Source organism: Notamacropus eugenii, chromosome 5 (assembly GCF_028372415.1).
Source record: "Notamacropus eugenii isolate mMacEug1 chromosome 5, mMacEug1.pri_v2, whole genome shotgun sequence".
Classification (NCBI taxonomy): domain Eukaryota; kingdom Metazoa; phylum Chordata; class Mammalia; order Diprotodontia; family Macropodidae; genus Notamacropus; species Notamacropus eugenii.
The window spans coordinates 18,599,641-18,724,011 of NC_092876.1; the positions used below are offsets into that span (position 1 = coordinate 18,599,641).

General features: G+C 42.1%; 3 protein-coding genes across 12 annotated transcripts in view; all 3 read right to left on the reverse strand.

The window, feature by feature from the left end:
* The window catches only part of LOC140508296 (uncharacterized), a 20,801-nt gene extending 1,422 nt beyond the window's left edge, over positions 1 to 19,379 (reverse strand). Inside the window, exons 1-5 of one of the 2 annotated variants that reach the window (XM_072616109.1) lie at positions 19,257 to 19,379; positions 12,128 to 12,212; positions 6,636 to 6,762; positions 5,967 to 6,059; positions 1 to 4,010 (exon numbers count right to left, since the gene is read on the reverse strand). The exon at positions 1 to 4,010 is cut by the window's left edge and continues 1,422 nt beyond it. In XM_072616109.1, the coding sequence (XP_072472210.1) occupies positions 2,188 to 4,010; positions 5,967 to 6,059; positions 6,636 to 6,762; positions 12,128 to 12,212; positions 19,257 to 19,285 (2,157 nt within the window). In that variant the 5' untranslated portion in view covers positions 19,286 to 19,379 and the 3' untranslated portion in view covers positions 1 to 2,187. The other variant, XM_072616108.1, reaches the window with a different exon arrangement.
* Positions 19,380 to 23,197: 3,818 nt separating this feature from the next.
* Positions 23,198 to 43,732, reverse strand: LOC140508308 (zinc finger protein 69 homolog B-like). 9 transcript variants are annotated; one of them, XR_011968381.1, is made up of 9 exons: positions 42,892 to 43,732; positions 42,106 to 42,188; positions 39,903 to 40,002; positions 36,482 to 36,567; positions 35,099 to 35,225; positions 34,450 to 34,551; positions 30,178 to 31,841; positions 29,493 to 29,549; positions 23,198 to 24,737 (listed from the first exon to the last, which is right to left on the reverse strand). XR_011968381.1 is itself a non-coding variant. In XM_072616129.1 (8 exons), the coding sequence occupies exons 4-8, from the start codon at positions 39,949 to 39,951 to the stop codon at positions 30,859 to 30,861; spliced, it is 1,347 nt and encodes a 448-aa protein (XP_072472230.1). In that variant the 5' UTR covers positions 39,952 to 40,002; positions 42,106 to 42,188; positions 42,429 to 42,501; positions 42,892 to 43,732; the 3' UTR covers positions 30,150 to 30,858. The 9 variants fall into 9 exon arrangements, 7 of the variants coding, with proteins under 7 accessions (XP_072472230.1, XP_072472229.1, XP_072472234.1 ...); XR_011968380.1 differs by having other exon boundaries at positions 25,736 to 29,549; XM_072616129.1 differs by lacking the exons at positions 23,198 to 24,737; positions 29,493 to 29,549 and adding an exon at positions 42,429 to 42,501 and having other exon boundaries at positions 30,150 to 31,841.
* Positions 43,733 to 64,337: 20,605 nt separating this feature from the next.
* Positions 64,338 to 102,496, reverse strand: LOC140508306 (uncharacterized). The gene is made up of 6 exons (XM_072616124.1): positions 100,638 to 102,496; positions 84,441 to 84,490; positions 83,731 to 83,813; positions 76,890 to 77,016; positions 66,879 to 66,958; positions 64,338 to 66,263 (listed from the first exon to the last, which is right to left on the reverse strand). The coding sequence occupies exons 2-6, from the start codon at positions 84,451 to 84,453 to the stop codon at positions 64,986 to 64,988; spliced, it is 1,581 nt and encodes a 526-aa protein (XP_072472225.1). The 5' UTR covers positions 84,454 to 84,490; positions 100,638 to 102,496; the 3' UTR covers positions 64,338 to 64,985.
* Positions 102,497 to 124,371: the final 21,875 nt, after the last annotated feature.

Below are 124,371 nucleotides of genomic sequence, written 5' to 3' on the forward strand. Positions count from 1 at the left end.
ACATACAACTCTGAATAACGTGAACATAAATAATGCAACAACTGCATGGGATTCATGATTTGCACTAATTGGGACCTAGCTCTATTGCTAGTATGGCGAGTGGTGAGTAGCACAGAGTAGGCCCTTAGGAAATGCCTGCTAATAGATACAAAGCAACCATTACATTCACTCCAACAATGGGGGTCATCTGGTTAAATGAGTAAGCACTTATCCCACTGCAGGAAAACATACTGCTAGCTTTGTCACTGGCTGAATATCCATAGGAGCGTAGCTTGAAAGCTGGAAGGGACCTCAGAGAACATGTAGCAGAATCTACTCCTTTTTTACAGATGAGGAAAGACAGGCCAGGCAAGTCCAGGAACTTGTCCAAGGTCACGGATATAGTAAGTGGGCTGAGCCATGATTGAAACCTGGGTCCTCCCACTCCAAATCTAGCATCTTTCCCACAGTACCGCATTACCAACTCTCTTATTAAGTCACAGAATCCCTATAGTTCAAGTATTGGGCAAGGCAGAGTTAACTCTTATGTTCAGTACTTCTATCCCCCTTTAGAAAGAGGTTTCCTCCTTGACCGTCATGTAGTTACACGGACACACTGTCATTCTTAGTAGAGTCTAAGTACATGCATCATCACTGCATTCATTTAATTCCAATGGACTACCACTGAATGGCAGATGGGCTCTTCTTGGAGCCCATTTAGCTGAATTTCCATGACTACTATTTTAATCATTCTCATCAAGGAGTCTGCTTCTTTTGCCTATAGGCAACAGTGTTTGTTATATGGAGAAATATTCATCTCATATATCTTATGCTTTCATAACTACTAAATAATTTGGGTCACTAGATGAATATCTATAATTAAAATGGTCTGGCACTATTAAGATGCTATTTTTTTCCTACCTCCTTTCAAAAAAAAAAAAAAGTCTATACACAAAAGTTCCAAAGGCTTGATGATTAGTTGAATAAACCGGCTGCATATTCCTTTAAAGACACTGAGCACAAAACCTAGCCTTTCATCATAAACACCAGCTGTCCTTTTGGGCTAGTAGGAGGCTCGAGTTCTCTCCTGACAGAATATTAACCTACCCATCCACCCCACCCAATGTCATTTAGTGCTTTCATGGTGATAGAGAATAATAACTTCAGTAGCACCGTCACTTAGCACTTAGGTCTCAGTACCTTATTGTATTGTATAGTTCCAACTTCTGCCATTTGCACAAAAGGTGTCCTCTAAAGAACAACTATTGTGTCCACAAGGTTCTATTCCTAGCTTTTGAACTTGCAATACTTTTCATAGAACTCTATTATATAGTTGCTTCCACCAATGTGTCATCCAAAGAAAACCCAAATCAAGGAGAATTGGTTGTTGTTCAGTTATTTCATTCATGTCCAACTTTTCATGACCCCATTTGGGTTTTCTTGGCAAAGATACTAAGGCAAATAGGGTTAAGTGACTTATGCAGTTCACACAGCTAGTATTTGCTGAGGCTGGATTTGAATTCTAATCTTCCTGACCCCAATCTATCCACTGCACCAACCTAGCTAGTGGAAATAGTACATTGTAACAAAACATACAACTAAAGCACATTCTCTGGAGGAAAACACAAAACCTCAGCCTCCCTGAGTGGGTGCTTAGTGACTTCCCTATTTATTGATTTATTGACCCAATGGATTTTGGGTCAATATGAATCTGATGGTGGCTTTCCCACCTTTATTACATTAAAAGGACTTCATTCCAAAATTAGTTCTCTGGCAGTGACCTTTCCTATTAAAGGCTTTCTCACATTCATTGGATTAAAAGGGGTTCTCTTCAGTTTGAGTTCATGGATAACTAATAAGGCACCTCCAGGATCTGAGGGTTTTTCCATTCACTGCATTCAAAGTTTCACTCTAGCATGAGATTTCTCATGCCTACCAAGGGTTCACTTCTCTCTGATGGCTTCTCCACTCTGATTACATTCACTCTAGTATGACTTGTATGATGTTTAATAATGGTCTATCTCATGGAAAGCTTTCCAACATTCATTTCATTCAAGTGGTTTCACTGCAGTATGAGGTTCTCTGATGATAAATAAGGCCTCTTGTGTGGCTCAAGACATCACCACATTAAGCAGATTTCACTCCAACATAAGCTGATGGCTTTTAAAGTATTTTTTATGCTGAAGGTTTTTCCACATCCCTTAAGGGTTACATTCCAGTGTGAATTCTCTGGTGTCTATTGAGGCTTCCTCTCTGACTGAAGGCTTTCCCACATTCATGACATTCAAAGGCTCTTGCTCCAGTATGAATTGTCTGATGACTAATAAGGTGGCCTTTCTGACTGAAGGATTTCCCACATTCATTGCACTCAAAGGGCTTCCCTACAGTATGAATTCTCTGATGTCTTATAAGGTTCTGGCTGGCACTAAAGGCTTTCCCACATTCATTACATTCAAAGGGCTTCCCTCCAGTATGAATTCTCTGATGTCTAATAAGGTTCTGCCTATCATTGAAGGCTCTTCCACATTCATTACATTCAAAGGGTTTGACTCCAGTATGTGTCCTCAAATGTCTAATAAGATTCTGCCTATCATTGAAGGCTTTTCCACATTCATTGCACTTAAAGGGTTTCACTCCAGTGTGAGTTCTCTGATGTCTAATAAGGGACTGCCTGTCATTGAAAGCTTTCCCACATTCATTACATTTAAAAGGTTTCACTCCAGTATGGGTTCTCTGATGGATAATAAAATGTCCTTTCTGACTAAAGGCTTTCCCACATTCATTACATTCAAAAGGTTTCACTCCAGTATGCGTTCTCTGGTGGCTTTTAAGACAATCCTTCCGCATGAAAGCTTTCTCACATTCATTACATTCAAAGGGTTTCACACCAGTATGAGTTCTCTCATGTCTAATAAGGGTCTGCCTTTCATTGAAGGCTTTCCCACACACATTACATTCAAAAGGTTTCACTCCAGTATGAATTTTCTGATGTCTAATAAGGTTCCGACTGTCATTGAAGGCTTTTCCACATTCATTACATTCAAAGGGTTTCACTCCAATGTGAGTTCTCTGATGGCTTTTAAGGTAATGCTTCCGTCTGAAGCCTTTCCCACATTCATTACATTCAAAGGGTTTGATCCCAGTATGAGTTCCCTGATGACTAATGAGGTTTTCCCTCCAGCCGAAGGCCTTTTCACATTCATTACATTTAAAGGGTTTCACTCCAGAATGAGTTCTCTCATGTCTAATAAGGGACTGCCTCTCATTGAAAGCTTTCCCACATTCATGACATTCAAATGGTTTCACTCCAGTATGAATTTTCTGGTGTCTAATTAGGTTTCGACTGTCATTGAAGGCTTTCCCACATTCATTACATTCAAAGGGTTTCACTCCAGTATGAGTTCTCTGGTGGCTTTTAAGGTAATGCTTCCGTCTGAAGCCTTTCCCACATTCATTACATTCAAAAAGTTTCTCTCTAGTATGAACAGTCTGATGTTCACTAAGATTTGACCTTCTGTCAAAGGATTTTCCACAGTCATTATATTCATACGACTTTTCACTAGCACATGTTCTATGGCATTTGATGAGCTCTGAGCGGTAATTGAGCATTTTCCTTTCTGTGTTATGAATGTTAAGCTTCTTCCCTGAGGCAACTGCATTACGCTGAATTCTGTCTGAAAACTGTCTGAAGTTCTTTCCAAGTGTATCATATTTATGGGGGCTTTTTCCTATGGCAGTGCTCCACTGTGGAAAAAAGAATGGCCCCAGACTAAAATGTCTCACAAAAGAATTACCATCAAGGATATCTGTTTTACAAAATGTTCCTTCGTGAGCGACTGTTAACTCCTGGGACTGTCCCTCCTGTGAGCCCTTCTGGCTCTCAAAGTTGACCTCACATTCCTCAGATTCTCCTAGGTTGAGATACCAGGGATTGCCTTGTGGTCCTTCTTCTTTGGCCAAAGCATCATCTAGGCAAGTGTCCTCTGTCAGAATGGAGTCCTTGTTTTCATACCTAGTCTGATTAAAAGAATCTGAAAGAAATAAAAATGTGTCAGTAGCCATTCTCCTCTCTCCTTCACAAGTTCTAAATTCTGCCTCTTCCAACAAGGAGAAAAATATTCAATATGAACTAGGTAGAATGAACATTTTAAAAGGGAAATTGAAGTGAAAAACAGGTGAGGAGAATAATAAGGAGCCCAGCTGTGAACACTTTCCCTAGTGAGAATCTCTTTTCCCAGTTGTGCTAATTTTTTTTCAAAAGTCTTTCAATTTTATATAATCCAAACTGCTCCTCATGTTTTATGATGTCCTCTACTGCTTATAAATTATTCACCTAAAAACTTGTTGGTACTAGTTAAAAAACAGAAAATTCGTATGTAGGATAGATTAAATAGCATGGAGGAGAAATACATGAATTCAACAAACACAGTGTCCCATAACCCAACAGCATAAATTCCTTAAGAACTTATTTGATACAAACTTTTATGAAATCTGGAAAGAAGTCTGGCAGAAATGAAGGTTAGACAAACATTTTATACCACACACCATAATGAGGTAAAAATGGATACAGGAGGATAATAAAAAGATAGGTGACCTCAGTATTAAAGATAACATCATAAAATATTAGCAAGAGGAAGAGATCAGCTAAGTTTTATTACTATGGCTAGGAAGAGGATTCTCAACCAAAGGTGATCAGAAAAGTTAAACTATATAATTTTGATTTCAAGAAATTAAAAAGTTTTTACACTGACTAAATTCAACAAAAGATGAGCAAAACAGTCACCTGGAGGAAAAACCCTTTGCATCAAATATTTCTGATAAGGGACTGATATCCAATATATAGAGAACTAAGAGAAAGAAATATTTAACGTCAAGAATCATTCCACAATGAATAAGCAGACAAAAGATATGAAGACTGTAAACTACTAAGAATCATGAAAGACTTCTCCAAATCACTAATGTCAATTCAGAACAATTGTGAATATTCCCCTCTCACTCAATAAGATGATAAAGCTAACAAAAGATGAGAATGACCAATGCTGGAATAGTTGTGAAATTTCAAGCACACTAATGCATGTAGTAGAACTGAAAACTCTGAGAAACAATTCTCAATTACGCTAAGAAAGCAACTAGAGTCTATCCTTAGAGATCTCACTAAGCATACATGCCAAGGATGTCAAAGATAGAGAGAAAGGTCTAATACACACCAAACTATTTGTAGAGGTAATTTTTGTAGGGGGAAAAAGCAAACTACCTAAACAAATAGCAGCGCATCAATTTAATGCAGTAATACTTTGCCTGATAAAAGGAATATGAAGAAGACATGGCAGTATAGGAAGACTTATGTAAACAGATGCAAGGTGAAGAAAGCAAACTTTGGAAAACATTATATACAGTGACTATAAAAGGAAAGAGCAACAAAAAAATCAAAATTGCATCACTTGTGTAATTATAACAAATGAGCTCGACCCTGGAAAAAGAACTCTGTCTTTGAGTAGTTTGGTACCATGGAGATGGAGCATGACAGACACTGTCTGCACAGGTTATTTTGGTATAGTTCAGGTCTGAGACTAGAAGGAGATGAGACACACGATACTAAATAGTGAAATACTCTCTATGGAGAGTAGAAGAAGGCTGTTGGGCAAGGAGGAAGAGTTGTAGTACAGGGCAACTTCCCCTCCTTGGAATGTTCATGGCCAAGCCTGAGCAAGGGAGCCTGCACTCCAGTCAAGCTCATTTGTTTTGTCCTCATGTAACCATGGCCAAAGCCTTAATTCCCTTATCCATTTAGGTCTTGATGTCAGCTTCAATAACTTCTAAGGAAAATCTAGTCTAGTCTAACTAGGGTAAGGCCTTAGGAAAGGTTCTCCCTGGGTTGCTGTGAGGCTCAAAGCAGATAATATTTATGAAATGTTTTGCAAACCTTAAGTGCTATATAAACACAGGCCACTATTATCATCTCATCAGTCTGTTTGTCACTTACTCACCTGGGTAAAGGCCACTTGGGAATTCTCCCTCAGGTATCCATGGCACTTCTTTTTCCAACTGGGAGATGACATCTGGTTTGGAAACTAAAAGCCCTGATCATGGAGAAAGAAAAAGGAAAGGTTTGGAGACAGAGGGCCATCTTGGAGTTCAGTCTTAGCCTTTTCATCTCCAGGGAAATAGGGATGCTAAGAAGGGGCAGAGGACTGAAAAAAGACCTCTGACCTCTCTCACTCAAGAGTAGATCACTAATTGATTTGGACTCAGAAGGACAAAGAATTCATTGGACCTAAGGTCTGCTAAGTAGTAAGATCTTTTCATGTCTCCAAGCATCTGCCATGTGGCTTCACCAAGAACCTTTCACTTAAGAGAAGGAGTCTTTCCTTTCCCTTGAAGGAAGCTAGAGCCCTGGAGCCAGTATAAAAACTCTATGGGATTTCTGTCTATGTAAGGCAAAGACTTTGTACCTGAGAAAGAGCACCTGAAAAATTCAATCTAAAGGCTCTAATGGGTTTTGGACTACCTGCCCCTCCCACCATACTTATAGCATTGATTTATATTGCTGTACCCTAAGCAAAAACTCAGGGCAGCCCTTGAAGCCCCCAGAGTAGATAGAAGGGAGAAAGCAAATGTCCCCAGCAGACAAATGATGAAGGGGGTGCTGTACGTACCCAAAGACACCAGGTTCTCATAGTTCTCCAGCATCACATCCCTGTACAGGTCCCTCTGAGCAGGGTTCAGGCATCTCCATTCCTCCAATGAGAAGTCCACAGCTACATCTCTGAATGTCACTGGATGCTGAAATATCAAACACATTCCTGCTCTACTGGGGACTTTACCTCTTACAGTGCAAGAGAGACACATGGAAATAGCCAGGCATATAAGGAGGGAGTTAAAGCACTGCCAGTTTTGAGTATTCCATATTGACCATTTGACTATTGACCTTTATAGCAGAGAATTATGGGAAAAGAATCCAGAGAAAAGAGGAGGACTGGGGAACAAGAAGAAGAAGAAAATGATGTGGAGATAAGGATAAGAAAAGAAGAACACTAGGAGAAGGAAAAGGAGATAACTGATGAGGAGGGGATAAAGAAGAAAAGAAAAATAAAGGGCAAGTGAAACCAACTGGTGAAATCAGGGGGTCATCTGTAATGGCACAGGTAACTTGGCCCTCAAGTTAGTTATAAAACTCCTGAGTGGGAGAATCTTTGGAGGGGAGATGCAGACCATCACAGGGAGATCCAAACCTAGGCTGAGATGGACCTCTATTAGGAAAGGGAGCTGAGTAAATGCTGCACTAACATTAATTGAATTTGGTCATGTTGGTATTTCTGACTTAGCCAAGTGCATACCACCTATGTTCCAGGAGTGGGGCTAGTCTCCATCCTACAGGGAACGAAAAATCTTGAAAAATCTCTGTCCAGATATGGCCAGGAGCTGAAGTGGCCATGGGGAAACATAATCTTAGTCAGGAAGGTGTAGAGTGGAGGATGTTCCATAGATGAGGAGGGGAAAAGGAAGGATGAGTCCGCACCTAGAAGGGAGAAACACTTTGGAAGCTCCTCTAGATAGGGCTCATCAGGGAGAGATCATCCACAGAGTATCAGAAGAAGAAGAGACCCATCACAGGGTGTAGGTGTGGGTGTGTGGGTGACTTGCTGTTCAGAGCTGGCCTGAAAACTGAAAAGTGAGGTCTTCTGTCTTCCTGGGGCAAGCATCAAACACAAACCAGAGAATTTACAAGACTTAACAAGAGGAATGACCACTCTCTACTGCTAATGACTCCCACAGGCACAAGGGATACTCTAGGAGACTCAAAAGTAGTACAGAAGACAGCCAAGTCTAAGCAAGGACCTGAAGACAATAGGGACACAGGTGTGGTTCTCCTCACTCCCATCTGCCAAAATCTGGGGACTGAGAAGACAAAACAGATTTGGACAATTATCAGCTCTCTAGGAAGAAACTGTCCAAGAATGGGATCCTGGCGTAAGGTATGATAAGGCTGGTGTACCTTACAATGACTGGCATGAGTGCAGTGACTAAGTTTATGTTAAAGATAAAGATATCAGAGGTCAGAGAGAAGGTAACTCTTCCGCAAAAATCCCCCAAAGTACCAGAAAATTGTCCAAGAAAAAATAAGTATTGAGAAATTTGGACTCTACACTAAGCATTCCATTGAGTCTAGTAATAAACCAAAACAGGGCCACAAGAGGATGGAGGAAGAGTATAGAGATTGAACCAAAGAAAACCAGTGTGATCTCCAAAAACCTGGCCACAAACTGGCAGAGTAAGGGAGTTGAGAGGAACCATGGCACGCTCTGGCAAAGGTAATCAAGGCTAGCAAGGACTATGGACACCAGCTCCAGTAATCTGACACTTGAAGCTGTATTTTGGCCTCTCTAGGTAAATGTTTCTGGACACTAGACCTCCTCTGTGCCACAACTGGAGATAAGGCCAACTCACCACTGGGCACCAGCACTAGGAAGGCTGTGCAATGAGACCAGGGACCATTAGGACTTCTGAAACCCTCCAGAGGCCTAAAGCACCAAGCAAAAACAACTCCTAATGGAGGGGCTTATATAGAGAATGGGACCACCTGAGGTCTGAACCCACAGTGTACTACTAGGAGATTAAGACATAAACGAGAGGTTTGAGATAGAGGGTAGGAGGGCCTAATACCAGCCATCTCCTCAAGATCAGCAGCAGCAATGGTATCTAGACAACAGGGGAAACAGGATCAAATAAAGCCTTCCCAATCCATTCAAGAGTGCCAAAAGGTACTGGCCAGAACACAAATCCCAACCGCAGAATGAAGGCTGCTTAGCAACTGAAAGAACATGTTCAGCACAATGAAATATGAGAGTCTAAAAGAAGTCCAAGAAATAACCACCAAAGAGAGAGGCCCCACAACAACTACAAGATGAGATAAAATAGTGCATGGCCACAGGGACTGATGGAGTGGATAGAAGGAATGAAACCAAGGAGAAAAAATAAAATCGCCAATGAAATGAGTTTGGGAGGAAAAAAAGGAAAGGAGAATAAATGGCATAAAGAGAAGATGCACAGCCTTACCCCAAGGAGTAAACTCCCTGGGCAAAAGAGCAACAGAAGTGAAAGACCCCATGAGGTAATAAGGAGAAATCAAAAAGACTGAAAAACTAAATAGAAGAAAAGATAATGAATCTACCATAAAAAACAAGGCCCTAAAAAATAGGGAGGGAGAGATCATTTCAGAATTATGAAACTCAACAGGTAAATGGTCTTGATAAGAGAGTGTGATCAGTTTTCTTTCTTTTTTAAATATAACTTTTTCCTTCTTTCTTTTTTTTGATAAATAGTGTTTTATTTTTTCCAATTATATGTAAAGATAGTTTTCAACATTTACTTCTTATAAGATTTTGAGTTTCAAATTTTTCTCCGTCTCTCCCTTTCCTCTCCCTAAGAAAGCAAGGAATCTCATATAGGTCATACTTCTTCAATCACTTTAAGCATGGTTTTACATTAGTCATGCTGTTTTACGAAGAAACAGAACAAAAAGGAAAACACATGAAAAAACAGAAAAGTGAAAAGAGTATGCTTCTATCTGCATTCAGACTCCATGGCTCTTTCTGTGGAAGTGGATAGCACTTTCCATCATGAATCTTGTGGCACTGTCTTGGATCATTGCATTGCTGAGAAGAGCAAAGTCTATCATGGATGATCATCACACGGTGTTGCTGTTACTGTATACAATGTTCTCCTGGTTCTGCTCACTTCACTCAGCATCAGTTCATGTAAGTCATTCCAGGTTTGTCTGAAATCTGCCTGCTTATCACTTCTTATGGACCAATGGTATTCTATTACATTCAAATACCACAACCTTTTCAGCCATTCACCAGGAGATGACCATCCCCTCAATTTCTAATTCTTTGCTACCACAAAAAGAGCTGATATAGATATTTTTGCACATGTGGATCCTTTTCCATCTTTTTATAATCTCTTTGGTATACAGAATTAGTAGTATTACTGGCTCAAGAGGTATGCACAGTTTGATTGCCCTGTGCGCACAGTTCCAAACTGCTCTCCAAAATGGTTGGATCAGTTCACAACTCCACCATAATGCATCAATGTCCCAATTTTCCAACATTTTCTCCAGCATTTATCATTTCTCTTTTCTGTCATATTAGCCAATCTGATAGGTGTGGTATAGTACCTCAGAGTTGTTTTAATTTGCATATCTCTAATCAATAGTGTGATAAAGCATTTTTTAATATGACTATAGATATCTTTAATTTCTTCATCTGGAAACTACCTGTTCATATCCTATGCCCATTTATCAAATGGGGAATGACTTATAAATTTTACTCAGTTCTATATATATTTCTGAGAAGTGAGGCTTTTATCAGAAACTTTTACTGTTAAAATTGTCTCTCAGCTTTTTGCTTTCCTTCTCATCTTAGTTGCATTCATTTTGTTTGTGCTGAATTTTTAAAATCTGAAGTAACCAAAATTATCCTAAATATATTTTTTCTATCATCAAGGATTTATTTTTTCTCTTCAGGTACTATACAGACAAAAATACTTGTAGCAGCTGTTTTCTTAATACCCAAAACTGGAAAGAAAGGAGTGTTCCCTTGTTGGGGAATGGCAAAACAGATTATGGCATAATATAATATATATATTATATATTCATATATAATGGATTTTTTGTGGGGGAGGGGTGTCATAAAAATGATGAAGTGAACAGTTTTAGAGAAACAGGGAAGCCCTCTGTGAAGGGTGCAGAACTAAGAAAATGATTTATATAAGGACAAAACCATAAAAGAAAACAACTTTGAAAACCTTCAGAGCTGTGATCAGTGAAGACCATGGAAGCCATAGTTCCAGATGGAGGATGAAGCACACTACCTGTAGCTGCTGTAGAGGTCCTGGGACATCTACTCTTGGTCATGGCAACAGGGAGAATTTGTTCTGTTGGACTAAGCACGTTTATCATGAGGGTTTTCTTTTTCTGTTTAATTCTTCAATTGGAGTAAGAAGTTGGAGGGAGTGATAATAAATTCTTGTTCCAAACAATGTAAAAGAATTGACCCTGAATACTGAGGTTGAACCAAGAACCTGGAAACCACTTACTTGACCAATAAGTGAGCATTTATGAAGCACTTACCACTTCATGGGACAAAGTCTTGGGAGCTTTGTGGGAAAGCTCAGGGGTTAGAAGCAGGGTGATCTGGTAGTCCCAAAAACTAATGCCCTTTTGCATTGCACAGAGAGGCCCCAACAGTGAGGAATAAGGGGACGATGGTCCCTTTGTATTCTCCCTAAGTAGACCACAGATCATGGAGTGTTGTGTTCAGTCCAGAGATAATGACAAACTAGAGTGTCCAGAGGAAAGTCACCAGGAAGTTGAAGGGCCTTGAATTTATGGCACATAAGGATCCTCTGAAAAGAATGAGGGTATCTACTCTGCTGAAAAGAAGAAGCTGGGGGGCCATGACAGCTATGTTCACTTACCTGAAGGGCTGTCACTTGGAAGAAAGATTAAACATGTTCTCTTTGGTTCTGCCCAAAAGGGCAACATTCAGTACAAGTTGTTAAGGGGAGAACTTATTCCTGATGTTGGGAAAAGCTTCATTAACAACCATATCCCTCCAGAAGTCTCAGGGGGTAGGGGGTTCTCCTTTACTAAAGGTCATCAAGCAGAGGCTGGATGAAAACTGGTCCAAAAGTAAAAGTGGGTATGCCTATCTTGTTCTGAGTGGGACAAGGTTCCTTTCAAGGTGAAACTTTCTGAGTCTATGAATCCTACTTCCTCTTGGCTTCATTTTGTGCTAGACTCTCTATTATGATGATAAGGTCACTACTGATTAAATTCATATCTGAAAAATCATTCCTGAAAATGAACCCCAAGAAAATAATCCAAGGATATACAGTCACCAGACTTGATGTCAGATTCAGAATTCAAAGAGATCTAAGATAGAATAAAATTTCATCAGGCTAAATGTAAAGTCTGACATGTGGGTTCAAAAAATTAGCTACAGGGCTATGAAGAAGATGACCCCAACGTCCTGTAGGCTTCTTATCATTCACCAGAGTGGCAGAGATGTACTAAGAGAGAATGTCTGAGGCCCAGATGTGTAGAAGGGACCTGGCTAAGAGAAAGGCAATGAGAATCCTAACTCACCTGGAGCCTGGCAGTCAGCAGCACAGAGGTCACACCTTCCTTCACGCTCCTGCCCTGGGAAGGGCATGGTCTTGAGACATCCAAGCTGTGAGTTCAGAACAATTGGGAAGGAAGACAGTCAGACACTGAAACTCCAGAACATGGTGCTCACCAATGCCTGAACCCTCTTGCCCCATCAAATGTGGGGTCTGTGACCCCCTCTGTCAGCTCTGCCCATTTCTCCCTGTCACAAAACTGATTTGACTGGATCTGTGACAAATCCATGCTACCTTCACCTGGAGACCCTTTTCTGCTTCACCTGTTGGTTCTTTGACAGCCTCCAGAAGAGCTAAGCCAAAATTCCCACTCTTAGCTCACTTTACAAGATGAGCTTGACTCTGACTAAGATCCACTGATCTGACACAGTCCTATGTGAACTGCCTCAGCTTCTTTCTGTGTCTTCCCTTACATTCCCTTCTGGTCTCCCTGTCCCACCCCAAAAGGAGAGGCAGTATCCCTCCCTCCTACTCAAGTTACCACCTCCTGGACTTTGACTCATGCCTCTTCCCAGAACTGAAATCTATCAATTACCTCCTCATTATATGGATTAGGGAGGAGGTAGCTGGATTCTGCAATGCCTGTAACCCCAAGGTGGCCATGAAATAGTCACTGTCAGTTACAAGGCAAGTTTTCCTCAGGGAGTGTGAGCTCATTTTTTCTTTGGATTCTAAGCACTTAACCTGGCACAGAGAAAGGGCTTAATTAATGTTGGCTCAATGTTGACTGGTTGAAGGTTGTAGGAAGGCGTCCAAAGGTCCTTGGGCCCATGTCATTCATCATTTCTGTCAGTAGTTTTGACAAAAGAACATTTGTCAGGTTGTTAAAGGAATATGGCTGTCACCATAAACACTGGAAGACAGAATCCCATTTCCAACTCCCTTTGAAATATCTCAAATCAGATATCTATTGGATATCTTAAAGTCAACATGCCTAACACTGAGCTCCTTATCTTTCCTCCCAACCATCCCTCTTCATAACTTCTCTATTACTGTTTGAGGACACTACCATCCTCCTAGCCACCCAGGCTCCCAACCTAGCTGCCATCCTTGACTCCTCACTGCCTCTCAGCTCCCCATGGCCAATATGGCACCACAGTCTCCAGTCTCTCCCCACTCCAGTCCATCCTCCACTCAGCTTTCATATTGTTCTTCCTAAAACACAGATCTGCCTATCATTCCCACTTTACTCCTTCTTCAGTAAATTCTAGATTTTCCCTATCACATTCAGAAGCAAACAGGAAATCCTCTTTCTGGCACTTGAAGCCCTCCATAAACTGGCTCCTTGTCACCTTTCCAGTCTTCTGACCCCTTCTGTGCCTTCCTCATTTTACTTTACAGATGAGAAAACTGAGGCTCAGGGAGGTTAAGTGACTTGTTCTAAATCACAGAAGTATTAGTGGTGAGATTTGAACTCAGGTCCTCTGATTCCACAGGCAGGGCTCTTTCCACATTGTCACCATGGCAGAAGGCTTGCTAAGATCACAGAATCAACTGGGCAAGTTTCTCCGAACCTGCCAGGATGAAGGAGAGAAGTCTGTCGCAGACCTGGGCCATGAGGCTCGTGGCCAAAGGGCCAGGGAAGATGGAGGCAGTGGATACCTTCAGGCTGTCATAACAGGCAGGAGAGCCTGAACAGTCCTTAAAGGACCCTCACCCCCACCCCAGCCAGCCCTGAAGGGGCTGCATATATACGAATCAGATACTGCAGAGAGGGAGGCCATTTCAGGAAAAGCCAGAGAAGAAGAGAAAAGTGGGTGAGAAAGAAAATAATGACTGGCTCAGGAACATCCTTTCATGGAGGAGTCATGGAGACAACGCCAGAGATCCCCACAGGGCACCCCCATTAGGCGACAGGAGCTCCTGGGAAAGGGGGTAAAAAATGAGTCATCCCAACTGTGGAAGCCAGAGAAGCATATGGTGGGGGTCCAGGCCCCAAAACCTGCCACAAGAACAGTGGCAGAGAGGTACTGAGCACCAAGGGCACACTGGGATGGACACACATTGTGGGACACAGAGAAAGTGGACATGAGGTTTGCATGTGCATTGAGGTGGTACGGAAGTTAGAGTCAGGGATTAGAGCACTGGGCCTACACTTACGGAGACCTGAGTTCAAATCTGGCCTCATACACTTATTAGTTTTGTTATCCTGGCCAAATCACTTAACCTCTATATTTGCCTCAGTCTCCTCAACTGTAAAATGGGGATAATTATAACATCTACCTTGCTGTTGTGAGGATCAAATGAGACAAATCTCCAAAATCCTTAGCCCAGTGCCTGGCACACAGCAGGCACTGTATGAGTGTTAGCTATGATGATGATGATGACGGACAGCATTTTGTTTTCATTTTGAGGGAGGACAGTTTGTGGATACAGATGGAAGAAAGAAGGGGAGAAGCACCTCTGGGAATCTCTAAAAGGCAGTGGACAGAGGTGAGCAGAGGACACTAAGCCTAAATTACATAAAAAGAGAAACAATGGACAAAATGAAAAAGCCAAACTGTACATAATGATGTCTAGTACCCACAGAGGGAGCCAGCTTTCTGTTTATTCTTTGTATTAATAACTGTTCAGGCTTAACAATGTTTCATAAGTTTATAAAAAGAAAATTGATATAAAAATACAATAGTTGCTGCATGTCAGGAGAATCACCACGGAGACTCCGAGTTCGAGGGCCTCACCCACAGGAGCTGGACAGGAGGGAGGGAAGGGCCCAGACCAGGAATGAGAGAACCAAAAGGGCCCAATGCAGTGTGCCATGTTTGCTGGGCAGCCAGACCTGTCCAAAATGGCTGCTGTACAGCAGACACTGTCAGATACCTCGGCAGACAGGCTGCATCTGTGCACCATGATCTTTCAGGCTGGAGCCTGTGCCCCCCATCATCTCAGGGGTACCATCTGGAGGAGATGGAGACACCAGGAAGTGTTGCTGTACCTGCAGGATCTCAAAAACTGTGGGAAGACGTTGGCAGAGTTCAAGAAAAGGCATGGGAAAGGGTCAGTGGTTGGAAGGTGCTGGACTGAAGCCCTGTCAATATATGCCAGTTCTCAGAACACCTGTCAAGTATGTGGGTCACTTAGGGTCTCAATAGGAGAAATGACCTAAGAAGGATGAATGGGGCTTGTCAGCAGGCCCTGCTAGGGAAGATCTCTGGGCTAAGACTTTCCTAGGGTTTGTTTGCCACAAGGGACAATCTAGTGATTATCACTAAGATGATAAGTGACCTCTCTCATGGGAACATGGTTCAGATGATTCAAAAACAATCAACTCATTTACACCTGAGTGTAAGTCTGGATAAGGGCTAGCTCCAGGTCACATGAGTAGCAGACCCAGGGCTGAGCCTAGGTTTGTTGAATCCCTCTCAGTGGATCACACTGCTCTACGGAGATGGTGGACCCTGAAGGGAGGGACAACATCCTGGGGGAACAGGAGGGTGAGTGGGAGCACAACTTTCTGGTTGGGAGGAGCAGTCAGTGTGGTCACTCTGGGGAGGGCTTGGAATGCCCAATGATGGAGACAAAGGAGGTACATTCAGAAGACTCGTGGCAAGTGTGGGCTTGCAGGGTGAGGAAGAGGAGGCAGGGAGATGTGAGAGGTCCTGCTTCAATACCGACTGCAGACAAGAAGTCAGAGAGAGGGAGGCAAGGGGAAACTGATTCACCTTGTCCCTGTTAGTCAGGAACTCACCAAGAGTGAGTCCCTCCTTCTCTTTGTTCTCCTGGCAAGGCAACACAGTATCCCAGAAAACAAAGCTCCCCAAGAAAAAGAAACCATGAGGAGTATCCCAGAATTTCAGGGCTCAAGAGGCTGGAACCTGTTATGCCATCCCCTGCTCCTGACAAGGAGACATAGAGTGGGTGTGGCTCCCATCATTTTACAGAGAGAGGGGCCAGGGGGAGCAAAGGCGAAGGAACTCCTCCCAGACTCAGGGACAAAGGGCATTAATTGACTGAGATTCTACCAAAGCCCTGCTGGCAGAGCAGATGTCAATAGACAGGGCTGAGAGCCCAGAGTCTACTTTTTGTCACCTGAATGTTTCACAAGTATGTCACCTAGGCCTTCCTCAAATCAGGACATGGAGACTCTACCTAAATTTCACTGGTACCAGGAAATCCCATGTGAGGAAATGCCTTCCACCAGTACAGGTCTACACCTCCTCTCTGACTCATATTTTTAGAACACAGCCCTGAACGCTTGAGAATTTAGCTGACATGTCTAAGTTACAAAGCCAGTATGAGGCAGCTAGGAGGCACACTGGAGGGCACAGGAGCTTGAGTAAGGAAGAAATGACTTCAAATCCAGCACCAGGCATTTACTCCTGTGTGACTCTGGGCAAATCACTTAGTTTGCCTCAGACCATTCATCTGTAAGATGGAGACAACAATAGCACTCGCATCAAAGGGTTGTTGTGACGACAAAAGGAAACATCTGTAAACCTTAAATGTCAATGCTGCCTATTTGTAATAATAATCATGATAACTATAGCTAGGAAAATATCAATTTTATATGATTATAACTACTTGTCATACTTAATATTATTCCGTAGTAGTAGTATTTACTTAGAGTATGCAGTATTTTGTCATTGTTAGTTGTTTCAGTTGTGTCTGGCTCTTCCTGATCGCATTTGGAGTTGTCTTGGCAGAAATACTAGGGCAGTTTCCTATTTCCCTCTCTAGCTCATTTTAACAGATGAGGGAGCTGACGTAAACAGGGTTAAGTGACGTGTCTAGGGTAACACAGCTAGTACCTATCTGAGGAAGATGAATCTTCCTGACTCTAGGCCCAACTCGGTCTAGCTGCCCTGTTTAATATTTAGACAGAGACAAAGCTTGAACCCAGGTCTTTCCAACTTCCAGCAGTCTATTACACAACACAGCTTCTTCTTTCAAATTCCTGATTAAAGTACTTATGGTACAGATCAAATAATCCTCATGTCTTTATTTCCTGCTTACAAAGAGAAACAGAAAGAGCCTCATAGAGTCCTGGGGCTCTCCAACAGTCTTCCCTCTAAGCTGACAACAGGCTATTCTTTGGGTACAGTGACTACATTCTCAAAGTGGGAGACATCGCCCCCAGGGGGCACTGGAATGATCCAGGGGGTGGTAATAACCTTGGGAGCAACTGGGGGGGGTAATAAATAAAAAATAAGGGAACAGTGAAAGCATAAGGAAAGAGTACATAAGAAAACACTGAAAAACCATTTAAGCATGTCTCATCTGTTGTCTAACGCAGTCAAAGTTGTAGTGATTATATGAGTTTCCCAATAAAGACAAAATGCAAGTTATAATCAATCAGTGCTCCAGTCCACCAACAGGTCTTAACAAGCAAGTGTTGGCAGGCCAGTGTGTTCTGAACTGTCACCAAGTCCAGCACACATCAGCAGGAATGTTTCTGTAATAACTTATTTACAACCACAATATGGTTACATGATGAAATACTGCATCATCACCATTTCAATGCAGGAAAGAAAAATGCCAGAAATTTACAATTATAAGATCTAACGTGTCTTTTTTGCTTTTTAACATTTCTTTGAAATGACACAAATATTTTTTAAAAATCATTACAGGGTTAAAGAAAGTAGATTTCCAGGAGGTGCTGAGTAAATTTTTTTCTTGAAAAGGAAGCAGTAAGCCAAATAAGCTTGGGAACCTCTGATGTGGTCAATGAACCACGTTCAGAGTCACATGGATCACAGGTACATCTCTGCATCTTTTTTCCTTTTCTGTAAGAGGAGCATGACAGACTGTCAGATGCTAAGATCTAGGAAAATGTGAACTCAGAACAAGTGAACTTAGTCTGACGTCTCTTCTTCATGAGAAGCAATGCCAGGTGTTTCATCAATCAACAGGCATTCTGAAGGGCTTACTCTCTGCCCGGCATTGTCCTAGGAGCTGAGGCTATAAAGAAAGGGGAAAATCAGGGGCCTGCCTTCAAGGAGCTCTACTGGGGGAAGTAACATTGAAGGGGAGGCAACAGGCGGCCCAGGGGCTAGAGCGTCAGGTGAGGAGGCAGGAAGACTTCTCTTGCCGAGGTCAAGGGGGCCCCTGGGCAAACCACTCAAGCCTATTTGCCTCAGTTTCCTCGTCTGTAACATGAGCTGCAGAAGGAAAAGAGAAACCACCCCCCGCACCTTTGCCCCCAAAGGGTCCCAGAGTCAGCCCTGCCCCAACGACACAAACGCTGCTCCCCACTCCGCCCATCCCCCCGGACCAGCAGGGAACCCCAGCCCTCCCGGCCTCCACACACACCCTGCCGCCGCCTCCCTCCCAGCGCTCTCACCCCGAGGCCCACGGACCCCCGGCAGGACAAGGGGCCTGGCAGAGCCCCGGCCCCTGGCCCCCCAGGAATCTCCCGGGGCACCCTCTCTAGCGGGGCCGGGGCCTCAGCCATCAACGCCCCAGAGGAGCGCTGGGACAAACCGGAAGGAGGGTCCCCCAGGCCCCCGCCAGCTCCAGCCCCGCCCCCCCCTCCCCGCCCCGAACCCCGGGTAACCCGGCGGCATCTGGGTTCAAGAGGCCCCGCCCCTCGCCTCAGAACACCGAGCCTGCCCTCCGGGCGCTTCCACTCCACGCCGGGAGAGACCACAGGAGCACAAGCCCAAGGTCACGGGCTGGGGAGGGGGCCCAGGCTGGATCTCCCCTCTCTCTCCCCAGTGCCCCAGCGCCGCTCACCTCCCGCCTCCGCACTGCAGCCTCGGAGCCCCCTCAGCAACCTCCGCAGGCTCCATCCCGAGCCTCCGTCTCGGATGCCCGCGACTTCTAGCTTCCTTTTCCCCCGTGGGCCCACAAGGTCAAGGTCCGGCCTCTGCGCATGCTCAGGTGCACCGCCATCCCACCTCCGCTCCCCTTCCCGTCCTATGGCCAGCTAGAGGCCCTCTTAACGCAGTTGGGCTATCCCTCCAGCGCGCATGCTCAGCCTCGTTCCCACCAGCGTTCTCACCCATGCCCCACCCAGGACCGGCAGTGCCGCCAGTGCGCATACTCAGGCTCACTCCTACACTCGTACTCCCTTCCCCCCGCCACCAGGGTCGCCCAGAGTCAGCCCGCGCACATGCTCAGCCTCGTTCCCACAAACGCCAGCGTCTGCAATTTACCGGGGTGGGGCTTTGCAGCCTCTGCGCATGCTCAGTCTCTCAGCCCAGCTCCCCGGCTCCCTCCTCCGATCCCTGCCCCCCGGGCCCTGGTCTTCACTCTCTGCCTGACTGCCATCTCCTAATTCGACTCGGAACCGCCCTCAAGGCCCGCCCCAACCCCCAACCCCCCAATCAGGGAATAGTCCATACCCTCCACATGCACCTGCACACAAGAATCGGGAGGGGCGTGATCACTGGGCGAATCAGCGTCCAGCGGCCTCCGCCCCAGCTCACCAATCAGAAGCCCAGCTCGCCTCGGCCCCGCCCCTCACAGGTCTCCCCACCCAGAGCCTGATCTTCCTTCTTGGTGTCTCTCTGGCTGTTTGTCAGCGATTTCTTCAGCTTTGAGCTTCACTTTACCCCGGTATGGCAGCCTATGCAGACCCTGCATAGAGCAGGCGGTTACTAAATGCTCGCACACTTGATTAACGGCTGTTTCCTCCAATTCTTAGGGACCAGTGTACCTGGCTTAAAGTCCTGTTCAATTTGACTTGCCTTTATACATGGAGACTAAAGTGGACATGGCTCTGATAAAGGAGGCAGGTATCATTGGGCCAAGGAAGGGTCCCTGTGGTTCTCCACTGAAGTCATCTCTCCAAGGTAACAGTGATTTAAGGATGATGTCATCCTGGGCCCAGTCATTCCAAAGGACCTATGTCAGCTGTACCCTATGGACAAGGAGGGCACATCAATCTTGATCAATCTCCTCCACACATGAAATATGACGTCAACTATGCCTTGCAGCCTGAGGCTTGCGATGCCACCCTGGACGTCATCAGAAGTATCCAGGCCACCTGTAGCTGACCAATATAGATGCCAGAGAGAAATGAGGCAGTGGTGAGGATGTTGTGACCTTTCAGATTTGGTAGGGATAGGCCCAAACAGGAGAGTTCAGAGAGGTAACACTGGAGTGACCACTTATACTGGATATTCCTACTATACTTAACATAACCATTGGAGCACTGAAGGCCACAGACACAGAGAACTCAGCCCAAGGGATCTTGTTACAAAGATGGCAGGGTTTTGGAGTTAGGTCCTACAATTCAGTGAGGAAAGGAAAGGAGAAAGGAGAGGAAAGGAAAAAGGAAGGGAAAGGAAAGGAAAGGAAAGGAAAGGAAAGGAAAGGAAAGGAAAGGAAAGGAAAGGAAAGGAAAGGAAAGGAAAAAGATCTATCCAGTAAACCCCAAGTTGACTGGGCATCCTCTGGTCATCCAAACTTACCTTCCTTTGGATAAGAGGAGGAAGGGCAGGGGGAGACAGGACAGGAGGAATGAAGAGAAAGTGTTCTTCTCTTCCCTTCCCTTCCCTTCCCTTCCCTTCCTTTCCTTTCCTTTCCCAAAACCTTAACCCTACTGCACTCTGAAGCCCATAGATTCTACCACACTAAACCCCTGCCCAAGCTCCACTTAAAGTCTATTTTATGGACCCTCCTGGCTTAAGAGTGATTATCAATAGTAACTGGTGCTGTTTCCCTCCCAGGCTGATTTAGTTAGACCCCTGACTGCTTCTTAAACAGGCCTATTCAGTGAATGGGTGATACCTCACCCTAAATGAGTACCTGAAAAGGCCTTAGCCCACAGGGACCAAGGTCTACCACTATATCCTGGGCCATCTCCAGTCATCCTGATGAATCAGTCAGGTTGGTATCCTTGCACAGCCCTCCCTCATTCAAAACAAAGTTAAGTGCAAGTCATGTCATCATTTCTCTGATGGTATGGTCTTCTTCAGCAACAAAGGATGAACACAACAACAATTCAGCGTGTGCATGTGCCCTTGATTTATAACTCAAGTTTTTAAAGTCTCAGTTGGAGAGTAGGGTCTATGTGACCAAGATGTATCTTGATGGGCTTGAGTGTAGGATGGAAATTATCAGGCCTGATGACTACCAGGTCACCAAGAAGAAGATCAAAGGGAGAGGGAATCATTGAGATGGTGGAGGTGATAACCATATTACTTTCCAGCATCCTTCCAGATGTCCCTACTTCAGGTATTACGGCCCCTATCTATCCCAACCAGAGCCTCATCCATAGACGTGTTGGGGAAGCTAATGAAATTTCTAGGCTTAATCAAACCCTTCAATAATTAATTTCTGAATTTAATTTTCCAATAGGTCTGTATAATTTGGGATGTTTTACTCTCCCTTCTGTAATTCTATGCTTTCTTGGTTCTCCTCCTACCTCTTTGATTACTTCTTCTCTGTAACCATCAATGATTCATCTTCTGCTCCACAGAAGTGGATGCCAAGACTATGGCACTGGCCTTCTTCCCTTCTGTCTTTGAACTCTCTCCCTTGGGAATCAAATCACTTACATGGCTTTCATTTCATTTGCCTACTAAAATATCCAGATCACAGGCCCCCACATTCCAATTCATCTGACCATTATTTCAAATAGCTAATTTATAACTCACTGCTTTACAGCAAAACTCCTTGAAAAGATCGTCTGGGATCATTACAGCAACATCTGCACTTTATTCTCATTTGTCAGCTCCTTGCAATGGGATTTCTACTCCCAACATTTGATTCAAACTCCTCTTTCTGGTAGAGCACCAAGATGGCAGAATAGCAGGAAGCAAGGGGCAGTGAGGTGGCACAGTGGATACAGCCTTGGGCCTGTAGTCAGGAAGACCTGAGTTCAAATCTGGCCTCAGACACTTACTGTGTGACCCTGGGCAAGTCACTTAACCTTGATTGCCTCCAAAAAAAATAGTAGGAAGCAGGCAATTGAGTTCCCTCCACAAAACCTCTCCAGAGGCTTTATTTGCAATGAATTGACAATTACTATTACTCCCCTGAGGTTCAGTCACACACCACAAACCGCTTATTGGACATTTACAACTTAATTTCCCATAGATATCTCAAACTCAATATAATCAATAAAGGATTCATGTTTCCAATCAGACTTACCAGTGTACACAGCACAATCCTTCCAATCACCCTGCCTTAAGATCTCATTTTCATCTCACATATCTATCCAGTGGTCAAATCTTCTTTCTTTCCCAAAATGTCTTATACATTCACCATACTCTTCATTCACTGGTCATAACCCGGATTGAAGCTCTGATCAAGTCTATCCTAGAATGTTGTAAGTCTCTTTCTACTGCAGTCCTTTTTCTATGGAGCTGCCTAAGTCATTTTCATAAATGTGCTTCTGACTACATCATTCCCCAGCTAATAGTTCCAATGGCTCTGGATTACTTCCAGGGGAAAGAAAAACTTTTTTCTCTGGCATCTAAACACTGCACCTTTCCAGCTTTATTGCAGATTTAGTATTCCAGTTCAGCTTGGGATAGTTAGGTGTTGCAATGGATAGAGCACTGGGCCTGGAGTCAGGAAGACCTGAGTTTAACTCTGACCTCAGACACTTCCTAGCTGTGTGACCCCAGGCAAGTCACTTCACCCTGTTTGCCTTACTTTTCTCATCTGTAAAACGAGCAGGGGAAGGAAATAGCAGACCACTTCCATAACTCTGCCTAGCAAACCTCAGATGGGCTCACAAAGAATCAGACAGGAGTGAAGTGACTGAACAACAACAGCTTAGTTCCTGATTCCCTAGAATATTATTTCACCTCTGTCCCTGTGACCTTCTCATGGTGACTTCCCCCATGAACCCCCATTTAAGGAAGCACCCACTCCAGCCATGCCCATTTCCAAACCACCTCAGCCCCTGATTTTGCCACATCTTCTCTTCTCAGGCTAGAGATCCCTTCACCCCTGTGGTCCCTTCTTCTTGTTTTTCAGCCATTTCACTCATCTGACTCTTCCTGAACCCATTTGTGCAACTCGACCTCACTTCAATCCAATTCAGTCACAAAACAAGACATCACCTCATGATGTCATTGGTCCAAGACAAACAAGGATGAGCTTAACCATACCGAACAAAAGACAGATATTGAATAATAAAAAAGTTTGAAAAGATTTTAGAAAGAACAGAACTGAAGAGATTATTTGCCTTTCAAATACCCCAAACAACATAAATTCAACAGGAGTGAAAAAACACAGTAGACAAGGACATTAATAGCAACTGAATAGATAGGGGTAACAAGGAAGTGGTGGACAAGGGGCATTGTAGGCAACTATGGGCAAGTCCCTTAATCTCTGCTTTCCTCAGTTTATTCATCTGTAAAATAGGGGCAGTAATATCACCTGCTTCCCACAAATAATCATTGTAAAGTACTTAGTACACTGCCTAGTAGAGTACATACTAAATACTGTTTGAAAAGTTAGCTATTACTATCATCGTCATCATGATCATGATGTAATCAATTGCTTTGTTGTGGAAATGAGGCATCACAGAAAAGGGGAATTCATGTAGAGAACCCTGGAAGGCAGTAGCAGAAAGCATCTAGCATATAGGGATTCTCTAAAGAGATGTCCTGGAAGCATTAGTATTATGAAGAATATGGAGAAAAGTAGGAATCATGCTTTCCCCTGTACTGGTGTTTCCAGGTTCCAGCCCCTGCGTGGCAAGCTTTGGAGCCTGAAGGGCTGTGACCAAGCTGGCTATTAAGTCTTGAGCAAACTTCCATAGTCTGAAGCCACAGTCTCCATGGCACTGGAAAGAAGGAGAGAGGACTAAGGAGGGGTGAGTTTTGATGTAAACTCTATGTGGTGTCCTTGTATCTGCTAGGGCAGCTTTACTGCCTGGTAATGTCGGAGGTGGGCAAGAAATATTGAGCTCAGGGTCAGTAAGTATCAGTTCTTGGGTTTGGGGAAAATTATATTTTATCTTCTTTCAGATGCTGGGTGTCCTAGATCATGGAAACTGTTGAAGTGGCTTTGTCTTTGGCAAATAATTTGTTTTGGAGATGTTTGAGAGATCATGAGGACTGGAGAAAATGTCTAGTCAACCATCCCAGTTCTCTTACATGAACTGGAAGTCTTTATGTTCAAGACTTTCAATGAATATCTACTACTTTCAGTCTCAGGTCTTCCTGGGGGAAAATATTTTCTATGAATCATATTGTGTTCTGTGAACTTGACTCTGCCATATCCATTGTACCCACATGAATGTCAGCTGCTGACATGCTAGACATGTTACTATGATCACTTCATCTGAAATGGCCAGTTCTTATAATATCTCTCCCAAGCAGAACATAGGCATTGTGGCTGTCTGGGGCCATGGAAGAAGATCTCTTGACTGGATGACTTACTTGTTTTTGTGTGTTAGGTTCTTACAGGCAGATCATACTATGACCCCTGTGAAGTCTGGAGAAAGCACAGATGAGGCAGACTTTTTTTATGATCTTCTCTACCCAGCAGATTAAAGGGTTCTTGGTGCACCTGGTGCACTCTCTGGGATAAGCTGACACTTTGATTGACCAGTCATTACGGCCAGCAACCTCCAGGCACTCTGGAAGAATGGCGGCTAGAGTTCTTGGGGTAAACAGTCAGAAACAATCTCTGAAGCTTCAAACTCACAAGTCTAGAGAAGGGCTGAGGTCCTAGAGGGAAACAAGGAACAAAAGTTAGAATCAGCACAGTGGATAGCTCCCCTTTGACCAGAGCTTGTCCCGCTGGGGGAAAAGTCTAATATTTGGAGGCAGGGTCAAGCTCTTGAGTCCCTATTATGCACAGTAGGAAAGGTAAGCTTGGGGAGGGGCAAGGATCTGGCCCACAGTACCCCTGAGTTCAGAAGCATGAAAATTCTCAGGGGAGGCCTGGCATGATCATGGGCAGGATAACTGCTGGAATCCAAGAATGAGTTGTGGAAAGGGACTTAGAGATCATGCTAGGCATGTCCTTCATGAATCCTGTGGGGAACTGGAATGGTTGTGCACAGAGGGGAAATTCCCTAGATAAGTCACGGAGCCAAACCTTCAGTATCTAAATGTCCTGCTGCAGGGATGTGACTCAGGTTGTGAGTGTAGACAGTTGATGGAATGGAAAAAGGAAGACCTGAGTTAGAATCTTGGCTCTGAGGATCACTTTACTGGATCCCATCCTGGATGTCTTCTTTTTTTTGCCTCCATAAAAAGATGTTGTTCTTCATGATCTTCAAAGCTACTCTGACCACCTCTTCATCCTCAAAGAGTAGCATATGCTGGGTACCCAGGTTTGGCCAGAGGAGGACCCCATATGCAGGGCAGGGGGTAAGGGCCTATGCTCGTCAAATTTGTTGGGCTCTAAAACTGGAGATGAAGACTGCCAGATGGCATGGCATGCTGGTAGGTTAACTCAAGGAAGTGCCAATACCTGAGAATTGTAGTGACCCTGATAGCTTCTGATCTGAGTTAAGGCTCACAAAGCCCCTCATTCTAGGTTCCTCAAGTTTATTTCTGGATCACAAATGGAACAGCTCCTTTAAGAAGGGCCATGCCTTCTAGAAGTCCTGGGACCAGGGCACTCAGGATTTTCTTAGCTAAATGACATTGGGGGTGGGGCAAAGACTAATCCAGAGAAACATCCTAATCCCTAAAACATCCTATCCTCAGTTACTCACCTTTATTGAGTATGGTGTTAAGGTTCTCCATTGTGCTTTCCTTACAGGGCTCTTAGCTTTGATGCTGTGCCAGCTCCAAGCTAGTCTGGCTCCAGGTCATGCCTTCTCTACAATTTTATTCTCTCCTCTCCCCTGGAAGTAAGAACTTTGGGAAGTCCCACATTCCTAGACTCTCAGAATTAGATATCCGCTGTACTTTTGGTGAATCCATACTGCATCAACATTTTCCCACTTCAGTTGTTGCAACATCACTCCCAAGGGGAAAGGACAATCTTGCTTGCTCTGTCAGGCCTCCTCTACGCTAGACCTGTTACCTCCTGAGACAGTCCTTTCCATATTTGGGGAGCTTCCATAGTAAGGAGATTTTCTTTTCATTGATGTGAAAGGTTTCTCTACCAAGTGCAACCATAGCTCCTAATTCTGCCCCTTACTATTAAACAGAACCTGCCCCTCTTCCCCAGGAATGGGCTGTCACCTACTCACAGGTAGGTTTGGGGTTTTTTTGCCAGGTGTTTTGCTTATGAGCAATTAATATTCCTCGAATTGTTTAAATTTGTCTGTGTAAAAAGTGTTTTGTAACTGTATTCATATAGTTCTTAGGTATGTCTTGGCAGACAGACTCCCAAGTATTTTATGTTGTCTGCATTTTAAAAAGGATTTTTCTTTTTATCTCTTCCTGTTGGACTTTGTTTTGTAATATGTAGAAATGCTGATGATTTATGTAGATTTATTTTATTTTCTGCAACTCTGCTGAGATTGTTTATCATTTCAATAGGTTTTTTACTTCATTCTTCAGGATTCCCTAAGGATACCAATATACCATCTGCAAAGAGTGATAGCTTTGCTTTCTTATTGTCTGTTCTTATTCCTTCAATTTCTTTTTTTCTTGTCTTATTGCTATAGCTAGTATTTCTGGTGCAATATTGAATGACAGTGGTGATAATGGGCATACTTACTTCACCCTTGATCTTATTGGGACCTTATCCTTGTTATGGATAATGCTTGTTGATGGTTTTAGATAGCTACAACTTATCATTTCAAGGAAAACTCCATTTATTCCTGTGCTTTCTAGTGTTCTCAGGAGACATGGGTTTTTTTTTTTTCATTTTATTAAAAATTTTTCTGTACCTATTGATTCAGAAATCTCATTTTTCTTGGCTCTGTAGTTGATATGATCAATCATTCTAATAGTTTTCCTAATTTTGAACCATCCCTGTACTCCTGGTATAAACCCCACTTGGTCAGAGTGCATAAGTTTTTTTTTTTTTTTTTTATGTTGTAATTGTTTTGCTAGTTTATTTAAAATTTTAGCCTCAATATTCATTAGGGAAATGGGTCTATAGTTTTCTTTCTCTGTTCCTGTTTGTCACTGTCTAGGTGTCAGCATTATAGGACATACACATGTCATAGCAAGAATTTGGTAGGACTCCTTGCCTATTTTTTCAAATAGGTTATATAGTGCTGAAATTAATAGTTCTTTAACTGTTTAGTCAGTTGTGAATCCATCTTGTCCTTAGGGGTGGGAGGGTTTAGGGAGCTCATTTATGTTCATTTTCTTCTATGATATGCTATTATAGCAAAATGGGAAGATCTTTCCCATTTATTAATAGGCCCATGTGACCTGCTTAAATCACGTGGAACCCTAAGTCACATGCGGTGAGAGGAGCACGCTGAACAGGTGGAAGGAAGGGTGGAGCAGAGCTGAGAGGAAGTTGGTAAGGCTAGTCAGATCTAGGAATGACACAGACTAGGCTCACGCTTGTTTGTGAGAAGGCTTCAGCAGCCAGGTGGTGATGGGGGAATGCTTGGAAATGCCTTTGTCTCCAGGAGGGGTAATCTGTATTGACTTTTTTGTTAATATGACAGATTTGGCTTTCTGGTGTCCGAATAAATGTTGTTTTGCTGCCTACTATATGGAGACTGTGTTTCTACTTTGTGATTCATAATTATGCTGGCATATTCATAGTCGCCTTTGGTACTGTATTGTCTGGGCAATACATATGGTGTCACAAACAAGATCACAGAGTATAAAATCTCTATTTGGAAGCAGAAAGGATTTAGAGGAAGAATGTATGCACACACATATATATATACATATATATGTATGTATATCCCAGGATGAGAGGATTTACCATATTCCTCCCTGGCAAGGGAATGGACTAAAAGTAGTGGACCCTATGAGAACTGGAAAGCAAGGTACAGGAGGGGGAACCTAGAGACTTGACAAGATGATTGCAAGGAATACCAATAATACTAGGGAAGGAACTGACAGGAGTGTGTAGGAGAGGCTGGATTTTGTTAACAGGTTACAGTAATAGGTGTAAAAGCAGAGATGAGCTGCTGAAGGAAAAAATTCAGATGGTAAAACAGTTAGCTAGTTCACATGGGAATTTTCAGTATGTGAGCTCCCCTTTAAAAGAGCAAGCTGAAGGGAGGGTCTCATGTGGAAGAAAAGGCTATTCATTAAGCTAAGAAGAAGAGGAAAGCTGATAAAAGAAGAGTGCATACAACTTTTGTACATATCCAGCCTAGGTGCCAAAACGATCACAGCCAGGAGTGCATGGGCAGAAAAAGTAATGAAATCAGAGTTGGGAAAATGAAACATTATAGGGGGAGACTTCTCAGGCTGAAGCACTCCCCATACTAAGGCAAAAACAGGAGAAACAAGCAGGGAACAGTGTTTATGGAGACAACTGAGGATTTGACTCAGCAGGAAGTCACAGATATTCTCCCAAAGGTTGGGAGAATTGTTAATATCTTAGATGATGAGAAAAAGTGATGAAGGCACCAGAGGAGTATCTACAGATGGCATGGATTGTTTGAAATTTATAGATATCAGTCAGAATTCTTTTGTACAGCAAGCCTTTAGAGATTATAGTGTGAAAGGAGGTAACAATATGACTAATCTTTTAGCTTTAGCTGCAGGAGGATGCAGGAAGCAGTATGCTACTGATTCTGCATGGCCTAGTGGAGACAAAACCTGGTATTCATTTAGGGACTGTATAATGATATTAAAGGAGAAGGTAATGAAGACTGTCATAATGATTGGAAATGCAGATGTATGTGTGATACCCCCTCCCTTAGCAGTTTGCCACAGGAATAGTGAAGATGACTCCTCCTGCTTACAAGCACCTAGTTTTGACTCTAATAATTGGGGAAATAAGGCAACCTCTTTTGGAGGTGCTGAACAAGATTTCAGAGTTAAGTGACCCAGGGACTGGGGAAAAACATTAATTTCCTCAAGAGAGAAGAGTAAATAGCCAGTGGATTCAAAGTCAGAATAGATTGACAAGGAAAGAATTGTTTACTGTTCTATTGAGTGCAAGGGTAGCTTTTGGAAGCACAGATGGTATTCCAACTAATGAACTATACAGAACACATCGAGAAAAGGGAACTGATAGTAGACGGAATAGAGAAGTAAGAACTGCCTCTAAAGATTGTCCTGAACCCTTGTATCCAAGTTTGTCACACCTTCAGGGAGAATAGGAAATTGGCAGAGTCCCAGCTCAGATTAAAGAAATACACAGATGGGATTACAGACCCAATATCAATTTGACCATATATTGGAAAAATGGATGAAATACTGTTAACTAGGGCATTAATAGATACCAGGACAGAAGCCTGCTGGTAGTGGGGAGGCCCCACCTTTGCTGAGAGGGTCAATCCAATCACCAGAGGTTCTTCCACTTTCCTTCCCCCCACATATTGCCTTTTCACCCACTTTAATCACCAGAAATACAAAGTTATTGCAACTCACATATGCTGAATATTGCCAAATATTCTGGTCCAGGCCTACTCATGACAATCCAGTGATCTAAATGTAGAATTGGATAATAAAATAACATTTGTGAACACTAGTATGGTTTTACTATTTCCTCATGTAATTCATTTAACTGTAAGAATCTGGATATTATACTATTTGGTTCATATATGTTCAGCATTGATATGACTTCATTGTCTGTGGAGCTTTTAGCAAAATATAATTACCCTGCTTATCTCATTTATTTAGATCGATTTTTGCTTTCATTTCTCTGAAATCATGATTGCTACCCTTGTTTCTTTTTCCTTCAGCTAAAGCATAATATTCTGTCCCTTACCTTTACCTTTTTTACCCTTACCTTTCTCTGTGTTTTTCTGCTTTAAGTGTCTTTCCTGTAAGCAACTTATTGTCAGATTCTTGTTTTTAATCCATTCTGCTATCTGCTTGTTTTATGGGTGAGTTCATCCCACTCACATTCATAGTTATGATTACTGTGTATTTCTCTCCATCCTATTTCCCACCCTGTTTATCCTTCTCTATTTCTGCCACATTCAGAAGGTTTCACTCATTTATGAGCTTTTGGATATCTAATAAGGGCACTGCTTTTCAGTGAAGGATTGCCATTCATTACATTCAAAAGGGTTACATCCAGTATGAGTTTTCAAATGTTTATTAAGCCTACCTTGGTGGCTAAAGAGTATCTAACATTCACAGCCTCTAGTATCTGTATGAGTTCTCTGATAGCTGATAAGGTACTCTTTTGGTCTGAAAGATTTCCCACATCCTTTACATTCAAAGAGTTTCCTTGTATTAGGAATTATCTGATAAAATTCTGCTTGTCATTCAAGGTTTTCCTACAGTCCTTCAATTTAAAGAGTTTCTATCCAATATGAGTATCCTGTGATCCTATGAGTTTCATCCTTCAGCTTCAAAGTTTTTCCACATTCACAACATCCCTAAGAATCATACCAACATGAATTCTGATGGATAATAAGGATTTGCTTCTCCCTGAAGGCATTTCACCATTTATTACATTTGAAAAATTTCTTTCAAGTATGAATTCTCTGATACACTTTAAGATGAAGATATAGGCTGAAGGTTTTTCCCACATTCTTACATTAAAAAGTTTTCATTCCAGGATGAATTCTCAGATGTCTGCCAAGACTCTGTCTCTTATTGAGTTTATTTAGTTTCTCCATTCACTATATTCTAAAGCATTTTTCTCCAGTGAGGGTTGTCTGATTGCTTTTCAGGTGATCCTCCTCGCTGAAGCTTTCCCATATTCATTACATTCTAAGAGTTACACTCCAGTATGAATTCTCTGATGGCTATTACGATCCAGCCTGCCATAGAAGGTTTTTCTTCATTCAGGACATTCAAAGGGTTTCACTGTAGTATGGACTCTTTGATGCCTACTCAGGCTCCCCCTATGGCTGAAGGCTTTCTCACATTTATTACATTCAAAAGGTTTCTCCCCTGTATGAATTCTCTGATGCATTTTAAGATGATCGTTCATCCTGAAGGCTTTCCCACATTCATTACACTGAAAGGGTTTCAGGTCAATATGAATTATCTGATGTCTAGAAAGGTACTGGCTGGCACTGAAAGCTTTCCCACATTCACTGCATTCAAAAGGTTTCTCTCCAGTATGAGTCCTCAGATGGTTTTCAAGGTATCGCTTCCCCCTGAAAGATTTCCCGCACTCTTTACATTCAAAAGGTTTCACTGTAGCAGTAATTTCCTGATGTCTAATAAGACTTTCTTTCTCATATTTATTCAGTTCAGTGGGTTTTTCTCTAAAATGAATTTGCTGATATTCAGTGAGATTTGATCTCTTGTCAAAAGCTTTCCCACATTTATTACATTCATAGAGCTTTTCACCAGCTATATGACATTTAATGGCATCTGATTGGTAGATGAAAAATTTCCTGCCTATGTTACACTTATGAAGCTTCTTCCTTGAGAAGAATCTGTTACAATTAATTTTGTCTGAAAAGTTTCTCAGGCTCTTTGCAAGTATATTATACTTATAGAGACTTTTCCCCACAGCAGCTCTTTCTTGGGCAAAACAGACTGGCTTCAGACTAACATGTCTCACCAAAGAATTATTTTCTGGTACATTCCCCTGACAAGATGACCTTTTGTGAGTGACTGTTAATTGGTGGGATTCTCCATCCTGGGGACCCTTCTGGCTTTTTAACTTGATCATACATGGCCCAGATTTTCCTGTATTAAGACACCAGGGACTGTTCTCTGATCCTCTTTCCTTGGCTGATGCTCCCAGGTAAGTACTCTCACTCTGAGGCAAGTCTTGGCTCTCACACCTGCTCCCTTGATTAAACAAATCTAAAAGAAATAAATATGTGTCAGAAACACAGAAAACAGAAAAATGTATCATAAATTCTTTGAGGAGGGACTATTTTTTTTTAAACAAAAAATGTGATAATTGAAAATATCCCTATTGCCTTCAGGATCAAATATAAATTCAGTTTCATATTTAAAGCTCTTCATAGCCTCAACCCCTCCTACCTTTCCCATCTTCTTACACCTTATTCCTGTAGAAGGAATATCCTCTTTGATTCAGTGCCATGGGCCTCCTGGCTGTTCCACCTCTCAGTTTCTGCTAGTCTCCCTTAGCCCGAGTGCTCCCCCACACTGACCACTGACCTCCCTGGCTTCCTTTAACTTTGAACTACAATTCTACCTGGTACAGGAAGCCTTCCTCAAACCCTGGAATTGAAGATTCCAGTGTCTTCCCTCCTATGTCCTCTATATAAAGCTTGTTTGTATATATTTGTGTGTTGTCTCTCCCATTAGATTATAAGCCCTTTAAGGTCAGGGCTTGTCTTTTGCTTCCGTTTGTGTCCCCAGGCCTTAGCATGGTGCTTGCCACATAGTAGGCATTTAATAAATGTTGATACACTGATTGAAAACATAAAAGTTTGGTGTTCACAATTTATGCATAACTCCCTAAAGGTGTGTGAATATTTGTATGTGTATAACCACATATATGTGTGCATGTACATATATATATACTGTTGTTGTGTCTCTTCAGTCATATCCAACTTTGTGTCCACATTTGGAGTTTTCTTGGCAAAGATACTGGAGTGGTTTGGCATTTCCTTTTCCAGCTCATTTTACAGACAAGGAACCAAGGTAAACAGGGTTAAGGGACTTGCCCAGGGTCACACAGCTAGTAAGTGTCTGAGTTAGGATTTGAACTCATCAAGATGAGTCTTCCTGATTCCAAGCCCAGTGCTCTATCCAGGTACCACCTAGCTGATATCTTTCTACCTATTTATCTGTCTGTCTGTCTGTACACTCACACACACACATACACACAGACGCAGACACAGACAAATTCTGAAAAGAAGAACTGCAAACTACTAAGAGCTACAGGAAAGAATGCTCCAACTCACTAGTGATAGGAGAAATACAATGCAAAACACCAGTAAATCGGAAACAACAATAAAAGTTGGGAATCCTCAATGTTGGAGGGGCTGTGGGAAGACAGGCACACTAATGCACTGCTGGGAGCACTGTGCTACAGCACATTTTGGAAAGCAATTTAGAATTATGCAAATAAAGTGACAAAAATATCAATACCCTTTAACTCAGAGATGCTACTACTTGGTTTATATCCTAAGATGGCTAATGACAAGAAAGTCCCCTTACACCACAATATTTATGGCAGCACTTTCTGTGGTGAAAAAGGTGGATCTAAGTGGATCCCACCAGTTGGGGAATGGCCAAACTAAGGCTCATGAATGGAACAGAATATCACTGTGCTGTAAGAAACAATAAAAGAGCGCACACAATAACTTCAACAAGGTGAATAAATAGATCCCAAAGCAAATAAAGAAGCAACAAAAAAACCCCCAAGTCAATGTTGTAGAAACACCCAGGGGCTCCAGTGAGGGCAGCTAAGAAGACATCTCAGCTTTACTCCTCTGTAGAGGCGGGAGGTCAAGAAGTCTCTTGAACTGCATATATTTTCAGACTTTTTTGATGTACATGTTGGTTTTGCTGACTTTTTCCCCCCTTTTTATTTTTTTATTTAGAAATATTATGTACGTTTTGCATGTCGTCTTTTGTATAACGGGTATGATGTTGCCTGACTTCTCAACAGGAGGGGCCAGTGGGAGGGAGAGAACTTGGAATTTGTTATAAGGGATGGTTCTCTCAGAAAGAGAAAGGGGAGAGGTACTAGGAGAAATTCTGGGGGTACAATAAAGGTTGTCAATAAAATTCCATTTTAAAAAATTCTCTTCCTGAAACCTACTTGTTATTGACTAAAAAATAAACACATACAACAGTGGAAAAGATTAGATAAGAATAAATTAGAAACAAATTAAAAATAGTGTCATGTAAAACACAAAAGCAAAAATTCCTTGAGGAAAAACTCATTTGTTCAAAAACTCTGGGAAACCTGAAAAGAGGCTTGACAAAAATTAGAATTAGACCAGCATCTTACACAGCATAACATTTAAGTTAAAATGGATATAAAGGAAGGGAGAGAAAAAAGCTGGTTTATTATTATCTGAATATTAAAGAACACATCATTTAAAACTTTAGAACAGAACTAGATCAGGTAACTAACTACTGTGGCAAAAACGAGAATTCTCAGACTTGAAAGGAAGGACAGAGATGATCACAAAAGATACTCTGGATAATGATAGCTACATGAAATTTAAGTGCTTTTGCCCTAATAAAAATGAATGCAAGTAGGATAAGAAGGAAAAGTGGTTAGCTGGTATAACAAAAATCCCCTTTGCATCAAATCTCCTCTCCAATATAAGGAAATATGTCCCAGCAGTATTAGATACCAAAACTCTCTCCCAAGTGAATAAGTGGTCCAAAAGTAAGCACAATGTTTCAATAGTGCTGCTTCTTGAATGATCTGCTGAACATCCATATGTAATGAAGCCCATCAGCCTACTTGTCATTCCCTCACCTGGCCAAGGGTCTCTGGGAAGTTCCTCCTCAGGTATCCATGGTGCCTCTCCTCGTTCTAACTGGGAGATCACATGTGGTTTGGAAAATGGAAGTCCTGGTCCTGGGCATAGAAATAGGAAAGGATTGGACAAATCTATCTCAAGAATCTAGTCCTAGACTCTTTCTCTTCATGGAAAAGAAGAAATCTGAGAAGGTGCAGAGGATGGTACAATGAATCTCTCACCAACATCCACTTCTCTTCTGTATAAATTGTCTGATTTGGGCTGAGAAAGAAAATTATTTAATTTGATGTCTTCTGTGTTACAAGAGTAGGATCTTTTCACTCCTTCAAGTATCTGCCCCAGCATTTTACCAAAATCTCCTATTTAAAGTTAGGTTAAGAGTGCAGGAAAACTTTCACCTCAGGGCCAGCCTGGTCAAATTACAGAATTTCCAACCATATAAAAGCAAAGAATTTGTGCCTGGAAATATCCAATCTTCAGGCTCCAAAGGACTTTGGACTCCTCTTACATTATGAGTATACATGAATACCCCTATACATTAACAGAAGCCAAGAGGTATTTTTCATACCCCTCAAAGCTTCTGGAAATGAGACAGCAAGACTAGCCCAGCAGGTAGATGGGAATCACAGGGGCAGCCATCCTTACCCACAGAGACCAGGTTCTCATAATTCTCCAGCATCACATCCTTGTATAGATCCCTCTGAGCAGGGCTCAAGCATTCCCATTCCTCCAATGAGAAGTCCACAGATACATCCCTGAATGTCACTGGATCCTGAAACATCAAACACAATTCTTCTTAGCCAGGACCATGTCTCTCACAGTCCAAGAAAACCTAATGGAGTTAGCAGTGTGTAAAGGTGTGGGGAAGGGATCTCAAAGCACTTTCTGTACTGACTATTTATTAGTTCTCAGTTGTCAAGAGAAGGCTGTGGAAGAAACAATAGAAAAGAGAGTACTTAAAAATGATAAGAAGGAAATGGAGATGATTTGGAGGTATGGACCTGAAGGGAGGGACTCTAGAAGGAAAAAAAGGCAGTGGGTATGGGAGGATAAACATGAAAAGGAAAGTAAATGAAGGATACATGAAACAAACTGTTAAGTCACACAATTGGTGAAATGGAGTTCATCTGAAACAGAAGAGAGAGATGGGGAAGTTGTGTGTCACCATCAAGTTAAGATGGGCAGCTAAGCAGCAGAGTGGATAGAGTGCCAACCTTAGACACTTACTAGTTCTGTGACCCTGGACAAATCACTTTACCCTGTTTGCCTCAGGTCCCCATCTGTAAAATAAGCTGGAGAAAGAAATGGCAAAGCATTCCAGTATGTTTGCCAAGAAAATTTCAAAATGGGGTCACAGAGAGTCACACATGACAGAAACAACTCAACAACAACAAAATCAAATTTGGAAGAGGCTGGTAAGCTGTCCAGCTCTAAAAAAGACCCTATGGAGTTGAGACGTAAACATCCCCAACTAGTTCAAAAGACTAAGCTGAGTATATCTTGCTCAGTAGGAGAGCAGAGAAAATTTGGCATTGACTGGAATTGACTTTGTAAAGTTTGTATTTCTGCCACAACTAAGACTCTGACATCTCTGTTCCAAAAGTTGGCTGGTTTCCCTCCTATAAGGTGAAGGGACTTGAGGACTACCCATCCAGATTCCAATTTGAAAGGGACAGAGAAATATCCCTGAATATAAAAGGCATCAATGAGAAAACAAAAGGAAGCAAAGTGGCAGAAAAAGTAGAGAAAATTGTTCTTGGAAGTCCAGCTACTACATTGGCTATCAAAATTAGGATGTTCATGTTCTAGACAATATATGGCTAAACATAAAGCTTGACACTTGGTTCAACAAATTCGCTCAAGTCATGGCTCCGACGTTCTGTCAGTTCTGTGTCATCCACTACAGTGTTCAAATATTCTGGAAGAGAAAACCCACCACTAAGGTCTATGGATAAGACCTGGATGGGCTACAGCCATTCAGGAGAATGGAAGTGAGATGATATTTCAGGAAACAGAATGTTAACTTACCTGGTATCTGGTGGTCAGAAACTCAGAAATACTTCCTGCTTCTAGACTCTTGTCCTGGGCAAAGACAGGAGCTTTAGAAGGCTGAACTATGAGAGGGAAAGAAGTCATGAAGGTGACTGATACCTCCTTAGAGCTCCCACACAGCATTCACCAGCACAGACCCTCATCCCCAAGCCCTTCCACCAAACCAATCGTACACTCTAGCTACCCCACCCCCAACAACTTCCTCCTCCCTTCTCCCTGAGTAGCCAAATGGTTCTGAAGAATGCTATAAAACTGTGTTTAGACTAGGAAAGCTACAGATCTATGACACTTTCAACAGGATTCTCCCTGGAAACTCTTTCATTCTTCACTTGTTGACCCCCTGTCATATACTCCATGATATTTTGGCCAAATTCTTTTCACCACCCTGAGGCCAAAATTCCCACCTTAAAGTCCCCTTGGACATGACCTTTCTTCTAACTCTACTAAGACCAAGGATGACAAGATCTGGTTGGGACTGTCTTCTCATCCCTCTGATTCTTTTCTGATACCTCTGTATCTTCACTTTCATTTTCTCCCTCCCTTCCCCAAAGCTGGAGGTATCCCTCCGTTGCCCATCCAGCACAGGGATCAGATTAGTGCCTCCTACATCTGGACTCTTCTTTTCTGGGGACTAAAATCCAGCATGGGACAGAGTGAGCAGATTCAGGAAATGCCTGAATCCCTAGAACCCAAAGCAGATGTTGATGGGTCATTACAGATCAAAGTGTAAATCTTTCCTTGAGGGAAAATGGGCTCCTTGAGTGCAAACACTTTTCCCCACCTACTGAGTGCTTGATAAATGCTTGCTGTTTGAGGAAATGGTTGAAGGTTCTAGGAGAGTAGCTAAAGGATCTCTCCTTGGTTGTACACTACTTGATATTTCTATCATTTTTTCATAAAGGTAAAGGAAAAATAGGGCAGCTGGCGGTACAGTAGATAGAGCGCCAGACTTGGAGTCAGGAAGACCTGAGTTCAAATCCAGCCTCCGACACCTACTAGCTCTGTGACCTGTTTACCTCAGTATCCTCATCTGTAAAATGAACTGGAGAAAGAAATGGCAAAACTACTCCAGTATCTTTGCCAAGCAGAACTCAAATGGGATCAAGGGGAGCTGGACTGATAAAATAGCAAAGGAAGATTGCTTGTCCAATTTTATGACACACTGATAAGACTCACGCTAGGAAAGAAAGAATCCACCTCCTAAAAATCTCAACAGACTGCAACAGTGGGCCCAATGTTTGAGACAAATTTAGTGGGGAAAACCAGAAAATTCTGCATTTTGGCTAAAAACCCCACCAACTTTACACATTTGGGATGCGAATACAGGAGGTGAAAATAGTTTCGGTGAAAAAAACCTAGGGATTTTTGAGGATGGTAAGGCCAGGAGGTGCCAAGAAAGTGACAGGGCAGCCCAAAATAGCAGCTGCGGCCATAGGCTGAACTGCAGAGTAGGTAACAACGGCCACTAAGACCCGGATGGGAGTGGTCAGGAAGCCCAAATGAGGCAAGTAGCAGGACAGCCAGTTAGCCAACAAGGGCCAGGCACTGCTCTAAGTGCTAGGGAAACAAGGCCAAAGCAGAGTCCCTGCCCTCAGTGAGCACACATTCAAATGGGGAAACAACATGCAAACATGGAGATGTATGTATGTATGTTTATGTGTGTATGTATATATGCACACACACACATATATGTAGTAAGAATGGCAGATATTCTCAAGCTAGAAGAAGATGGCAATGCAGGGGCCTGGAAAAGGCTGCTGAGAGAAGATGGGATTCAAGCTGAGTCTTGAAGGGAGCCAGAGGAATACAGTCCAAGCATGAGGGAGAGCTATTGACAAAGCACAGGATTAGAGAGGGAGTACTGTTAGGAGGAGTAGCAAGGAGGCCAGGGGAGTTGGATCCCAGAGTCCAGGAAGGGTCCTGGTCTTGGAAAGACCAGAAGGGACCAGATAGTGAAAGGTGATAAAGGGCAAAGGGCATTTGATGTTTGATCATCAAGTTAACAGGGAGCCAGATGTATTAAGGGGGAGGACACAAAAGAAAATTAGCAGTTGAGGTACTTGTAAATGTTGCTCCTTTTGCCCTGGATCGTTCCTTAATATAACTTTCCCTTATCAGTTTTCTTTTCTCCCAAAATAGGCAAATTCTTCTCTCTCAATCATTCTATCAGCATTGATCAAGGATCCACAAGAAGGAGCTCAATGGTACAGTGGATAGAAGACAGAGCTTGGAGTAGGGAAGATCAGAGTTCAAATTTAGCCTTAAGACACTTAGTAGCTGTGTAATCCTAGGCAAGTCACTTACCCCCTGTTTGCCTCAGTTTCTTCAACTGTAAAGTAGGGATCATAATGGCACCTACCACCCAGAGCTGCTGTGAGGATCAAATGAGATAATATCTGTAAAGTGCTTAGCACAGTGCTGAAACCTCACAAGATACCTTGGAGTTTACAGGCTAGATTTCTTTTAAGGACCATGCCTTAAGCCCAAATCACTCTGACTGTCACGGATGGGCCAATAACAGGGCCTAGCCCAAGCCTCATTTGCTTGGTCATTATTTGGGCTCTGATAGCTCAAAGGAAGTGTAAATAGCAGTTGTTTCTGTTTTGGCCAGAGATCTTGAGGGTCTTCCCCTCTCATATTGTTTTTTCTTAACTAGGTAAAAGAAGTCATTCTCTGCCTCATTTCTTACCTAGCCTTAATCACTGAATGGGCATTGCCTCAGACAAACTGAGCCCTGGGAAAGACTTTAGCTTAAAGAGGCCAAGTTCTCCCACTGCAGACTGAGCCATCTCCAATTGTTCTGATCTATAGCTTACCACTGGAACCAGATGGCTCTGGAAGAGAAAGTTAGGCTGGTGGCTTTGCCCAGCCCCTACCTCACTTAAATCCAATTCATTGGCAAGTCAAGACATCCTCTTCCCAATGTCCTGGTCCTCTTGGAGAATGAAGGACAAAAAACAGCAGCGCAGCAATGGCACAAAGTAGGTGTTTAACAAATGCTTTTTCCCATCACCATGTTTCAGATACTGTGCAGGGTGCCAAGGACACAACACAGTCCCTGCCTTACAGGAGCTTAAAACTGGAGGAGGCAAGATAGACAGATATAAGAGCCAACAGCCACAGAGGGACAGAAGGACAGGCCTAAGAATGAAAGCATCAGGAAACATAAGATTCTGGAGGGACAGAGATGGCTCTGAGTACTTCCAGGCATGAGCATAGCCAGAGCAAAGGCCCAGGGAAGGAACAAGGAGGACACTGTGGCCAAACTCAACTGAAGAAAGAGAAGCAATGTCTGAGGATGGACAGGTGGACTGGAGCCAGGTTGTAATGGGCTTTAAGTGACAGCTCCCCCTCCACCTGTCCACCTGGCCTTCTCCTCCCCTTCTGGAATACTCACCTGTCTCCTTAAACATTCGGGCCGAATTCTCTTTCCGCCGTCCACACATTACTAGAGTCAGAGAGCAAAGTGAAGACAGAAGGAATCCACTGATCACCTCCTGAAAGAAAAGCCCCAGGAATGTCATAACAAAAAGCTAGAGCTCCTGCATCAAAGAAACACTCTGACAAGCATCCTGAAAGAAGCAGCACAATATCAAAGAGCCACTCTCAGGCTCACACAAGACATGCCAGTTGCTACTAAAAACCAGAGGAGATCTTAGAATATCATACAGACAGTTCTTGCTTTACATATATTTGCCTGTAAATGTGACTTCCCAGCAGGACACCTCCCTGGACCTGGGCTCTGACTCCAGCTCCTAACAGGCTACATCAAAGTAGTGGCAGGGACAGTAGCAGCATCAGCAGTGGAAGCAGCAGCAGTGCTGGTACAGCACCTTGCCAGGGGTCCTTGGTTTTCCAGGGGGTTAAAACTGCCCCACTGTGGGGATGGGGGGAGCCCAGGCACTAAAGCTGCTCAGGCTGTGGGCTCATGTAGAGCCCTGAAGGGGAGGGGAAGGTCTGTACAATGCTCCACTTATAGCAATTGAGAATTGTCTGTATCCCCAAAGGCAAAAGGGAGAGAGGTTTATAACCAAGAATAACCTAACCAATAAAGCTAAGCTAAATTCTACATAAGAAAAACAGACTTTTCAGGTATTTCTGATGAAAGACTGGGGATGAGTCAAAACTTTGCCATACAGGAGCAGAACCAGGAGAACTTTGTGCACAGCAACGACCACAGTGTGCGAGAGTTTTTTCTGGTAGACTTGGAATTTCGTAATAACGCAAGAACTTATATAAAAAAAAAAAATCCCAGTGGTGGTTTTCAAAGGCAAAATGCCTTCCACACTCAGAGAAAGAAATATGGAAATCATTCGCAGAATGTAGCAGATCATGTTTGTGAGTGTGTGTGTGTGTGTGTGTGTGTGTATCATGTTTTGATTTGTTATATGATTTCTTCCATTTATTTTAGTCCGACTACATAGCATGACTATAGTGAAAACGTACTCAATAGGAAAGTATATGTAGAACCTATACAGAATTGTATGCAGTCGTGGGGAGGGAGGGGGGTAGTGGAGAGTAGGTGGGGGGGGGATAAAATATTAATTTTATGGCAGTGATTGTAAAATATTAAAAAATAATAATAAAATAAATAAATATAATAAAAAATAAAATACAGTAAAACAACTTTGCAATACAAATGCAGAGGAATTTCAAAACCACAACTCTCCTTGAGCAAACAGAGGATGCTGTACATGATAGAACAGTGAGAGGAAGGAAGGAATCCACCCTTTGGAATCTTCAGGAGGGTGAGCGGGAGCACAGCTTTCTGGTTGGGAGCAGCAGGACATAAGCTGAGAGGGAAGTTGTGGTCACTCTGAGAACAGCTTGGAATGCTCGGTGATGGGCAATGACGTTGGTAAGTGAATGCATGCTGGATGGGAAGGAATAGTAACTGGAAACTGGGACAGTCATGAGGACACGGCTTCAGTATTCCAGACCAGAAATCAGAGTTGGGAGGAAGAGGAAGACAGGAGAGATAAGGCAGAGGTGACAGAGATGGATGGGTCTTCATCACAAGCATGAGAAAGGGCATGAGAAAGCATGAACAAGAGGAGGATATTCTGCATCCTCCATTTGGCGTATATCCCAGCCATTTCATACTCGTCCTACTTAATGAAAGAAGAAAGCCCGCCAAAGGAGAAAGCCTGCCAAGAAGGAAATCTTCCCCCACGCTGTTCTGAATCATATATGGCCTTAAGTTAAGGATTGACCAATTGCTAACTTGGCTTCTGTAACTTCCCGCTTGGGAAAACCTGACCTTTCGTCCTGTTTCTTATGCCTTTAAAAACCCTGGCCCTTCCCCTGATCGGAGCTCTTGCAGTCTCACGCTAATAAAATCCACTTCCAATTATATAACGGGTCTCCCTCCCTAATTCTCGGCACAACAAGGGCAGGAGAGCACCTGGAAACAGTCATCAAATTCCCCTGCAATATGGATATGTACAGGGGAACTACTGTCTTGGAAGACTCAGGTCCTGTTAGGGGAAAGGGCTGGGGCTCAGAGATTCTGGGAAAAGAGACACTGCAGGAGGAGAAAGGGACCTCCTAAGACTCTAGGAACCGACACAGCAGGACACAGAGAAAGAAAACTGACTCACCTTGTCCCTGCTAGGCGGGAACCCAGGAGCTGTTTGCTCCTTTTCTCTAGTCTAGTCGTGTACAGTGACCTCAGAATATAAAGCTAGTGAAAAAAAATAAAGGTGAGGAGGATCACAGAACTCTGGTCTCAAACCCCCTACAAGCACGCACACACACACACACACGCACACACACACACACACACACACACACGCGCACACACACACACACACACACACACACACACACACACACACGCGCACACACACACACACACACACACACACACACACACACACACACACACACCCCTATCTACCTACCTACACACACACACACTCACTCAGTTCCTGCTCTCAAGGAGGTCAGTTTAATGGAGAAGACCACAGGAACACAACTCAACACGAACAGGATTTCTAAGGGATAAACTGGAGATAATCAGCACAGAGAGGGCTTGGGGCGGGGGTCGGGAATAGAGGGTTTCTCTTGGAGGCAGGATTGGAGCTGGGATCTGAAGGAAGCCAGGCAGTGGAGGTGAGGAGGGGGCACAGACAGGGTCAAGGACTAAGGGAACCCGGAGTCAGGAGACAAACGTTTGTGCCAGGGAGGAGAGCGAGGAGGCTGAGAGAGCCCGGACCAGTGTCGGGCAGCCCCGGGTCTGCGGGGTCTCACCAACAGCCAATGTCAGGACAGGTGGGAGGCTCGACGTTCCCACGAGGCTTGGGGCTCAGGTGCCCTCCCCCCACCGCCCAGCCAATTTTCCGTTTCTTCTCAGCAGCTCACTTGACGCCGCACCCCAGACCTACCTTCAGGATCCCCAAAGAAAGCTTGTTTTTCTTCCCTGAAGTCCACCCACAGTCAGTGGCTATCCTTGGCGCATGCTCAGTCTGCAGCCCTCGCTGTCAGTTTCAGGTTACACTTAATCCAGTCAGCCAGCCTCCGCGCATGCTCAGTCTCATTACCTCGCTAAGAAAATTCCCATTGTGCTGTCACATCGGAGGGTCTCTCCGCGCATGCTCAGTCACTTCCCCTCTGGGACAGTTGCGTTCACAATCTCCAGTTAGCCAGACTCTGGGCGTGCACCAGAGCTGCCCTAAAACTCCACCCCCCAACTCGCCCACCCTCCGACAAAAGGTTTGGCGTAGCCAGTGCGCATGCTCAGTCTTCCTGTCAGGCTTTCCCGTTCCCTCCGGAGCCCTACTTCTCTCGCCAGCTCGCTCTTCCTCCTGAGTGGGGTGGCAAGACCCCCTACTCAAACTGACTCCTCAGAGGCATCTCAAAGTGGTAACAGGAAGTTCCTTTATCTGATTCTGGAGAAGCGGGGCAATCCCTTTACCAGGTAGTCTGGAGCAGGGAAAAGCCGAAGACAAAGGCAGAGCAGCGATATATACAGACCCTAAGCGCAAAACCCCCTCCCACCCCTGACCGTTATTCTCATTGGCTGAGAAATGCGGTCTTCCATTCTAGGCGCGAAATCTAGCCAATCCCTTTAAAATCCAGTCCAAACTTCCCTCCCACCCCCCTTGCGTAACAAAGCCCGCGGAAATACACCTCAGCATATGCAAATGAAGCATGGAGAGTACATGTAAATGAGGCGCATGCGAATGACGGCATCGAAAAGTTAGCGAGTTTTATCCAACCACTGAGATCCTAATACACCACATAGCCTATATCCTTATATGGGAATTACTGCACTCGGAAGGCGTTGTAACCTGAGCCTCTCGGTCTCCTTTACCCCCTGGGGAAAGAATTCACATTCTGAGAAGTCTTCCCTGAATCTATTCCCCTCATTCTGAACTGGCTCCACACCCTAGGCCCGAGCTGCTTCCTCCGCCCCGGCTCACAGCGCCCCCACCTCGCCCGCTCCCCGGCGCCCCCGACCCAGAGTGGTAAAGAGCGCCAATGGAGCTCGCACGTGCACACTCATGGCCGGAGCCAGAGCCAATCAGAGTCGTGGGCGCCCGCGGAACCCGCCAATCAGAGGCCAGGCCTGCCTTTCCGCCCCGCCCCCGGGTGACCCGAGCTGACCTTGTTCTTCTCTCTCGGTGCCCCGCCTCTCCCGCCTTCTGTCCCAGCTCCCCAGAAAGGAAGGCCGGCCGCCCAGAGGACTTCCCGCTCTCGCTGCCCTTCCGTGTCCTTAGGTGTCGCCCCTTCACTCCTCGCACGGCCAGAAGGGGGCGCGCGGTCGCACTGCAGGGAGCCTGGGCCGGCCACGTGGCTTCCCGAGGGCCTGCAGATCGCTCGGACCAAGGTGAGGCCGGACCCTGGCCCCCACAGCGTCTCCGTCCGCCCGCAGCCCCGGGCCTCGCTGCCCTCTCGTCTCCAGCCCAGCTGCTGCGGGCCAGTGATCGGCCCATCCGGCCCTGAGCTCTCTCCGTCCGGCCCTGACCTCTCTCCGTCCAGCCCTGACCTCTCTCCGTCCGGCCCTGACCTCTCTCCGTCCGGCCCTGACCTCTCTCCGTCCAGCCCTGACCTCTCTCCGTCCGGCCCTGACCTCTCTCCATCCGGCCCTGACCTCTCTCCGTCCAGCCCTGACCTCTCTCCATCCGGCCCTGACCTCTCTCCGTCCAGCCCTGACCTCTCTCCGTCCGGCCCTGACCTCTCTCCGTCCAGCCCTGACCTCTCTCCGTCCAGCCCTGGTCCGCCGCCTGGGCCCAACCAGGCCGCGGCTGAACTCCCTCCTCCTCCTCCCCGCCCGGCCTTCCTCCTGACATCCGGTCACTGTTGGGGGAACTGCTAGAGGCCCAGCTGGGAGTGAGGTAAGGCCCAAGGAGAAGAAGCGCCAGATGGAAACAGACTAATTCTAGGTTACGGTATAGAGCGTGTGAGGGGAGGAGCCCGTGCTGGCCAGCTCTCTCAGTCATGGCCGGCTCTTCCTGGCAGAGACACCAGAGGGGCTTGGCAGCCCCTTCTCCAGCCCATTGTGCGGATGACCCGCCCAGGGCCGCAGTGAGACAGTCTCTGAGGCCAGAGGGGAGGTGAGTCTTCCAATAATAATGTAAACGGTAAATAGCGTACTTGTACATCAGGTTATGGGGAGGGATTTCACGTGGTGAGTGCTAAATCCAGCCCGTACATTGTTGGACAGATGGAACTGACCTCATCTACTGTTAATTGGGCCGTATGGTCTCATGCCATTTTAATGGGATCTTCTTTGCAAAGATACTGGAATGGTTCACCGTTTCCTTCTCCAGGGCTCCCATTGTATAGTTGAGGAAACTGAGGCAAACAGAAGTTAAGTGACTTGCCCAGAGTCACACAGCTGGTAAATGTCTATGTTTCTGGTTCTGAGGCCAGATATGAGCTCCAGGCTCACTCCATAACACCACCAACTTGTCCTTTCTGAAGGTCTGAGCAGAGGAGAAGGGTAAACCCTCAATAATCTTTGTATGTGGAAATGTGTATATTTGTTGAGTTTTGTAAATTTCAGAATAAATAACTATTAAAAGGGGGGAAAGGAACATAGGATCAAAAGAAGATGATCTGTCCATTACTCCATGAGAATATTGGTAAAACTGTATCAAGAAATCCAAGACTGGGCAATAAATAAGCTACCATTTATTATTTCAGATTTATATTTGGGAAGCCAGCTGAATCAGTTAGATGACAAGTATAAAAAAATGTCCTTTTTCCAAGGGCACAATGGAAATTCTGTATACTTGAACCCATAAAGCATTCCCACTGCAGCTAGTTCCCCAATAAGTGTGACCAAAGGAGGTGTAATTCCTAAAAGAAAAGTGTGTGGAAACTTGGAAAGATGCAGCCCTACCACCTCCATGACCACTCCATGTTAAGGAGAATTAGCAGAGCAGAGCACCATCAAATGAGCCATGTCAAGTCAACAAATATTTATTAAGTTCCTTTTCCATGATCAAGAACTCTGAATTTCCTTTAGCTGATCATAATCTCTTCCATACTTTATTCCTCCCAGATTATTGTTGCATTTTCACCATAACTTTTAAGCGTTCTGAATCTTTGGTTTCCCACTCCATCTCCTCTGCTCTAATTATACTCTCCTCCCTTCCCCAGCCTTGATCCCTTAGTACCAGTTCAACTCTATCCCCTACTTCCAAATTCCTTTCTCTTTTGACCTGCCATGATTCATGAAATATCAAACAACAATCCTGTATTATCTCCCCCCAATACTTCCGCTGCTCCTACTGACATGAATGAAAGCAAAGGAAGTCACATAACTGTGCAGATGGAATCCTCTAAAAACTTATCTCTTGTCAACTCCCCCTCATTCCAGAAAGGAATGTGATTAGCATTCTGAACTCATTACAGGCTAGGTGATATTTTGCATGACTTAGAGACTTACTGGACGAAATCAACGAATTGTAAATAGGATCAATTTTTAAAGAGATAATCTGATTATTTCAAGTTTCTGATGATGGGTGCTCTTCTTACGAATTAACCTGACTCCTCTACCCGTCTTCTTCTGTGTTCTTCAAGGCATTATTCCTATAATCACCACCTCTCTAATTTTCAAGCTTTCCTTTTCTCTTGGTTCTTTCCCTTCTGCCTGCAAACATTCACAAGCTACAGCCATCATTAAAAACATATCATCACTATTTTTAAAATATATATGTATATATAGGTTCCCCCAATTACAAGTTAAACAATTTAAAACAATTTGGATGGTAAAGTTTTCCGTTGCAAATTCTATCCCTCTTTCCCTCTTCTTCCCCCTTCCTGAGTTTGTAAGCAACTAGATATAGGTCATACGTGTACAATTATGCAAAACATTTCCATGTTAGTCATTTTGCACAAGAATACTCAAAAGAAAGAATTTTGAAAAGAAAGGAAAACACAGAATTCTTCAATCTACATTAAAATAATATCATTTCTTTTTCTACAGACAGATCGCAGGTTTCATTGTTAGTCCTTAGTTATTGTCTTACATCTTTATATTGCTGAGAAAAGTGAAGTCATTCACACTTCATCAAACAATATTGCTTTAACTGCATATCACCTTCTCCTGGTTCCGTTCACTTCACTGCATCAGTTCATATAAGTCTTTACAGGTTTTTCTAAAATCATCCTGCTTGTCATTTCTTATAGCACAATAATATTCGATTATAATCATATACAACAGCTTGTTTAGCCATTCCCCCATTGATGGACAGCTCTTTGATTTCCAATTCTTAACCACCATAAAAAGAGCTGCTAGAAATATTTTTGTGCAAATAGATTCTTTTCACTTTTCTTGGATGTCTGTGGGATATAGACCTAACAGTGATATTGCTGGATCAAAGGATATGCACAATTTTACAGCCCTTTGGACATAGTTCCAAATTGCTTTCCAGACTGTCACTCTTCTTCAGTCAAACTATTAATAAATCCAACTCTGAAGTTATGTGAAAAATGAACTTCCAGGGGTCACATTTCCTAGAGGTGAGAATTGCAGGGGACAGAAGGGTTGAGGCTGGTATAAATTCTCTAGCATCCAGAGCTTGAGAGCCAGACCTCCCCAGAAGCAGCGCATTAGAGAAACCTAACCAGTGAAACTCTGTGGAGAACAGTGATCCTTCAGTCTGTGAAGCTTGAGTACCTGCCCAGAGGATTTTCTATGGAGTAGAACCTTTATCTGGATCCCATTCTTAGTCCCATCCCCCAACCCTTTTTAATTTGAGATATCCCTGACAGCCCTGGCTCCCTTTTAGCTGACTTCTGTAATTCAGGGCCTCATATACAGTAGATTCCTCCTCTTTGTTTGTGATGTGAGCTTGAAGGACCTGATAAGGGGAGCTCTTTATAGAATGAATCAGATAAAGAACTGGAAAGACCACTGCTATCTCTCAGACCTGGATAATTCCTCTGTGTGAAGCCACCCATAAGTGACTTGAATTCTCATTTGCCCCTAGAACTTGGGCACATTGTTCCTGCCATGCCTGACCTGGCGGGGGAGGTCCTGCTTAGGCCAAACCTGGACTCCTAGGAGATCATACTGTTAGGAAATTAAGACATGAGGTGGTGCTGGGCAGTAATGATCAGGAAAAACAACCCTTGGGTTGATAGAGGAGGAAAAGGAAGATGCCCAGAGAGTCAGTCAACAAGGATTTATTAAGCTCTTACTGTATGCCAAACATTGGGCTAAGAGTTGGGAATATAGATGGAAGCAGGAAGTCTCTTACCTCATGTAGAGTACATTTAGTGGGAGAAGACAACAAAGGAAGCTGAAATGGGGAGAGAGGAAGGTGTTGCATTCAGGGGAAGGGAGGGTTTTAGAAAAAGTTCATGTGAGTTAGGAGTGCATCCTGTAAAGGAATGAGGCCATGGCTGGCCTGGGCAACCTCTTTCACATGGAGATTCTTGGAGGAACAATTCAGTCAGAGGGAGAGGCTGAGGAGTAGAGGACACATCCAATATATGGGGTGCAGTAAACTTCCAGGGTAAAGAGATTTCTGGGACATTGTAGAGAAAGGAGAGTCAGGATGACAGGTTGGCATTGGTCCAGGCTTACATTGCTGATAGCCTTCAGAACTATTCTAGCTCAGGTCTTGTGTTTTCAGATCCAATGCTCCTCCCACTCTACCAGATTCCATTTCCTACTGCCCCTGCTGCCTTCCTTTTGGATACAAGAGACCTGGATTCAAATTCAGCTCCAAAACTGCCGTGCTAGTGAGTTTAGTAAATCAACTCCATGGACTGAATCACAATTTTCCCCTCAGAATAATTAAAGATGTTACTCAAAGGATGTAGGAGGTCCCTTCCCAGTCTAAATCTTTGATCTCAACACTCTTCCTGCTTTTAGGAGTCCCATCCCTTGTACTGAGAGGTCTGGGCTGTATGGGGTGTTCAAGGAGGACTAGCACCTGTGGTGTGAGGTCTTGCAGGCCCTTTTCAGGGCTGTTCATCCAACTTTGGTGTCTACCTGCCACCCATCTCTCAACTGTGGCTCATAAAGGTGTACCATGAGCAATAGCCACATCCCGGAAAACTGTCTTGACAGATGGACTAAACCAGGTTGAGGGTAAATGGCAGACCTAAAAACCTTCCATGTGTTAGTGGATGTCTACCCCAGTCATATAAAGACTTCACCCAGTCTGATGGGTAGATGATTACAATTTACTCCAGTGGCCACAAAGGTGGCTAAAGCAGATGTTGTCAGTTGTTTAGAGCTTGGTTGGACATGAGAGATGCCCAAGTCACCCACTGCATCCTGGGCCATTGCAGGTTGTCCTGACTTTAGTCTTACCACTAGACTTTAGTGACCCTGGAAGGGAGAATGAGGCTGATGATTGTGCAAATCTGCATCACTTCAGTCCAACTCATAAGCAAGTCAAGGCACAATCCCATGATGTCATTGATCCTCTTTGAAAATGAAGGACAAACCTCTGATTAAGGCTTTTTTCTAAAACGTATAGAGAAGTGAATGAAATTTATAAAACTACATGTCATTCCCTAATTGATAAATGGCCAAAGAATATGAACAGACAATTTCCAGATGGAGAAATTTAAGCTATGTATAGTCAGATAAAAAAAGTCTCTAAATCACTTTTGATTAAAGAAATGCAAATTGAAGCAACTCTGAGGCACCACATCACGCCTATCAGATTGACTAACATGACAAAACAGGAAAATGATAAATGTTGAAGAAGGTATGGGAAAATTGGAACTCTAATGCATTGTTGGTGGAGTTGTGAATTGATCCAACCTTTCTGAAGAACAATTTGGAACTATACCCAAAGGGCTACAGAACTGTGCATACCCTTTGACCCAGCAATATCACTACTAGGTTTGTATCCCAAAGATATCATTAAAAAGGTAAAAGGACCCACATATACAAAAATGTTAATAGCAGCTCTTTTTGTGGTGGCAAAGAACTGAAAATTGAGGGGATACCCATCAATTGGGGAGTGACTGAACAAGTTGTGGTGTATGAATGTAATGAAATTCTATTGTTGCATAAGAAATGATGAGCAGGCCTATTTCAGGTGATCATATTTAATATCAATTTTAGACTTTAATAAGGGCCAAAGTTTGAATTAAGAAGAGTCTGGACCTAATAGTCTCCTTTGTTTAGAGGATGCCTACACCTTGGGTTGTGAATAAACAATTTCAAAGGCCTGTTTAGGACAGGATGTCTGCAGTCTGGGTGATGGGACTTTTCCTTGCCTTGAATCACAAAGGCATGCTATGGAAGGAAGATGCCCATAGCCTGGGATCACAAAACCCAATTACAATGTGTTTACAATGTGAGAACTCCTTTCTCATGGCAAAATGTACTTAAGACAGTCAATTTCTGTACTAAGTCAGCCAGTTCTGATCCTGGCTCCATAGCGCTATGTAACTGTTTTCTTTATGGGGAATTGATTAATTAATTAAATCATAAAATGTATGCATTTAGCCTGTTGTCTTTTCTCTAACCAAGTTTTCAGGTCAACAGAGTCTACCCAACATGGTGAATCTTTAATAAACTTTGTTTTTCTGTAGCTGAAAGAAGGCTTGGGTTGAATTCATTTCAGATGGACCTGTGTTGTCAGTATTATGGGGTCCGAACCTTAACAGAAATACTATTTTTATGAACATGATTTCTTGGATCATCAGTCTCCTAGAAAGGTCAGTTTGCTAAAACATATGGATAGTTCAACTGAGAAAGAGAGAGGGAGACAGAAAGAGAAAGAGACGCAGTCAGAGAAACAGAGAGTCCCAGATCTTTCCCAAAGGAAATTTACTTACATTTCTTAATACCACAGAGAAAACCCATTTTCTTCGATCAGTGGCACTGTATGTTGCAAAGAATACTCTTATCTGAGATCTATAGATATTGTTTGAAGCTAGTGGGCCTTTTTAAAAAAGGAAATGGGGAAAGAATCAAAGATACCATTATCATATGAACATAACTGCTGAATCCCCAGTCGGTGGAGGGGGTGGCCCTAGTTAATCAGATGTTTCCATATCCCTGGGGAAGTTAGCAAGGTCCTCAAATAAGATGCCAAATGAAGCCTCTGACCAATGTTCCTTGGAAGTTTCAGACAGGACTAAACATCAGAGCAGCCCCCATGTGCTAATCACTGTGCTAAGCCCTGGAGATACAAAAAGTGGCAAACAGCAGAACTTACAAAGGAAGGGGAGACAACCTACAAATCTGTACAAAGTGATCTATAGAAAAGATAGATGGGGCATAATTGGCGGAGTGAAGACACTGGGATTAAGAGGATTTGGACAAGACTGGCTGCCAAAGGCAGGGTTTTAGGTGGGACTTAAAGGAAGCCAGGCAGGTCAGTGGTCAGAGCAGAGGTCAGTGAGTATTCCGGACCTGGAACACAGCCAGAGAGAATGCCTGGAGCTGAGAGGCATAGGGTCTTGTGAGTGAAACTTCCAGGGGACCACTGTTACTAGATGGAAGAGAAAATGTGGTGGGGGGGGGGGGAGGGGGGAGGAAGGTGAAAGAAGACTGGAAAGGTGGGAGAGGGCCAAGTTATGCAGGGCTCTGAACGCCAAGCAGAGAATTTTGTATTTGCTCCTGGACAGAGGAAGGAGGTGACATGCTTAGACCTGCACTTTAGGAAAATAACTTTGGGGCTGGACAAGAATGGGCAGAGACTTGAGGCAGATAGACCCTCCCTAAGCAGTTACTGCAATAGTCCAGTGTGAGGTGATGGGTTTTTGTTGAAAGCTGATTGAGGAACTTTAATATGGAGTATAAATGTGAATGTTTATAATTTATTATTTTGTTAGACAGAAAGGGCCTGGGGTAAGTCAGTAGGATATCAGATTGCTCATTATATTGGGAAAAGGGGGAAAGGGGAAGGGTTAGAGAATTTGCAATTTAAAATCTTATAGAAGTGAATGTTGAAAATTGGAAACAAATGAAATGAATAAAATTTTGGGGTGTTACTGAGAAGGCCCTGCACTTTTGAGGTTTTCTGGGATGGGAGGTGGGGCAGAGAGGAATGCAATCAGATTACACAATATCATCCACAGCAGGGAGTGCCCAGAGGACAGTACTCTCAAGTCAAGTCTGTTGACCTGGAAACTTGGTTAGAGAAAAGGCAACAGGCTAAATGCATACATTTTATGATTTAATTAATTAATCAATTCCCTATTAAAGAAAACAGTAACATAATGCATTATGGAGCCAGAAATGTTCTGACTACCCAGTGCAGAAATCTTCTGGCTTATATACATTTTGCCGTGAGAAAGGAACTCTCCTAGTTGAACAAATCATAAATTTAGTAAGACAAGACAATTAACAAAGTAATGTTGGTCAGGCCTTGGGATTCCAAGCTGGGTAAACATATGTCTCGGAAATCCCACCACTAGTAAGTGGTAGGCTTCCTGCCCTAAACAGATAACTGACATAGGACAGGGTAAACAAAGTTCAATAGAAATTACGACCTAAGATGTCTGTGTTTTCTTTACCATTAACATGCCATAACATAGTGTAGGTCTACAAATATTAAGATATGGAAAACATCCCATTATTCAAGATAGTGTCTTAGGTTAAAGGTCTCCTTAAGGAATGTAGAGTCAGCCTTGGCTGGCTTTTGCTGACATAGGAAGAGGCACTCTCTGAGTTTGCTTCAGAGAGAACAAAGAGATTATTCCAAAATTTTATATTAAACATTATCATTCCCTCCTTTTGGTCAAAGGCAAGCCGAAGGCTTCGCCTGTAGACCAACAAAGATAAGATAAAAACCTCTAAATAACCATTAGTGTGAGAGTTTACTCTTCATGCAAGTCTGGTCCAGGCTCTTGGGAAAGCTGTCTATGTCTGATGGCTTCTTCTTCAGGCCTCTTCAAAATCGGAGGGCATGATCCACTCAGGAGCAGGAGCAATGGAGGTGACAGATGGATCCAAGAGTCTATAGAGAAAACTTGACAGGGTCTCCCAGAAAACATATGATTTGATAGTTGAGATGAAACAATACAACATAGTTAACATGGCTAAAGGCACTTAGCAATAGTTCAGTTTCCCAGCCATGCAGGGCGAGGTTCAAACAACACAGTGAAGTTTTTTTTTTTTACAGTTCACAAATTATATTTTTACATTAGGTCAGGTACAGATTAAAACTTAGATGGCTCACAATAGGCTAGTTTTGGAAGGGAGATTTACATGTCACCAATATAAACAAGAAAATTAAACATGAACCACACAAATCAATACAATTATTTCAAAGTTAATTAACATTAAGTTCCTTGTATCCCAGTAATCCATTCTTAATTTTCATTTAACTTTGAATCCCAGATTTCTCATTTAGTTATCTGATACCTAGATATCTTTTCTTTGACAATAGGTTTTATTCTTGGGACAGTTCAAAAAGAGAATTCTGCTTTTCTGGTTAAGATCTAGAAGTTCCCAGATACTTCAGACAATATAAATTAGTACAATCACTTAAAATTTGTTCTCCACTTTTGAAATTTCAGAAAATTTAGGTTCACATTATTTGCTGTTTCTGTCTTTTCCTAAATCTTGTACCTGGAATAAGAATCTTTTAAAATGTGAGGGTTAAACTATAAAATGAACTCATCTGCCCTTTAAATTATTGGACAAATATTTTAACGGAGAAGAAATAATTTCACTTACTTTTACTACTATCCTATATAAATTTTATGCAAAAATCGAAATTTGAGGTCTTATTATCAAAAGCATGACAAATTTTAGAAGTCAATCATATCCATTTGCTTATGATTCTTACAGGAATCAGGCTGATCCTGTTGTTTTTCCTCAAAATTTGCTACTCTATTTAATTAGACATTTATCACATTACATCTTTGTCTCATTACCTGATCTAATCATTTCCTTGATGTTATCTCTATATTATATTATTTATTTGGCCAGGAATATAGGTTAAAGTTGTAAGCTATTCATTCCTGCACCCCATTATAATAACTCAGAGATGCTCCAATTTCCATTTATTATTTGATAGACTTAGTATTGTACTTTCAGAACTTCTTGATTATAAAGATTTGCTATAAAAGAAAAAGAGGGACAGTGTTAACAGAAGGAAAGGATCTCCTTAGTTCTGGTTGATTCCAGGAATAAGCCATTATCTGACATGTAATCATGAGGTTACCAGGTGCTGAAAGTAGGGCTTAGAGGTAATCAGGTGGGGAATTTCCTTTTTCAGAAAGGAAATAGCACATTTGGGAAATAAAGTTAGGAAGATCCTACCTAGGCCGTGTCCAAGGTCGTCTTCAAAACCTTTCCAAGCATCCACCATTAGCCTGCAGCACATGTCAATTGGCTTTATGATAACTTAGACAAGTATTCCTGTAACCAGAACTTCAAACAATAGTAAATTGCAGTCCCAGTCTTATATAGCAAATCAATATTGGCTGGTATCCCTCAGATAAAATACTTCCTCACTCTTTAAACCATCTGAAACTGACACAAAAGTGTCCAGAACAACTATGGAGGAGCAAGAGGGGTTTAGAAAACCCATATTTATTCCCAAATCTTATCTACTTTTCATAGTTTCAATCAGAACTTAATTTATCTTTCCAAATCTCTCAATCCTATTCTTCCACTTGCTTTTACATTTTAAACATAAGACAAGATAGCTCACAAGTTATTACTTTTTACTAGCATAACTGTACTGGAATCTCATTCCAGCTTAAACAAAACAAAGAGGTTAATGACTAAATTTATAGTTTGATGGAATTCTGTCTTTGTTTCTCAAGTTGTTATTCTTCCCTAATTATACTCACTCTGGAAGAATGAGATACTTCAGGAATTAAATCTTTTACATAATAAATTCAAACACAAACCTTAACTCTAACTTAGGCCATAGAATAACTACATATTCAGATCAAAACAGCTTAATTTAACAGCATATTATTTTGAAGTTTTAGTAGGCCTTCTAAGAATCACACATGATTTTTCAAAACATTTCTTCTAAAAGTATTTTCCTTCTTTGAAAACAGTTTGAAATTTACTCTAATGTTCACTAAACTCTTATGAAGAAAACTAGTTGGAAACTTTTAAAATGCTTGATATCTCTTTCTCCATTTTTTTCTTAAGCAAAAATAAACCTTTAAAACTGGAATTCATTAGAGCTGAGTTGTTACAAAAATGTTCTTAAGTAATATGAATTTCCAAAGAATTATAACAAACTGAATTCTTAATTATTGCAGTGTTCTTAGATATGAGACTGACTCACAGAAAAACACTGTTGCTTTTAAAAATCCTTTTAAACAATGGGAACATCTTAAGGTGAGTCTTAAGTAGTTTACATAAATTTCTGCATATGTTCTAATTTCAGATAAAAATAATATTAGATTTTCCGGTAAGATTATACAAAAGGCTCACATATTTTGCTGGTCACTTGTTATTGACCATAGAAATTTGCTATAGAAGGAAAAAGCAGGGACATATGACATACAAAATATGACAGGATAAAACATCCTTTACTCTGTTTGAATTCAGATAAGAGTGAAATTCTCCAGTCATGCAGTATCTGTTCATAGTCAGACTCAGGAATAGTTAGGTGAAAAACATTCCTTTTTAAAGGAACACAATAGGGAAACTGAGCCAGGGGGATGCCATCCTAGATTGAGTCTAGAATTGTTCCCTCGATGTTTAGTTAGATGAGAAATATTCCATTGTGGCATGTGTCTCAGATACTGATTTAATGCAGACAACTATACCCAAATTCAAACTCAAAACCAAAAATTGTTATGGTCCCAAATGCCTTTTTCCTTAAACAGCAAGTCTCACTAATCACAACTTAGAGTCAGATAACAGTTATTTCCACTCTCTTGGAGTTACAATAAACAATAAAGATTTACCAGGGCACACACACATAAGGGATTCCATTTAACATCTTTCCTTCTCAAATTTAAAACTTTACTGATGTAAAAGCCAATTATTACAAATTCTCTCTATCTATTACCACTTCTGTGCAAGTAATATTCATTGTTTAGAATCTGCATTAATCAACCAAATTCCTTTACTAGGACTGATGATCTTACCCACAGAAATGGGAGGACTGTTCTGAATGAACAGAAGGAATTTAAATAAAGTTTTCACTCCACTGTGGGACTGTTCTGAATGGGCAAAGGGAGTCTAAATAAAGTTTTCACTCCATTCCCTCCTTTCCATACATAGGAATCACTTAACAATTTTAGGTTTTGGAATTAAAACAGTAATCCCAAATAACTTAGTTAACAATCCTACAACTTCATAGAAGATTGCCAAATTGTTAAGCTTTAACTTTTTTAACAGACAAAAGGTGAAAATACCTGGTTTTCTAAATGACAGTTACAAAACATTAAAAGACAAGGTTAGCAGGACTGATAAAGTAACATAACTGGTGTTACACAATTTTCCCAACATCTTTTAGTTTCAACAAAATTCAAATTAAAAATTGCCCTAACACTATTTTTAGATTACAGTGGTCACTCAATTTTCACAATCTAAGAGAAATTCAGAAATATAATCCTAGAAATACAGTTTTAACACAACAAGAACTGCAGATGGTATAATTTGCAATTCCAGAAATTATTGATCTTATTACTTTTAGCAATTAAAACCACTTCAAAGGTAACAATTACATTAGAGAGATAATAATGTTGTATGTATAGCAGTCATTACGTTAAGCATTTTACAATCATTTTATCATTTTGATCCGATAACAACAAGCACAATTATTTTTACAAATCAGAAAAATGGGTCAAACAGAGATAAAATACTTTTTTGCAACTGGAACAAAGAAGTGAAGCTTACCAAGAGCAGAGAAACTGATGTCCCAGTGGTGGTGATTTTTGTAGGCAGAGTTTAAAGAATGCTCGCTACAGGCCTGATTCTTCCATGTTTACCAATCCCCCCCACAGCAGCAGAATTTACTGAGCCCCTAAGGCGATATGCAGGTGTTGGGACAGGGTGGGCGGAATGTCTAGGACCTAGATGACATTTCCAGGCTTCACCTAGAAAGGTGGGCTACCCACAATCTTAGGAGTTATTTCAAATGATCAGTTCCTGAAATGTTTTATGATTAATCTCATAACATACAAATCTGCTAAAATGATTTTACCTAAAATGATCTAACTTTCCATTGTAATTCCAGGTTGGCCAGACCAGAATGACAAAGAAAAGTGTTAAAATTTTGTCTATTTCCCTAGCTGCAGCCCCTAAAGTCTGGCTGCTTGCATTTAAATCTTACAAGATAACACACTCATTCACAGCATACATGATACAGACAGGGACATACACCAACAGACAAACTGACAACAGGACAAATACAAACGTAGCTCACAAAAAAAAAAAAAACAACCCAGAGAGAGAAGGCAACTAGAAGCTTGTTAGAAATCCCCACCATGAATTGGCTATTATTATTCTGAGAAAATGAGGTTGCAAGAATTCAAGACCTGATAGTAAAGGGGAATCCTACAGCCTTTGCTCAGAGCACCCCTGTGGTCGTTGCAGGGGTGGGGAGCCTTGATGCCCCAAAGTTTCTGAGTACCTTAAAGGAACAGGTCCCATGGGAATAGGTTCAAGGCCTCTAGTTCTTAGGTGGATTGTAACTGTCCTCTTCAAGACCAGAGTCCTTAAAGGAAAGTGGGGAGGGGGAATGGGGAGGAGGGAGGTAACAGAGGCTTGAACAGAGGCTGCCTTCCTCAGGGCTAAGGCAGGTAAGGGGAAGGTGAGGGGGAAAGATTGCATCTAGGTGCCATCAGTTTCCCCAGATCAGAGGCCTGCAAGGGGAAGAGGAGGGAAGAAAGGGGCAAGGAATAGGATGGAGGGAGTGAAGGAAAGGATAGACTGGAGCCCTTGAAGAAGAAAGGATTTTTGCCAGGACATGGCTAGGTGCTGAAGCAGCTCCCAGCCTTACAGGTGATAATGTTTAATATAAAATTTTGGAATAATCTCTTTGTTCTCTCTGAAGTAAACTCAGAGGGTGCCTCCTCCTATGTCAACAAAGCCAGCCAAGGCTGACTTAACATTCCTTAAGAGACTTTTAACCTAAGACACTATCTTGAATAATGGGACATTTTCCATATCTTAATATTTGTAGACATATACTATGTTATGGCATGTTAATGGTAAAGAAAACACAGACATCTTAGGTCGTAATTTCTATTGAACTTTGTTTACCCTGTCCTATGTCAGTTATCTGTTTAGGGCAGGAAGCCTACCACTTACTAGTGGTGGGATTTCCGAGACATATGTTTACCCAGCTTGGAATCCCAAGGCCTGACCAACATTACTTTGTTAATTGTCTTGTCTTACTAAATTTATGATTTGTTCAACTAGGAGAGTTCCTTTCTCACGGCAAGGTGTATATGAGCCAGAAGATTTCTGCACTGGGTAGCCAGAACATTTCTGGCTCCATAATGCATTATGTTACTGTTGTCTTTAATAGGGAATTGATCAATTAATTAATTAAATCATAAAATGTATGCATTAGCCTGTTGCCTTTCTTAACCAAGTTTTCAGGTCAACACAGGGAAGAGGCAACCTGTCTTTTGTTCTCGTTCAGCTAAGTCAGCAAGCCCAAGATGAAACATTCTCGCTACTGGCTAGTTGTTTTGTTGGCCTTTCTTAATTTGGTTGTAAGATAAAGTAACTTTGACTGGTCCAAAAGAGCCCTGTGGTGGCCAACATCATTTAGGGCTGTCTTTAATTGATTGACACTAGTGCTAGCAATACCTGTACTAAGTTTCCTGAGATCGATCGCCAGAGGAGACCTAAGTAATACAGAGCGATTTAATGCGACTTGGTCTCCGGTCCCCAGAGTTTCCTTTAAAGGGAATTTAAAGTGAGAGTTCTTTGGAAGCTGGGAATGGAAGGACTTACCCCGACCCCGTCAAGGCCCAGGACTCTAGGAAAAATAGTTCCTATTGGCGCCAGAGTCCTGGCGTTGGCGAGATTAGGAAATGTCCATCTTGTTCCTCAGTTCCAATCCACGTTTGGGTGCCATAACTGTTGACCTGAAAACTTGGTTAGAGAAAAGGCAACAGGCTAAATGCATACATTTTATGATTTAATTAATTAATCAATTCCCCATAAAGAAAACGGTTACATAGCGCTTTGGAGCCAGGATCAGAACTGGCTGACTTAGTACAGAAACTGACTGTCTTAAGTACATTTTGCCATGAGAAAGGAATTCTCACATTGTAAACACATTGTAATTGGGTTTTGTGATCCCAGGCTCTGGGCATCTTCCTTCCTTAGCGTGCCTTTGTGATTCAAGGCAAGGAAAAGTCCCATCACCCAGACTGCAGACATCCTGTCCTAAACAGGCCTTTGAAATGTTTATTCACAACCCAAGGTGTAGGCATCCTCTAAACAAAGGAGACTATTAGGTCCAGACTCTTCTTAATTCAAACTTTGGCCCTTATTAAAGTCTAAAATTTATATTAAATATTAACAAGTCCAACCAACAGATGTTTATTAAACATTTCCAACATGCCCAGTACTGTGCCCAATTGCTGGTGAAACAGATAAAGCAAGGAGCTCCCATCCTGGTGGAAATCCTTCAATATGGAAATCTTCTTACATCTGTAGGAAATCCCTCCTCCATTTATAGTGATAATGTTTAATATAAAATTTTGGAATAATCTCTTTGTTCTCTCTGAAGCAGACTCAGAGAATGCCTCTTCCTATGTCAGCAAAAGCCAGCCAAGGCCAACTCTACACTTCTTGAGGAGACCTTTAACCTAAGACACTATATCTTGAATAATGAGACTTTCCTTTGAATCTTATTATCTATAGACATGTACTATGTTGTGGCATGTTGATGGTAAAGAAAATATAGACATCTTAGGTCGTAATTTCTATTGAACATTATTTACCCTTTCCTATGTCAATTATCTGTTTAGGGGAGGAAGCCTGCCACTTACTAGTGGTGGGGTTTCTTTCCTTATCACCGAGACATATGCTTACCCAGCCTGAAATCCCAAGGCCTGACTAATATTGCTTTGTTAATTGTCCTGTCTTACTGAATTTATGATTTGCTTAATTAGGAGAGTTTCTTTCTCATGGCAAAATGTACTTAAGACAGATGATTTCTGTACTAGGTAGTCAGAGTCACCTCTGACTCCATAGCGCTATGTAACTGTTTTCTTTATGGGGAATTGATCAATTAATTAATTAAATCATAAAATGTATGCATTCAGCCTATTGCCTTTTCTCTAACCAAGTTTTCAGGTCAACAATAGCTATTGCAAGTCATCCACCATGACAGTGGCAAACATGCACATTTTGGCAAATAGGCATTTCCTTCTTTATGCCTTATAACATGAATGATTGGAGGCCTATTAGAAAGCCATCTTTGTGATTACATTTATCAGAGAATCTTGTATGACCCTAACATATGCATGAGAACCTCCTTTTGTTGTTGGGGTCAGCGGGGTAGTCTTTGAGACTCCATTTTGCTCTGTCCAGTTCAGTGTTTGGGTGTTTTGAAACCACACTATGAATTACATCTAAGTTTATGGCAGACTCAATCCAATGAAATCTGGATTTACAATCCCAAAGGATATCTATTAGAACCTCATTAGCTGCCAGCACCTCAAACAGGATGGCCCACTGTTTTCACTTAGCTCACTTCCAAAGATAGATGGTGGCAGTCTCACATGTCTGTTCCCATCTTTTCTGATCTACCAGCCGCTGCTAAAATGTGAAAATCATAAACAACGATATGATGACTGCATATCCATCCCCCACATGAAGATTGGAACACACCCTTCTAATGAACCTTCAGTGACAGAATTTTACTATGTTCTACTCAATTCCATCCACCAAATTACTATCGTTTCCATTTGGCAAGTGGTGTAACTTGGTAGAATGTTGTCAAAACAGGCATTTCTTCACCTAGAGGACACAATTTTACATGCTTATCCCAAAGAGATCAAAACCCTCCTCAAACCTCTCCTTCCCAAGCTCCAAACCCTTCACTTTTCAATACTCCATTCAGAGGTCAAGGAGACCCCAAGTTCTTTTCACTTTCCATCCAGCCACTTGTCCCTACTTTTGTAAATCTTCTTCCTCTTTTGTCTTCAGATGAACCTGAATTGAAGCCCTGAAAGCTTCAAAATGGCCCCTTTCTTGTTCCACTCTAATGTATAGCATTGCTTTTCCTGCACTTCTTTCCTTTATTTTCACCTCATCCTTAGTTAGCAATCAGATCCTGGGCTAAAACTCTACTGAAACTTTCCTGTATGAATTTCCTTATGTCTTGTATTTTGAGTTTCATAGTCCTTTTCAATTTCTCTTCACTGACTTTGTCTGTACTTTCCTTGGACATTTACGTTCAGTTAAATCATTCACAGAAGAAAATGTAATGATGAGGCCAATCTCATAGGACCTAAAGGAGGCAAACTGAAAGCTTTATTTATAGTATTTTAGAAGTCTTGAAATCATCTTCTGCAACAACAAGCAATCTATCACCTTTCAAGGGAAAAAATCTTATATATTAATTATATGTAATGTTGGTTTTACAATGCTGCAAATCTCTCCTCCTAAAATAAAATCCAGGAATATATTTCAATATTTTCAAAAACATTCAAACCATAATTTAGAAATTTACAGGGAAGTCATTACATTTAAAGGCATTAAACCCAACTGAGTCTCCACCCCATTTCCAGCATCCCAAATTCTTCTTTCTTGGTTGCTTTTCCATATCTCTGCACCTCCTCCTTGCCAGGGTTAAGACCTAGAAGAGATTATCTGACCCCTTTTCTTTATTTCCCACCCAAAGTCTGATGAAAGTCCCCATGTTATGGGAAGGAGACCTTGGCACCAGAACTGCGTGCTCTGTGTTAGAGAGCTATTCCAAGTATAAATTTTCATCAACTTCAAGTCATGTAAGAATTAAATTTAAAAGTTATCATCTCCCATCATGCAGGCAACTTAGAGGAGTCTAATATGAAATGAGAGGCATGCTATGGTGTTGTTCAGTTAGTAGACTCTTCATGACCCCATTTGGAGTTTTGTTAGCAGAGATGCTGGAGTGGTTGAGATTTCCTTCTTCAGCTCATTTTAGAGGAGGAAACTTGGGCCAATAGGGTTAAGTGACTTGTGCAGGGTCATACAGCTAGAAAGTGTCTGAAGCTGAATTTGAATTCAAGAAAAAGTCTTTCTGACTCAAGGGCTGATGATCTATCCATTATGCCACCTAGTTGCCCCAATATCACCTTGTCCAATATTCTAAGTTCCCTGATCATGCTCCAATTAATAACTTGAGAGTAGAGACTTCTATGTCCTTCAAAGTGCAGGCATTCCCAAGGGGTCCAATCCCCTGTGACTGGTCAACACACTGGGAGGTGGGTTATATTAACATGATTGAGGTCACTAAATCCTAGTAAAATATCTTTTCAACAGTGGCTGATACAACCCCACCTGGAGACAGAGGAAATACCTCTCCTATCAGATCAGCTCCAAACTAAACCAGATCACTACCAACCTTGGGCTATCTAGGTAGAAGAATCTATCTCTACCCAAGCCTGGGCAGCTTCCAACACAATCTCATTATCAGGAATGTCCTTCTGAAGAACTTTTCAGAAGGGAGCTGGAGCTCTCAGCTGTTCAGCCTGAAATGATATTCCTTTCCATATCCTTAACAACTTAGTAACTAGGTATTGCTATTAATTACTGAAACTAAATGAGAAACATCTTCAGTTTGGTTTGGGGAAGAGAATTTCAGTGCAATTCATTTTCTCATATTTTCCCAAGTCATTTGTTATAAAAACAAAACAGTTTAGGTAGAAATAGGTAGTAATCTGCAAAACTACTTTCACTTTTCAGTAACATCTGATCTTCCTAAAGCATCTGGGATTAGAGGGGAAGCCTGAGGAAGTGACAAGATCAGATAACCCTGTATGTGAAATTGGAATGATTCTATTGGGGTTCTTGCTTCCTTTTTTTGTTTTTCTCAATTCTGACATCACTTTCAATTTTCCCTGTACTTGGGGCCTACATATTGAGCTAACCTGTCAGACTTGCAACTTCCAGAATACAGGCCATTCACCTATCATTGGTAGCCAACAGTGGTTACCAGCCCATGTCCCCTCTTCTTCCCTGGCTGAAGCCTGTGCTTGGTGCCAGTCATCCTCCTCCCTATGACCCCCTCAAAGCAGTGACAGCTCTACAGCCCTTGCCAACAGGAAGCAGTGTCAGTAACTTTTGTTAGTAACTCTTTGAGTGTGTAATGATGGGGTGATGGGACCTAGACCCTGAATTTTCCCCAACACTTCAGCAACACAGTCTCTGGCATCTGGCCCAGACCAGCCCACCTAGATACTCAGTAGGCCTTTCACTTTGGTTCTCTGACCCACCCCAGACTCCTGTTGTACCTGGGCCACCCCAGCATATTTGCCATCCTAATCCTATCCAGATTTCACTGTTGCTTTGTAAGTATCACCTTTTGATCTCCATTAAGGGACTGAATAACTAGGAATCTAGTCTTCTGCTACTGGCATTACAAGGAACACTGCCACTTTTATTGAAAGAAGTGTTTGAAGTCTTTGCAGGCAGACTCACCCTGTACAATGACATTTTGGGAGTTTCCAGTAACCCAAAAATGTCACACACACATATATATGTATGCATGTATGTAGGTATATACATACATACTGACTACTTCTTAAAGAGGCCTATTCAATGAATGGACTTGTGAGTACCTGAATAGCCTTGGTCTAAAGGGGTCAAGATCTCCCACTGCATCCTGGGCTATCTCCAGTTATCCTGATGAATGTCTGGTCACTGGATCCAGATGGCTCCAGAGAAGTGAGGCTGGTGACCTTGCACAGGCCTCCCTCACTCAAAAGAAAGTCAAGTGCAAGTGATGTCATCAACTCTCTGATAGTATGGTCTTCTTTGGCAGCCAACGATGATCACAACAATTTACATACACACACACATATATGTATACGTGTGTAGGTATATTCCTTCTTTTGCCTTCATTCACATCCCCAAGCATTCCCTCTCCTTTCCCATTTAGGTAACAGGACCAAGATCAATAAATACTCTGCTCCATTTCCTGGTTGGTGAATGCCTATCTATGCCCTAAGGCCTCAATCCCCAGTGTAGTAACTTTCTCAGCCACTGAGTCCCTCCCTGAACACCACTCCCCATTGCCAGACTAAGTTCAGGAGGGTGAGGAACGTCTTTGCCTTTGAGGAGATGCCCATTAATTGGGGAATGGCTGAACAAGTTTTGGAATATGAATATAATGGAATACCCTGGTTCCATAAGAAATGATGAGCAGGCAAACAAGAAAAATCTGGAAAGGCTGGAATGAACTGATGCTGAATGAAGTGAACAAAACCAGAGGAACATTGTAAGAACACAGTAAAAGCAACATTGAGCAATGAACAATTTTATTACATTTAGCTGTTCTCAGAAATACAATGATCCAAGACAATTCCAAGTGATTCATAATGGAAAATGCCATCCACAACCAGAGAAATCACTACAGAGTGACAATTCCATCTTCAATGGTGTACTTCAGGGTCAGACTATCTCTCTTGTTCTGGGCCTCTGTATGAATTTGAACCCACATTGTTAAGGATTATTGTCTCATGAACACAATAACTATATCCTGCCCTAACATACAATGAATGAATTTCCAAGGGTTTCTTCCTAGTGTGAATTCTCTGAGCAAAAGCAAGACTGGAGTTGAATCTGAAACTCTTTCCACATAGATAACATCCATAAGGTTTCACTCTTGTGGGGAGTTTCTGATATGCAGCTAAAGGAAGTTCTGTGTGAAAGCCTTTCCACACTGATTACATACATAAGGCTTCTCTCCACTGTGCATGCTCTAATGTACATCCACAAGGCTTCTCTTCACTGTGGATTATCTGATGTCCAACAAGATTCCCCTTCTACGTGAAAGCCATTCCACATGGATTACATTCATAAGGCTTCTCTCCAGTGTGGATTCTGATGTATAACAAGAGCAGAGTTGGGTTTGAAAGCCTTTCCACACTGATTGCATTCCTAAGGCCTCTATCCAGTGTGGATTCTCTGATGGTAAGCAAGATTGGACCTTGCTGTGAAAAACTTTCCACATTGATTACATTCATAAGGCTTCTCTCCAGTGTGGATTCTCTGATGTATAGCAAGAGTGGACTTGTGTTTGAAAGCCTTTTCACACTGATTACATTTATAAGGCTTCTCACCAGTGTGGATTCTCTGATGAATAACAAGATTGGACTTCTCTGTGAAAGACTTTGCACATTGATTGCATTTATAAGGCTTCTCTCCAGTGTGGATTCTCTGATGTTTAGCAAGATTGGCTCTTCCTGTGAAAAGCTTTCCACATTGATTACATTTATATGGCTTCTCTCCAGTGTGGATTCTCTGATGTTCAGTAAGAATGAACTTCTGTCTGAAAGACTTTCCACACTGATTACATTCATAAGGCTTTTCTCCAGAGTGGATTCTCTGATGTCGAGCAAGACAGGATTTCTCTGTGAAAGCCTTTCCACACTGATTACATTCATAAGGCTTCTCTCCAGTGTGGATTCTCTGATGGACAGCAAGACTGGACCTCTCTGTGAAACACTTTCCACAGTGATTGCATTTATAAGGCTTCTCTCCAGTGTGGATTCTTTGATGTTGAGCAAGTTTAGAGCTTCCTCTGAAAGCCTTTCCACATTTATTACATTCATAAGGCTTTTCTCCAGTGTGGATTCTCTGATGTTCAACTAGACTCTGCCTGATTATGAAAGCCTTTCCACATTGATTACATTCATAAGACTTCTCTCCACTATGGATTTTCTTATGTTTAGCAAGACAAGAGTCCTGTTTAAAAGCCTTTCCACACTGGTTACATTCCAAAGGCTTTTCTCCAGTGTGGATTCTCTGATGTGCAACTAGTCTATGCCTCATTATGAAAACCTTTCCACACCGATTACATTCATAAGGCTTCTCTGCAGTGTGCATTTTCCGATGTTTAGCAAGACCAGAGTTTCGTTTGAAAAATTTTCCACACTGATTACATTCAAAAGGTCCTTCTCCAGTGTGGATTCTTTCATGTTCAGCAGGATGACCCTTCTCTCTGAAAGTCTTTCCATGCTGATTACATCCATAAGGTTTCTCTCCAGTGTGGATTCTCTGATGTACAGCAAGACTTCCACCGTCTGTGAAAGCCTTTCCACAGTGATGACACTCAAAAGGTTTCACTCTACACTGGATTTTTTGATGGGTCATAAGACTCTCCCTCCTTGTGAAAGCCTTTCCAAATTGATTACATTCATAAGTCTTCTCTGCAGTATGGGTTCTCTGAAAGCCAATAAGGAGAGATCTGTAATAGACAGACTTTCCACTTTCATTATATTCATAAAATCCCCCACCAGTATCAATCTTATGAAATGTATCCACATCTGAGTTCAAACCAAAGTCTTTCTGACACTGAACACATGCATAACTTTTCATTCCAGAGTGAAACATAGGTTGACAGAGATGAATGAGGGGATGAGGTTGTTCCCCATTCATTACATTCGTCAGGCTCCTTTTCAGTGGGATTTGCTGAGGAGTAAAGGCCTTCCCACCTTCATTAGTTACAGAGAGCATTTCTCTACTATCACTTTTCTGATGTCTAAGGAGGACTGAACTCCAGCTCAAGGCCATTTCCCATTGATTTCCTAGATGCATTTGTATGTCAAGAAGATTCTCAGGGGACTGAAAAAGTTTTACCTTTTCAGCAAAGGATTTCCTATGTTCACAACGTGGGAGATACACATTCCCTGTGGTCATTTTCTTCCATTCATTTAGGAAGGAAGACTGTCTGAATCTCTTTCCAATTTCAAACTCACAGTCACTCTTTGGATTTTTATATACTTTAATAATAAAGTCATGAATTTCTCTCAAATTGAAGCCCCAGGGACCATCACTCACCACTTTTTGCAGGTCACACTCTTCCAAAAGACTTCTCAGCTTTCTTGCTATTTCATTTACTTCCAACCTGGTTTCTACATCTGAAGAAAACAAACATCCAAACAGAAAAATGGAAAAAGATATACACACATAAATAAATGAAATCACAAGGGCTACTAAAGATGTAAGTCTTAAACTTAAATGCAACAAAACTTCATTGTCTACTCTTGAAGCAAACACTGGCAATACAGAGACTGTGTCACTACAAGGAGAAGAGACAGTGCGACAAAGGAGATGTGCACCACAGTGCTAGAACCATCAAAGCCTAAACATTTACATTCAACAAAAGCAGCAGCCCCAAGGCAAAGTTGCTACCAGAAGACTGCTCAGTCAATTACTAAGAGTGACTCTTCTTGGGACAACACTCTGTAGCTCAGTTGGAGAGAAGGCTGAGCCTAAACAGTTTTCAACATTCCAGGAGGAAAGGAGTGGGCAGCTTTCAGATATTTATTGTACAGGACCATATTAACTCATCGGGCTAGAACACTTGTAAAATTCTAAACTGTTTTTGATGAAAATTACAGGGAAATTCAATAGGTACTAAATGAAGAATGAGTATTTGACAGGCCTACCACTAGGTTACTTCATCCATCTCTAAGAAAGCTGTATTTAACTCCAGCCATGGATAAATGCAAGCAAAGCTTGGAGAGATTCAGGACTCTTGGCTCAGTAAGAAGGCAGATGGAATTCAGCTTTATGCTGATCATAACAATCCAAAGCACTTTTATGATGCCCTTGAGACTGTGTAAATGGTCCTTCATTGTCAAAGAGGAGTGTGCCATCAGGAAGATGATGCCATGAATTGCATTTGAATTGGATTTAAGTGAAGGAGTGCTGTGCAAGGCTACCAAGCTCACTTTATCCTCCAGAGCCCTCTGCATCCAGTGGCTAGATAGAGATCAGGACAACTGGAGATGGCCAAGACGCCTGAAGGCTACTTATGGTCCAAAAGCCTGTACAACTCTGGTGCACCTCACCTACTCAGGAATGATGAAGCCACATTGATTAGTGATAAGGACATGACCCTCCAGAGTCGGGCTGTGCACTTACATAGTACTCTCAAAAGATCATCTTCAAATACTGCTGAAGCTACTGACCATTTACCTCAGGTTGTCCTCCATCCCTCCCAAGCCATTTCCCAACTGATGGGCATCCCCATAATTTATAATTCATGCTACCAAAAAGAGAGCTACTTATAAGTATTTTAAAACACTTTTTTTTCTGTTTTCCTTAATTAACTTGCAAAACAGACCTAAGAATAGCATTAGTGGATCAAAAGGTAGACACAGTTTAACCGTTTGGTCATAATTGTAGGTTAGTGTGCAAAACTGATGGATCAGTTCATAGATCCACCAACTGTGAATTAGTGTCCCAAATTTTCCATATTCTCCCCAACATTTATCCCTTTCACCTTCTATCATTATAGCCTGACAGCTATAAGATGATATCTCAAGGATATTTTAATTAGCATTTTTGTAATAAAAATTTTGAGCATTTTCTCATATCATTGTATATAGTTTTGATTTCTTCAGCAGAAGCTGCCAGTTCCTAGCCTGTGACCACTTACAGTTGAGGAATGACTCATATTCTTTCAGATCTGACCAAGTTCTTTATGTATTTCAGATATGAGACCCTTATCTGAGAAACTGTCTATAAAATTTTTCCTCCACTTTTCTGTTTTCCTTTTGATATTGGCTACATTGAATTTATTTAGACAAAACATTTATAATTTAGTGTACTTGAAAATTATTCATTTTGTCCCTCATTATAGGATCTTTTATTGACACACAAATTGTTTACATCTAAACAAGTGTGAATGGTAATATGCTCCATCATGTCCTTTTAATTTCCTGTAATGTCTTCCTTTATATCAAGGTCATGTATGCATTTAGGGGCAGTTAGGTGGTGCAGTGGATAGAGCACCAGTGCAGGAGTCAGGAGGACCTGAGTTCAAATCTCACTTCAGACACTTGATATTCACTAGCTGTATGACCTTGGGCAAGTCACTTAACTCCAATTGCCTTATCCTGGTCACTGGATTCAGATGGCTCTGGAGAGGAAGTGAGGCTAGTGACCTGCACAGCCCTCCCTCCCTCAAAACCAAGTCAAATGCAAGTCATGTCATCATTTCTCTGATGGCATGGTCGTCTTTGGCAACGAAGGAGGAACACACACATGTATGCATTTGAACCTTATTTGGGTAAATGGAGCATGATATTGATCCCTGTACAATTTTTGACAGAATAGTTTCTAGCTTCCCAACTTTCAAAAAATCAGGAATTCTTACCACAGAATTTGGTCTTGACATTTTTCAAACTCAGAGTTCCTCTCTTCTAACTCATCTACTTTTATATCTCTTAGTGAGCACCAGATAGACTTTTTTTTTCCTATCATTATTTTCTTTTAATTTTCTCTATTTTACTTTTAACTCATGGAATAAATGAGCATTTCTATAACATGGTAAAATGATGTAATTTTTTAAAAAAGATGATTGCACATGAAGTAGCAAATAAGTTACATATAATTACCTATTCTTTTTAAATACTTAATAAAGTTATTCCATAAATTACTTTTTCACCTTCCCTCCTCTTCCCTTTGCCCTAGGGATACATCATCTTTGGAAATGCACCTAGTAGGGGTATTGCTAGGTCAAAGGGTATAGGCAGTTTAATAACATTTGGGGCATAATTCCAGATTGCTCTGGAGCTTTGACCATGTATCAATCAGGGAGTAACTGATAAACTTACAGATTTTACAGAGATGTTTGTACATTTCAGATATGAGAACTTTACCTGAGAAACCTCAAATAAAATTTCTCCCCTCCAAATTTTTTACTTTCCTTCTGGTCTTGGGGACATTGCTCTAATCTGGATAAAATGATTTTAATTTGGTGTAATTAACATTGTCCATGTCACACCTCATTCTCTTCCATGTCTCTTGTTTATTCATGTTGTTCACCTGTCTAATAAAAGTCTGATAAGTAACGTGTTCCATCTTCATGTTTTCGTGTAATATCTCTCTTTAAACCTAGGTCATGTACACATTTTGACCTTATCTTCATAAACTGTAAAATGTTCTTCTATGCTCAATTTCTGCCACACTTCTTTCACCTTCCCCAACAATTTTTCCCAAATAATGAATTCTTATTCCAAAACCTTAAGGCTTTACACTTCTCAAATAGGCAGTTACTCTATGGATTTGCTGCTTTAAATTGTACATCTACTTTGCTCCATGGATCTACTTTCTATTTCTTAGGCAGCACCAGAGAGTCTTGACAATTACTGTCTTCTACACTTCAAGATCAGTTTCTGCTCAACTTGTTTCCTTTATATCATGTTTTTATGACTTTTTTTCATGTTCTTCCTAATGAATTGTTTTATTTTTTCTAACTCAGTTAAATAAGGTTTTGGTAATTCCCGGTGCCATTGGATTGGCATTGAAGGTATAAATTAGGTTAGATAAAATTGTCCTTTTTCTTTTATTGGTCTTGCATACCCAGGAACAATTAATATCTGTCCAATTATTTAAGTCTGCTTTGATTTGTATAAAATGTTTTTTTGTATTTGTGTTTATGTACTTCCTAGGTTTCTGGTTTCTGGAAGCTACTGTCTAGAACAAGGGTAGGAACCTGTGTCCTCCAGTTCACATTTGGCCTTCTAGGTCCTTGGGTGCTGCCTTTTGATTGAGTCCAAGTTTTGCATTACAAATCCTTTTATTAAGGGGATTTGTTCTGGGATGTTTGCATTCAGTGAAAGGGCCATACGTGAGGACTTAGATGTAGGGTCACATGTGGCCTCAAGGTCACAAATTCCTACCCCTGATCTAGACTTATTTTAAATAGGCTATCTCTTCTTACAGGGTTTTCTTGTTGATATACAGGAATATTGATGATTTACATTGTATCATGCTTCTTTGTTAAAATAATTGTTTCAACTAACTTTCAACTTCAGTTGAGTCTTTGGGATTTTCCATGGATTTCATCCTATTGTCTTCAAAAAGAGATATTTTTATTTCCTCACTTTCTAGTCTCATTTCTTTTATTTCTTTTTCTTCTCATATTGCTATACTAGGATTTCCAATACAGTACTGAATAATATTGGTGACAATGGGGATCCTTTTGGAACATCACAGCTCACTGGGAAGATTGCTAACTAATCTCTCCCCATTACAAGAAACCCTTGCTGACAACTTTAGGGGAGTGTTTTTTGTCAATTTAAGGAAAAATTCATTTTTCCTATACTTTCAAGTGTTAGTGAGAGAAATGGGTGTTCTATGTTATCAAAAGCTTATTCTTCAGCTGTAAATATATGCACATGAATTTTTTTGTTGCTGTTTTCATTATTGTTAGAATGTGTTTAATTTTCCTTAGGTTAAACCTTTCCTGTATTTCTGGTACAAATCCTAGTTGGTCCTAATTTACAATCTTTGCAATTAACTGTTGCAGTCTCTTTGCTAGTATTTTATTTAAGACTTTGGCAACCACAGACATTAGTGAAATTGGTCTATAATATTTTCTTCCTTATTCTTCATGAGTCAAACAGCAACATCATATTTGTTTCATAAAAGGAGTTTGGTAGTTGCCCCTTCTTTGTCTCGTTTTCCAAATTACTTATTTAATACTGGAATTAGCTGACCTTCTCATGGTCAGTACAATTCCCCTTCAAATCCATCTGGTCCTATTTCTTTACTCTGAGCAAGCACATTTGTGGCCAGTTCAATTTCTTTTTCTAAAAGAAGATAATTTACATATTCTGTTTTTCTTGTTAATGCCACAAAATAAGGTTCCAGAACAGCTCCACTCCCATCTTCTTCTTCTGTTTCATTTCTTTGTAGGACTTCTTACTGTGTAATAACTGCTCCATTTTACCTCTCCCTACTGAGTTTTATTTTTGAGAATGAACCCGTCATAATCAACTCAGTTTAAGCTTTTGTTTTTGAAACTATTCAAGTAATGATCACATTCTTAAGGGTACTGGCAATATTTTCACACATAAAACCTAAACACTTTGGCCCTACTGAGTCTCTTATCACTGGTCTTTAATGTTTATCTGATACTGCTCTTGCATCTTCCACATCCAATTTTCCATTGGGTTCTGCTCTTTTACTCATAAATACCTGAATGTCTTTCACTTCATTAGATGTCCCTTTCTTATTTTCCATTCAAGATTATACTCAGTTTTAGTGGGTTAGATATTTTTCTTCAAAACTGCAAATCCCTAGCTCTGTGAAGTATAATGCTCCAATGTCTTGTGATGTAGAAGCCGCTAGGTCTTGTGTTGTCTTGAATGTAGCTCCACTGTATTTACATTGCCATTTTCTTGTGGCTTCTAGTATTTTTTCCTTAATTTAGGAGCTTTGTAACTTGGCTATAATGTTCCTGTCAGTTTTCATTTTGGTATCTCTTTCAGGGGATGAATGGTGAGTTTCTTTTTTCTTTTTCTACTTTACCTCTTGTTCTAGAACTTCAGGGAAACTTCCTTCAATATGTCTTGAAATAGTGTATCTAGACCCTTTTTTGATCATACTTTTCAGGTTGTATAACACTTTTTACATTGGGTCTCCTTGATCTATTCTCCAGATCATTGGGTTTTAAAAAAAATTTTTTTTTTGTATTTAAATTTATTTAAGATTTCAACATTCATTTCCACAAAATTTTGGGTTCCAAATTTTCTCCCCATTTCTCCCCTTCCCCCACCCCAAAATGCCAAGCATTCTAATTATCCCTAACACCAATCTACCCTCCATTCTAACTTCCCTCCCTTCCCTTATCCCCATCTTCTCTTTTGTCCTGCAGAGCAAGATAACTTTCTATACCCCATTACCTGTATATCTTATTTCCTAGTTGCAAGAACAATACTCAACAGTTATTCCTAAAACTTTGAGTTCCAACTTCTCTTCATCCCTCCCTCCCCACTCATCCCCATTGGGAAGGCAAGCAATTCAATATAGGCCATATTTGCGTAGTTTTGCAAATGACTTCCATAATAGTCATGTTGTATAAGACTTAACTATATTTCCCTCCATCCTATCCTGCCCCCCATTTCTTCTATTCTCTCTTTTGACACTGTCCCTCCCCAAGAGTGTTGACTTCTAATTGCTCCCTCCTCCCACTGCACTCCCTTCCATCATCCCCCCCACCCTGCTTATCCCCTTCTCCCCCACTTTCTTGTATTGTAAGATAGGTTTTCATACCAAAATGAGTGTGCATTTTATTCCTTCCTTTAGTCGACTGTGATGAGAGTAAGCTTCATGTTTTTTCTCTCAACTCCCCCCTTTTTCCCTCCACTGAAAAGTCTTTTACTTGCCCCTTTTATAAGAAATTGTTTGCCCCATTCCATTTCTCCCTTTCTCCTCCCAATATATTTCTCTCTCACCCCTTAATTTCATTTTTTTATGATCCCATCCTATTCAATTTACCCTGTGCTCCATGTCTGTGTGTGTGTGTGTGTGTGTGTGTGTGTGTGTGTGTGTGTAATCCTACCAACTACCCAGATACTGAAAAAAGTTTCAAGAGTTACAAATATTGTGTTTCCATGTAGGAATGTAAACAGTTCAACTTTAGTAAGTCCCTTATGATTTCTCTTTGCTGTTTACCTTTTCATGGTTCTCTTGATTCTTGTGTTTGAAAGTTAAATTTTCTTTTCTGCTTTGGTCTTTTCATCAAGAATGCTTGAAAGTCCTCTATTTCATTGAATGACCATTTTTTCCCCTGAAGTATTATACTCAGTTTCCTGGGTAGGTGATTCTTGGTTTTAGTCCTAGTTCCTTTGACTTCTGGAATATCATATTCCACATCCTTCAATCCCTTAATGTAGAAGCTGCTAGATCTTGTGTTATCCTGATTGTATTTCCACAATACTTGAATTGTTTCTTTCTAGCTGCTTTCAATATTTTCTCCTTGACCTGGGAACTCTGGAATTTGGCCACAGTGTTCCTAGGAGTTTCTCTTTTTGGATCTCTTTCAGGAGGTGATCGGTGGATTCTTTCAATATTATTTTGTCCCTTGGTTCTAGACTATCAGGGCAGTTTTCCTTGATAATTTCATGAAAGATGATGTCTAGGCTCTTTTTTTGATCATGGCTTTCAGGTAGTCCCATAATTTTTAAATTGTCTCTCCTGGATCTATTTTCCAGGTCAGTTGTTTTTCCAATGAGATATTTCACATTATCTTCCATTTTTTCATTCTTTTGGTTTTGTTTTGTGATTTCTTAGTTTCTCATAAAGTCATTAGCCTCCATCTGTTCCATTCTAATTTTTGAAGAACAGTTTTCTTCAGTGAGCTTTGAAACCGCCTTTTCCATTTGGCTAATTCTGCTTTCTAAAGCATTCTTCTCCTCATTGGCTTTTTGAACCTCTTTTGCCAATTGAGTTAGCCTATTTTTAAAGGTGTCCTCCTCCCAGAGCTGTGTGGCCAAGGCTGAGCTGGGCTCAGCTCTGCATCCGGTGCAACAGACGTTTCCCATGGGCCTTTCAGGTCTCCCTGGGTTGGAAATCTCCTCCACTCTGTTGTTCTCCACTTCTGCTGCTCCAAAATTTGTTGAGAGTCCCTCTCTACAGGTATTTTATGGGCTGTGTGGGGAGAGCATGCATATGTGTGTCGTTCTACTCCACCATTTGGCTCCGCCCCCCCCATCATTTGTTTTTCTAATCAGAAGGTTCACATTCTCTTCTACTTTTTCATTCTTTTGGATTTTAGTATTTCTGGGTATCTCATAATATATTAGTCCTCATGCCCAATTCTGGTTTTTAAGGACTTATTTCCTTTCTTAAGTTTTTGGATCTCTGTCTGTAGTACTTGACTTTCTTTTCATAATTGTCTTGATGTCCTGGACTGCTCTTATTTTATTCCCTAATTTTTCCTCAGTCTCCTATTTGATTTTTGAAGTCATTTTTAGGTTTTTCAAAAAATCTTTTGGGGCTTGTGACCATTGACATTTCTCTTTGAAGTAGGAGTATTTTTATTTTACTTTCCTCTCTTTCTCTGAAAATGGACTCAGATTGAATAATAGTGGTGATAATGGACATCCTTGTTTCACCGCTGATCTTACTGGAAATGCATCTAGTTTATCCCCATTGCATATTATGTTGCTGAAGGTTTTAGGTAGATACAGCTTATTATTTTATGGAACGTTCCATTTATTCCTATGTTCTCCAGTGTTTTCAAAAGGAATGAGTGTTGTATTTTCTCAAAAGCTTTTTCTGCATCTATTGAGATAATCGTTTGGTTTCTGTTAGTTTTGTTGTTATGATCTATAATGATAATAGTTTTCCTAATATTAAACCAGCTCTGCATTCCTGGTATAAATCCTACCTGCTCACAATGTATTATTTTTGTGATTAGTTGCTGTATTCTTTTTGCTAAAATCTTATTTAAAATTTTTGCTTCTATGTTCATTAGAGAAATTGGTCCATAATTTTCTTTCTCTGTTTTGGCTCTTCCTGGTTTAGGTATCAAAACCATATTTGTATCATAAAAGGAATCTGAGAGGACTCCTTCCCCAATTTTCCCAAATAATCTATATAGTATTGGAATTAACTGTTCTTTAAATGTTTGGTAGAATTCACTTTTGAATCCATCTGACCCTGGACATTTTTTCCTAGGGAGTTCATTGATGGCTTGTCCAATTTCTTTTCCTAGGATGGGGTTATTTAAGTATTCAAGTTCCTCTTCTGTTAGTCTGGGCAATTTATATCTTTTAAAGGAATCATCCATCTCATTTAGATTGTTGAATTTATGGGCATACAGTTGGGTAAAGTAATTTCTCGTTATTATTTTAATTTCCTCCACATTGGAGGTGAGTCCACTCCTTTCATTTTTGATACTGATATTTTGGTTTTCTTCTTTTTTTAAATCAAATTGAACAAAGGTTTATCAATTTTGTTGGCTTTTTCATAACACGAACTCCTAGTTTTATTTATTAGTTCAATAGTTTTCTTAATTTCTATTTTACTAATCTCTCCTTTGGTTTTCAGTATTTCTAATTTGGTATTTGCTTGGGGATTTTCAATTTGTTCTTTTTCAAGCTTTTTTAGTTCCATCCCCAATTCCATGATCTCCTCTTTCTCTATTTTATTCATGTAGGCATTCAAAGATATAAAACTGCCCCTAAGAACTGCTCCTGCAGTATCCCGCAAAATTTGGTAGCTTATCTTATTACTGTCATTGTCTTGAATGAAGTTATTGATTGCCCATCAATTGGGGAATGGCTGAATAAATTGTGGTATAGGAATGTAATGGAATACTTTTGTGCTGTAAGAAATGATGAACAGGAAGACTTCAGAGAGGCCTGGAAAGACTTATATTAACTTATGCTGAGTGAAAGGAGCAGAACCAGGAGAACTTTATATACAGTAACAACCACAGTGTGCAAGAATTTTTTCTGCTAGACTTAGAACTTCACTGCAATGCAAGGACTTAAAAAATTCCCAATGGTCTCTTAAGGCAAAATGCCTTCCACATCCAGAGAAAGAACTATGGAATTCAATCACAGAATGTAGCAGATCATTTTCTTTTGTATTATGTCTTGGTTTGCTTTATGATTTCTACCATTTAATTTAATTGTTCTATGCAACATGACTAAGGTGAAAATGTATTTAATAGGAATGTATGTGTAGAACCTATGTACGCTATCTCAGGGAGCAAAGGTGGAGGGAGCGGGGAAAGAGTGGTTGGGGGGAAGCTACATGGAAGTGATTGTAGAACACTGAAAACAAATAAAATAATAATTAAAAAAAAAAAAGAAAACAAACTCAGATCTTTATCTCCAGCTCCCTGACTTATGCTAAGTTTTTTAACTTAAAAATGCTCAAAGTCAAGCACAATGTGGATGGAGAACTGGTGTACATAGATAACTGTGGAGTAAAGGCAGTTTCTGAGGTTGAGATGCAACAGAGGATGGATCCATTCTATGCCCCTTGTGCTAATTTTGGCATGACAATTAACACCAAGAAAGGAAGAAAAATGGTCCTTACCCAGGGAAAGCAGATTCTGCATATTCTCCAGCATGACCTCCTTATATAGCTCTTTTTGTGAATGGTCCAAGAGGCACCACTCCTCCTTACTGAAGTCCACAACCACATCCTTGAATGTCACCAAGTCCTAAACCATCAAAAATCACACAACTCAGAAATGAGAGACTCCAAAACTCCTCTAGTTCAACCCTCATCCACTTAGAAACTGAAGCCCAGAGAACGGATTTGCCTACAATTCATATAATCTTTATGAGTGTCAGAGTCAATACTTGAAACCAGTCATTAACAGTCCAATGGAATGTGGAGAAAACCATTTTTTATTTAAAATGAGAATCATGATGGAATAATAAAAGAGGAAAAAAATGTTTTCTATACAATGCTTAGCCCAATGTAATTAGGGAAAATGCAAGAGCTCCATCACTGAAGTGTAAAAATCTGGGGAAGATGATACTGTAGACCAAGATAAAGTGAAAATGACTACACAATTTAGATATAAAGATACATACTGTAAACAAACTAGGAGAACAAACAAGAAAAGTTTACCTTCAGATTTATAGAGACCTGAAGAATTTGTGAACAAACAAGACACACAGAACATTATGAAATGCAAAATGGATGATTTCAATTACATTAAACTAAAAAGTTTTTTTGCACAAACAAATGCAACTAAGATTAGAAAGTAAGCAGAAAGGTGGGAAACAATTTTTTGACAGACAGTATCTCTGATAAAGACCTCATTTCTCAAATACATAGAGAACTGAGTCAAATTTATAAGGATACAAGTCATGTCTCAATTGATAAATGGTCAAAAGATATGAACAGGCAGTTTTGAGAGAAATAAAGGGAAGTTATCAATCATGAAAAAATGCTTTAGATCACTACTGATGAGAGAAATGCAAATTCAAACAACTCTTAGGTACCATGTTACACCTCACAGATCATCTAGCATGAAAAAACAGGAAAGTTATATATGCCAAAGAAGATGTGAGGAAACTGGAACAATAATGCATCATTGATGGAGTTTCAAAGCGATCTAACCATTCTGGAAAGGAATTTGAAAACACTGCTCAAAGGGTTATAAAAATGTGTATACCCTTTGACCCAACAATACCACTTCTAGGGCTACATCCCAATGAGAACATGTGAATAGGGAAAGGACCCATATGGACAAAATCATTTAGTGCAGTTCTTTTTGTGGTGGCCAACAACTGGAAACTGAGGGAATCCCCATCAATTGGTGAATGGCTGAACAAGTTGTGGCACATGAATGGAATAGGATTGTGCTATAAGAAATGATATAAGCATGTAAACTTCAGAAAAACCTGGAAAAACTCATATGAACTGAGGCTGAGTGAAGTGAGCAGAATCCAAAGAACATTGTAGACAGGAACAGCAATACTGTGTGATAGCCAACTTTGATAGACTTAGCTCTTCTTACCAATGCAACAAACACGATTCCAAAAGACTCATGATGGAAAAGGCTATGCACATTCAGAGAAAGAAATATGGAGAATGTAGATTGAAGCATACTATTTATTCTTTTATTATTTGGTTTCTTCTTTCTCCTGGTACCTCACATCCTTTCTAATATTTCTTTACAACATGACTGATATGGAAATATGTTCATTGTTGTTGTGTTTGTCCTTCATTCTCAAGGAGGACCATGACATTGAGATGATGACATGACTAGCACTTGACTTTGATTTGATTAAGGAAGGACTGTGCAAGGTCATCAGCCTCAACTGAGTGGTATGAAACTGTTTCCAGCCTACTGAAGAAAACTTCTCTATTCTTATAGGGAGAGGTTGAGATGACACTGGCTATGATATGTCATGCTCAAAAGCATCTACTGCCATTGCTTTATCATTGTTCACAATTATTCAAGGAAAATATTCCTTCCTTGTATTATTTAAGTACAGAGAAACAAAAGTGAACTATGTGGGGAAGGAAGGTTCCTTAATTCAGTAAAAATATAATATTTTTTTGGGCTGGGATGGGAGATTGAGCCAATGCATAAGAAAGACACTGACATTAGTAATGAAAAATAAATTATTTCATCATGCTGCTAGAACTCAAGAACATTGGAGATCAGGAGTGAAGAGACAGGCTGATGGATATCATACAAGAGAGTGGCCATTGTCTATAAAGCCTTTGATACTTGGGAGGGCTCATCTATTTATCCAATCTGCTACAGGTAGAACACATGGTCAGCCAATGCACTTCACATTCCATGCCCTTCTATTTCTTTTTCTTCCATTTGCAGCAGAAGGGAAGAGTCACTTTTACAGTTTTTCTATTACTTCTGAGCAATTCTCTTTCATGGAGGCATAAATCTCTTTTCACTTCTTTTCTTATTTTCATTCTATTAAAGACACTTAACTCCTGTTTGTAATCTACATTTCACTTTTACCTTCCTTTACTTCTACCATTGAAACTTTGAGCAGTTAAAGGATTAGGCTTTTCCTGATTTTTTAGATTCCCAACATTTTCCTTTTCACTTGTTCTGAGTTATGATTCTTGATTGCATTATATATATATATTCATTATGAACAAACACTTTAGGAAGGCTGTTCTTTTATTCTCTGATAATTCTTCTCTTCAATCCCTAAGGAGCTCCTAACAGAAGCTCTCCCATATCTCCTTCCTTCACCCTCCTCCCACATTCTCTCTTTCCCATCCTGGTGTGAGCTCATGTCCTCCAACCCTCCACATAAGAAGAGTGACAGCTCACACATCTCCATGTTTGCACCTGGCTGCCCTACTTTGACTTTCTCTCTGACTCTGCCACCATGTGCCAGGTCTGGTGTCTTTAGCCCAAAATCTCTTCCTTTGGTGTGTGGTCTTCCCCTAGAAAGTGTACTCTCTATGAGAACAGGCAGTCTTTTTCTTTTCTATTTAAATCCCCAGGATTCACCCAGTTTCTGGCATACAGAATATTAACAACAAACACTTATTGACTACTGACTATCCAAATACTTTCAATTGAGTATCTTGCTTATTTTGCTTTAAAAGCCCATCATGACCCAGTCACCACTTCTGCAGTCTGCTTCCACCTTACTTCCTGTCACTTTCTCTGATTCAATGACACTGGCCTCCTTGGTGTGCCAGGAAGAAGCCACTCCAACTCTAGGCTCAGGGCATTTTCTCTGTCTCTCCAGAATGGCTGCAATTCTCTGCCTCCTCATTCAGGCCTCCTTGGTTCCTTCAAGTCTCAACCACAAGCCCACCTTCTATTTTTCCCAGCTCCCCTTTCCTCTTCTGCCTTTCTTCTGTTAATTATATCCAATTGACTTATCTATAAATATCTGTGTTCTTGTTATCACTCCTTAGACTATGAGCTCCTGGAGGTCAGACACTGCTCTTAGCCTCTTTCTGCACAACCCCTACTAAGCACAGTGACTGGCACATAATAGGCACTTAATAAACATGGAGTAAATAACTCCCTGCCTTCTCTCCTCAGAAACTCTTCATGGGGTCTTACAGCACCTTCTTTCCTCCATTCTCTAAGAATGTGGGAGCCTTGTTTTCACAAAGGTCAACCAGTTCCATGGCCATTTGATCCCCCTGCCCCCATCCTATCTTCCCTACCCTCCCTTCCCACACTCAATCATTCCCCAGCCCAAGTCTCTCACACTGCTAACCTTTCCCTATTACCTCCATTTTCTAATGACTTCAAACATACCCATATCCCATATCTTTAAGAAAGAGTTCCCTAAACCTCACCACCTTTTGAACAATCATTCTATCTCACCTCCTTTTCTCTCCTGATTCTCATGAATCATCTCTCTGATCTTTCTACTTTCCTCTCTCACTCACTCCTTAGTGATTATTCAGTTGTTTCCATTGTGTCTGGCTCTTCTAGATCCCATTTTAGGGCTTATGACAAAGATAGAGGAGTGGTTTCCCATTTCCTGCTTATGCTTATTTTAGAGATAATGAACTGAGGCAAGCAGAGTTTAGTGACTTAAGTGATTCAGGATCACACACCTACTAAGTGTCTGAGGTCAGATCTGAACTCATGAAGGTGAGTCTTCCTGATTCCAAGCCTAGCACTCTACCACTGGACCATCTTGCTGTCACCCCTTCACTCCTTAACCCTTTACAACTTTGCCTTCATCTTCTCTGTCCCCAAAGTACTCTCTCCTCAGTTAACCCTGATGTTTGAACCACCCAATCTGTTGGTCTTTTCTCAGTCCTCCTAAATGACCTGTGCTTCATTCAATGTTGACCATCTTCTATGTGAAGCCCTTCTTGGCCACTTTCTCTCTCTGGTTTCCTGAAATTTACCTTATACAATGTGCCTACTATGTGCCAGGAACAAGCATTTTTCAAACATCATCTCATGTGATCCTCACAGGAACTCTGCCTTGTACGTCCTCCTGCCACCATTTACAAGGGAGAAAACTGAGCCCAACTCTCTACGAAGTCTCCAAGGTCAGATGTGAACTCAGCTTTTGGTGAATCCAGGCCCAGAACTCTATCCACTTTACCTCCTGGCTTCTAATTATGGAAGTAGATATATACGTAGGTATGTGTGTAGTTATTTACAAATTGTCTCCTATTTTGCTTTTCCATTCTTAGAATCCCAAAAGCCTATAAGCTGCTTGGACCAGAGTAGACGTTTAATAAAACTTCATTGACTTGACTAAAGTCATTGGAAAATGAGCTTCTTGAAGGGAGGGGTTGCTCACCTTGCTTTGTACCTCCAGCGCTTAGCACAGTGACTGACACAACATCAAGGCTGGTTGAATTACTACCAGTGAGTCCCCAGATTATGGGCACTGGAACCATTCTCATACTTTCTGCATTCCAAGAACTGAGAATGTCAACTGTATTCAAGGAAGGGATCCCATTCTGAATCCTGGTTGGGGTCTGTTGAGACTGATTGTCTCATGATAACACCATGTGATATTCCAGGTGGAATTTTGTCAATTTCCTAAACCACTTCATTCCTTTAGGCAATTTCTTTCCAAGATCGGATGACCTTGCCCAAGAGAAAGTCTCAAGGTATCTTCCTGCTGTGTCTCCAAAGAGCTGACAAACAGGGAGAATTTACATTTGGTAATTGATCCATTTGGAATTATTTTTTTAAATAAAATTAGATTCATTAAAAATCTAAATAATAAAAGTTTATTATAAATCCCATAAAATTGCTTCAGTTAAAACCATTTCTGAATTTTCTTACTTAGAAAATCACTTTATATATTAATTTATTTGACACTCTTAGACTGAGGGCATTCAGACAGCAAGATGCAGTCATTTTTACCCAATGATGTTCTCCATTCTTAACTGTATAATTTCTGAAGGTGTTACCTTAAATGTCAAATTTTAAGAGTATTTTTCAGTAAGAGACAATCCATCTACAAAGAGTTAGCCTCATAAGCATCCTAAGAGAATACATCTGACATAAAATGAGGCCATAGTATGATTTATTTCAGGACAAATGTGGTCCCATTTGCAACCAGGATGTCAAAATATAGAACCCGCTCCTTTGGGCCTGCGTACAGCTAAGCTTTTCTTGTGGCAGTCTCTTTACTCAGAAGGATAAGCATCTGAATTCCAAAGTTGAGAGAAGGAAGAATGAGACTTGATGGACAGAAGAAGGACAAGGATGACTCAAGGGGAACCAATTTTTGCATTTTGGTCCAAGTAGAACCTAAGAGTGGAAGTTGGTGGAGTAGGAGAAGGTCAAGGTAGAAGAGGAGTCATTCTCATGGCCATGGCATTAAACCTGATGGAGACCAGGAAGAGGGGCAGAGAGCAAGGCAGGGGTCTGAGTTTCTGGCCCTCAGTGTTGAATGGGGGAGGTGGATGATCCTGGCACCTCAGATCCAGGCAGAGAGGATCTCTTGGACCACCAGCCCAGAAAGGCTTTGGCTCACTGAGGCCCATGGGGACTCTTCAGCTTTACATATGGCCTACCTTTTTGGGCAGTTTCTGCCTTGATCTCCTCCTCCTGCTAGACCTCCTGGCTAGAGGGACCAACGTTTTCAATTGAGATAAATGTCTCCTTTTCTAAAAACATACCTTTTCCTCTCTGTGTCCCCTAACCTGATCTTACCCAAAACTTTGAAAGCTTGCCTACAAGACCCCACATTTCCTACCCATAGTATGGGTCTTGTAGCTCAGGAGGAGAGTGTCTCTCTGTCCTCCATGGAACTATAAGACACACATGTCCATCACTCACTCCTGGAGTGTCACCCTCCTGAGTGTACAAATGCACCCCAGTTCATTGTCTGTCTGTAACTTGGGCTCCCTTACTCTGGCTGTTCCCAGCTGACCCTGACAATTCTTACAACAGCATTAACTAAAATAATATTTATTGTCTCTCGCTCGGAACGTCCCCCCCCTCACCTCGGCCTCCTGGCTTCCTTCCTATCTCAGGTAACGTCTCACCTGAAAACAAGCTTTGCCTGGCCCGACACCGCTAGAACCTTCCCTCTCAAAGCGTCTCCCATCCATACTGTAGAGCTTGTTTGGACACAGCTCATGTGATGCTTTCTCCCTGCTGGACTGTGAGCTCCTTGAGGACAGGGACTGTTATTTTGGAAACTTTCCTTTGTATCTCCAGTAGGTTAGCACAGTGCTTGGCACAGAGGAACCACTTTCTAAATGCTTTTTGACTTGATCTAAGAAATGGCAAAGGAGAAAGATTCAGAGAGACCTGGGGAGGCTCCTGTGGCCTCAGGCAGGAGGCCATGAGCAGAACCAAGAGGGCAATTTCTGCTCTGCTGACAGCAGTGCCAAGGATAACCTGTGAGTAACAGGGTAAAGATTCCTTGGTTCTCTTGGATTCCAGTTTTGCTGATGCTGGTCAGATCTGTGGATGGACTGTACTCACCTGGGATGAGGGTCTCTGGGTGCCAGGGGCCATTCCCTCTGGTTCTAAGCTGTCTCCTTGGAAAAAGCTTTGGTCTCTGCAAGCTGACATGAGGAGGGAGAAGAATGTCAGACTGGGAGAGACACTGTCTTTGCCTTCTCTTCCTAGAGTGGATGATGACCTGCCAGGAATGACACAAGGTGAGCTCTCAGAGCAGTTACAAAGGCTCTGTTCTGCCCTCAGGGCAAAGACTTCACCTCTGGAGGAGGGCAGCAGGGAAGGTCAAGCTTGGAAGTGAGCTTGGTATGAGCAGGAAGAGGACTTGCCACCCTCTCTACCTCCTTCCCTTTGACCCCATACCCCTCATAGCCCTCCCCCAGAGACCCAGGAGGCAGAAGGGGCTTGGGACCCCAGATGAGATGAGACCAGGCAGAGCCTCAATGATCCCTGACCCAGAGGTCTGCTTCCACCTGATATTATGGGTGAGATATGTAGGTCAGGTCACTGTGACCCAATGGTAAAACTGGGGGTGGCTCTCTAGGATCTTTGGGATGTGACAGAGAGCCTGGACAAGTAGCAGGGAAAACTCCCAGAGCCAGGACTTAGAGGGAGGCCTGCTTCTAGCAAACCTGGAGGACAGTCACCAAGAGGTCAGAGGAGAAAGATGAGGCCCAATGAAAATGGCAGCCAGAATAAGAGAGGTGTGGGGAGGGGCCCTTCTTCAGACCTACCTGGCAACTCCATGTGCAGAGTTGGCTCACAGAAGGCGGAGAGATCTCACCTCCAAGGGAAGAAGGCAGAAAGAGAGAGAGAGAGAGAGATCTCATTCTAGGGCTTTAGCTTAAGCCTATTCTGGGTAGGCCCTCCCAATCCCAGGAGTCCCATCCTGCCCTCCTCTGAGACTCAGGAAGTGACTCTTCCTTTCCCCTCCCTCCCCTATTCCTCCACCCCCTCTCTCTTTTCCTCCCTTATCCTGCTCTTGGTGTGGACAGAAACAGTGCCCCCAGAGTTAAAAATAGTATTCAGAATTGACTTTGTGAAACCACTGGTTTATTTTCTAACCTGAAGGTGCCCTGAAGTCTCCCCTTACCACAAAACTTTCCCTTATCCTGGACCACATAATTCCTTGTCCCCACTCCTCATTCTGGGGAATGGGATTTCCTTACCTCTCTTACCTTATGTCATTCATAGCCCTCACCCAGTGTCTTTACCTTGCAAGATTTACCTTAGATCTCCAACCCCTCCAAAGGAAATCCTAAAATCATGCTATACAAGTCTGGTCCTTTTCCTGTATCACTGCCTTTGTTTAGCTCCTTGCTAAATCTCAGGCCTGCTTTTGCATCAATAAAGCTCCCAATGGCTACAGTGAAGGTCTAAGTGAAGTCATTAACATTTTGAACCAGCTCCCCCATCTCTGTCTTCTACACTCTTAAGTACGACTCTTCTCAACAGAATATCCCCCTCTTGCAGCTTTCCCTCCCAGTTCTCCCAGCCATTCCCCTGCCCCTGATCCCTTCCCCCCTCAGGCCTCCCTTTACTCTGCAGCCTGGACCCAGACCTGCCCACCCCCACTGAACTCCCCTCCAAACTGCAGACATTTGGCCCATCCCCATTCTTGACCTTCCATACCAAATGCTAACACAGAGGAGATGTTTCCCTCTGTCTAGATTTTATTACCTTGTTCTTGTTTTCTGTGAGAAGTTCTCTCACTGGAAGACAGCTTGATGTGATGGTGCACAGACTCTGGGAAGCTCCTAGAACTCTTCTTCAATCTTCCCACTTCATCTGGCCTTTCATACTCAAATCTATTACCCTTAACCTAGCCTGGCTCTCCATGTTCTATTACCTCTTGATTGTCTACAGAGCTGTGGTGCTGACCTCATTGTTGTATGCCTGTGAAACATGGACAGTCTACCAGCACCATGCCAAGAAACTGAATGGCTTCCATTTGAACTGTCTTGGGAAGATTCTGAGGATCACCTGGCAGGATAAGGTCCCAGACACTGAAGTCCTTGCTTGAACTCAATTGCCAAGTATTCAAACTATGCTTCAGAAAATGCAACTCCCATGGGCTGACCACTTTGTTCAAAAACAAAATGTATGCTTGCCAAAAAGATTATTTTATGGAGAACTTGCATGGGGCAGGCGATCACATGGTGGTCAGAAGAAACTACACAAAAATACTCTCAAGGTCTCTCTCAAGAACTTTGGATTTCACTGTGCAACATGGGAGACACTGACACAGGAGCACTAGGTATGGTGTGCCCACATCAGAAAGGGTGCTGTGCTCTTTGAGCAAACCAGAATTGACACAGCACAAAGTAAAAGTAGGATGCGTGAATTTGGAGTACCCAACCCAAAAATTCATATGGACTACTGCTGTTAGATAACAATAGTGTGCCCAGATCCGGGACAATCTCGAGGGCGGGGAGAGCTCGCTCCCATCACGTTTCTCACGGGAAGAGGCGGAAATACATGAAATAGCTCGGTTCACCTCGATTCCCAGTCGTTTCCTGGGGGGTCTCGTGAGAACTCTAAGATTTAGAAGTTCCCACCTTTACCCACCCGAGACTGTCCACCTGGAATTGAGCTTCCATCCCCAACAGACTACTTGTGCCCAACCTGTGGAAGAGCATTCTGAGCTCAGATTGGTCTGATCAGCCACAGTTGGACACACTGAAATTTCACTTTATTGTGGTGATGTCATTTTTGTCCTCTTTGAAGAGGAAGGACAACAACCACCAACCAACCTCTTGATTGCCCCACTTGCTTCCCACCCAAGCCCTGCATTGTCTGATACTCCCAATTGCCTCCAGCTGCTTCCCACCCTTGATTACATCACTAGTTACCCCAGAGTCTCATCAAGATCCTCCTTAGACCTTCCTCCCAGACTACTAGACCACCTCTAAATATTTCTCAGGGCCTTTCTGTACCTCAGTTCCTTTTGGCCTCCATGAAGGTGCTCCGATGCAATCCACCTCTGACTCTCTCTAGCTGAGATTCTATCTGGCCCACTTGTCAAAACAAGTCACAAATGATGAGGCTTCTTAAGAGTCAGCCCAACATGGCAAACCTTAAATAAACTTTGTTGTACTTTGGCTGAAAGAAGTCTTGAGTTGAATTCATTCTCCAGGACCTCAAGAGATCCTAATGAAAATCTGAGGCCAGGACAATCAGGCCATCTGGTCCCAGGACAGATGTTACAGTTCACGTTATAAACCTACCCAGTTATGTAAACCCTCACATCTCCATATATATCTACAGGTTTTGCTGTTACCTGATTAAGCTACTGAAATCCATGCCCTGGGAGGTCCCACTATTTCCCCTTTCACTCCTCAGAACCCAGGTTCTAATGGGAAAGGGAGAGGTGCAGAATGCAGGAAGTGTTCATCCTAGAGAGCAAAAGGGTCAGGACATTAGGAAGGAGGGCAGAGGTCGGATGGGGGATTCCTGAAAGTGGGGGGAGCTCAGGACTCCAGCACAGAATCTGGAAGGAGCCTTGGGGCACTTTTTCTTAAGGTAAGGAAAGCTCCCACCCTCCAGGACCTCATCTTACTGTGGGGAGTGGTGGGCAGGGAGGGGCTCGATGGTTCTGCTGGGAAATGGGGCCATAGGGCACAGAATGTCAAAGTCCAAGTCCTGCCTCAGAGTAGGTATTGACCTTGGTATGTGTTAGCTGAATTGGAAAAGAGACAGAAAGTTTGGGGATGGAAATGAAGTCAAAAGAAGGAAGATATGGAAATGTGGTAAAAGGAGGCAAACAGGCCAAATTAATATTGTTTATTCCCTTAAAGCTAGCAGGTACATGATCCTGGAGCCAGAAACTCATGACTGCCTGATACAAGAATGAACAGGCTTAAATACACTTCACCAGGAGAAAGAAATTTTCTTAGTTGTGTAAGTTATTAGCATAGTGAGACAAGAAAATTAATAAAGTAGAGTCACTTGGAATTTACAGTGCCAGGATATGAGTTTCCTTTATCTCTGTGATACTAAGGTAAGAAGAATCCTGTTGAAGAGAGAGATGGGAGGGCAGGTTTAAATTTGAAAGAATTCACTTAGACCTTCTCTTTAGCCAAAGGGAGTTTTATTGACCCAAAAGCACATGAACCTGAGATTTAGCAAGTAGCTAAACAAAGGCAGTGATATATTACAAGACCCAGACTTCTATAACATGATTTTAGGGTCTCATCATAGGGGTTCGAGATCTAGGATAAGTCTTGCAAGATAAAGACACAGGGTGAGGATTAGGAATGACAAATGACAAGGGAGATAAGGAAATCCCATTCCCAAGGTTGGAGTGGGCAGAAGGAATTTTATGGTCCCTCCAGGATAAGGGGAAGATTTGTGGTTAGGGGGAGACTTTAGGGCACCTTCAGGTTAGAAAATAAACCAGGGGCTTCACAAAGTCAATCCTTAATACTCTTTTTAACTCTCAGGGCACTGTTTCTACCCACATCACTAGTGTCAGTTAACTAAAGATAACCCTGAATTATGTTGGCCACCAGAGGGCTCTTTTGGACCAGTCAAAGTTACTTTATCTTAAAACCAAATTAAATTTAACAGGGAACAAAACATCTGTCCAGGAGTGGGAATGTTTCAGGTTGGGCTTGCTGATGTGGCAGAGGGAGAACAAAAGGCAGAAGCCTCTTTCCTTAAGGCTCCCAAAGCTGCTTCAGCACCAGCCCAGCACTGGCTAACCCCCTCTACACCAAGGGCCCCAAACTGTCCTTCCCTTTCACTCCCCTTGCCCCATAGCTCACCTCCTTCCTTCTTCCCCCTTCCCTTAAAGGCTTTGATATGGAGAGGACAACTGCACCCAGCCTTTATCTCCTCCCTCCAGGCCTTCCCTTACCTGTCCTAGTCTTCAGGTTTCCCTAGCATCCTCCTCCCACTCCCTCTGCCCTTTCCCTTAAGGGCTCTGGTCTTGAGGAGTACAGTTACAACCCACCTACAGACCAAAGCCCAGAACCTATTCCCATGGGGCCTATCCCTTTAAGGTAGTTAGTCAGAAACTCTGGGGTCACCAAGGCTCCCTACCTCCAACAACCTTAGAGATGCTCTGAGCAAAGGTTGCAGGATCCACCCTTATTCTGTCAGGTCTGGAATACTTGCAACCCCCTTTCTTCGAGATAATAACAGTACTAATCTCAATTTGCTTCAGGTGACACACTGTTTCTCCTTTGCACCCCAGTGCAGTGTTTGGAACCCACACAGGAGGAAACTGAGGCTAAGAGATCACGTGACCTGACACATCTAATGAGTGTCTGAGGTAGGGTTTTAACTCAAGTCTAGCTGACTGAGGTCCAGCACTACCCACTGCACTGTACCACCCAGCTACTTCCCTTCATGGGGATGACTACAAAAAGGCAGGTCCAGGACTGAGGGACAGTTACCCCCAAGGGGAAGCGGGGGGGGGGGGCCAAGGAGAAAAGGAGACCAGGTCAGATCAGAGGAAGGTGTTTCCAGGCCTATGGATCCCTTGTTTACCAGTCCCACAGGCAGGAGCACACCCAGGAAAGGAGAGAAACAAGTGATTATCCAATAGGTAGTGATGGCTGACCATAACAATGGGTACAGAGAAGGCAGGAAAAGCCAAAGGGGCTCAGGCCTTTGCCAATAAGATCATGGCTTTCAGCTGACTGAATGAGACCTGATTTGCAGGAGGTAGAGAAGGGAGTGGGAAAAAGGAGAGAGAATCCAATACTGGGACTTATTCTTTTACTTTTTTTGAGGCAAACAATGGTTAAGTAACTGACTGAAGGTCACACTTAGTATTTGAGGCCATCTTTGAACTCAGATCCCCGTGGCTCTAGGCCCCTGCTGTGCCCACTGCACTACCAGCTGCCTTACAAAGGGATTGGGGCATTTGGTTAAGCATTTACCTGTGAAAGGAAGGACAGAGGATAAGTTTAGGGATGAGAGGGATAAGGGAAGTGTTTTAAAGATGAGGGAGATGTGTGTTTCATATTTTCAGTTAGCACTTCAGTAGTCTGAGAGCTAAAACCACCATTTTGAGTCTGTTTTTGGTAGAGACACTGGAGTGGTTTGGCATTTCCTTTTCCTGCTCATTTTGCAGATGAGGCAACTGAGGCAAACAGGGTTAAGTGACTTGCCCAGGGTCACACAACCAGTAAGTGGTCTGCCACTAGGTTTGAACTCAGGAAGGTGAGTCTTCCACACCAGTGGCTCCATCAACTCGCCAAGCTAAAAAGAAGATCTGAGTTCAAATTCTACCAAGACATTGTTATGTTCATTGTGAGCAAATGACTTGACAGTCCTCTATAATCACATGGCCTTTCTCACAGAAACCAAGGCTTTTAAAGATCCTATCCATCCTTTCACCCAGCAATATCACTTCTAGGACTGTATCCCAAGGAGATCATAAAAATGGGAAAAGGTGCCACATGTACAAACATATTTATAGCAGCTCTCTTTGTGGTGACAAAGAACTGGAAATTGAGGGGATGCCAATCAGTTGGAGAATGACTGAAAACAAGTTGTAGAATAGGAAAGCAATGGAATACTACTTGTACTTTAAGAAATGAAGAACAGGAAGACTTCAGAAAAGCCTGCAAAGGCTTACATGACCTGATGCTGAGTGAAATGAGTAGAACCAGGAGAACATTATACACAGTATAATCCACAGTGTTTGAGGACTGCTTGTGATAGACTAAGCCCTGAAATGCAAGGACCTAAAACATTCCCAAAGGACTCTTCAGGCAGAATGCCATCCACATCCAGAGAAAGAACTATAGAATTAGAATGCAGAATGAAGCAGGATATTTACTCCTGTGTTATATTTTGTTTTCTTCCTGGCAGAGGCTCCACTCACTGACCTTTCTACCCCTTCCCCACCCTCAAACAAACAGAAAACTATCCCCAGGCTCTGCTCCCTCCAGCCTGGAAGGCCCTCCCCTTCTTCCCTCAGCATTAACATCCTTCACAATGGCACTCAAATCCCCTTTTCTGCAGGCCTGCCCTGGTGTATCCCTCCATCCCCAGTTGCTAGTGTCTTCCTCAGAAATTACCTTCCATGTGTATCCTCCTCTACAGGCCTGATCTAAGCAATTCTTGAATGGTTATGAATGGAGAGCCACAACTGAAGTCAGGAAGGTCAGGGTCCAAGCCCTGCCTTAGACCAGGCTGGCAGAGACATCTTCAGCAAGTCACTGAGAAGGCTGTTTTCAAGGTCCAGGCCAGCCCTGATGTTCAGACATCTGGGATCATCTCCCAGGACACAGGGCACTCCATACACAGAGATCTCCCAACAGGTCAGAAGGAGAGCAGCAAATGAGGGGGGGATTACAAATAATTTCTCAGATAAAAGGTTTCAAATCTCAAATACATAAAGAATTTTGTCAAATGTATAAGAACAGGAGTCATTCCCCAATTGATACACGGTTAAAGGACAAGACAAGGCAATTGCTGATGAAATCAAAACTATTTACACTCATGAAAAAATGTTCTAAATCATTATTGATTCAAAGCACCTTGAGACCATCTCATGCTTATCAGATAGTCTAAAATGATAGGATAGAAGAGGAAAGTGACAAATGTTGGAGGGGATTTGGAAAAATTGGTACACTAATTCACTGGTGGTGGAACTGTGAACTGATCCAACCATTTTCAAGAGCATTCCGAATCACTGGAAGAAAAAGACCCCAGGGATTGACTGTCTTCAGGATAGTGAATATAGCAAATACTTTATTGAACAGGTAATGTTTTTTCAGTCCTATGAGAATGTTGAGGTCTGGGATGGTGCTGGGGGCCCTGAAATACTAACACACTGGTTCCTGCTGAATGAATTTGACACAAGTCTTCTTAAAGCCAAAGAAAAACAAACTTTATTAAAGATTCACCATACTGGGTTGACTCTTAAGGAGCCTAAGCATTTGTAACGCTTGTTTTAACAAGCGGGCCAGATAGAATCTCAGCTGGACAGAGTCAGAGCTGGATTGAATCTGAGCACCTCCATGGAGGTGAGATGGTACAGAAAAAGACTGAGGGAAAAATCCAGGTGTTGACAGATAGTCTGGGATCCCAGAGATGGTCTTGATAGGAGAGGTCAACCTGGAATGTCCAGAGGTCTTGATGGAAATGATGGGGTGAATACAGATTGAATCTAGGGAGGATCTTGATGGGAGTGGCCAGCAGCCCTGAGAATGGGATTTTGATTGGACCAAGGGTGAGGAGTACAACGGAGATTTGGGCATAGCCCTAATGAAAAGCTTATAGGCCCCAAGAGACTGCCCACAGATTCAAGGAGAGTTCAAGGAGGTTCCCAGAGTCTGTACTCCATCAAGAAGTTTCCTTAAATGCCATTGTGTCCAGGTGATCAATGGAAAATGGCCTTGAGCTGGAGTTCAGATGTCATGAGACATCAGAAAAGTGATACTGGAGAAATGCTTTCTGTGACTAATAACTGTGGGAAAGCCTTGATTCAGAATTGCAAGCTCATTACTCATCAGCAAATTCTCATTAGAGAGAAGCTTGATGGATATAATGAATGTGAAGTAACCTCATCCCCCCACTCATCACTTCCTTGCCTAGATTTCACCCTAGAATGAAAAGACATGCATGTGTTCAGTGTGGGAAGGCCTTTGGTTGGGATTTAGATCTTGATAATCCTCAGATTTTTATTGGGGAGAAGTTGTATAAATGTAATAAATGGGGAAAGACTTTCTACTACAGATCTCTACTACACCCTTTATTAACCATCAGAGAACCCACACTGCAGAAAAATCTTTTGAAAGTAATTAGGGTGGAATGTCTTTTAGACAAAGGTCCCAACTTGCTAGACATCAGAGTATCCACACTGGAGAAAAACCTTTTGAATATAATTGGTTTGGAAAGGCTTTCAGATTGAGCCCCAGTCTTTCTAAACATAAGAGAATTCACACTGGGAAAAAAAAACAACAACTTTTCGATTGTAATCAATGTAGAAAGGCTTTTATACAAAGTTCCCAACTTGCTATCTATCAGAGAATCCACACTGGAGAGAAAGCTTTTGAATGTAATCAATGTGGAAAGGCTTTCATAATAAGGCAGTAGCTTTGTTGCACATCAGAAAATCCTCATTGAAGAGAAACACTTGGTGGTTAGCTTGGCAGAAAGCTGAGCCAAAACAGGGTTTTCAACACTGGAGCAAGAAAGGAGTGGCCAGCTTTCAGAGATAGGTTGTGTAGGACCACATTAACTCATCTGGGTCAGAACACTTGTAAGCATCCAAAGTGGTCTGGTAAAAATGATGGGGAAATTCAGAAGGTGCTAAGTAAAACTATGAGGATTCTACAGGCTTACTAGTACAAGGCCCTGTTTAATTCCAGCAAAAGTTAAATACAAGGAAAGCTTAGAGAGAATCAAGATTCTTGGCTTAATATTAAGGCAGATGAAAATCACTTCTGTGCTGAGAGTAACAGTACAAAGTGCTTTTATCATGCTCTGAAGGCTATGTATGGGTCAAAGACCAGTGCTATGGTGCATCTCAACTATTCATTGCTGATGGAGCCACATTGATGAGGGATAAGGACATGATCCAGGAGGGTTGGGCTGAATACTTCTACAGCATTCTCAAGAGACCATCCTCAAGCACTGCTGAAGCTACTGACCATTTACCTCAGGTTGTACTCATTCCCCACATGATAGCCATCCCTGCAATTTACAATTCTTGCCACCAAAAGAAAACTGTTACAGTTTTTTAAGTATTTTAAAACATCTTTTTTATTATTCTGTTTTCCTTAATCATCCTGGGAAACAGATCTAAGAAAGGTATAACTGAATCAAAGGGTAGACAGTTTCACCAATCTCTGGGCATAACTGCAGACTGTACTGCAAAATGGATGGGTCAGTTTAGTTCCAACAGTGAATCAGTGTCCCAAATTTCCATGTCCTCTCTGAGGAAGGAATTTATAATTTTCATGTTAATAGATAGGATATATGTGTAATGAATGCAGTAATTATTTTGTTTTCTCAAGAGCTGTCTTTTCCAGCTTGTGATCCAGATTCACAATGCTACCTGAATTGATCAAACAAGGCTCAGAATCACTGGCATCCTTCTGTCTGAGTATATGAAGTGAAGCAAATCCAAGGCAGTGGAAGCTGTTCCTGTCCCATCATTCTGGTTCTGTACTTTAGGAGAGGTGGCCACAACCCCCAAAGACTTGACTCCAGAATTGTTGTATTGTGGGACTGAAGGGTTTCTCCTGGGAAACCCCTAAATGATTGTGGATAATCCACAGATGGATTAATTAAACTACTTGATTACTGACACTCAAGTCTCTAGGCCTGCATTGGTCAGCTCTGAGCATTCTCAGGTTACAGACAGGTTCCATAAAAAGCCTATTAGGTCCTCCAATGTTTGTCACTTTTCCCTTCTATCACTGTAGCTTGTCTGATAGGTTTAAGATGGTATCTCAAAGTTTTTGATTCAAATTTCTGTAACAAATAATGATTCAGAACATTTTCTCATATGATTGTATATAATTTTTACTTCTTCATCAGAAACTGCCTGTTCCTTGCCTTTGACCATTTAGAGTTGGGGAATGACTCATATTCTTTTAGATTTGACAAAGTCCTTTGTATATTTCAGGTATGAGGCCTTTATCTGAAAAACTGTCTATAGATTCTCCCCCTGCCCCCGGATTTTCTGCTTTCCTTCTGATCTTGGCTACATTGGTTTCATTTGAACAAAACCTTTTTAATGAAATTAAGTCAAAAATTATTCACTCTGCACCTCTCCATGCTTTCTCTTCTTTATCCATCAGGCTGACTGGTAATATGTTGCATCATGTTCTTTTGATTTCCTATGATGTCTCCCTTTATATCTAAGTCATGTATCTATTTTGACCATATCTTGGGAAATGGAATATGATATTGGCCTCTGTCCAGACTACTTTCCAGCTTTCCCCACAATTCTCACCAAATCAGGAATTCTTGCCACAAAAACTGGTCTTGACATTTTTCAAACACAAAGTTCCTATAAGCATTTGCTACTATGTCATGTATGTTAACTTTGTTCCACTGATCTGCCTTCCTATCTCTTAGCCAGTACCAGAGAATTATTTTAGTACTATCATTAGGGTTTTGTTTTTAGATTTTTATCTCTTTTATTTTTAATTCATGGAATAAAATGAACACTTCCGTAACATGGTATGATAAAAGAAAAGATGCTAGCACATGAAACAGCAAATTATGTACAACGGTCATTCCTTTAAAGAGATAAGAAATTTATCATGTAAATTTCTTTTTTTTCCCCTGATCACTCTTCCCTAGAGACAGCTACCATCAGATACAAATAAGTTTATATGTGTAAAATCATTCCAAACATACTTCTCATTCTCAGTTCCTTCTCTGGATGCAGAGAGCATATTCTTCCTTTATACAGCCTTTGTACTTTTTGGTTGTTCATACCAGTGAAAATGGTGCATTCCCTCAAAATTGTTCTTAAAAATATTTTGCTGTTACTGTATCCAGTGTTCTCTTGGTTCTGTCCCTTTTCCTCTTCATTATTTTGTCCAAATCTCTCCATGTTTTTCTAAGATCATCAAGATCATCATTTCTTATATTATAGTAGTACTTCATCACAATCATCTCCCATATCTGATTAAGTTATCCCCAATTAAAAAGCATCCAATTCTTTGCCACTACAAAACAGGCTGCTATAAATATTTTAAAACATATAGGTTCTTTTCCTTTTTCCATAGTAGTCTTTGGAAATACACCTAGCAATGCTATTGTTGGGAAGAAGGCTATGCATAAATCCAGATCGCTCTGGAAAATGGTTGGATCAGTTCACAATTCCACCAACAATGAATGAGTGTCCCACTTTTTCCATATTCCCTCCAAAATTGATCATTTTCCCTTTCAACCATTCTAGCCAATCTGATTGGTTAAAAATGATATCTCAAGATTGTGTAAATTTGAATTTCTCAACTCCATAATGATTTACAACATTTTTTCATATGATTATAAATGGTTTGGATTTCCCCATTGGAACACTGTCTTTCTATATCCTCTGACTGTTTTTCAGTTATGGAATGATGAACATTCTTATGAATCTTACAAAGATCTTTGTCTGTTTTGTATATTTGAGATATGAGAATTTTATCTGAGAAAGTGTGTATAAAATTCCCTCCCCCTAGTTTTCTGCTTTCCTCCTGATCTTGGTTACCTTCCCTTTATTTATACTAAACTTGTTTAATTTAATGTAATCAAAATTGTCTATTTCATACCTCACTATCTTTCTTATCTCTTCCTTATTCATAAATTGTTCTCCTGTCCATAAGTCTAATAAAGTAACATGTTCCATGTTCTTCAAATTTTCTTGTAATATCTCTCTTCAGATATAGGTCATATATCCATTTTGACCTTATCTTGATAAATAGCATAAAATGTTGGTCCATGGGTAATTTCTGCCAAACTTCTATACAGATTTCCCAAGCTTATCACCAAGGTCATCCACTGCATCCTGAGCCATCTCCAGTTGTCTTGATTCTCTCCTGCCATTGGACTATGATGACTCTGGAGGAGAGAGTGAGGCTGACAACTTTGTGCAACTCTACCTCACTTAAATCCAACTTATGCACAAATCAAAAGACATCACCAATACCATTTTCCTATTTTACCTCAAAGTCCTGTGATGATAGGCAAGTGATAAAGCAGCAGATGTGGATACACTGGGAGCTATAGTCACAACCCTGCACATAGGTGGCCCAGGCTATGGGGTCTTTTCTCACTGGAAGCAGCAGTCCATACTCCAGCCCAGCTGAAACCACTGACCATTTACCTCAGGTCATACTCAACCCCCTAGTCATTCCCCAATTGATGGGCATCCCTGCAATTTTCAGTTCTTTACCATGAAAAGACAGCTACTATAAATATTTTAAAACATAAGGTCTTTTTTCTTCTTTCTTAATCATTTTGAGAAACAGAGCTACTAGCAGGACTGAGAGGTCAAAGGGTATATATGTATGTGTATATATACACATATAGGTACATATATGTGTGTTTATACATATATGCATATATGTGTATATGTGTGTATATGTATATATATACACCTATCTATATATGTATACACACACACACACACACACACACACACACACACACACACACCTATATATGGTTTGGGGATATAATTCTAGATTCCTCTCCAAAATGGTTGGACCAGTTCACAATTTCACCAACAATGAATTAGTGTCCCAAATTTTCTACTTCCCCTCCCATATTCATCACTTTCCTCTTCTATTCTTCTATCATTTTAGCCTCATAGATCTAACATGATGTGAACTGTTTTAATTTGCATTTCTCTAATCAATAAAGATTTAGAGCATATTTTCAGAAGTGTGAATAGTTTTTATTTTGTCATCAGAAACTACTTGTTCCTGTCCTTTGACTATTTATCAATTGAGGAATGACTCATATTCTTAAACATTTGACAAAGTTCTTTATATATTTAAGATATGAGACATTTATCTGAGAAATTGTCTATAAAATTTCCCCCCAAATTTCTGCTATCCTTCTGATTTTGGCTACATTGGGTTCATTTGTGCAAAACGGCTTTAATTTAATGTGAGCAAAAATTATTCCTCTTGTACCTCACCATGCTTTCTATCTCTTGTTTATTCATAACTTGTTCACTTCTCCATAAGTCTGAGAGTTAATGTTCCATGTTCTTTTAATTTCTTATGAGATCTCCCTTTATATCAAGATTATGTATCCATTTTGACCATTATTTGTCTTGGTATGTGGTGTAAGATATTGATCTATGCCCAATTTCTGCCAGGCTACTTTCCCTGTTTCCCCACAAGTTTTACCAAATAATTAATTCTTGTCATAAAAACTTAAATTTTACATTTTATAAACACAAGGTTGTTATAATCATCTGCTACTATGTATTATATGTCTACTCTGTTCCACAGTTCTACCTTTCTATCTCTTAACCAATACCAGATGGTTTTTTTTTTTTTACTGTCAGTTTATTTTTATATATTTTATTTTCAATTTATGGAAGAGTTTCCATTAAAGTATAATAAAAGATTACTGCATATGAAACAGGAAAAATATATACAACTTGCTATTCCTTTTAAATATAGTTATGCCATTACACACACACACACGCACACACACACACACCCTAAAATCATTCTATACATACTTCTGTTTATCCCTCTTTTCTCTGGATGCAGACAGAGTCTTCCTTCATAAACTGTTTGGGTGTTTACAACACTCAAAATGACTTATTTGATATTTATATTTCAGATGATCACGTTCATCATTTCTTTTATAGAACAGCAGCACTCAATCACAATCACATACCACAATTTGTTCAGACATTGCCCAGTTGATGGGGATCCCTCCAATTACCACTTCTCTGGCACCATAAGGAGAACCGCATTTTTTTTTGGAACTAATAGTTTCTTTTCCTTTTTCAGTTATCCTCTTTAAAATAGACCAAGTGGTGGTACTGCTGGGTCAAAGGGTCTAGGCAGTTTCACAAGTCTTTGAACATGATTCCAAATTTCTCTCCAAAATGTTTGGATCAGTTTAGAACCCCAACAACAATGAGTTATATTTCTACTCTGTTCCACTGACCTACCTTGCTATTTCTTAGCCAGTGTCACTTTTGACAATTACTGCCTCACAGTAGAGTTTAAGATCCAGAATTGCTAAACCTTTCCTTTACGTTATTTTTCTTTGGTTCGTTTTGACACGTGTACTCCCAGGTATTTTATATTACCTGGAGCTATTTTAAATGGGTAGCACCTGATATCTCTTCTGGCAGGCATTTCTTGGTAATATATAAGAATGCAGATGATTTATGTGGCTGAATGTTATATCCTGCTTCTTGGCTAAAATAATTGTTTCAACAAACTTTTTAGTTAATTTTTTGGTATTTTCCAAGTATATCATCATATTATCTGCAAAAAGAGATAGTTTTATCACCTCCTTTCCTATTCTGATTCCATTTCTTTTTCTTCTCTTATTGCTATTCTAGGATTTCCAACACAGTATTGAATAATATCGGTGACACTAAGCATCCTTGTTTCACTTGTGAAGGCGTCTAGTTCAGCCCCATTATAAACAGTGTTTGCTGATGGTTTGAGACAAATTTTTTTTTATTAATTTAAGAAGAAATCCATATCTATACTTTTAAGGGTTTTTAAAATCCATTTTAAAAATCTATTTAGTATTTTATTTTTCCTCAGTTATATGGAAAAAAAATTAACATTCATTTTTAATACTTTGAGTTTCAAATTCTCTTCCCTTCCTCCCACCCTCCCTTCAAGGATTCTTAAGTAGAAATGAATGTTGTATTTTATCAAGTTTTTTTTTCAGCTATTGACATATTCATATGACATTTGTTACTTTTATTACTGATATAATGAATTAAGTGAATCATTCAATTAATTTAGTAATTTTCATTATGTTAAACCATTCCTGTATTCCTGGTATCAATCCCAATTGTTTATGATCTGGAATCTTTGTAATATATTGTTTCAATCTCCTAGCTGGTATTCTATTCAGGATTGTTATATGCATATACTGAAATTGGTCTGTAATTTTCTCTCTTTTTTACTCTTCCTGGTTTAAATACAAATACCATATTTGGTTCATTAAAGGAGTCTGCAGTACCCTTTCTTTTCCCATTTTTCCAAATCATTCATTCAATACTGGAATTAGTTCACCTTTAAACGTTTGTTCGAATTCCCTTGCAAATCCATATGGTCCTCATGCTTTTTTGCTTAGAAAGCTCATTTAAGGCCTATTCAATTTTTCTTTTCAAAAACAAGTTTATTTATTCCATTTCCTCTTCTGTTAATCCCAGGAGAATAAGGTTCCAAGACTACCAGCTCTCCATTCCTCCCTGCAAGGTTCGGAAAGGAGGAGAGCATAATTACAGTAGAGAAGATGGAGTGGGAAACCAAAGATTCAGAATGCTGGAAGGTTATGTTGAAAAGGCAACATTGATCTGGGAGGAATAAAGTATGGAAGAGATTATGATCAGCCAAAGGAAATTCAGAGTTCTTGATCATGGAAAAGGAACTTAATAAATATTTGTTGACTTGACATGGCTCATTTGACGGTGCTCTGCTCTGCTAATTCCCCTTAACATGGAGTGGTCATCGAGGTGGTAGGGCTGCATCATTCCAAATTCCCAAACACTTTTCTTTTAGGAATTACACCTCCTTTGGTCACACTTATTGGGGAACTAGCTGCAGTGGGAATGCTTTATGGGTTCAAGTATACAGAATTTCCATTGTGCCCTTGGAAAAAGGACATTTTTTTATACTTGTCATCTAACTGATTTAGCTGGCTTCCCAAATATAAATCTGAAATAATAAATGCTAGCTTATTTATTGCCCAGTCTTGGATTTCTTGATACAGTTTTACCAATATTCTCATGGAGTAATGGACAGATCATCTTCTTTTGATCCTATGTTACTTTCCCCCCTTTTAATAGTTAGTTATTCTGAAATTTACACAACTCAACAAATATACACATTTCCACATACAAAGATTATTGAGGGTTTACCCTTCTCCTCTGCTCAGACCATCAGAAAGGACAAGTTGGTGGTGTTATGGAGTGAGCCTGGAGCTCATATCTGGCCTCAGAACCAGAAACATAGACATTTACCAGCTGTGTGACTCTGGGCAAGTCACTTAACTTTGTTTGCCTCAGTTTCCTCAACTATACAATGGGAGCCCTGGAGAAGGAAACGGTGAACCATTCCAGTATCTTTGCAAAGAAGATCCCATTAAAATGGCATGAGACCATACGGCCCAATTAACAGTAGATGAGGTCAGTTCCATCTGTCCAACAATGTACGGGCTGGATTTAGCACTCACCACGTGAAATCCCTCCCCATAACCTGATGTACAAGTACGCTATTTACCGTTTACATTATTATTGGAAGACTCACCTCCCCTCTGGCCTCAGAGACTGTCTCACTGCGGCCCTGGGCGGGTCATCCGCACAATGGGCTGGAGAAGGGGCTGCCAAGCCCCTCTGGTGTCTCTGCCAGGAAGAGCCGGCCATGACTGAGAGAGCTGGCCAGCACGGGCTCCTCCCCTCACACGCTCTATACCGTAACCTAGAATTAGTCTGTTTCCATCTGGCGCTTCTTCTCCTTGGGCCTTACCTCACTCCCAGCTGGGCCTCTAGCAGTTCCCCCAACAGTGACCGGATGTCAGGAGGAAGGCCGGGCGGGGAGGAGGAGGAGGGAGTTCAGCCGCGGCCTGGTTGGGCCCAGGCGGCGGACCAGGGCTGGACGGAGAGAGGTCAGGGCTGGACGGAGAGAGGTCAGGGCCGGACGGAGAGAGGTCAGGGCTGGACGGAGAGAGGTCAGGGCCGGATGGAGAGAGGTCAGGGCTGGACGGAGAGAGGTCAGGGCCGGACGGAGAGAGGTCAGGGCCGGACGGAGAGAGGTCAGGGCCGGACGGAGAGAGGTCAGGGCCGGACGGACAGAGGTCAGGGCCGGACGGAGAGAGGTCAGGGCCGGACGGAGAGAGGTCAGGGCCGGATGGGCCGATCACTGGCCCGCAGCAGCTGGGCTGGAGACGAAAGGCCGGCGAGGCCCGGGGCTGCGGGCGGACGGAGACGCCATGGCGGCGCTCAGACTCAGCAGGCCCAGGGTCCGGCCTATCTTCCCTCGGAACGATCCGCAGGCCCTCGGGAAGCCACGTGGCCGGCCCAGGCTCCCTGCCGTGCGACCGCGCGCCCCCTTCTGGCCGTGCGAGGAGTGAAGGGGCGACAGCAGCTCTGGTCCTGGAGGCGGGAGAAGCAGCGTCCCACTGGACACCTCAGGACATAGAAAGGCAGGGAGAGGAGGAAGTCCTCCGGGGCCAGCCGGGATTCCTTTCTGGGGAGCAGGGGGAGAAGCGGGGGGGAAGGGGGCGGGGTATGGGGGGCCGGGCACCGAGAGAGACGACCGAGGTCAGCTCAGCTGACCCGAGGGCGGGGCGGAAAGGCAGGCCTGGCCTCTGATTGGCGGGTTGCGCGGGAGCCGATGACTCTGATTGGCTCTAGCTCCTGCCACAGTGAGCCTCTGAGAGGCCTATTCGCGCTCTTTACCATTCTGGGTCCCCGGCGCCGCGCAGCGTGGGAAGAGGGGTGTTGTGAGTCTGGGGCGGACGAAGTAGCTCCGGTCAAGGGTGTGGAGACAGTTCGGTGGAGGACCTAGCTGGAGAGAGGACGCCAGAAGACGGGAATCCCGACGGGAAGACTGAGCATGCGCACTGACTACACCAACCCATTTGTCTGAGAGCGAGCGAGGTCGGGAGGAGTGTGAGAGCAACCCGGGAGCATGCGCCGAGGCTGGCTAACTGGACTGAGTGTAACCTGACACTGACAGCGAGGGGAAGGAACTGAACATGCGCAGAGAATCGCTAACGGGACAGCATAACCTGAAAAAACTTGACAGCAAAGGGATGAAACTAAGCATGCGCAGAGGCCGGCTGAGGAGACTGAGCATAACCTGAAACTGACAGAGAGGGGATGAGATTGAGCTTGTGCCAAGGCTAATTATTGATCTTGTGGGTGGGCATCGGGGAAGAAAAGCAGACTTTTTGGGGGATCCTGAAGGTAGGTCTGGGGTGCAGACCTCAGCAGTCAGGTGAGCTGCTGAGAATAGACAGAAAAGTGGCTGGGCGGAGGAGGTAGGGGAGCTAAGCCCCGGGCCTCATGGGGGCGTGGAGTCCCCCACCTCCCCCGACCCAGGCTGTGTTGGTGAGACTCTGCAGACCCGGGGTTGCCCAATTTTAATTAGAAGTCTCCAGGTCTGGGGTTTTTCAGCCTCCTCTCTCTCCTCCCTGGCGCAAACGTTTGTTTCCTGACTCCGGGTTCCCTTATTCTTTGACCCTGTCTGTGCCCCCTTCCTCACCTCCACCTCTTGGATTTTGACAAAGATCAAATCTCACTGAATGTCAACAAATTCATTCTAGAGAAAAACCCACTGAACTCAGTAAATGTGAGAAGGAAAGTCTTTTTAGACATCAGGAAATTCCTGCTACTGTGAAACTCTCTGAATGTAAAGAATGCAGGAAATCCTTCAGGGAGAAAAAATACCTTAAAAGCCATCAGAGGACTCATACTGGAGAGAAACCTTTTGAAGATAATAAATGTGAGAAAGCCTTCAGCCACAGGGGGAGCCTGAGGAGGCATCAGAGAATTCATACTACAGAGAAACCCTTTGAATGTCCTGAATGAAGAAGCCTTCAGTGGCAGGCTGGATCCTAATAGCCATCAGAGAATTCATACTGTAGTGTAACTCTTAGAATGTAATCAATATAGGAAAGCCTTCAGGGAGAAGGATCACCTTAAAAGCAATCAGACAACCCTCAGTGGAGAAAAATGCTTTTGAATATAGTGAATGTAGAAACTAGTTCAATAAGAGGCAGAGTCTTGGTAGACATCTGAGAATTCATCCTGGAATGAAACCTTTTGAATGTAATCAATGTGAGAAGAACCTTCAGCATATATCGTCACCTTAGCGTGCCTCAAAGAATATCTGGTCACTGGATCCAGATGGCTCAGGATGAGAAAGTGAGGCTGGTGACCTTGCAAAGCCATCCCTCACTCAAAACAAAGTCAAGGGCAAGTCGTGTCATCATTTTTCTCATGTCATGGTCTTCAAAAATGAAAGACAAAGGCAAGAAAAAAACCCCCAAGTATGTGTAAAATATTTGATAGTCTACCTACCAGGAAGCACAGAGGAACCTTGTGAATACAACTACAAAAAATACTCTACAAAAATACAGAATTAATAATTAGAGAAATAATTGCTCCTCAGTTGACAGAGATCATATAACAAAAATGACAATACTGTGCTACAAACATTAATCTTCCAAATATATTTTATAGTGGATAAGCTGCTTGACCTTGTTTGCCTCAGTTTCTTCATCTGTAAAAATGAACTAGATTAGGAAATAGCAAACCTCTCCATCATCTTTGCAAAGAAATCCCAAATGGTGTCACAAAGAATCAGCATAACTGGCTGAATATTAAAGGATGAGAGGGCTTGGTATGTGATATTTTGGAGGACAAAGGAGCTAGGATTACAACCAAGAAAGCCATAACCAAAAAAACTGAGTGTAATCAGAGGATTTTCACACCTTCCTGATGAAAAGACCAGACATGAATATAAAATTAGGCTTCCAAATACAAGAGTTGTATAACGGATAAAAAGTGTCTGAGGTCAGATTTAAACTCAAGTCTTCCTGGCTCCAGGCTCAGTGCTCTATCCATTACATACTAAATCTGGAATACTAAATCTGAAATAAAGCTAGAAAGGTACAGTGTTTAGATGCCAGAGAATAAAGTTTTTCTTTCTCCTGGAAGTAATCCAGAGCCATTGGAACCACTGAGCTGGGGAACGATGTAGTCAGAAGCACACTTATGAAAATGACTCAGGCAGCTCCATAGAAAAAGGACTGCAGTAGATAGAGACTTACAACATTCTAGGATAGAAACGATCAGAGGTTCAACCCAGGTTGTGACCAGTGAATGAAGAGTAGGGTGAATGTCTAAGATGTTTTGGGAAAGAAAGAAGATTTGACCACTGGCTGGATATGTAAGCTGAAAATGAGGAGGATAAAAGTGAGTTCCTAAGGCTGGGTGAATGGAAGGATTATGCTATGTAGACTGGAAAGTCTGGTTGGAAACATAAATCCTTATTTGGTTACATCGAGTTTGAGATACCTATGGAAAATTAAATTGTAAGCTTCCAATGAAGAGTTCTCGATGTGTCCCTGAACCTCAGGGGAGTAACAGTAATTGTCAATTCATTGCTAATAAATACTCTGGAGAGGTTTTGTGGAGGGAACTCAATTTCCTACTTCCTACTATTTTTATTGGAGGCAATCAAGGTTAAGTGACTTGCCCAGTGTCACACAACTTGTGTCTGAGGCCAGATTTGAACTCAGGTCTTCCTGACTACAGGCCCAAGGCTGTATCCACTGTGCTACCTCATTGCCCCTTGCTTCCTACTATTCTGCCTTCTTGGTTCTGTACCAAAAAGAGAAATTTGAATCCAGTGTTGGGAGCAGAAATCCCATTGAAAGGAGCTGACAAAATGAGTGTAAAGTGCAGATGTTGCTGTAATGATCCCAGACGATCTTTTCTAGGAGATTTGCTGTAAAGCAGAGAGTTATAAGCTAACCATTTGAAATGATGGTTGGATAAATTGGAATGTGGGGGCCTGTGATCTGGATATTTTAGTAGGCAAATGAAATGAAAGCCATGGAAATGATGATTCCCAAGGGAGAGATTTCAAAGATAGAAGAGAAGAAGGCCAACGCTATGGTCTTGGCACCCACTTCTGTGCAGCAGAAGATGAACCTTTGAGAGTTATAGAAAAGAAGTAATCAAAGTAGAGGAGAACCAAGAAAGCATAGGATTACAGAAGTGAGAGGAAAACGTCGTCTTGGAACGCTGGAAGATTACATTCAGAAATTAATTACTGAAATCTTTGATTAAGCCTAGAAATTTCATCAGCTTCCCCCACATGTCTACGGATGAGGCTCTGGTGGAGATAGATGTGGGCTGTTGTACTTGAAGTAGGGATATCTGGAAGGATGCTAGAAAGGAATATGGTTATTACTTCCACCATCTTGATGATCCCCTCTCCCCTTGATCTTCCTCTTGATGACCTTCTGGCCTCAGGACTGATAATATCTGTCCTCATCTCAAGCCCATATATATATGTCTTGGTCACATAGACCAGACTCTCCCACTGAGACTTTGAAACTTGAGTTATGAATCAAGATCATATGTACACACTGAATTGTTGGACCTTACTCTAAACCCTTCCATCTTTATGACAAGATCCTTTGGGCTGAGTTTGCTGTGCCTGTGGCCTTCAGTCCTCCAGTTGTTATGTTAAGTCTAGCAGAAATATCTGGTATAAGTGGTCACTCCAGTGTTAGCTCTCTACATTTTCTTGTTTGGGCCTAGTCCCTACCAAGTCATAGCATCCTTAAATCACTGTTAACTTGGAGAGATGACTCCAGTGGAGAACCACTGGGACCTTTCCTTGGCCCAGTGATACCTGCCACTTTTATCAGGGCCGTGTCCATTGGCACCTCCAAGTATAAAGGCAAGTGAAGTTGAACAGGACTGTTAGTAAAGTACCCTGAGCACCCTGAGAATTGGAGGGAATAGCCAGTAATCAAGGCTGCAAGCATTTAGTAAGCACCTTCTGCATGCAGAACCCGCATGAGCTGACATAGGCGGGTAAATTGAGCCTGGAAGGAGAACAGATCACTGACCAACAGGCAGACAGACACCAGGAGGGAAGAGCAGGCTCTGGATGGGGCTGAGGCAAGCTGAGCTTCTGATTGGTGATCTGGGGAGGAGGCAGGTGAACGCTGTTTGCTCAAACTATCACGGCCCTCCTGATTCTTGTGTACAGATGCACGTGGAGTGTATGATCCATTTCCTGATGGGGCAGAAGCAGGCGTTGAAGGCAGTTCTTAGTCTAGTTGGGAGAGGGGAGTCAGGCCTCCCCAAGGGTCCAGGGGCAGTCATTGGAAGAGGGAGCAGGGGAGCGTAGTGAGATTCCTGGCCAAGAGGCTGAGCATGCACACAGGTTGCACAGCTCCATCCAGGAAAGCTCTAGACGCTGGCAATCTCGAAGGAGGATGAGCATGCGCAATGACTGGGTAATTGAACTTCGTTAAGAGGAATTCTAGGTGGCCATTGGACAGCAAGCTGAGGAGAGGTGGGAGGGCGGGGCTCCTGAGCATGCACAGAGGTCAGATCTTGGCCTCATGGGTGGACTGGTGGAAAGGAAATTCCAGAGGGAGGGTTAGATGGAACCCATGGAGGTTCCTGAGGAGACACCCAGGCTGCAGTGTGGAGGCAGGAGGTGAGCAGAGCTGGGGTGGTGGGAACTGAGGCTGTCCTGGGGAGAGGGAGGAGTGACATACGGGTAGATGAGTAGAAGAGGGGAACTCTGTGTTTGAAAAATGTGAGGACCAATTTCTGTGATAAGAAATCTTGATTTTGTGACAGTTGTTTGGGAAACTGGAAAGTAGTCTGTCAGAAATTTTACAGAGACGACCTTTGATATAAAGGAAGACATTATAGGAAATTAAAAGAACATGATGGAACATGTTACCAATCACATTTGTGGAAATGTAAACAATTTGTGCATCAATAAGAAATCCTATGGTGAGGGGCAAAATTTATAATTTTCAATTACATGAAATTTCAAAGGTTTTGTTCAAATAAAGCCCATTTAGCCAAATTTTATAGACACTTTCTCAGATAAAGGTCTCATATCTCAAATATATAAAGAACTTGGTCAGATCCAAAAGAATATGAGTCATTCCCCAACGGTAAGTGGTCAAAGGCTAGGAACAGGCAGTGTCTGGTGAAGAAATCAAAACCATATACACTCATATGAGACAATGCTCCAAATTATTATTTATTAAAAATGCTAATGAAAATATCCTTGAGATTGAGATGGTTAAGGAAACAAAAAAATATTTTAAAATATTATAGTAGCTCTCTTTTTGCTACCAAGAATTATAAATTCCATTTCGGAAATGGCTTGAGAAAGAGTTACTTCAGCAGTCTTTGAAGCTGCTCTCTTGAGAATGCTATGAAAGTGTTCAGCTCAATGCTGGAATCATGTCCTTATTACTAATCAGTGTGGCTCCATCCCTCCTGAGTGGGTGAGGTGCATCATAATTGGATAGGTCTTTGGTCCATAAATAGCCTTCAGGTGCCTTGCCCATCTCCAGTTCTCCTAATCTCTATCTAGCCACTGGACTTAGATGACTCTGGAGGATAAAGTGACCTTCGTGACTTTGCACAGCTCTGCTTCACTTAAATCCAATTCATATGCAAGTCATAGCATCTTCCTGATGGCATCATCTTCTTTCAGAGTGAAGAACTGTTTACATAGCCTACAGGGCATCATAAAAGTGCTTTGGATTGTTACAATCAGCATAAAACTGAATCCCATCTGCCTTCTTACTGAGCCAAGAGTCCTGAATCTCTCCAAGCTTTGCTTTTATTTATCTTTGGCTGGAATTAAATGCAGCCTTCTTAGAGATGAATGAAGTAACCTACTGGTAGGCCTGTCAAGGTCTCATTTTTCATTTAGTACCTTTTAAATTTCCTTATAATTTTCATCAAAACCAATTTAGATTTTTACTAGTGTTCTGGCCCAGATGAGTTAATGTAGTATTCTATCATAAATCTCTGAATTCTGCCACTCCTTTCCTGCTGTTTAGATGTTTAAAATGTTTAAAACTGTGTTTAGGCTCAGCCTTCTCTCCAACTTAGCCACAGAATGTTGTCCCATGGAGAGTCACTCTTAGTAGTTGACTGAGCAGTCTTCTGATAGTGACCTACCTTGGGGCTGCTGCTTTTGTTGAATGTGAATGTATAGGCTCAGATGGTTCCAGCACTCTGGGGTGCACATCTCCTTTGTGACTCTCACATGCTCTGTGTCTGTTCTCCTTGTAGTGACACAGTCTCTGTAGTGCCAATGTTTGCTCCAAGAGTAGACCATGAAGTTCTTTGTATTTAAGTTGGTGATGAGAAGGTCCTGAGCTGCATGAGTCGTCAGTAGCCATTGTGATTTCATTTATTTATGTGTATATATCTTTTTCTGTATTTATGTTTGAATGTTTGTTTTCTTCAGTAGAGACCAGGTTGGAAATAAATGAAATAGCAAGAGAGCTGGGAATTCCTTTGGAATAATGTGACCTGCAAACATTCATGAGTGATGGTCCCTGGGACTTCAATTTGAGAGAAATTCATAACTTTATTATGAAAGGAGATAAAAATCCAAAGACTGACTGTGAATTTGATGAAATTGGAAAGAGATTCAGACAGTCTTCCATCCTAAATCATTGGAAGGAAATGACCTCAGAGAATGTGTATCTTCCAGGTAGTGAATATAGAAAATATTTTCCTGAAGAGGTAAAACTTCTTCAGTTCCATTGGAAGGTTCCTGAAATGCAAATGTATCCAGGTAATCAATGGGAAATGGCCTTGAGATGGAGTTCAGTCCTCCTTAGACATCAGAAATGTGAAAGTAGAGAAATGCTGTCTGTAAGTAATGAAGGTGGGAAGGTCTTTACTCATCAGCAAATTCCTACTGAAAAGGAGCCTGATGAATGTAATGAATGGGAAGCAGCCTCATCCCCCCAATCATCTCTTCTTTCTCAACCTATGTTTCACCCTAGAATGAAAAATTATGTGTGTTCTCAGTCTGGGAAAGGCTTTGGTTTGAACTCAGATGTCGATAGATTTCAGAACATTGATGCTGGTGGGGAGTTTTATGAATACGATGAATGTGGGAAGGCTGACTATTTCAGATCTTTCCCTATTGCCCATCATAGAATTCACAGTAGAGAGAAACCTTTTGAATGTCATCAATGTGGAAAGGCTTTCACAGACAGTGGAAGTCTTGCTGTACATCAGAGAATCCACACTGGAGAGAAGCCTTATGAATGTACTCAGTGTGGAAAGACTTTCAAACACAGCTCCCCTCTTGCTGCCCATCACAGAATCCACACTGCAGAGAAGCCTTTTGAATGTAATCAATGTGGAAAGGCTTTCACCCACAAGGATACTCTTGTTGCCCATCAGAGAATCCATACTGGAGAGAAGCCTTGTGAATGTAATCAGGGTGGAAAGGCTTTCACAAAGAGACAGATACTTGTTGTCCATTGGAAAATCCACACTGAAGGGAAACCTTATAAATGTAATTAATGTGGAAAGGTTTACACTCAGAGGTACCATCTTTCTGCACATGAGAGAATCCACACTGGAGAGAAGACTTGTGAATGTAATCAATGTGCAAAAGCTTTCACACAGAGCTTCCATCTTGCTGTACATCAGAAACTCCACAGTGGAGTGAAGTCTTATGGATGTTTCCTATGTGGAAAGAGTTTCAAATTCTCTTTTTTTTTTAATGTTTATTTATTTATTTTTAGTTTTCAACATTCATTTCCACAAAATTGTGAGTTCCAAATTTTCTCCCCATCTCTCCCCTCCCTTCACCCCATAACATCTTGCATTATGATTTTCCCTTCCCTCAAAAAGCCCTCCCTTGTATCATATGCCTCCCTTCCCTTATCCCCCTCTTCTTTCTTTTCTTGTAGAGCAAGATAGATTTCTCTACCCCATTACCTGTATTTCTTATTTCCCAGTTGTGTGCAAAAACACTTCTGAACATTTGTTCCTAAAACTTTGAGTTCCAACTTCTCTTCCTTCCTCCCTCCCCACCCATCCCCACTGAGAAGGCAAGCAATTCAATATAGGCTATACATGTGTAGTTATGCAAAAGACTTCCATAATAGTCATATTGTGTAAGACTAACTATATTTCCCTCATGCCCCCGTTTATTCTATTCTCTCTTTGACCTTGTCCCTCCCCAAAAGTGTTTACTTCTGATTACTCCCTTCTCTCATTTGCCCTCCCTTGTATGATCACCCTCATCCTACTTGTCCCCTTCTCCCCTACCCTTCTGTAGTGCAAGATATACTTTCATACCAACTGAGTGAGCACGGCATTCCCTCAAGCCAAATGTGAAGAGAGCAAGCTTCTCTTTTCCCTTCTCCTATCCTGCCTTTTCTCCTCCACTGAAGAAGCTTTTTCTTGCTTCCCTGATATGTGATAATTTACCCCCTTCCATTTCTCCCTTTCTCCTCTCAATATATTCCTCTCTCACTGCTCAATTTTATTTTATTTTTTTAGGTATTATCCCTTATTATTCAACTCATCCTGTGTTCTCTGTCTATAAGTGTGTATGTGTGTGTGTGTGTGTGTGTGTGTGTGTGTGTTTATAATCCCTCCAACTACCCAAATACTGAGAAAAGTCAAAAGAGTTACAAATATTATCTTTCCATGTAGGAATATACACAGTTCAACTTTAGAAAGTCCTTTGTTTTCTCTTTCCTGTTTACCTTTTCATGCTTGTCTTGATTCTTCTGTTTGAAAGTCAGATTTTCTATTCAGTGCTGGTTTTTTCATCAAGAATGCTTGGAAGACCTCTATATCATTGAATGACTATTTCTTCCCCTGAAGTATTATACTCAGCTTGCTAGGCAGGTGATTCTTGGTTTTAATCCCAGTTCCTTTGACTTATGAAATATCATATTCCAATCGATCCCTTAATGTGGAAGCTGCCAGATCCTGTGTTATCCTGATTGTATTTCCACAATACTCAAAACTGTTTCTTTCTGGCTGCTTGCAATATTTTCTCTTTGACCTGGGGAAGAGTGTCCAATTCAACTCCAATCTTGCTTTACCTCAGAGAATTCACACTATGAAGAAACCCTTGGAAAATCACTCAGTGTGTGTTAAGGCAGGATGTAGTTATTGTGTTCATGAGACAATAATCCTTTCCAATGTTGGTTCAAATTCATGCAGAGGCCCAAAAGAAGAGAGATATTCTGGCTTTGAAGTGCATCATTGAAAATGTAATTATCACTCTGTAGTTCTTTTTCTGGTTGTGGATGGCATTTTCCATTATGAATCACTTGGAATGGGCTTGGATCATTGCATTGCTGAGAACAGCTAAATGTAATAAAGTTGTTCATTGCTCAGTGTTGCTTTTACTGTCTTCTTACAATGTTCCTCTGGTTCTGTTCACTTCATTCAGCATCAGTTCATTCCAGCCTTTCCAGATTTTTCTTGTTTGCCTGCTCATCATTTCTTATGGAACCAGGATATTCCATTATATTCATATACGAGAACTTGTTCAGCTATTCCCCAATTAATGGGCATCCCTTCAAAGGTAAAGATTTTTCTCATGCTCCTGAACTTAATTTTGCCATGAGGAGTGGTGTACAGAGAGGGACTCAGTGGTTGAAAAAGTTACTAGACTGGGGATTGGGGCCTTAGGGCATAGATTGGCACTCATCAACCAGGAACTGGAGCAGAGTGGTTATTGATCTTGGTCTTGTTACCTAAATTGGAAAGGAGAGGGAATGTTTGGGGATGTGAATGAAGGCAAAAGAAGGAATATACCTACAAACACATACATGTGTGTATGTTTGTACATATATATGTGTATGTATATCTGTTGCTGGAAACCCCAAAATGTCAGCATACAGGATGAGTCTTCCTTGAAACAATTCACATACTTCTTTCAGTGAAAGTGGCAATGTTCATTGTAATGCCAATAGCAGAGGACTGGATTCCTAGTTAACCAGTTCCATAATGGGGATTAAAAGGTGATATTTATATTGGATAAAGGAACAGTGAAATTTGGATGGGATTAATGATGGTAAATATCATGGCTTGGCCCAGGTGCAGCAGGGATCGAGGGTGGATCACAAACACAGTGAAAGGCCTACTGAGTATCTAGATGGACTAGGCAGGGCCAGATACCAGGGACTGAGTTGCTGAAGTGCTTGGGAAAATTCAGGGTCCATTTCCCATCACCCCATAATTACCCACTCAAACAAATGGGACCCAAAATCTTTTAGGTCCTGGTTACTGAAACTGCTTCCTGCTGGCAAGGGTCATACAGCTGTCACTGCTTGGAGGGGGTCACAGGGAGGAGGTTGACTGGCACCAAGCACAGACTTCATCCAGGGAAGAAGAGGGGACATGACCTGATACCCATTGTTTGCCACCAGTGGTAGGTGAATGGCCTGTAGTCTGGAAGGTGCAAGTCTGACAGGTTAGCTCAATAGGTAGGCCCCAAGTACAGGGAAATTTAAAAGTGATGTCAGAATTGAGAAAAACAAAGAAAGGAAGCAAGAGCCCCAGTAGAATCATTCCAATTTGACATACAGCCTTATCTGATCTTGTCAATTCCTCAGGCTTCCACTCTAATTCCAGCTGCTTTAGGAAGCTCAGATGTTTTTGAGAACTGACAATAGTTTTGCAGGTAGAAGTTTTTATAACACAAGACTTGGGAGAATATGAGTAAGTGGATTGCACTGATTCTCTTCCTGAAACCAAACTGAAGATGTTTCTCATTTAATTTCAGTAATTAATAGCAATACCTAATTACTAAGTAGTTTAGGATATGGAAAGGAATGTGATTTTAGGCTGAACAGCTCAGAGTTCCAGTCCCTTTCTAAAAAGTTTTTCACAAGGACATTCTTTATAATGAGATGGCATTGGAAGCTGCCCAGGTTGGGTGGAGACAGATTCTTCTGCCTAGATAGCCCAAGGCTGGGAGTGGTCTGGTATGATTGGGGTGGGAGGTAATCTGATAGAAGAGGTATTTCCTCTGTTCCCATGTGGGGTTGTATCAGCCACTGTTGAAAAGATACTACATACTAGGATTTAGTGACCTCAGTCACCTTCTCCAGAGCCTCATGTTAATTTAGGCCACCTCCCAGTGTGTTGACCAGTCAGAGTTGACTGGCCCCCTTGGGAACACCTACACTTTGAAAGGCATATAACTCTCTACCCCCAAGTCCCAACTGAGCCAGTTCTGGACTGACCCCCTTAAGGGGGAAAGGAGGCATTCTAGACTGTAATTCCCATGCCATGCATGTCAAGGTATCTTGAAGGAATAAAAATGTGGCCCCCCACGTAATCTAGTTTTTCTTTCTTTTATTAAACTCTATAGACTTGAGGGGGTTGACTAATTACAAAGGGAAGTAGATTGTTCCTCAAAATGAAAGGGGTATTCAAAACATTCCTAGAAAGAAAACCAAATTCGGAGAAATTATTTGTTTCTCAAACCACTGAGGAAACCAAGTACAACAAAATTAAAGAGTAATGATTAAGAGAATTTTTTCTTTTTTTTTTTTATTTAACTTTTAACATTTATTTTCACAACATTTTGGGTTACAAATTTTCTCCCCTTTTATCCCCTCCCCCCCCCAGACCCAAGCATTCTAATTGCCCCTGTGACCAATCTGCTCTCTCTTCTGTCATCCCTCTCTGCCCTTGTCTCCATCTTCTCTTTTGTCCTGTAGGGCCAGATAGCTTTCTTTACCCCTTAACCTGTATTTCTTATTTCCTAGTGGTAAGAACATTACAGTTGATCCTAACACTTTGAGTTCCAACTTCTTTAGCTCCCTCCCTCTCCACCCCTTCCCTTTGGAAAGCAAGCAATTAGGCCAAATGTGTGTAGTTTTGCAAATGATTTCCATAATAGTTGTGTTGTATAGGACTAACTATATTTCCCTCCATCCTATCCTGTCCCCCATTACTTATATTCTCTTATGATCCTTTCCCTCCCCATGAGTGTCGACCTCGGATTGCATTCTCCTCCCCATGCCCTCCCCTCTATCATCCCCCCCACCCTGCTTGCGCCCTTGTCCCCCACTCTCCTGTATTGTGAGATAGGTTTTCCTATCAAAATGAGTGTGCATTTTATTCTTTCCTTTAGTGTAATGTGATGAGAGTAGACCTCCTGTTTTTCTCTCGCCTCCCCTCTTTATCCCTCCACTAATGAGTCTTTTGCTTGCCTCTTTTATGAGAGATAATTTGCCCCATTCAACTTCTCCCTTTCTCCTCCCAATATTTCTCTCTCACTGCTTGATTTCATTTTTTTTTTTTAAGATATGATCCCATCCTCTTCAATTCACTCTGTGCACTCTGTCTCTATGTATGTGTGCGTGTGTGCATGTGTGTGTGTGTGTACTCCCACCCAGTACCCAGATACTGACATGTTTCAAGAGTTACAAATATTGTCTTTCCATGTAGGAATGTAAACAGTTCAACTTTAGTAAGTCCCTTATGACTTCTCTTTGCTGTTCACCTTTTCATGGTTCTCTTCATTCTTGTGTTAGAAAGTCAAATTTTCTTTTCAGCTCTGGTCTTTTCATCAAGAAAATTTGAAAATCCTCTATTTCATTGAAAGACCATTTTTTATCCTGAAGTATTATACTCAGTTTTGCTGGGTAGGTGATTCTTGGTTTTAGTCCTAGATCCTTGACTTCTGGGATATCCTATTCCATTCCCTTCGATCCCTTAATGTAGAGGCTGCTAGATCTTGTGTTATCCTGATTGTATTTCCACAATACTTGAATTGTTTCTTTCTAGCTGCTTGCAATATTTTCTCCTTCACCTGGGAATTCTGGAATTTGGCCACAATGTTCCTAGGAGTTTCTCTTTTTGGATCTCTTTCATGCGGTGTTCTGTGGATTCCTTGAATATTTATTTTGCCCTCTGGTTCTAGAATCTCAGGGCAGTTTTCCTTGATAATTTCATGGAAGATGATGTCTAGGCTCTTCTTTTGATCATGGTTTTCAGGTAGTCCCAAAATTTTTATATTGTCTCTCCTGAATCTATTTTCCAGGTCAGTTGTTTTTCCAATGAGATATTTCACATTATCTTCCATTTTTCCAATCTTCTCGCTATGTTCTGTGATATCTTGCTTTCTCACAAAGTCCTTAGCGTCCATCTGTGCCATTCTAGTTTTGAAAGAACTATTTTCTTCAGTGAGCTTTTGAATCTCCTTTTCCATTTGGCTAATTCTGCTTTTGAAAGCATTCTTCTCCTCATTGGCTTTTTGAACCTCTTTTGCCAGTTGAGTTAGGCTAGTTTTCAAGGTGTTAATTTCTTCAACATTTTTTTGGTTCTCCTTTAGCAGGGAGCTGATCTGCTTTTCATGCTTCTCTTTCATCCCTCTCATTTCTCTTCCCAGTTTTTCCTCCACCTCTCTAACTTGATTTTCAAAATTCTTTTTGAGCTCTTCCATGGCCTGAGCCCATTGGGTGGGCTGGGACACAGAAGCCTTGATTTCTGTGTCTTTGCCTGATGGTAAGCATTGTTCTTCCTCATCAGAAAGGAAGGGAGGAAATGTCTGTTCTCCAAGAAAGTAGCCTTCAATAGTCTTATTTCTTTTCCCTTTTCTGGGCATTTTCCCCAGCCAGTGACTTGACCTCTGAATATTCTCCTCACACCCACCTTGCCTCCTGGTCCTCCCAGCCAGCGTTTGGGGACTGAGATTCAAATGCTGCTTCCAGCCTTAGGGCTTTTGGCGGGGGCAGGGCTGCTATTCAGTGTGAGAATTAAGTTCAGGTGGTCAGGTTGGGGCAGGGCCGCCTCTCAGGCTCAGTTCCCTCAGGGGGTTTATGCACAGACCTTCCACAATGGATCCAGGCTCCCGCCAGCTTGGGGAGCCCCTGTCTGCAGCCGCCTCTCAGCTTCTAGCTCCCGGGGGGGGGGCCCGAATCATGGGGGCACCCCACTCCCCTCTCAACCCGCCAAAGAGACTCTCTCACCGACCCCCGTCACCTGTGGGTGGAGGGACTTGTGCGGCTGCTGGAGATCCCGTCCCTGAAGCCTGCTCGGGTCTGTTTCTCTTGGTGCTGTGGCCGCAGCAGGTCTGGGCTTGGCTGGGCTCCATGTCTGCAGTGCAACGGACCTTTTGCGAGAGGTTTGCAGGTCCCTCTGTGGGTGGAGGGACCCGCGTGGCCGCTGGAGATCCCGTCCTGAAGCCCGGATCTTTTCCTCTCGGTGCCGCGGCCGGCCGCTGCAGGGCTGCCCTCTGCTCCCAGTCCCGGCGCCCAGTCCGCAGCATGAAGGACCCCCCTCGAGAGGTTTGCAGGTCCCTCCGGAACAGAAATCTCCCTCGCTCCAATATTCCGTGGCCTCTGGGTGCAGAATTCACCGTGAGTTGCTCCCCTGTAGCCGATCTGTGGGTTGCGGGTTCGGAGCTATGTGTATGTGCGCCTTTCTACTCCGCCATCTTGGCTCTACCCCCCGAGAATTTTTTCTTAATGTACAATATGGACAGCAAGGTGAAAGCATAGATGAAAAAGAAGTGAAAGTGGGAGAAACAGAATTGAGAGGTCATGAACTGACCCTTGCACCATCCTCCAGATGATTTGATGTTTTCTGGAACTTTCTGGAATTACAGAATGTGAAGGGGCATAAGAAAGAGGGAAAGAAACTCATAGAGGGGGATAGGGGATATATATTAACCAAGTCAAAAGGCAACCAGAAAGGAAATTTAATCTTGTACTCTTTTCAAAATAAAAGGATCTACAGGAGAATGGATAAAAAGGAAAAGGGAAAGATAGAAAATGGGATGAAAAAAGAGGTAAATCTTGCTTCAGTGTTTGAATGATTTACCACTGATTAATGCAATGGAATCAGTAACTGAGTTTTTTTCTTTTAAATAGTATTGTATTTTCCCCAAATACATGGAAAGACAATTTTTTCAGGACGTTTTCACTGTTTTGATGATTATTCTTTTTTTTAAATTAGTATTTTGTTTTTTCCAATTACTGGTGAAGATTTTGTTTTCAACCTTCACTTTCTATAATATTTTGACTTCCAAATTTTTTCTCCCTCCATTTCATACTCCATCCCCAAGATAGAAAACAGTCTGATATTGGTTAGACATGTGCAGTCATGTAAACGCCTTTCCACATTAGCATGTTGTGAAAGAAGAAACAGAACAAGAGAGAAATGCCATAAAAAACCAAGTGAAAGTAGTATGCTTTGGTGTGCATTCAGACTCCATAGTTCTTTCTCTGGATGTGGATAGCATTTTCCATCCTGAGTCTTTTGGGAATTCACTGAATAGGGGGTACCTCACTCAAAATGAGAACCTGAAAAGGTCTTAGACTAAAAAGGTCAGGGTTCCCCATTGCATCCTGGGCCACCTCCAGTCATCCTCATGAATATCTGGCCACTGGACCCAGATGGCTCTGGAAGAGAAAGTGAGGCTAGTGACCTTGCACAGCCCTCCCTCCTTCAAATCCAAGTCAACTGCAAGTCATATCATCATTTCCCTGATGTCATGGTCCTCTTTGAAAATGAAGAACTCTAGAATACTGAGGAGCAGGATTCAAGAGTATGAGTCAAGAGGTAGACTGATGTATATCTTATAAGAGAGTGGCAACATCTGTACATCCTTTGAGGCTTTGGAGGGCTCATCTGTTTATTCAACCTGCTCCATGCAGAACACATCTTGAGTCATTGCACTTGGCATTTGATGCTCTTTCATTTAATTTTCTTCCAGTTCTAGTGGACTGAGAGAACTCATTTTTTCAGCAGTTCATTTTACAGCAATTCTCTTTTATGTAAATCAAAATCTTTTCACTGTTTTGTCATTTTCCTTTTCATTTAAAACATCTGAATGATATTCTGTTTGTAATCGGTATTTTATTTTAGCATCCTTTTTGTATAGAACTTCCAAGTCATTAAAAAAAAAATTAACAGCATTTTCTTGATTTTTTTAGATTCCCAAGAATTGACAAAGTTTCCCTTGTCACTTGGTGTTCTGAATCAGGATTCATCACTGCATTGTGTTCACTCATAGTACTGACAATCAGGCCATGTTTTTGTTCATTTATAATTAATCACTTGAATGCCTGACTTATTCTTATCAGCTCTTGAACATCTCTTCCCTTCTCCACACTCCCACACTGGGAACCTTGTCTTTGTAACAGCCAGTCAAATTTGATCGCACCCTATTGTATCCTCCCCAACAGCTGACACACTCAGTCATTCTCCACAAACAGTTCCCTCACATTTTGAATCTTTCTCTATGAGTTGGTTCCTTTCCTACTGCCTTTGACCATCTTCCCCATCTTTAAGGAAACCTTCCCTTCATCCTCACCCCGATTAAGCAATCATTCTGTCTCACCTTCTTTTCTCTTCCAAACACCTTTAAATATCAGGATGAAATTCCTACTTTCTTCTCTCCCTGCTTAGTTGTTATTCAATTGTTTCAGAAGTGTCTGATTCTTCTAGACCTTATTGGAGGTTTTTTGGGCAAAGATACTGGAGTGGTTTGCCATTTCCTGCTCATTTTAGAGATGATGAACTGAGGCAAATAGAGTTAAGGGCCTTAAGTGACTTAAGATCGCACAGCTAGTAAGTGTCTGAGACCAGATTTGAACTCATGAAGATGAGTCTTCCCTTGGGCAAATCTGTTGATTCAAATTTTATTGTGGCAACCTTTCTACTCTGAAGGAGAAGGCTCTGAGTCCTCATGGATGAAGCAGGGACAGTGGGAAGGAATGGACAGGTGACAGAGGAGGAGCTCTCAGGGGGAAGCAGTGTTTGCATTTTGACCAATGTGATTTTGATTCCTGGAAAGGAAACTGGTGAACTAGGAGAAGGTCAAGTTAGAAGAGGGGTCATTCTCATGGCCATGACTTTGCAGCTGATGAAGGATGCAGGATGATAAACACAGAGAGAGGAAGGTAGGTACAGACAATGAAGGCCACAAAAAAAGGCCAGTGCCCTGTGGAAAATTTCACAGAAAGTTGAGGGGGGTTGTTCTCCAGGGCCTGTACCTGGTCAGTGGGATTAGGATTCATTCAAGTTCCCAATATGTGTTTGAAAGATTCTCCCAGTTGAGCCTGGGCACTAGCAGGGGCTGGGGGCCTGTCCTAGGTAGGAGAGTAGCAGGGAACCAGGAAACTGAGTGTGGACAGAAATAGTTTTGCAGGCTGGAGTCCATTTTTCAAGTGACCAGTTCTCAAAGGACCATGGGCTGGAGTCAGAAGGGACCTCAGAACTCTAGGCTCTCTTTTTACCTGGAGGAACAAGGCTCAGAGCTGTCAATGACTGACCTAGGGTCACAGGGGCATTAAGGAACAGCCAGGATTCCATCCTGGACCACAGACTGACACCAGTAGGGAATTCCAAAATCATCCTCTGATGGAACTTCGAACTCTAAATGTCCCTGAGGGTTGGGGTTTGTTTTTTTTTTTGAGTTGATCTCCAGATCACAGAAATGCATGTACATGTGAAACCTGAAAGGGGCTTAGTTTGAGGTCACCAAGTCCTGCCCCCTCATTTTACAGAGAACACTGAGGTTCAATGACTTACCAGCCAAGTTACTGGAGCCTGGAGTCAGACCAGAGTTAAGAATCCTCCCCCTGACCTGTCCTAGCTTAGACTCTGGGAAAGTCACTGAACCTCTCAGCTTCAGTTTCCTTAACTGTGAAATGGGGAAAACAGGCCCTATGTGGCAGGGCTGTTGCTAGAATCAAGAGATCATATATGTGAAGTGTTGTTTAAGTGGGACCTGGTGGAACTGGATTCAAACCCGGGTCCTGATTTCCAGATGAAGCACTCTTTCTTTCCCCCTCTGCCCCCTCCACCAGGCAGCCTCCCAGCACTGGGGGAGAGGCCAGGCTTTTGTAGAGTTCTCTCTTGGGAGGAAATGAGAAGGATTCATGGGGAGGGGGGACACAAGACTGAAAGGACTCTGAGAAATGCTTCATTTCTGAGATGGGGAGAGGGCAGATAGCTGTGGGATTGTAGAGTTCAGAATTTGGGGGGGATGAGGGGGGGTACCTTAGATACAGATTGTTTGGCCAAAGACTCTGGTCCTTTAATGTCTTCTCAGTCTGGCTAGAGAGGTGAATGAAGACAGAGAGTGACTGCTCCCTGAAATCTAGCCTCCAACCTTCTATAGCTCCCACTATTTATTTCTCCTCTCCCTCCACTCCCTCACCTTCCTAGCCTGAAGAGGTTAACCTTGGCTCCTCCCTGCCCAGGTGTGTGGGGGATGTGGGGGCAGGGCCAAATGTTCAAAGCTCCCTTTACTCAACCTGGGTGAGTTGGGTGGCCTGGCTGCCCCAGTAATGCAGAGAAGCCTCCAAGCACAGATCCCTCCTTCCCTTGAAGTGGGGTACCCACTGAACCCCAGACTGAATTGTATCTAGGACTCCCCAGAGATCTTAGCAGTTGTTCTTGTGCCTGAGGGGAGGAGACAAAGACCTATAGCCTGCTCCCCTCCCCACTTATGCAAACCCCTTGTCTACAAAATCATAATGAATTCTAATCATTCTTTATCCTCCACATTAATGTTTCTCAATCCGGTTTCAGCAAAACACCATTACCTCACACTTAGGCTATTACAATAGCTGCAGAGGAAGGAGGTCTGCCTGCCTCAAATCTCTCCCCATTCTAGTGCAGCCCCAAAGTCATTTTCCTACACTGCAGGTCTGCCCATGTCATCTGCCTGCTCCACGTGGGAAGCTCCAGTGGCTCCCTACTGTTTCCAGGAGCAAATACAAAATTCTCTGCTTGGTGCCCAGAGCCCTGCATAACTGGGCCCTCTCCCACTTTTCCAGTCTTCTTTCACCTTTCTCCCCCACATTTTCTCTTCTGCAGGGATACTGGTCTGCTGGAGGTTTCACTCACAAGACCCTCCAGCTGTCAGCTCACAGCCTTCTCTCTGACTGTGCCCCAGGCCTGTTATACTCACCACCCTCTACTTTGATCACTGACCTGCCTGACTCCCTTTAAGTCCCAGCTAAAATCCTGCCTTTGGTAAGCCCAGTGTCTTCACTGCTAACTGTGCCCCATCTATCCTGTCTGTAGCTCACTTAGTACAGACTTGTAGGTTGTCTCCCCTTCCTTTGTAAGCTCCCTGAGAGCAGGGACTGTTGTTTGCCACTTTTTGTATCTCCAGGGCTTAGCACAGTGCCAGGCACATGGGGGTTGCTCTGCTGTTCAGTCCTGTCTGACACTTCCAAGGAACATTCGCCAGAGGCTTCATTTGGCATCTTGTTCGAGGACCTTGCTGACAGCCCTGGGTTGTGGAAACATCTGATTAGCTCGGACCACCCCCTGCACTGGCTGGGGGTTCAGAAGTTACGTTCATACGATATCTATGAGGATCATTTGTCTGGGATCATTCCTCCATTTCAGTTTTTAAGGAAAAACCCCACTTAGTTAAAAAAGTGTCAACATAACACAAATAAAACTGTATTACATGTGATGCATTTGTTGAAGAAAATGGGTTTCCTCCAAGGTGTTAGGAACTGGAAGCAAGGTTCTTTGCCTAAGATCTGGGACTCTATATCTCTCTCTCTGTCTCTCTCTTTGTATTCCTCCCTCCCCACCTTCCACTCTCTCTCTCTCTCTCTGTCTCTCTCTCTCTCTTTCTTCCTCCCTCTCTTTCTCTCTCTGTCCATCTCTCTTTCTCAAGTGAGCTATAAATACATTTTACCCAAATGACTTTATTATGAGATTAATGATCCAAGGAATGACAATCATAAAAATAGCCAATATTTCCAAAGTGATCTCATGTTTGCAAAGCACTGGACAAATATTGTTTAATTAAATCCTTACCTCAACCCTGGGAGGTAGTTGCCCTTATTATCCTCATTCTACAGATGGGGAAACTCAGGCAGGGTTAGGTGGCATGACTTTCCCAGGGACATGCAGCTAAGGAAGTACCAGAGACTGAAGTGGAATTCAGGCCTTGTGGTTCAAAGCCCAGCACTTTACCCCTGTGCCACCTAGAAGCTTAAAGAAAGCATGACAGAAATTAAGTTACTAAAACATTTAAATAGGGACTTTTAGTGCCAGTAAACACTAGGAAACAAAGTGAGTGTTGTGACCCATTTTAAGCCCCCTATCACCTCAGAAAGGATTAAAACCCAGATTGGTCAATCAGGAAAAAGACATGTTGGCCCACCCTGAGCTTAGCCCACCATCATGCTTGGTGAGCTCTGGCATAACTGACATGCTTTGCTTTGCTCTCTGAGGGAACTCAAAATACCCCTTCCTGTGCCAGCAACTATTAGGAACATTCTTCTGTTTATGACATTCCAGGGCAGGATGCCTTGAAAGGGACACTATCTGGAATTATGGGACTTTTCTTATCTTGGAATTTTTATGGACACATGTTAAGCTGTGTATAGTCATGTTAATGTGAGAAGAAACAGACATCCTGGGTCTACAATTTTAATGCACATCTTGACATTCTTCTATCTTATTGTATTGACAATCTGTCCCATTACAAAATGCCTTTCTCACGTTATGGTTAACACTTCTGCAGACTAATTTTGGCGGGCACAGGCAGCCTGACTTGGGATTGCTCTAAGAGTATTAAGGGTCTCCTTCGGCTTGTTGGCCTCTGAGTTCAGAATTATTGTCTGACTGCATCATGCTTGCATCTCTGGCTGAATCAGAAGAAATAAGCACGTTACAGCACGGGTACAGCCTGAGTCTGTTTGTTCCTTGGTCAAACGTTCAGTTAAGGGGGAAGCTGATCCTGGTTGTTTCTTTGGAGCACACCTTTGGTAAATGTATGACCATGCCAATTAACTGTGAAACGATAGTCTATGAACACCATGAAATACTGAGGAGAGATGACAAACATTAGGATTTTAGAGAAAAATCCTTCCATGTTTAGGGTTTTGTGCACAGGATGGAATTTGGAGGGTCTAAGGAGGTCTCTTGTTGGGAGGCGTAATGAAGTCTGCTCTGCAGCAGGAGGCCTTCCCTTGGTGATTAGAAGCCAAACCTTTGCCTCCAGCATGATTTCTCCAAAGCGCTATCAGGAAGGAGCTCTGGGGAAGCCCTTCCCTCATCCATGGCCTTTGTCCACCTTCCTTCATCAGATTGTCTGCTGATCAGCCTCCTCCAAAGAAAAGCACACCCCCACGAGTGTCCTGGGGAGGCTTCTCTCTGCTAGAAAGTAAAAATTGTTTTACATGCAATGGGGAAATAAGATAGAAAAGCAAGGGGGAACAGAATCTGTATAGCTCTACAAGAAAATGAGGAAGGGGATAAGAAGGGTGATAAAAGGGAGGGCAGACTGGGGGAGGGGGTAATCAGAATGCATGCCAACTTGGGCTGGGGGAGGGGAGAGATGGGGAGAAAATTTGGAACTCAAAGTCTTGTGGAAATGAATGTTGAAAACTAAAAATAAATTAATGAATAAAACAAAAAAAAAATGAGGAGAATAAAGGCACCTTCCCCCAAATACTGCTCTGAGGATTCCCCTGGTCAAGTGCTTGGCAGCACCAGGCACATGGTTGTGATATAAATGTACGAGATTTTTATTTCTCTCTAAGAGTTTCTTCCTCTAGGCTGGGGAATTCCCCAACAATCACTTCAATTTGATTAAGACACGGTTTCTCCTTTGTACCCTAGAACATAGAGATGAAGAAACTGAGGCTAAGAGATGATGTGACCTGACAAATGTATCAGAGGCAGGGTTTGAACTCAGTTCCAGCTGAGATCCAGCACTGCCCACTGTACCACCCAGCTAGTTCCCTTGACAGAGATGACTGAGAGTTAGGTACAAAAAAGCAGACCCAGAAATGAGGGAAAGTTCACCACATGAGGAAGGAAGGAGGAAGGCAGGGATAATAGGAGACCAGGTCAGATCAGAGGAAGGACTTACAGAGCCCTTGGTTATCAGTCCCACAGACAGCTGGAGAATCTGGACAGGAAAGAATCTCCAAGGACAAGTTTTTATCCAACAGGTAGTGATGGTTGACAGTAACAATCGTTACAGGGAAGTCAGGAAAAAGCCAATAAAAGGGCTACTCCAGGTGTGGGGACCATTTTCATGTGATTAATTTAGGTATAATCAAATAAGGCTGCATTCAAGACATTTCAATTAGATATACTTAAAAATGTACATTGTTTTGTAAAAACCTAACTACTCTGAGTCATTTCAAAAATCCAGAACTATTGGTTAATTTTAAAGTAACCAAGGCCAGAGGTTCCCCAGCCCTGGGCGAGGGTCTTTGCAAATAAAGACACCCTTGCTTTTAGCTGCCTGAATGGTTTGCAGGAGGTGGAGAAGGGAGGAGAGGGTGGGGAAAGGAGAGACCATCCAGTAGAGGGGGCTTTTCCTAGGAAATTACCAGTGGAAAGGAGGAAAGAGGGTAGCCTGAGGATGAGAAGGTTAAGTCAAGGTCTTTTAAAGGTGGGGGAGACTTGGGCATATCATGTTTGGAGTTAGCAGTTCAGTGCATTGAGGGCTGAAAGGAAGTTGTGGTTCA

Coding starts and splice junctions, on each gene's coding strand:
- LOC140508308 (XM_072616130.1), bottom strand. CDS start 39,951: ATGTGTGGACGGCGGAAAGAGAATTCGGCCCGAATGTTTAAGGAGACA. Junction 35,226..36,481: donor TTCTGACCACCAGATACCAG/GTAAGTTAACAT, acceptor TTGATGTTTCAG/GATCCAGTGACATTCAGGGA. Junction 31,842..34,449: donor TCCCAGAGACCCTTGGCCAG/GTGAGGGAATGA, acceptor TATTTCTTTTAG/ATTTGTTTAATCAAGGGAGC.
- LOC140508306 (XM_072616124.1), bottom strand. Junction 77,017..83,730: donor CCCAGAGACCCTCATCCCAG/GTGAGTACAGTC, acceptor TTGATGGTTTAG/GACTTGGTGACATTCAAGGA. Junction 66,959..76,889: donor GCAGAATCTGCTTTCCCTGG/GTAAGGACCATT, acceptor TGTTTTCTTCAG/ATGTAGAAACCAGGTTGGAA.